The sequence below is a fragment of the Suricata suricatta genome, chromosome 2 (genome assembly GCF_006229205.1).
Source record: "Suricata suricatta isolate VVHF042 chromosome 2, meerkat_22Aug2017_6uvM2_HiC, whole genome shotgun sequence".
NCBI lineage: Eukaryota > Metazoa > Chordata > Mammalia > Carnivora > Herpestidae > Suricata > Suricata suricatta.
Window position 1 is genome coordinate 70,710,402 of NC_043701.1, and position 144,179 is coordinate 70,854,580.

At 36.6% G+C, this 144,179-nt stretch overlaps 1 protein-coding gene across 1 annotated transcript; it reads right to left on the minus strand.

Moving 5' to 3' along the window:
* Nucleotides 1-7,873: 7,873 nt before the first annotated feature.
* SEMA3E (semaphorin 3E) lies at nt 7,874-112,435 on the minus strand. Its single transcript, XM_029956941.1, has 16 exons — nt 112,279-112,435; nt 92,116-92,175; nt 89,382-89,501; nt 59,187-59,280; nt 49,044-49,163; nt 47,775-47,917; nt 46,226-46,340; nt 45,760-45,829; nt 42,514-42,658; nt 40,143-40,365; nt 37,578-37,669; nt 35,075-35,116; nt 33,048-33,214; nt 28,256-28,323; nt 26,596-26,735; nt 7,874-9,586 (listed from the first exon to the last, which is right to left on the minus strand). Exons 1-16 carry the CDS (start codon nt 112,372-112,374, stop codon nt 9,134-9,136), a joined length of 2,148 nt encoding a protein of 715 aa, XP_029812801.1. The 5' UTR covers nt 112,375-112,435; the 3' UTR covers nt 7,874-9,133.
* Between the last annotated feature and the right edge of the window lie 31,744 nt (nt 112,436-144,179).

Genomic DNA, 144,179 nt, shown 5'->3' on the forward strand with positions numbered 1-144,179 from the left:
CTATTAGCATGCAGCCTGATGGGACTCAAACTCATAAACTTAGAGATCATGACCTGAGCTGAAATCTAGAGTTGGATGTGGAACTGACTAAGCCACCTAGGCACTGAATTTGACAGAATTTTTAAGGTGAGACTAAAAGACTTTCATACATACAAAATGTTGCATATGGAAAATCCTATCATTAAGTCTGGTAGATCATCTTGAGTCAGCTAAATTAAGATTTCTATACTTGATTTTATTCATCAAAAGATGAATTGCGGGGAATATTTTTTCAAGTAGTTGAAATGGTTGGGAAAAGTCATGTAGTCATATGTAAAGAAATAAATCCTGGCACATACTTCATACCATACAGAAAACTAATTTCAAATGGATATATATCCAAATGTAAGAGCTAAGGCTATAAAAGTTCTGGGGAAAAAATGAAGAAAATCTTAGTAACCTTATGTTTGGCAAAAATTTCTGAAATTTATCACAAAAACTTGAAATGTCAAAAATTAGACTTAGTAAATACGTATTACCAAATACGTTATTACCAAAATGAATGAAAACATGAAGATAAAGAAATATTTCCAAAATCTGTATCTAACAACGGCTATATATTTAAAATATATAAAGAGCTCCTGAAACTTAATAATGAGAAGATAACAGCCAATAAAAATGGGCAAAATATTTGAACAATCACGTTCAAGCCCATGAAGAGATGCTCAACAAACATTGTGAGACATTGGGCTAATGCAAATAAAAACCACGATGAGATAGTAGCGCGCACCTAGTAGTATGATCAAATGGAAAAGACCAAACCTACCAAGTGTTAGTACAGATATGGAGGAAATGGAACTCATACGCTGCTCGTGGAAAGGTGAAATTGTACAATTACCTTGGAAAACAATGTAGCAGTTTCTTCAAAAGTTAAACATACACAAACCACACACTCTAGAAACTCCATTCCTAGGTTTCTACCCAGGAAAAATAAATGGCTATACCTATCAAAGACTTGTGCATGACTGTTCAGAGCAATTTTATTTGTAATAGATGAAAAGTAAAAAAAAGTCTATCACATATTTATATACCCATCTCAATGGTAATAAAAAGGAGCAAATTACTGAGATGGTCAACAACTGGGCAGAATCTGGAAATAATTATGCTCAGTGAAAGACGCCAGACAAATAGAAAATGCACTCTATTGTGTCCACTTGCTTTTCTACAAGTTAGAAATCACAAACTACTCTATAGCATCATAAACAGATGAGCAGTCACCTGGGCATGGGGAAGGGTGGGGAGAAAGAAAGAAATTAAAAAGAGGCATGAGGCTATTTGGGGCATAATAGATGTATTTGTTATCTTGATTGTAGTAGTTTCACAGATGTACATATACATGAAAACTCAGCAAATTGCACATTTTAAATATGTACAGTTTATTTTCATCAACTTTGTGTCAATAAGGCTTTAAAAATAACAGTTTAAAGATAAAGTATTTTGGCCTCCCTACCAAAGAGTTTGATTTTTCTCTATCAGTACTTCAAGATAGTCTTTGGATCCCTTTTTATAGGATCAAACAATGTTATAAATGGTAAGTATTCCAAATTCATCTGGTCCAATCACTTCATTTTACATATTTGGTAGCCAAAATATATTTTACATATTTGGAAGCAGAGAAACTAAATGGGTTTTCTGAGTTCTCTGTCAACATGACAACTAGAATTGCATTCTGCTGGCTCCAGCTAGGATACCTTTCACACATTTCTGGAGCTTTTTGCTGTGCTGCCCATGAGACCAAATTTCCTAATATGAACAGTGACAAAACTGACAAGGAACAGACATTCCGAGAATGCTCCAAAAGTGTCTCTGCTTTTGCCATCTGTTTTTTAAGAATTGCAAGATGAGGAAAAAAATGTGCTGTCCTTTTATGTCTTATAAAATGTAAATTCTGAATATTCCTTTTGGTATCAATATTTTGCCCTTTTGCTTCAATAATGTAAAATGACTCTTTATCCGCAGTTAACATATTTTCAGAGATCTTGCTCAAATACCACTTTCTCATAAACTATTGCGGCAAAAATTCAAATGTTAGAAGTTACCCACAAAATAATAGATTTTTTTTACATTGCCTGAATATAACGTTTTGCCAAAATTTGGATTTTTAAGTAGAGTGTTAAATCTCTAAATTATCAGCTCAGGAGGATGGATGAGTTCCTTGCCTATACCACACCAGTGTTACTAATTTTAATTTAAACTTTTCAATTTACTTGTTGTTGCCTCAACAGATGATGTCTGTAGCAGATGATGCCTTTTTTCTACTCAATATCTCTCTGCCACTGTCTTTTTTTTTTTTCCTTAGAGCTATGCTCCTCTCCTAGTGTAGGGTTTGAAACTACCTTTCCCGGATTTCTTGATGTAAGTGCTGACATGATCCTGGTGTGGAAGTCTTCTGGAGGCTTCGGTTTTGGGTTTTGGTTGGGGATAGACAGATAATCTTTCCTTGAGCACTGTCCTTAGCACCTTTTGTGGGGAAAAAAATAGATACCTAAACCATCTGTTGGGCAAAGTCAATGCCCAGGATAGCAGAGAAGAAAGATAAAAATTACCTGAGGCATTTAGGAATTCAGAGGGTGGGGTGGAGAGCCCAGAGGGCAAAATGTAAACTCAGAGAGGACAAAACCAAGAGCCATAGAATATTCCCAGGTCTTGAAACCTAATTATTAAACTGCTGAATTATTAAATTGCTTTGGATGGTGGCTCCATTTTACCTATCATTTTTCCCCCTGTTCGAACCAGAATGTCTAGACACTATTACCCTGTGTCTGTCCCACCATTTATGTGGGAAGCAGATAACTATTTCCTTTAGTTCCACAAAGCCACATGTAGGAAGAAATGGTGCCCTAGTGGGTATGTGATAGATTATACCAAGAGCCTCCTCTGCACCTCATTTAGAAGACAGATGATGAGATTTGGGACTTTTCAGCTGATGCTATAACAGAATGAGAACTTTGGGTGCCTTTAGATAGGAAGAATGTAATTTGCATTTGGGAAGAATGTAAATTTTGGGAGGCCAGGGAAGGGACTGCCTTGCTCCAAATATGACCACATTCTGATCCCCAGAACCTGAAAATACGTTGTGTTGCATGGCAAAAGGGACTTTGAGGTAATAAATCTTAAAAGAGAAATGAGTCTGGGTAACCTGGGTGGGTCCAGTCTCATCACACATACCTTAAAAGCAGAGAAATGTCTCCAGCTGGAGGCAGAGAAATGCTTCGGAGACAGTCAGAGATTCCAAGAACAAGATGGACTCAACAGTCGATTGTTGACATTCAGTGGAGGGCAGGGGGCAGTGACCTCGGTCCTAGAACTACAGAAACCAGAGTTCTCCCAGTTACCTGGATTCCTTCACAAGGCCCAGGCAGCTGGTGCATGTTGATCTGCTGAGATCTTAAGCAGAGAATCCAGCCGAGACATGTGCCTTGACTTCTGACTCATAAATGTCACGAGATAATAAATTTGAGTTGTTTTGTGCTGCTTAAAACAAACAAACATGTAAAATAGGAAACTCTTTAACGATTCTTTCAAATTGGATAGAATTCGCGGAATAATCTCCAAGAGATCATTTCACTTGTCACCAGTTTTTTTTGTTTTTTGTTTGAAAATTGAGTTTAGAATTTTGTTTCTCCTTCCCCAGAAGGAGAAACCTAATTCTGATCCACAGAGAAGAAATCAGCTACAGTTTGGAAACCCCTACAATTTGGAAATTGATAGAAACCAGTAGTCATCATCGCTGAGAGGTCACTTTTCCCACATATCACTGCTCATTTAACTTTAGATATTTTCAGATGTTTTGGAATATTTATCTATTGGCTTATTTTGCATGTTTCTCTTTATGCTTAACCTCTGTGCCTTTCTTTCCTTTCCTTCAAGTATTAGTCTGCTAAGGCTGCTATAAGAAAATACCATGGGGGTGCCTGGGTGGCTCAGTCGGTTGAGCATCCTACTTTGGCTCAGGTCATGGTTCGCAAGTTTGAGCTCTGCTTCGGGCTCTGTGCTGACAGCTCAGAGCCTGGAGCCTGCTTTGGATTCTGTGTCTCCCTCCCTCTACCTCTCCTCTAATTTCTCTCTCTCTTAAAAACACATAAACATTAAAAAATATTTATTTATTTGGAAGAGACAGAGAATGTGAGCCAGGGAAGAGCAGAGAGAGAGAATCCCAAGCAGGCTCCGTGAGGTCAGCACGCAGAGCCCTGACACATGGGGACACAGGGCTCCAACTCATGAAACCGTGAGATCAAGACCTGAGCCAAAATCAAGAGGTGGAAGCTTAACCCACTGAGCCACCCTGGAGCCCCTAAAAAGCGATGCTCTTATCATGTTTCTAGCCACATCAAGTGAAAAATAGGATTTGGTATTTTTCAATAAAAGCTGTAAACACATTCTCAGAACAAATACAACTCAATTTTTCTTTATACATATACCTTAATCGCATTATTAACATTTCTACACGTTAGGAAACACCTGGTCCAGTGCCTGGCATGTAAGTCTTGAATAAAAAAATGGGTGCATGTTTTTGTTCCCTGGAATAATGGGTGAGAAAGTACTGTGACTATAACCATTTCTCTGTTTTCCGGACCGATGACTGAGTGTGTATCTATCAAAAGAGCAGTTTCAGTGGTTCCTCAAAAACTATCCGAGAAGTTGGCCCTGTACTATAAATGAATGCAAGTCGGAAACAAGTATAAACAGTTATCATTAGTGGCGTTGTCATATCATAAAGCCACCAGAAACACTACCGGGAATCTGCTGTCAGATCCTTGCTTTAAAACACTAACTAATCATGGACCAAAACAACAAAATTTGCCTTAAAAACAGAACTCCCAAAGTGAGATTCCTTTAACACCAAATCTCATTTAAATGACTTCTCCAAGGTCTAATAAAAATAGCAGAGAAAACGGCAATTTGCATACATTAAGGTAAATGTTGAGGCCTGCATGAATTGTAAATATCCTACTTGTTACCATTTCAAAAGCATTCATTACCCATATCTCTTATCTGGGTGATGCAGCTTTGAAAGGAATTTCAGGCTGCTGGTCCCAGAAACCTGATGTGGCAGAAAGAGACCCACATGCTCCAACGTAATGAGTTGATGAATATGCACTTTTTCCTCCTTAAGGAAGTTGGCTTACCAGTTTCCAAGGAAAGAGAATTGAATTCTTTTCTACCTTCTTAAAGAAAACGACGACTAGTCTAGCACTGGATGTTTACATTTAGGCCTGACACATTATGAAACTTGAGTTTAACGGGCAAAAAAACTTAGGAAACATTCCTCGGACAGCACTTACGGGTTTAGTAAATATTTATTTCTTTAGCATCTAAGTTGAGCTAAATACAAATTGTACATAATAGTACAGGTAAATTATGCAGTGCATAGCGGCAAATCAATATGATAGTCAAAGAGACACATTGTCTATGGTCTTTGTACCTTACCACTAGATGATAATAAGTCTCATGGCTTACAATCAGTGCAAAGGAATGAGAAAGCACATGCTGTTATGGGCCCAGGCAAATAAGAGGAAGCCATATAGGCTAGAACACCCCAATACAGTACTCTCGCCATACGCCATTTAAACACGAACAGAACACACTCCATTATAATGAAAGCCAAAATATAACGCTATCTTCCCAAGAAAAAATAAACATACCAGCTTAAATAACACACTCCAATCAAAACAGTATTCATGGAAAATCTATTATTTATAACTGATTCAAACGCAACAGGTGTTGGCCTGAAAAATGAGCACTGCTTTTGAAAAAGCAACTCGATGTGATGATTCTCTGCTGTAAAAGCAAGAACACTGACTCCTTACTGTCATCATAACTGCAAAGACTTTCTCCTGGGATCTCAAGTGTCCATACACCACGAGCAGTTCTCTTAATGTCCCCGTTGGGCTAAAGACAACTCACTTTTAAGGACAACAGCTGTTGTGTTTGTTTCATGCTTAACACCAACCCACAGAACAATGTATCGTATTTTACAAATTTTACAAATGCTCATAATCGCTATGAAGATTTATACAAAGCCCTACACCCTATCGCAAATATTAAACACTCCATAAAACATCCTAAGGGTTCAACTAATTTGGGGAGAGACAGAAACCCTAAAATATATACAGAATTGCCACTTACTAAACAGGCAAAGACTTTCTGTTCCCTTTTATGTAGAGCTCTTATGCATGTTTATTTCTGTTTTAATCCCTGTTTCTCCAAGTTAATAGCTTTGCATTGAAATATTCAGTAAGAAATACACAGGAAAAAACAAGGAGCAATGTAGAACGTTAGACATGGAAGAGACCTCACAGATCATGAAGTGAGCCCTCTTGGAGTTGTAACCTTTCTTGCTAACAAACCTGCATCTCTAGCTCAGTAGGTGGCATAGAAGTGAACATGGAGGTGTGCACTGCTTGCGATCAAGGCTCCATCCTATACACGAGGCCTCTCTGCTCCCAGAGAATAATGTAGCAGAGGTCTGAAAAAGCAAGCGACTGATCCTACATGGAAGTGGCTCTTTGAACCTAGGATGGGTGGTTACGATTCTTTCTCAGCTTAACGTGTGTCCCTAGAGGGCATGATTTCTCTTCACCAGGTCTCTCTCTGCCTGGGGAAAAGGTGGTGAGTCAGGGCAAACTCTTACTTCCCCTGAGCCTTGTAGCTAGCTAAGCACATGCCCTTCCTGAGTTCAAGAAAAAGAGGATAAATCTGACCAACACATTAGTGATTACCTAAGCCTGGACATTTCTCAAAGGAGATTGTGAATTTGAATTCTGACACCAGACAGAATGAAAGACTGGGAAGGCATTCTGTGGGGTGGTTCAGATTCTTAAGGACAGAGCAACACAGGTTGTTGGTTTGTCCTTTCAGAGGGCAATAGGCTTTCTCTTAAAGTATATTGTGATGTGTGCCCGTGGTGCATTGCAGATGCACACGTTTGGGGGAATAAAGGGGGAGAGTGAGACTAAGAAAAGGGAAAAAGGTATATATATAAATTTGGTTGTCTTACTAAATTGTGGACTTGAGCCCTCAACATTTTATCAGGATGCTCTCAAATTAGCATTTTAAAAAGCTCCCTCTCCTTAATGGTCATCTACTTTTCCTTGAACAGTTCCAAGGTATATTTAATTCTTAAGACTTACTATCGCAGAAAAGTTATTTTCCTTCCCAGCCTTATCTCTTCAGTTACGCATTACTTTAGCTCATAAATGACATTACTGTTACCCTTGTTATCAACCGCTTGAATGTGCTCTTGGGATTAAAACGACAACTATGTGTGTGATATCTGCCTTACTTAAAAAAATCTGAATACGAGAGAAAATCCTGCTTTTTCTTTTTTTGAATATTTTTGATAAATTGTGCTTTACTGAATTATCTGTTCACTTTGAGTATTTCAGTCATAAACTTTGCCAAGGACCCCGTGATCTGTGGATCTGGTTCTCCACATGGGCGGGATTTTACTGAAATACATGCTGTTTTCGGTTAATACTGGTGGGCGGCAATGACCTCCGGTGGATTCTTGAGTAAACAGCAACTGGGTTTTTCAGAGAATGATCTTTTTTAAAACATTTCTATCCTTTAGATCTTTGGGAGCTTCGTGGCTTAACAAATGAGCTTTTTAAACTTTCTTAAAAACACAAGTATTCGTTAATTTTCAAATGAAATTGTAAGCCATGACAAATTATCCACACCTTAACTTTCTTAATCACATACTCTATAAGCTAACTTTGAAAGTTGAAATGGATATCTAAACATTTAAATATTCAGAACTGTTTTCACATGTAATTCACTTGCTTTTACTTTTTACTTAAATGAAAAATCTCAACAAAACATCCTATTTTAGAAAAGTAATTGCTACATTAAAAGGAGAGGGAAAGACTTTAAGATATAAGCATGCTCAAAAACTTTGGATATTGTTTATAAAAGTAAAGGTGCTCTGGGTATCTTGGTGGTTGAGTGACCTTGTGAAACAATTTTGTTATTTGTTAATGTAAAATAGGGAGGAAAACTTGCTATCTGAGCACAAACTGCTTTAATATTTTTAAAATAATAAACACATTTCTGGACTATCTTTTATATTTCAGGGAAGATTATTCAGAAGGCATAAAACTAGGGCTATGAAATCTTCATTTTTGGCCTGTGAGGTAATAAATTATTTATAAACACATTATTTCCATCTTAAACCATGACATAAACATTGACACATTTTTATTTAAGTTGTTTTCCTGAAAATGGACAAGATATATTAACAGAAACTGTTTTCATATTTACTAGAGAATCTGCAAAAAGAGAAAAAGTGAATATACTTTTTCTACCACAAGAGGGTAGCAAAAACTCTTTCAGTTAGATTTCTAACTGTAACTTCATCTGTTTTTGGCGTATTTTGCTATCTTTCTGAGATATCTTAAGTTCATTCTTTCTGCACTAGAGTGAAATTCAAAGGATGTGTTTTCATCATGAAATGTAAGTATAGAAAATGTGGCTTAATGAATATTTTATGAAGGACCCAAGCCTCAAGGTGACCACATTGTTCTTTCATGGTTTACAATAATTTCAACACACCTGGCTTCATAAAACTCATGGCCTTCAATACTAATACAATGGATTTTTTTCACGAATACAATCATTCTTAAAAAAGTACAGACAGCTCATATGAGAATGTTAAAGTATGTGATATTCTTTACCTTATACATCGTGGTGGAAAGGTAGAATTCAGAATGATTAAAATATATATTTAATTTCCCCATGATTATTAACACCTCTATTTCTTCAATATTCCAAGAACCACAAGTCTTCCAAGAGAAAATAATACTTGCCATGGAAAAGCAGCCAAGTACTCAAAACTACAGCCAAGGTCACTTTTTGATAAATACAGTGTGAAGCCATTGAATAATACACTTGTTTAGAAAAATTAGTTAATTTTACTTGATTGTTAACCAGTCAAATGAGCATGTAGAATAATTTATCATAATACCTTCACAGTCATTTCTGTATTACAGAAATCGCTTAAGCAATACAAAGAAGCTGGATGGTTTCTCATTTTGTTTGCTTGTTTCCGGTTCCAAACACGAATTCCTCAGAAGCCGGGAGACGGTCCACCCCGTCAGGAGGCCAGCGCGTGCCTGGGCAGGCGGTAGTGCTCAGCTTTCGGACGGGACTTCTTCTCCTGTGGGTTAGCATATTTCCACTTGGAGGGTGACATTTTAAGCTTTCTCCTCTTCTTATCTGTGCACCAGACCTTTTCACAGTATTCTTCCACTCTCTGGAAGTTGCTATAACCAATCAGCTGCAAGAATTCCTTGTACCATGGTTTTGCCCCCTGTGGGATGATACTCTGGGCAGGACATGGCGTCTTGGGAGGCCCGTCCTCTTCAAAGTCTTTGTGAAACATCTCCTCTACTCTCTCCTCTTCCACTACCTCCAGGGTAATTTTGCGCACAGTATGGACAAAACCATGCTCTACTGTCTGGCAAAAATAGGTCCCAGCATCCATTTTTCGTACCCTAAGGAAGAGTAAACCGAGGTCCATCTTGACCACTCTGTCATCTGTCTTCACCTGCAAGAACAAGAAAATGAATGGCAATGGAGTATTATCTGGGAGAGAACACCAACTTATAACCCTTTCACTATCTGCAGATTTTTACTTTTTGTTATCACATGATGAAATCCTGAGACTCATATATCCATATGATAGAAAGAGAGCAAGAGAGTGAGAAAGTGACTGAGAGAGGGGGATGACTAAATCAGGCATGTGTGTGTGTGTTGTTACTTGTGATCACTTCATATTAATGATTTTGAAGTCATTTCACATCAATATTAGTAAGAGCAGAGTGAAAAAGCTTTTTCTCTAATGATTTCAATTAGTCATTAGAAAAAAACCATCTAGTTTGGTACAGAACTCAAAGTTAGAGTGAATGAAGATCTATCAAATTTATTTTTTTTCTTAAAACACAGCACACATGCCATTTCTCCCATTAGTAGTTCAGAGGTTCCTATTCCTTTCAGATCATAAAGACCAATGTTTCCATAAGGATCTCTGTTAAGAGAGGTGAGACACCTTCCCTCTCTTTCTTTAGAAAAAAGTCATCCATTAATTGAGTGAGCATTTTTTATATTTCTACAAGGCTTTCTATTTAACACAGACTTAAAATTAAGCAAGACACATCCATATTCTTCTCCGAAGAATTTCACACTGTAGTAATTCTTAAGCTTGAATATAACTTCAGGGCTCAAATACCTTTTTATGTTTGTGAAATAATAAGTTATGCCATTATTTCTATAAATAATTACAATTCAAGATAAGAGCACAATAATGCTTTTGACAAACAGCTCATATTTTATCACCAATAGTTGTACTCGTGAGTATATGATTTGACATTAGACAAATCTAGACTGAAATTCTGACAGCGACACTGATGGGAGTCACCCAGGGCATTTATGTATATTCTCTGCCTTAGTTTTCTTTGTAAAGATGGAGATAATCCTGATGTCACCTGAATGTTGCAAAGTTTACATAAAATAACATATAAGTGAGAACACTTTGTATAGTGCTATTAACAGTGACCTCAACCTTTCCTGTATACATTTCTCTAGTGAAAAACAAATTCACTGAAAACACAGATTGTGTTTTCAGGTGACCCCAGACCACACACCATGATGGTATAAAGGTGATTCACACTTGAGTGGCTGACTTCTCCCTTGAGAATACAAGACAAAAGCAACCTTCTCCCTTGCTGGTAAAAGGGGCACACGGACAACCACAACCACTTCAGCAGAAAGGGCCACGGGGACAAGCACATTTTTGTCCCAGTGGCAGGTTCTGGCAGGACCTGCTGGGCTCATCTCTCCTGAGCCTTAATCAGTTCCAGCATGTCCAAAGTTGTGATATAATTACTCATGCATGCTCATTTATAGAATCTGTGAATAATGTGGCAAAATGGCATTAGCAGCGTAGTAAGAGATTGTATCTCAAATAGGAATGTTAAGGACAAATTACGAGACACTAAGAGAGTTGTTTTTTTTCTTTTTCCCAGCCATGGAAGCTAAATTAACTACTCAGCAGCTTCAGAGTGACATAGTCAGATGAAGGGGCCCTATAAATCCTTGATAGAGGCTTCATTTGCCTTGGTATGACCATGTCCAAGTAGGCAAAATGCTAGAGCCACTAACTCAAGAAGTTCCCCAGGGAGGAATCAGGAAGGGCTGTCACACCATAGAACACACTACATATATCACCACACAAAACAGTCGCTTACTTGTTGATAGGTTTTCGTGAGAAGGTACCCTGGACACCTGCCGCAGCCAGTAACTCAATGACTTGGAGTCACGGCTCACGTTTACTACTACGTTCTCCATACACTTACCACCATGCCTCGGATGCTTCTGACTCTGAAACACATCCTCTACTGTTTTTAAACTTATGGCTGTATTTAACAAAGAGGGACCTGTCTTCTTCAACTTTTTTCTGTGTAGTACCTGCCATTTTACTACCTGGTTCTCCTTTTGGTTCCTCTTTGAACTCTCAGTGTAGATTTCTCATTCTCTCTAAGGCACAGTCCTCCATCCTTCCCTGATCTCATGTTTTATTTGCATTCATTTGATAACTCTTCTGTTTCATTTCAACCAGCTTCCCTAAGATGTATCTCACACAGAGATCATCCATTGTTTTGTACTTCCTGTTAGTTACAAAACACTGAAACTTCTGTCATCCTTCATTATTTACAATTCAGTGTCTCTCCACACAAACTGCACCCTCCCATTTACTAACTTCCCTATTCCTGACAATTACATTATTCTTCTTCTAGTCCCTCTATCCTCATGTGCTGTTATACTTCTTACTTATTATTATGCCCTCACAGCCAATACACCACAAATTCCTATCACCATTTCTCCTGCGGGGATGGTGGGAAACATCCGTTCCACATCACCATTTTCCCACAGTGTTAGACTCTCCTATTTTGTGACTGATTCTTCAACTTTATCTCATGGTAGATTCCTCCCAATTCTTCCTGCTTTCTGTGTCTGCTGTTAGGCTCACTTGATTCCGTTTTGGGACCTATGCTGTTGTACCTGCCCTGAAGGGACTTCCCTACTGCTGGTTCCTTACTGGAAAAGACTGAATGAAAGCATCATCTCTTCAAACAGGCCTCCCTCACACGACTGACTGTAAGGGTATTCTCATGCCCTTACTACCACCGTGCCATCTGCTAACCTTTTTATAACTGGGCATGCAACAGTACCTGCAAAAAAGAACAAGTCCTTCAAGTAATTTTCTTTTAAAAATATCTTTCTCCTTTATTTCAACAAATGTGTACTATTTTACTCTGTTTTGAATTTCACTTCCTTTTATCATGCTCCTTATTCAGATTCTCTTGCTTGCATAAGCAGGTGAAAATTGTTCAGTTAACCAGATCCTGCATTTATTTATTTATGTATTTATTTATTTAGAGAGATAGAGAAAGCAGGGTAGAGGTGCCGAAGGAAAGAGGATCTCAAGCAGGCTCCATGCTCTGTGCAGAGCCCGACACAGGGCTCCATCTGACGCCCCTGGGGTCATGACCTGAGCCGGAATCAAGAGTTGGACACTCAGCCGAGTCACCCAGGTGCCCCCAAACCCTGCCTTTCTAAATCCATATTCTAAGACAGTTTACTGCAATATTTCTCATAGGTTTGGTGGAATAGGTACATTTCTGGTGATCAATCAGTTCTATACAACGATTCCTTGGATTATTGTGTTTTGTTTTCATGATAATAATGTAAATTAATAAGCTATATTTGGGATCATGGGGAAGATCAACTTCATTGTTAGTATTGGTGTTTATCATAGATTCTGAACAATTTTCAAAGCTTTAACAGTTTCCAGCTGCTGAGAACAAAGATGAATGTAATATGTTAATGATATGTTTCAGCCAGATGAAAACCAAATGACATCCCTATGCAATAAAGGACATAAAAAGTTTTGAAGTCACTTGTATAAAGCGTTACGGGGACTGCATCACCGCATGGCATAGAGTGTGCTACAGGCAGATGTTTTGTACAAACATGAACACACACACATATATGGTTGTCTGTGTCCCGTGTTATGTTCATGGAGATGCCTTATTTCAGTGAAAAGAAATTACATGTTCGATAAAGATTAAGTGATGCATAGATTTGTTTACATCTTAGTTGTAAATTTATTTTGTTTCTACATTTGAATAAAAGTTCAAGCAAAAATAAATGCACTCCTAGTTGTATTCTTGTGAATATTTAATAAACATTTTAGTGTAAGTTGTGCCAGCAGCCCAGGACAACGTTTTACGTTCAAGGGCAGAAGGTGGGAACAACTTCTAGAAATACCAGAGTCAGATCTTCCTCTTTGTAACGCCCGTCCTCAACGTCCTGTGGTGCCACTTTATCACTTCCATGTCTTACTCTGGTCTTACTCTTTCTTTCCCACAGAGAATTCCTTTATACTGTCCACCAATCCACTTTTAAAATTTCTTTCCAAGCTTACATTTTCACTTCTTAATGAATACTTTCTTTTCAGCACAAAAGATCTCATTTCTTTTTGTAATTCAATAGCATTCCCATTTGTAGCACACAAGCTGGTATATACTCCTCTTCAAATAATTTTGTGGTGCACATTTTTTCCCTTTAACCAAGTTTCATAAGAACAAAGCCCTATCTCTTAATTATTCTGGATAGTCCATAAAGAGTAGGGTGTTCAGAATATAGTGAAATGAGAACACATTAATTAGTCCAGAGTGTCCAAGAATGCAAGGCAATGGGGTATCCCAATAAAAATGTATCCAGAAGCTATTCACTTCTGGATTTACTCCAGAAGTAAATCCAATAATGACTTAGTCAGAAAGGAAGCAAAGATGATTAAGGAGCAGTTAGTAACTACTGAAAGGGCTATATATAGGAAAAGCACATCTAGGACACTGTCTTCACCTGAAAGGAATTGGCATACCAACTTCCTCAATGAATACGATCCTTTGTTTTCTCCCTACTCTAGTTCCTGTGAAAATGCACATACGAAAACATGAAAGCCATCTAGCCTAGTTTCTGGCCCACACCAACCAGTTTACAAAAGTGTTTGAAAATAAAACAAAAAGCAGAAATGAAAATAAATACAAATCCTTGCCCACTGGATCAGGACTGCTTCTTTAGTTTTTAAGCAGGTATTTCCCTCGAAATCAGAAACCCAATTTGAGAAACACTGCACGTGTGTATATAAAGTCCACCCTGGTTCAAAGATATGGAGGTGCAACAAGTACAACGGGAGCTGCCCTACGTCACTTATTTGCACGATGGAGATGGCGCCTGTCTCAAAATGCAGGTCTCCGCTCTTCGTTACAGTGGGTTGGAAATTCAGAAATAAAAGACGTTTCAACTCAAATTTGGATGGTTGTACGCTATATGTACGTTAAATCACCTTGAAAGTTAAATGTATCTTCTGTAGCCTATGGATACCTAAAAATAAAAAACAACTTAGAAATTTGTATTTCAAGTCCTTCCATGATTTAATCTTTCCACTTGAGCCCACATGGGCATCTTCGACAGCAAATCTTGATTACACAATTCTTTTCATCAGCTGTGCTTTCTCTGTGTCTGAAGACCTGATTTCCTTGGTCAAGAAGATGATACATAATACATCACTTTATCAAATATTCCTATAGGCAATCTACAAAAATACAGCATGTCTTACTCAAAGTGGTTTTAATAATCTGAGTTCTAAAGATTGATTCAGTATGTTTCATAATGTCAAATAAAAAAAAAAGTAATTGAACAAAGAGCCCTGCACATCTGGTAGCTGGTCAGGAAGGATTGACTTCCATGTGTATCAACCATATGGTCCCACACTTTGCATAGGAAAAGGACAGGCATGGCCTTAAATTGTTTTTTTCAGAATATATTTAACAATGAAATTCGTTTTAGTCAAGAAATAAAGGCCAACAATTCATCTAATTGTTTTTTGATCTGGCCTACCTTCAATACAAAAGGAAAAAATGATTGACTTACAAAAAATACATCATACATAACAGCATAAAATTTTTAAAAATCTTCTTTTATAAAAACACTTTTTAAATATGCTTTATGATAGAGGGGTTTACCCAATAGAAACAGGATGAATTACTCGATGGCACATTCAGGAAAACCTATCACTATATAAAGAAATGAAGTTGTATGTATATACTTCAGATTAAAGATCCAAATGTGAAAAGCTTATTCCTTTTATTTTAAGTTTATTTATTTATTTATTTATTTATTTATTTACTTAGAGAATGCACACATGTAAGTAGGGGATGGGTAGAGAGAGAGGAAGACAGAGAATCCCAATCAGACTCTGTGCTGTCAGCCCAGAGCCTGATACAAGGCTGATCCAATGAACCATGAGATCGTGACCTGAGACAAAATCAAAAGTCAGACACTTAACTACCCAGGTGTTCCAATTAAAACCTATTTCTAATACAAAAAGACACTGAGAGGTCATAAATATGAACTCAAAACCATACTGTGAAAAAAATGTTACCTTGCAAAACATCAACTATATCACAGAGAAAATTTGGAACATTTATATTCAAGAACTAATTAATATACAAAAGATGCAGAGGACTCTTTAAAGTAAAAAAAAAAAGGAGAAAACAGGAAAAATATATATATAAATAGGTGAATCAGAGAAAAAGAAATCCAAATGTTGAATAAATATGAAAGTTAATGTTCCATCTTACTAGTAATTTTAGAAACAAATTTAAATAAGACAGCACCTTATCCCAATAAGATAGCCACAAATTAGAAAATATCAAAAACTGGTGAGAGTGTGGGGAAATGAGAATCCACATAAACTGCTTTGACAGGACAGATGATGCCAAAATTCTGGAAAGCAAGCTGATGAAACTGCAGAATTGAAGGCTGTCAGAAGATAAGTATGCAGAGATTTGCACTCACATCTGTAGGAGGTTATTTGAAAAGATGACCCTTAAAGATGTCATGATGGGAATTAACTGGTCCACTCTTAGGGGCATCGATCAATTAAGAGCAATGAATGGATGCTATGGGATATTAAGTTGCAGTCAGAAACAATGAAACACACGGCAACAGTGATAAACTATAAAAACACAGTGTTGAGTTATAAAGAGAAACAGAGTAAGATCTCTAATTCAGTAGCTTTATTTTTATAGCACATGAATACTCAATATGCTATATTCTTGTTCAATATAGTACAAATGATGTAGTATTGGACTTACTCCAATCATTACAACGCATGCATATGGTGAAACAAAGATGAAAGTGGAGAAGGGTGGTCCAGGAAAAATGAAGTCAAGCAAGAAAGGAGATCTGTGTGAACCCATTACAACAATGTGCTATGAACTAAGTAATATGACTGTGGTGATTTTGTTGGTTTGGCAACCAATAAACTAAGTCTATAAGATCTGTTCAAGCTATAGTATACTATAATCATATGATTTCAGAAATAATGCTCTAAAATAAACAAACAGCAGTGTAAGGGTAATGTTTTATTAAAAATTTCCAAAGAATAATCAGGAGATTCAAGATGAAGGGAAAATAGGAGAGAATCACAGAAAGATAATGTTTGAACACAAAAATGAGTATCATAAGGCATTGAACAACGCCTGTATTTGCAGTACAAAGTCAACACTAAATTACCTAGAAACCAGAGGAAAGGGGAGAGTATGATAAATTCTAAGACCTGAATGTCTCTAAAGTATATTTCTGAAGTTATTCTTTACTGTAGGGAATATAGTCAATGATATTGTAATAGCTTTGTACAGAGACAGATTGTAGCTCTACTTGGAGCAAGCACAGCACAGTATATACAGAAGTTGAATCACTATGCTGTACCTCTGAAAATAATGTGACATTGTTGACGATACTCCAAAAGTGATTATAAAAAAATAAAGTTACTTCTTATGACAAGTATATCTTTCTCTGGCAATGAGGTCTGAGAAAAAAATTTCTTCTGCATTTTCATAAAAGGAGGTATAGGCATCCAAATAACATCACTACAGTAAATACAGGAAATACAAGAATGGGTCAGTACAGGCTATTCTATGGGACTAACCCAATGTGGTTCTATGCTGATATATCTTCATGCAGATATATACTTTATTATCTAGAAGCCCCTATGAATTATAATTTTTACTAGAACAAAAGGAATTAAAAAGTGAAGAGAATTCATATGTTTCATATTTTTGAACAGCTATCATGTGCTTGCCACCGGGCTTGACATGTTAGCTTAATCAGATGCCTCGAGTCAGAGTGATCTTAGTGGGATAAAACATAGATCTGTATCTGATCCCACAGATCTGGAAATATATATTTAATTTTCAGAGGATCCTCTTGGAAAATTAACCAAAGAGAGCTCTATCTAAACCACTAGATCCACTTCCATCCTTAAGATCATAGTTCCATTTCCAGGAACTATGTCTTTATCATTGTGAAGGAAAAAATGAAATTAGTGAGCTCTACTGCTAGTTATTCTAGAACTCAAATATGGAGCAAATGACATTATAAAAATATGCTTGTCAAGGCTGAAAATGTAAATTATGAATGCCTACTTGTAAAGAATTGTTAGTTTATAAAAGATGAGCAGAGTTTTTTTAAAGACTGAAATGGAAACCTCAAAACTGCTAAGCAGATGTTTCAAATGAGGCAGAGTTCATGCACTTTATGTTATGACAACAAGAAAAACAAATAATATTCATGTGGAACAAACCTCGTACTTTTAGTACATGTATAAAAAGACAAAATCATAAACTTATGGCCGTCATGGATCCCCTACGCTCCCTGTCATGGGTTACTATTGGGAAGGTCAAGGAAATATGGGCCACCTAGCAAGCAAGATAGTAGAATAAGGATGAAATTTCACATAATTCTCCTAGTTTTGATGACATAATAAATGTGCGACATCAAGAGATGTAACTTGTACACTCCATTTTTCTTTGTTCTGTTTTTACAAGAGAAGCTGTCTCCACAATGCACAGAATCATCAATAAAATTATGTTGTACTTAAAGCTGCACAAATTCTGTGTGGATGCAGTGAACCCTAAGTTATCCGGAAGGGACCGCTGGTTGCTAAGGTAACCATGCCTCTTAGATTTCTCAGCAGTAATTAAATGACTCTGATGAATTTATCTGACTTGGTAGGTGGTCTAAAAGCAGAGTTGAAAGTGACAACTTGTGGCATCTAGTTAACAAACAGAATTGTGAGTGGGGTAAAACTGAAGTCTTGGGGTTTTGATGTTAACTTACATTTTCCCTTGGATTTTCTATAATAAACAAGAACATGTACATTTGTGCATTATTTAAGCAGTCTGCACAATGCAGATCATCAGCTATTTTAAAGTGAGACACTTTTTTTTAAGACACACAAGCACACACAAAATATTTTCCCTTAAATAAAGAATCCACGATGGCAAGATCAATGAGGATTAAGGGGAAAATGAAACTTCCATGCTTACCAAAGAGTATACCATGATGCTGACCTTACGGACCAGCAACTCCCTTGCCTGCCTTATATGGCTCTGGAGGATATTTTATATGTTTTGGGATTGCCCCCCAATTTCTGCACTGGGGACTTACATCCATTTGTTTAACTCTTTCGTGAACTCCACCTTGTTTACAGTGTCTTTGGGATACACACTAGTTTTAACAGTAAAGGACTAATGAATAAAGTCCAAAAGAGCACACTCCAAAAAACTATTCATATTGTTTGGTTTTATTGAAAACTCATTCCAGTGAAATTATAATGCTCAGCACAAAGTGAGGGCTTAGTTATTCATAAAAATATTTTTTTTCTCCAAAATACAGATATTTTTCAGAATAATACTTATTTAATAAGGCTTCGCTCTACCTTAAATCAGAGGCCAACAAACTTCCTATAAACAGCTATATAGTAAAGTTTTTGGTTTTGTGGGTCATCTGGTCTCTGTTACAACTACTCAACTTTGTGGTTATAGGATGAAAACATCCATACAGTCTAGGTAAACACATGGGTGTGGCAGTTTTCAAATAAAATTTTATCTACAGAAGAGGTGGAGGGCCAGATTTGGCCTCCAGTCTGTAGTTTGCCAAACTTCTGCTTTAAATCATTGTCAGGTTCAAAGACATAGTCTATCTTCAAGCTAAAAGAATATTCTCCAAACTTAACAATATTCAAAGTGAGTATTGTATTAAGGTAAAAAGTTATTTACTCATGTGATGAGTTGCTTAAAGAAACTAAGGTTTTCTTTATCATGATTACTGAACTAGTAAACATTTAAAACTAAGCAATAAATACACATGTAAATTTTCCCCTCATTTACTTAGTTTTAAAATGTAGTGTTTGTACATTTTGGAGAAAGAGAAATACTTCAGTTGTCCAACCAGTGTCTTAACAAGTATGAATTCCTTTTCTTTGGAATGTTACTCATGATGAAATTTTTGCAATTATTTTGGGAGCTTATAAATTCAAATATATGGAACTGATAATTCATAAACTAAAGTGTATTATGTATTATTTCCAGTGCTTTAGTTATGTTCATAACAGTTTTGTCCTCTGCAACTACAAAAATATAATTTATACACCTTTATACTTATAAGGAAAATTTGAAATGGTATTCAAATTTAAATAATTATAGAAGGAATTTGGAACAGCCAAACTTGGCTTTTGGGGATGAAATTATCTTCCTTATCCACATACATACAATCTTTATTTATTTTTGTGCCCCTTCAGAGAATGAGGGGTTTTCTCTTCCTTGTTGAAACTCAATCCTTACTTTTGTCTATAATTATATTCTTTCTCACAAACTCTTGATTTTGCTTCATCAACTACCTGCACATTTTCTTTTTTACAGCTTCTTCCCTTCAACCTATAAACATAACTAAGTCACATTTTTTCTTAATTCAAAGAAACCTAAAAGTTCTCTCTACTCTTGTCTCCCTCTGTTGACTTCTCTCTTTCTCATTCAAACCTTTAGGTGAAATACATGACACTAGATGTTTCTAATTCCCCACAGCCTCATTCATTACCTAACCTATGCTAGATGTCTCCAAGCTTAACTTTTCCACTGAACACATTCTCACTGGACACTAGGTACTTAATTTCTGAACATCTCAAAGACTACTGCCTATTTATCCTTCTCCGTCTTCTCTTCTCTGAGATCTATTATTTCACACTCTCTTGGCTCCACTGTCTGTACTAACTTAAGCCATATACTATCTACTACCGCTGTTTAGTCCTGGAGGTATTTACCAGTTTTGTACTTTGCATGACTAACTCAACCTCATGATGCATCTAGTACTACTAACTCCCTTAGAGAAATGTTGTAGGTTTTAAAAATGTTATTATACATAAAACACTTAGAATAGTATAGGACACATAGTAAACACTAAATGAATGTTAATTATAATGATTATTTGTTTTTCTGTTTTCACTTTATCTTACAGAACTTGTCTTATGATTTTTCCTGAGATGTGGGGTTTTTTTCCCTTTGCTTCTAGGCGTGGTACACAATTGCTTCTTACTTAGTCATTCTCCAAGGTAAGCTGTGACCGTTGGAGGCACCATGATATTGGGACTAAGGGTCTAGAATTGCAGACTATCTTGTCTCAAACTCAACCAGATTTCATAGGCTATGTGATACTGTGTAAGGAACACAATCTTTTTGTGCTTCAGTTTCTTAAAAATCTATTAATTTGGGACAATAATACCAGGTACTTTATAAGATTGTTGTAGAGGTTAAAAGTATTAATATATGTAAAATTTGTAGAACAGTGCCTGGCACAGAGTAAGTGATATTATTGAAGAACTGATTGCTGATGTATTATTTTTATTACCTCCATGAATTTAATTACTACCTCTTTGCTGACATCTCTCACTTATCTCTTGCCATTCCAAATCTTTCCTTTGAATTCTATATTCCTGAACATACATACAACCACAGGAAAGCTCTACCTAAATGCTTTACAGGTAACCCCAGCTCAATGTGGCCAAAAATGAACTCAGCATCTTTCTCCTAAACCTTCTATTCCTCCCTGTTTTCTTTAAATCATTGTTACTGCACCATCAACTATTAAAATACCAAACAAAAAACATGTGAATCATGACTGCTTCTCTTGTATCTCAAAAATCAAATGCACAGCATGTTATCTCATAAAAAATGAAAACCTGTCTTCTTCCCTTCCTACTACCATTGTTTAGTTCTGGTCAAAAATATTCCACTTGACTACTGAAATACCTTCTTAAACAGTCTTCTTGATACCCACTTATCCTCATAAGCCTACATACAAAATTCGAGAGTGATGTATCTCAAAGGTTGTCTAAGGTGTTCTCGTTGGCTTATAAGTAAAGTGAAATGGTTCCTTGATCTGTCTACTCATTCTTGTATCCTCATTTCCAGCCACAGATCTACATAGACCACACTGTTCCTCATCCCTACCACATACACTTACCCCATTCTCTCTCAAAGCTAACTTTTACTCATCCATTAAGACCTAGCTCACATGTCACCTCTGCCTTGAATCTTTTCCTGGCTGTCCATCATGTAATGTTCATACCCAATCTGTTTGTTGACAGTTTTCTTTTCTTACAGTTGCAACATAACTTTTATTCTATTTATATATAATATATTCAATAATATAATTATCAGTTTACATTCTTGTATTCACTCTAAGACTACAAGCTTCTAAAGGGCTAAGGTTATGACTTATTCACCACCTATTAAGGTATCCTCTGTGTATTTTTTATTTAAAATAGTTTTTATGTTTTATTTTTGATAGAGAGAGAGAGTGAGAGAGTAAGAGAGATAGAGTGAGAGGTGGAGAAAGATAGAGAGACACAGAATCTGAATCAGGCTCCAGGCTCTGAATTGTTAGCATAGAACCTGACATGGGGCTCGAGCCCACAAACAGAGGTCATGACCTGAGCTGAAGTCAGACACTCTACTGAAAGAGCCACTCAGGCACCCCTTTTCTAAATATTTATAGAGCTAAAACACCAACTGCAGGCACTTAGACAGAGAGGAGACCAACCTATGGAAAAAGTATTCATTCCACCTGAGAAGTTAAACAGCCTTCAGGATTCTGAATAAAACAGAGAGCTTGTGCAAATCACACGGCTATTTTGTGTGTGAGGCAGTCACGTGTACATTTTTTGACCATAAAGGTAGAGGCACAATGAGAGTTAATGTTGTATCACAGAATATGAAGATTTATGTCCCTAACACCTCAATGATTACTGGCTTCTGGCTCTCTCTCCACGTCCACATACTATATTCTTAATATAATAACTAAAATGATCCTTTTAAAACCAACTTTTGATCATGTCATGGCTCCACTGAAAACGACCCAATGGCTATCTATTTAATTCAGAGCAAACACTATAGCCCTTAATAAAGGCCTAAAAGCCCTGCATGAGCAGACCCTTTACCTCACTTTTTGACTCACAGTATAAAATTCTCCTTATTGCTCATTTCCCTCGGCCACAGTGCCCGTCAGCCTGGTGTTCCTTGAATACGTCAGGTGCACCCCACCTCAAGGGCCTTTACCCCTCCTGTTCCCACTGTCTAAACAGTTCTTCTCCAACACTGCCCTGTGGCCTACTACCTCGGTTCTCTCAAGTCCTTTTTCAAATGTTACTTAGTGGCCTTCTTAGTAAGATGTTCTACGAACACCCTTTTAACACTGCAACCTCACCCTACAGGTAATCTCTCTTGTATTCCTCTTCTTACCATCCCCTGATACATTAAATATAGTTCTTATTTAGTTGTATTTTTATTATTTTCATCATCCTCATCAACTTCCTCTGTTCTTCAGAATACAGGTTCTCTGAAAACAGGGCATATCGGGTGCTCTGTAGATACATTACAGAATAATCAATGAAGCATTATTTTAGTCAAAAACCTAAGACAATGAGGTAGAATGCTCTGGGCTTTCTATCTGCATAGGCTCAAATGACTGAAAACTCTTATTCTGATACAGAGTCCATCTTCTACCAATAGGTGTAGAGCAGAATCCTTGAAAGGCAGTTGAGAATGGAAATACACCGATGCATATATTGTATAATAAGGATTCTTGGTATCAGTGCTTATAGTGCAAACTGTTCAAATGACTGGCAGGTTCTCAATATCTAAACATGAAAACTACTGTTTTTGCTCCCCCACCCCCACCCCCAGGGCTACAGCAGGATGTTCCACTGAACTTTGAAGAGAAAGTATATATATAATAAGGATCAGGAGATATCAGTCATTTTTCAGATCAAATTCTAGAATCTCTGCCATATAAGGTTTCCCATTGTTCCATGGGCCAGAGCATCTGAAACTGTATTTAGAGTTCCAATTTCAGGAGGTTGTGTGGTTTAGTAGAAAGAACATAGACATTTGGATTTGAGTTGACATTACTAGCAGTCAGTAATCAGGAAAAGTTCTGAAACATTCTGTGTCTCAATAATGTCATATGTAAATCATGTCTGAATACAATGGTATAATCTACAAAATGCACTTAGCAAATTCCTAGGTTCTTAGACAATGAATAAATGTGAAACACCTCAGCTGTAGAGTCAGGAATATCAGAGTTCAAACCTTGGGTCTGTCACAGAATTTGTTTATGGCCTATACCTCTCTCATATTCCACATTTTTAAGATCAGGTCAATTCCTTCTAATGTGCATTTGTGAGATGTAAGAACAAAAAGGTAAGGCACCTACCTCTACCGCAGTTCCTGTGTTCAGTAGATGCACCCAGGACAGATTTACCTATAAAGTCTCTTCTAATAAGTCTTTTCCCTCAGGATATTACAGTAACTGATGCACAGCATAACTAACTAGGTCATTGAGTCTAGGGAAAATACTTCCTTATGAAGTACCTACACAACAGGCTTCAATAAACATTTATGGAATTCATAAAATGTATAATTACTGTATTTCTTAGGTGGTATTTAAGAAAGCAAGAGACCATACAGTGCATCTGTGAGAGAATAGCAGTAAACCAGTTTGAAAACTAGATAGGTGAATTTCTAGATGCTTTCTAGAAATTCAGCTAGGTAGCATTTCAAAAACTTGATTGAGCAAAAATTTTTATCTACCTGAATATGTGGTTTCCAGATAACTTGAGAGGCCTGAGTTTGGATTCATAGGCAGAAGTTCCAGACTAAAACATTTTGGTTCTATAAAAGGAACTACACACACACACACACTTTATAATAAAAACTTTTTTACAAAGGCTATGGTCTGACTGCAAATTAATGACTTATGGCTTGTAAGTGTCTGTGATGGACCCTGATAGCTACTGTCAGGCATACTTATACAAATATCTTATACAATGTCAAGATCTGATAATAACTATCTATCTAAAGTAACTATAATCAATACATAAATGGTCCTTAACAAAACTCTAAAACCTTCAAAAAAAAAAAAAGACTCTAAAAGAACTCTTAAAACACCCTAAAAGGACACACAAAGTTATTCTGCTTTGTGTATTAAACATACACATCCACCTTTTTATGAAGTTAGCAATTTTGTGTTTTGTTCCAGATTGTGAATAAATCAATATATATTGCTATGCCTACAGGAACCAAGCATTATGTTATTATGACATCTAATGGAGAGTAAATTCAAAATTTCAAATATCAGTAAATATATCAATCATGAAAATTTGAAAAACAGGGGCTAAAATTTGGGGAAAGGAGAAGCAGATTATATTAACGATATGAGAAAGAAGCTTATAACTGATCACTGATAGATGCAGCATGCCAAAATGATTTGGAAAGGATTTCCAAATGAGGCAGATTATGGTGAGTTCCAAATTAGAAACAGAACGTACTGAGGGAAGACAGCCACTGACGAAAGAATTACTTCTGTGTCTTCTGAAGCCATTCAACTAGAGGAGCTATAGAATATTCCCAGGTCCTGTCCTGCCAAGTGAGTTATGACGGAATTTAAAAACCAGTTTCACATTGGATTTGTGGAATGGGACATACTTTAGTACCAAATCAACAATGTTTTTTAGCGGAATAGGCTCTAACATTTTTAGACATATGTTTATTCTTATGACGTCATGAAAATTTAGGAGAATTTTCCTGTCCTTGATTACCTTACTACATTATCTATAACAGCCTTTGTTGAGTGCCTTCCTCTCTAAAAACTTTCCCAGGAAGCTGGGATTAATAAATTTAATCATCTTCCAGGATATATGATATGATTTTGGACCAAAAACATGTCGTATTTTTAGTTTCACAATAGGCCAGAAAAAAAGGCATTAAAAAGTCAATGTGCTCTACATTTGGAATCTATAATTAATGATTTCATTTATTTACTTTCTATCTGCTATGCACCTATTAGCTTTTCCCTGGGTCTGAAGACAGGTGTCTAACATTTCTTTCCCTTATTAAATTTGAAACCTTTTCACTACAGAACATTTTGCTAGAATTCACCAATATCTATTTTCTTTTAATTAACCAAACTTCATTCTGTTTTTGTAACTTTTGTGAAAATTGAGTTCAGAGCCCACATTAGTATCAACAATGCTTTATCTGCCTTCACTCATTGCTTCATGCCCTTGGCTGTGCCAGTATACAACCAAATCCCTAGACTTGCATAAAAAGGTTATCCGGTATCTGCCTCTACACTATTCCTTATGTGTAATTTAAATGCTAGCGTGCCTGGGTGGCTCAGGTGGTTGGGCATCCAACTCTTGCTTCCTGCTCAGGTCATGATCTCATGGTTCATGAGCTCGAGGCCTGAGTTGAGCTCTGTGCTAACAGCGCAGAGCCTGCTTGGGATTCTCTCTCATGAGCATGCATGTATGTTCTCTCTCTCAAAAAAAAACAAACAAACAAAAACAAAACAAATAAAAAAACCAGATTTTAAATGCTTCCTATTCTTCCATCTACAAAAGCAGCCCAACTGATTCCTCTCTCATTTAGATCATAATAGAAATATAATCTCTATCAGTAAATCTTTTTTTTAAATTTCCAGTAAATCTTTCTTTTATTTCCAGTGGGCAATAATGGAACCCCTATGTCAATTTTTCATATATGATTCAATTGCTTTATCAAACAAATGTTGCTGGTGTTGTTTTAATTCTACTATTCATGTCTAAGATATGTATAGTAATGGTGTTTGAATTTGCTAGTTTTCTAGAACACTGCCTTGGGTGATAGATAGAATTTAAGACTATCATTTTGATATGATCCTAAAATCATAAAACTGCATACCTCCTGAATAAAAAGCCAATTTTCAGAATCCAAGTTTATTCTATATGTATATATACATGTAATTTATATGTGGATGTACTTTATTTTTGATATCTGTATATATATTTATATGTATACTTATATACATATAAAAATTTAAATATACATGTAGGTTTTTATAGCATTTATAAATTATATATACATAGGAATCAATGTATTAAAATTTTTATATGTATATAAATCACACATAATAAATCAGTCCACTCTTTAAATAACACATGAATAGCACAATAGACTAATTCATTTTTAAACACCAAATAAATCATCATCTATTTACTAATCACACACCATATGCAAGACAGCATGGTGTGAATGTGCAGCTATGAATTACCTCCTCTTTTCTTGTGTCACGTCCTTTCTGCACAAACCAGATAACTTTTGCTTGCAAAGATCGTGGGGTACATTCCAACAAAGTACTGTTGTTCTCTATGCCATAGGCCAGTCGCTCTTCAGTCTTATCCAAAGCATCTCCTACAATATAAATATTAAAATTAACTTTAAGACAAATTTTACCAATAATATTTGAAAATATTCTTTACTTAGATCTCTGTAGCACAGTAAGTATCTTTCATTACTTACTGCTAATTTCTTTGCAAGGTCATTTGAAGAAGTTATACAGAGACAGTGGCATACCAAAATCTAGGCTTTGAGAAGGTGCCACAGGCTATGGAGAGGACCGGAAGGGACTAACTGGGAGCGTGGGTCCAATGGGCAGGACAGTCAGTAAAAAGGAACATCAGTGTTAAATGTATGGAGAATCAGTGACACTATCCACTGATGAAGCAGGCAAGAGAAGGTGAACACCAAACATTCAGGTAAGGCTTAGGATAAATAAAATTCATGGTTACAACAAAAGCAGAAAGCAGAGACTGAGGTGATACAACATCACAAACACAAATGTGAGTGAGATCTTGTCAAGGGATTGCACTTTATCCAGATATTGGGTTCCTACAGTAAGAAAAGGGTACAAAACTGAACTACAATCTTTGTGACCCACAGCTTCTTGATTATAATCTGTATCTTGTCCAGAGAGGCTCTCTGGACTTGAACTCAAATTTGCACATGGGCAAGTACACATAACTGCAACAGGGAATAAAAACAAGTGGATGTATTCACTGGTATTTTAACCAATATCAAATTCAATAACTAGAACTTCTTTTCCTTATTTCTGAGTCCTCCTCACTTTCAAGACTGACTCCTAAATTTTCCTAAATCAAGAGCTCTACCTTCCTCTAGCTAATGTTCTTAGAGGTTTGCTATGTCTTGCACCAAACCCTCAGTCAGCCTTGTGTCTAGTGAACTGATGCTGTGCAGTCTCTGGGCTGTGCATAAGCACTGCTGGTCTCCCAGTCAGGATGCTTCATCTCTCTGTTACCTTCTGGTGAAGTTGGTGACACAAATCATAGCCCGTTCCAACCACCCACACACTGTGAAGAGTCAAGGGCATGGTTCTCTGTGTTGTTTGACTTCCTTACATTTGCTGGAGCTAAAATTTCCTCTCATCCTTTACCCATCAGACCAACGACTACCTTTCCTCAAAAACTCACATCTGCACCATCGACCTGAGCTCTAGGCTCATTTCATTTTTCTAACCCAAAGCTTAATAGTGACTTGATACAAGTTGGCACAGTCTTGAAAAGATTACAGTAGGTTACATAACATGGTAAAGATATTCCCAGGGTTGAGATGGAGACAGAAGTCCTACAAATTACTGTGGTACCTTTTCTAAGATTCCCCTATTGTGAGGTCCAACAGCAAGGCTTCATGGTGGTTTAGAGAACTTCTTTTCCTAATTAAAAATTATATGTTCACATACAATTAAAAATTTTGTTTTAAAATTCCACTATGTGGAAGAAAAAAGAATAGTTGCAGTAACACTGTTCTAGTGTATATCAATCACAAAGAAAGTAAGGACCCTTGTAAAGAGTGTGCAGTTTATCTTCACTGTATAGCCCGAGCAGCCCATAGCAAATTGATTTTCTATGGATTACCGACAAATTGCTGTCCAAAGCACTGCTGAGCCGCATTGCCATGCCGGACATCTTGTCTGCGGAACCGCCTAAAAGAAAGTAAATGCACTGAGGAGATGTTCAGATTTCAATTTTCCAGACTTTAAAATATAGCCAACCACATAAAAGAGTCAAGTAGTATTCTGTTACTGAACATTGATCAGTCATACAAAACAAGGGTAAAATTCAAGTTTCATAGTTTCTGATATTTCCATTGAATGTTATTCAATGGACAAGATCTACATGCAATTTTTCTTTCAGTGTCCATGTAAGTTTGAATTCTGGATCCTGAGACAATAATTTTTTTAAAGTCTGCTTATTTTGATAGGAAGAGAGAGGGGAGGGTGGGGAAAGGAGGAGAGAGAGAGGGAAAGCGAGAACCCCAGGCAGGCTCCATTGCTGTTAGCACAGAACCTGACGCAGGGCTCGAACTCATGAACCCTGAGATCAGGACCTGAGTCAAATGAAGAGTCAGATGCTTAGCTGACTCAGCCACCCAGGAATGCTGTCAAACAGTAATTAAAGAAAGCTCTCTTGAAATTTTGTTAAAAATCTAGTGCAACAAGAATTGTTTGGTTTCAAATAAGAGTTTTGGGTGGTAGGGGAGTGTGCCAAAAAGACAATAAGATTTGAGGCAGAGTATCTATTTGAATAAAAAAAATCATTAAGCTCCTTCAAATAATGAATATGTATACAAAAAAGATAAGGGTATTTGAATCCAAATATTTTGTTCTATATGTTGCATAATCACATAGCAAAAATATAGTTGCTTATGAAGAAGATATACACTAAAAATATATCAACTTGCTCTTTTATTCAGCTATTATGTGTAGAAATTATCTGCCTCTATTCAATGTGATTGTGTGTTATACATATTCAATAATCTGTCTTGCAAAATTGCCTATTAGATTTGGGCTCTCTCGTGCTTTGTCATATTTTATAGATTGCTTAGATATGTAATCGAAAAATAACATTCTTTACCCATGGGAAAAATTATAATACCGATCTTGTTTTATATTTGCAAGCATCTTTCTGAGGGATTAAATAATCAAAATTATTATTAGTACTGAAATTCTAAACTCAAAATTCTCAGCATATTAATTCAGATTAGAGATAAAAATAGAAGTATTACATAAAGGCAGAAAATACCACTTGCTTTTCTAAATCATGGCATTTCTTCAAGATTGAGGGAAAAACAGAAGGCAAAGCAGAAGTTTCACGCCAGAGGGAGATGGTGAGGCTTCCAAAGTGACAATGAGATGCTTTAACCATATGCAATGATAAAATTTGGAAAAGGGAACCAGATTCAAATCCCAGTGCCATCACTCGTGTGACCTTTGATCTTACACATGTCTTGTCTGTTTCTTGTTTTTTTCTGTCCTCCTTTCTAAAATGAAATTTGTTTAAATGACATCTAAAATCTAGTTCAGGCTTAATTTTTTTTTTTCATTCTAGGCTCTCCTCACTGCTCCAAATAATGATAATGGAACATCATTTCAAGAGATGGAGTGCTTTCTCATGTACAAGTTGAGATCTTAGTTAACAACTCAATACTTAAAAAACAAAACAAAACTGTGGTTTAGGGCCACCCAAGTAGCTCAGTTGGTTAAGCGTCTGACTTTTGATTTTGGCTCTGGTCATGATCTCACAGTTTGTGGATCTACCTTTGAGCCCTGTGGGCTCTGTGCTAACAGCGGGAAGCCTGCTTGGGATTCTCTCTCTCTCCTCCTTCTGCTCCTCCCCCTTGAGCACGTGCATCTCTCTCTCAAAATAAATAAACACTTAAAAAACAAAACAGAAAAACAATGGCTTATTTCCTTATATTGTAAGCTAAATCAGATGAATATTTCCAATCAATTTTTTGAATTATGACCTGTGTGCATGAGCATGGTGCTTTAAAAGAGAGATTATAGATTAGAATACTTTATCTAAAAACCTGAGATTTTATAAAGATTAAAACTGCTGTATGAATAATTCTATTGAGTTAAATTGAAAAAAGAACAGACAAAAAAAAAAACCGGAGATAAAATGTAAAGTTTTACATGTCTTTATTATTCTATACTAGCAGGAACACAGCTACATATAAAAGGTAGCAGATCTGGATACGAAATATTCCAGTGCTGTTGATCCCTTACTTCATTAAGTATTGCTTTGGTCCTGGGAATCTAAATCCTACTGAGCATTAATGAATAATGGTGCAGGGGTAAATCCATGAAACAGGAAATAGTTGCTACTTTGCAGAAATGTTGTATCAGGTGAGAATAGGGGTGATGGAATCGGACAATTCTAGATAAGAGATATAAGTGAATAAGTATGCAGAAGTGTTGTTTAAAATCACTGAAAACATGCATTTAAAAAGAAAGCACATCCCCCAATAAGGTTTCAGTTCATTTTATGCTATCTTAACATAACTGTCCTTCATTTCAGCATTTAAAAAAGACTATAAATGTTCAGAACTTATAGAAAGGTTAGTCAAAGTTGCTTTTTATTATCAATGTTGCATATTTTTCTTATATCTCTTGCCACTTAGAAACTTTTTTTTAAGAGAACACTGGAAATAGACAAAATATGAGAGCAAGGGAAAGTAAAAGACTTAGCTCTATAAATTATAGTGTATTTTGGAAGACTATTTTAAACAAGTGGTTTGGACTGTGAATTAATGTTTTTTCTCTATTGACTCATTTTCACTCTGTGAACAGAAAAGTATTTATTTTAATGACCAGTTTTCAATTTCTGCTGCTCATCAGGTCTGAAGCAAAAACGACCTGCTATAAAAGCAAACTATTTTCCCTTCATGTGCTGGATCCTATCCAAAAAGTTCTCCTCCAGGGGTGGGTGATGGTTCAAAAGAATCTAACACCATGGAAAGATCTCCATTACATGTCACTGAACTGAACGAATTCATTTATGAGCACAGCTCCTGACTCGAACATTGTGCTCCTTCCTAAGATTTTGCCCCTTTGTTTAACTTTTACTAAATAACTTTTTGTCCACCCTTTGTAAATATATTATCTCGAGCTTATGGATGTCCACTCTAAAAAGAAGCACCATGTGTCAAGAAGTATTTAGTTTTGGAAACTTCTCAGTTAGCATTCATCACCCATACTGTAGCACTGTTAAGACAATAACAAAATGCAATACTTGTTATTCCAAGTATTGGATGCAAGGATTGCAAACCTTGTTACTGTTGCAAATAACAATAAAATAATTAATTGTATTCTCTTTGTGAAATGACCTTTCCACCCTTCAAACAAGCTACTTTACTCCTAACCTATGGAACTACATGGTTTTCCCTGACCGTTCTATGCCTTTTTGTACAGATTCTCTTTACCTGGAATCTTCTTACATTTCTACCTATAAGACTGAGCTGAAAGGTTGAGTTATTTTGAACATTAAATAATGTGTAATGTATATTGTACTTAGTTCAGTACCTTATACATAGTAAGTGCTCAGCAGTGATCTGCTACCAACCTTTTTTCCAATTCCATTCTCCATGTTTAGGTTCTGATCCTGCAGCTAAGGAGTAGTGATCGCTTCTTCATACTCCTCACACACAGTACAGTCGTTGGCATAATGGGTGAATAAATCATTGAACAATATTTTTACATAGTAACACGGCTCTATTCTTTAAGAAGTGTTTTTAAAGATCAATAAGCATTTGTAACAAATCAGTTAATTTCCTCAATTCTTTAAAATGGTTTAGTTTACAAATGTCCTCCCAAGTATCTTTTCACTATCTGTTTATTATATACTTTCATTAAGTATTCACTGGAGTGAATGTTAATGTAGTTAAGGTCAAATTAAGAAAATTTCTGAATTAGTGACTATGTTTATTATAAATGAAATTCTAATATATATGTGAACTTATAAAAACAATAACTATATTAAGGTGGGTTAGATTTTTTAAAAAGATTTGAAGTACCCCAGAGTGGAAGAGTAAAAATAATTGAAGTTAATAAAAATTGTTTTCCAGTAAGGAAACTATATGCAGTTCTATGTTTTGCTTTATATTGTCTTCAGTCACTTTGCTAGGAGAAAAAAAAATAATTCCTTATTCTACAATAAATAAAAATATCTTCCTTTACATTTACAAGCTACATGGCTCGAGTGAGCAAGGATCTCCGACTTTCATACTTTCCGGACTTCAGGATTTCCTGTTCACAGAATATTGGGAATTACCTTCTCTTACAAGTTGCAATGACCTCCTTGAATTGTACATTAGAGTTTGGAAATCTTTAAGTACCTTTCATTTGTGTTGAATTAAATCACACGTTTCATTAATTATACAGGTCATGCATTTGCCTAGGAGTTAAAATATTCACTTTCAAAATGAAATAAATGAAGACCAGCTGGTTGAGGGGACACGGGGCAAATGCAGGATGTCTTTTAGAATTTGTTTATTTATTTTTCTTTTAAGTCTTTGAATCCCTCATGTGTGGTGGCTTGCCATTTCCACATTTTATGTTTATCCAAACTGGTTTCATGTCTTGCAGGAAAGTTGTCAGGAGGGGGAAGAGTTGAATCAAACATGGGTACAGAAAAAATGACCCAGCAGCAATGCTCTACTCCAATCTCTACACAATAACTGACAGGAGTTATTTTCAGAGAAAATTCAACTCTCAAAGCTTATATGATGAACAAAATATTACTATGATGGCTTTTTAAAACAAACATAACACGAGTGTTTTCATGGAATGTGTGCAGAAAGAAAAATATTTTCAGAAGCGCTATGGTTCTCTAAACAAGGGAAACACCCCACCGAGGACTGGCTCACCTTTTCGCGTGGGCGCCTGTGGGGTAATACCGGGAACAGGAGGCGCCATCCCAGGCACAGTAAGGGTCTCGAGCCAGGCAGCAGTCAGCGCACGCACTCCCGTACAGGTCACACTCATGGAATCTGACTTGGGCCACGGCAGAAGCAGATCCGACATACAGCTGTTGCTAGAGACAGCAGAGAACAGAGAGGCCACTAGCAGACATGGACAGGACTCTCACTGATCTTCACCTCTGTGAATATTCACTTAAATTACTGCAGTTACTCAGGATGGATAATGGAACACTGATACTTTCATTTCTCTAAGATCTGAAACACTTCTATAGACCTGGAAGTTGGAGCAACAAAATTGCTCATGTGGGCTTGACAAAATCCCAGGAAGCTGATTATTCTTTTGTTATCTGAATAGAAAGATTCATCAGTTAATGCTGTTGGTTTTTTTTTAAAGACCTAGGGGAATGTCCAATAACAGACTGGATAAGTAAACGCTCTTTTGCTATTGTCATTATTGTTGTTGCTTTTCATCTTTTTAAAATTTTTCCTAATTTTTAAAAAAATTATTTTTGAGAGAGACAGAGTCTGAGTGTGGGAGGGACAGAGAAAGTGGGAGACACAGAATCTGAACCAAGTTCCAGGCTCTGAGCTGTCAGCAGAGAGCCTGATGCAGGGTTCAAACTCATGAACTATGAGATCCTGACCTGAGCCAAAGTCGGGGTCTCAACTGACTGAGCCACCCAGGTGCCCCTGTTGTTTCATTTCTTAAACTGAGATGTAATTAGCAAATAACATTACATTGGTTTCAGTGTATATAGTGGTTCAATATTTGCATATTGTGAAATATTGATTTATGATCAACATAATAAGTCTAGTTATCACTCTTCAATGCACATAGGTTGATAGAAACTTTTATAATATGCTCTCTTAGCAACTTTCAAAACTGTATTAGGTATTATTAACTACAATCACCATGCCATACATTACATTGCCAGGTCTTCTGTTATAACTGGAAGCTGGTACCTTATGATCACCTCCACCCATTTACCCACTTCCCATCCCTTGCCTTTGGGAGCCGCCACACTATTGTCTGTATTTATAAATTTGGTTTTTTGTTGTGTTTAATTGCACATTATCAGTGAGTTTATGGCTTATATAGTTTTTGCCTTTCTTTGATTTATTTCACTTAGCATAATGCCCTCATTCATTCATGTTGTCACAAATAGAAGGATTCCCTTCTTTTTCATGGCTGGGTAATATTCCAACATTCTACATACATACAACATTTTCTCTATCCATTTATCCATTGATGACACTTAGATTGTTACCAAGTCTTGGCCATTGTAAATAATGCTCCAAAAACATGGGTGCAGATAGCTTCCAGAGTGAGTACTTTGTTTCTTTTGGATAAATACCCAAAAATAGTACTGATTAATCACATGGTAGTTCTATTTTTGACAAATTGAGGAAACTCTGCACTGTATCAATTTACATTCCCATCAATAATTCACATTAACACTAAACATTTAAAAAAGTAATGCAGATATATACAGAGAGAATGACATTGAATAAACTGTAAGATCTGTTGTGAAGTAACAACAGGTAGTAGAACAATGAACGTGGCATGTTCCTGTTTGTCTAAACATAAATGGTTATTTATAAATAAATGTCAGGTAATATATGCATCAACTATTTCTGGAGAAAGTTGCACCACTTACTGGTTCTAGTAACGAGGAGAGGAATTTGTGTTTCACTGCACATTCTTTTGTGTTACCATCATTACCATTATTTTTGCAAAAACATTAATTTAAAAAAATTACAGGATAACATCCTATCATGATTATAGAGGTAAATCTACTCTCATCTACACTACTCTAATAAGAGAAATAAAAAAAACCTATTACATGTAAACCACTTCATATCTTTTTACCAGAATACAACTGTAACTTGTTTATGTATAAACACATGTACTTATACTCTTTATTCTTACCCTTTACTCACATATACAACACAAACACATACACATAACTTACTCTCTTTGAAGAAATCTCCATAGAAATAATAGGAACTGGATCCTGCAAAAAAAATTTTAAAGATTGTTTTTAAAGAAATACAGGAATATACCTTAGTATGGTTGTAATCATATGAACTCAGATTATGTATGTGAGTGGTTCTAGATGAGTCTGTAGCTTTCATTTTAGCAAATCAATAGGAAAACATAATTACATTAAAGTACAGCTTTCTTTTCATTTTATTTATTTATTATTTAATGTTTTTTTTTTTTTTTCAGAGAGAGACAAAGTGTGAATGGGGGAAGGGGCAGAGAGAGAGAGAAAGAGTCACAGAACCCAAAGCAGGCTCCAGGCTCTGAGTTGTCAGCACAGAGCCTGATGCGGGGTTTGAACTTGAACCCTGAGATCATGACCCAAGCCAAAGCCAGACACTTAACTGACTGAGCCACTCAGGTGCCGCATAAATATAGCTTTCTTAAAAAAAAAAATCTTTTTAACGGAGTAGAACAAATAGGTAAGATGGAAAAAGCAGTGGGTTATCTAAGTAGCCAACCATTTGTTTCTGAAATGAAATTTTTGTATTTGCATTTGAATATTACTCTTGCTTTGGAAACTCAAATATGTCTAAAGAAAATAGCAAAGTCACAGCATTCTTCCTTACAATTTGAACCATTAGAAGTGAAACGATTATGTCTTTCAATAGGTCTTATTGTTAGCAAACCATGTGATTCTGAATTGTTTTAATCCAAGTCTAATAGGAATACTTTCATGCTGGAGTTATTGTGGTCCAGACCCACACTACGGACCCAGGATGCGCCAAGATGAATAACTTCATTGCCTTAGAACTGCACCACAGGAAAGGCAATTGACCACATGGTTTTGAGAGCCTGTGTGTTATTCTAGGGATGGTGATTAAAACTAGGCTGTCTCTAATGAATACCCCAACTCAGAAGAATTCTGCAAGTAGATAAGCAATTAGGCAGGTGGGATCTACATGATGGATAATGATCATGCAAAGAATTATTTTTTGAAAGCGAAATTTGATCTCCTGTCTCAATTTTTTTGATATTCTATACTATATAACTTTTCTTTCATGCATACATGCACTGATTTATTCATTCAAGTGATAATGTTTTTTTAGCATTGATATAAACAAGATAGTGTGGGGGAAGGCTCCTAATATGGTAGCTATGGTCTCTATTGTGAAATGAAGTCTTACATAGAAGTCCAATATGCAGGAGAGACAAAAACAGAGCTGCTCTGGTTGAGACAGGAATATGACCAGCTCTGGGTGTGGTTATGGGGCATCTAATCTCCAGGAAAGCTAAGGTGAAATGAACTGTTTTTCATCAATAAAAATATTTTCATATATATTCATTATACACACACAATCTTCATAATTTGCAGACTGATTTTTTTGCAAATTTTCTTAATTGCTTAAGTTTAGCTGTAATCCCATCATTGATACTTAGGGTGTTCTGTGGTCATCCACGGACACGTACAGGCACAAAGAGGCAGTGCCTCTCAGACGCCCAATGAGCTCCCAGCAGATGTCAATCACTGCAACACTCTTCCTTCTTATTTCAGCTTTTGTATCATAACCAAGTGTTTTTTTCATGGTCTATTTGGTGCTTTGTGTTGGCAATTTTGATCTTTAAAATGGCCCTTAAGCAAAGTGTTGAAGTGCTATATATAGTGTTTCTAAGCCTCAAAAGGCTATAATGTGCATTATGGGAAAACATATGTGTTAAATAAGTTTTTTCAGGCATGAGTTATATAGCACTATGGAGGATAAGTTCAATGTTAGTTAATAAACTGCATATGAAATAAGGTGTCTTTATAAATAAAAACACAAAAAGAACAATGCTATATATTGATCAGTTGACAAAAATGTTTTGACTAGAGACTCACAGGAACCTAATCCTCTATTTCTCCTAGGAGCATCAGTCAGTATTCACTAATTTAGTGTTCATGGTGATTCTAAAAATTCTAAGTGCCATAAATATTGAGACTTGAGTCTGTGTGTGTGTGTGTGTGTGTGTGTGTGTGTATACATACATACAATTGCTTTTATCATGTTTAATCCTTCCATTATCAGTTTGGAGTTTTCTCTTTAGTAAATTTGCATAACTGCTATGTTATAATAAAAAGCGACATACTTATTCTATCACAACGTGCACAATATGAAACCTCCTGCTTTGTTTTAATTGTCTATGTTGACAGTACATTTGTAGAATGAGACTTTGCAATAATGATTCTGGAATTTGTATGTGGTATGTGTTTTTTCTTTAAGTCACACTTCATGCTAGCTAGGTTAATATTAGCATTTTCATTTGAATGGTCTATAAAAATCAAACAGATGCATCAGGATTGTAAAACATTTCTCACTGCAGATTCACTCTGAATTCACAATATACCTATTAGATAAAAAAACAAGTGACCCAGCATCTTTAATATTCACAATTCATTTGCAATTGTATGAAATACATAGTTATTAACTACTTTATTTTTTTAATAAAAATACCTTGAATATCTGAAGTTCTTCTAGAATTACTTCTTCCATTGATTCTGTTTCTTGGTTATAAATCGTGATTACTTTCAGTACAATTCCATTATCTGTGAGAAAGCAGAAGAAGAGATAAACCAGAGGTTTGTCACAATCTGGTTTTCAAACAATTAAAAACCATGAAGGGACTATGAATTTGAATAAAATTTGAGATCCAGATGCATGAAACATTTATTCATTGCTAGTTAAAACAATACGATCACTCCTACATTCATATTTTAAAATAGCAAAAGCAATTACTTTATATATCTCGCTAAGAAATAAGACTAAATGATATGTAGTTGTTTTTCAAATAATATGATTCAGAAGCTCAATTAAAGATTGAGAAATCAAAATGTGTTAATATATATCATTATATCTGATATCATATTACATATGTATACACTCTAATCAGAAAAACTTCAAGTATGCACTATTGAGGAAACAGCCGAGGTCCTCCTGTACTAATCGTTTAACTCCATAATTATCAATAATTTTATAAATTTAAATACATAATTTAAAATTTCACCTAATTTTTATTATACTTGATATTCTGAACATGTTCTTTCCAATAAAAATGTTATAAGACACTAATTTGCTTATAAGAATAATTTGGTGTAGTCCTAAAAATAGTTAAGGAAAAGTAAGTACTTTGAATGTGTTGATCTAAGAATTTCTTAGGTATCTAAGCAGTTTGTTTAAAAATGATCAAATCATGAGGTTGGGTAAACAAAATTTGATCAAAATAAAATAACAATTACCTATATAATATATGAAAAGGAATACAAACTACTTTTTAAGCTGAGAATACATAGTAAATACCTTATGATTATTATATCAAGCAAAAAGCGAATATGAAACTCAAATTATTAATTTGTAACTAGTCTTTAGACTCTCCCTATGTATAATATTTCATACAACTCACACTCAATATTAAAGCACATGAAAAAATAATTATAATTTGTGGGATTTTCCAATGTACCCATCACACATTCATCAAATATATTCTTTTGTGCTGAAAAGCTGTGAGTCAATATAACTATATCTTTGAGTTAAAAGTCATTTACATGATAGCATAAATATATATTTGATATTTCTGGAATTCTCTCAAATAGCTTTGGTCAATCTAACAAGTATTTCTAAAGGCAGTCTTAGACTGATATACTGTTTATGACTGATACTTTTCCAGAACATTTAAAAACAATGTACCTTTTCCCATGATTAATTTTATCAAATATTCTTGCTTATGAAACTTGAAAGGAAAAAGCTCTATTAGGTGTTATTATGAGTGAATTCATAGCCAAGTAATTTGAAGTCTGTTAAAGAAATGTGACACTTTGTTAATCTTGAAGCTGCAGTGCAGAGCATATTTTGAACATTAGCCTCCTAAAATAAGGATAAAATATTGCCTACACCAGAGATCAATTTCTGCAAATCAGAAGAATGCTTCCTTACTTACTTCTTTGCTTTTTTCAAAAAGTGTGAATGGAGAAGCATTTACCAATATTGGTATTACAGTCTGGTTCCCGATCTAAGTATATGCAATGTCTCTGTAGAATTATGTCTGTGATTAAAGTCATGTATGGAAGGATGCTTACTCTTCTAAATAGCAACTGCTGTAGCAATGACTATGTCTATGAAAATGAAACGATAATTTAAAAGTTTTAAATGACTATAGATTTTTAAAGTACTTGACAGAATTTTTATTTATTATCTAGATGCTAAAAGGTTCAAAGATCCCAAGTTCTCTTCCACAAGCCAGATGTATGGAATTACTTGAAGTTATATATTCATTTGAAAATGTCTCTTTTTAGTATTTTTATTACTTTGTTTTATTAATGCAGGATATTATAGCTTTGTTCTAAAAGTTTGCATCCATTGTGGGCTACAAAAGGCTGATTCTGATGGAGCCTGATAAGCAATGTTCTGATTAAAGACTTAGGTGAAGTTACTGTCCCAAGCTGTTTAACAAATCTTGAGACCTTACGGAAGCCAAATGCAGCAAGGAATCTGGGGGACTGAGGGCAGAACCATCTTTGCTACGGCCGTCTACTTCCTCTAGGAGAAGTTCTGTTTGGAACCAGTGCTGTTTATTCACGTTAACTACTCAATTCTTATCCAATTATTCAAGGAAGTATTGACTGTGTATCAGCAATTATGGGCTATAACTGCCTCAAATCTTCTCTTCCAATGCAGAGAAAAAGCAGCGTGCAGGGGCACCTGGGTGGCTCACTCGGTTAAGCGTCTGATCTCTGCTCAGGTCAGTATCTTGTGGTTCGTGAGTTTGAGACCTGGGTCGGGCTCTATACTGACAGCTCAGAACCTGGAGTCTGCTTCAGATTCTGTGTCTCCCTCTCTGTTTGTCCCTTCTATGCTTGCGCTCTTTCTCTCTCTCTCAAAAATAAATAAAAACATTAAAAACAAAAGCAGTATCAAATAGGCTAATGGATTAACAGGAGATCTATTGATAGGTTTTTAAAATATTAGTAATGTTAAGGATTTTAAGATTAATACGTATGTCTCAGTACTTTCTAATCTCTTTACCTGTCCCAATGAACAAGACATCGTATTGGCCATCCTCAGCTTCCACTCGATCCACTGCTATTTGTTTCAGGTTATATCTTCCGTCTGTTTTTACCAGGATTGGTTTTTTATGGGCAGGCTTTATGGGCTGGTACATAAGTGGATGGCTTCTCGCAAATCGGATGGCTTCATCAGGATAGTCTTTGGTGGTTCCGTACCTCCCGCCATTAACTTTGCTGGCACACTGAAATACAAGCGGATATATATATATTTTTTTTTTGCTTTAAACCTAAAGAGAAAATTTGTAATCAAACATGAAAACAATCAGAAAACTGGATGTGTTCAATGAATTAACTGCAGTTAGAAATATTTAGGAAGCACATACCCTTCATTAAAGAAATAAAATCTGTATTAAAAATCGCAAATAACGACTGAATCATCCCAAACAGGCAGCACCAGAAAAATACAGAAAGCAGTGAAATCTTGGGGAAGTGAAGTCTATTTAATACTGCACAATGTGAAGGTGGTAAAAAGGTGTATCACCATACAAACTGCTATCATCTCCCCTTTTCTGAAATTTATTTTTTCATGTTGTAAGTTATGTTTTCCAGGTAAGCCATGTATTGCTCATAACAAAGCAAAAAGCCCCTTTGTTGTGCTAAATCCTCCTCCCAAAGTAAGGATCACAGCTGCAGGAAATAGTTTTCCCATTATTGAGACTAAGATAATATGCTTGGTAACGGTTCTAATGGACTCACCAACGACAGAATTTTAGTAACAAAGAAACCCTTTTGAATTCCGTCAGTGTTAACTAAGAAAAAAAAATCCCGCTCCATTCTACTGGACCCTGTACTAATTTATATTATTTCTGTATGGATTCAACACAATAGAGAATACGAGAAATATTTACAATAACATGGTTAAATTCTTAAATTGCTGATTCTAAAAATAAATGTCCAACAGCACCTAAGTTACTTCTTGGAATACCTTTAACTATGTTGATTCATGCTTGTTCTACGCACGCCCTCACTTCATGTATTTCCCTCCAGAATCAGCAGTGACGGCAACGATTATGTCGATAAAGAATTTTCCACTTTAGAGAATAAGTACAGTAGTGTAGTAATCAGATTCTGCAAAGAGGGCATTTTTAATGGTCTGGTTTAAAATTCAGGTCATATTTCTTAATTTGGCCTGAAGTTTTCACCGGAGTGTACTTACATGATACATAATTGGAAACATTCTGGACCAGCCTGGAAGCGGTTCAGTAACCAGTCACTTCCTCCAAATCTCCTGTAACACCATGTGGTTTCAAGAAGCATTTCCAGTAAAGCCACAGGAGTGGGTTTTCTCCATTTAAATTGTAATTTCAATCAATAGAGTGAACTAAAGTATACTTTATGTCTTACTGGAAGTCATACTTTTAAGCTAGTGAGAATGATTGAAATGGTAAAGCTTTACACTTGTTAATGGAGGTTAAGGTTTGTTTCCACTTTGAGTTTTGGCCCCGCAAAAATGGTTTCTACTTGACTTGCAAGTACTTGTGGAATGAGCACAGTGATGGGTTTTCACCAGCTGTTCAAGAAAAAGTGTAGACTTTGACTTATATGACGAGTTAAATGTTTGTTCTCCGTGGTCCATGAGCACATACGAGCTGACGTTTTTCCAGCTGGGTTTTGCACAGGACACATGACACGGATTCATCATCATTGTCATCGTCATCATCATTTTCAGATGCATGTGTAAGGAAAAGCACAAAAGCTAATTAGGGAGAATGTCAGCAGCAGGGGCTCACAGGCAAGCAGGAAAACTTCTGGAACTCAAGGAGCACTTTTGTACTGGCATTTTCCTTCTAGGAGCCAGGAAGGGTGCTGAATGAGATGCTAAGTATACTGCTAAGGCAGAGGAAAAGCTTCTTTCGGTGATGCTAAAGTGAGAAGAAAAGAAAAGACTGTTCGGAGGAACGTGGAGGCTGACTCAAATATCAGGATGTAAATATAAGGCAGTTTTCTTGTGCTTGGAAATTATACGTCGTGCCAATTCTTCTGAAGAAATGGAGGAATATGATGCTCTTTTTGTTGGATGTTTCTGTGTTCAACAGTATCTCAAAAATAAAATTTCTTTCGGGGCTATTTAGCCAAAATATCAATGATCATATATACTTCATCATGCTGCTAAGACATACCCACTGTACATTTTTTTATTAAATAAAAAGCATACAGCCAGACATAAGAAGTGGTATTTCTTTACCATGCAAGTAATCAAGCCTTTTTTTAGGTGAAGAATTTCTTAATTGTTTAATGCAAGTTTTGTAAAGCATCTGAAACATTGAACAAAGTATTACTGAAAGAGCCTTTAAGATCTAAGAATACTTTGTTAAACACCAAAAACTTACAGAGCCAGGTCTTGGATAAGGGACTTTTCCATCATAGAGTGACCAGTGGTATTCAGGTCCTTCCTTATGTGCATATGGCCCATTAAAGGCTGCCCGGATGCTAGACATATGATAGACACATATTGCATGCCCCCTAAATATATTACTGGGAAAAAAAAAAGATAATTACTATTCTGGAACTGACTAGCAGTCCCCCTGAAGGTCGAAGCCTTCAGACCACAGAGATAAGGATAAACTCTTTTGGAACAAAAGTTGCAATGCTTAAGTACAGGATATTCTACAAATATGAACTACTGCAATATTTCAAGTACTGGAACACCAACACGGACCATTTCTTTACCGTATTACAATAAATGAAAATGACAGTTAGACTTAAAAAGGGGACACTTGTCACCTCACTGTATTACTAAATCTTATATTGTACTTTTATATTTTTATTAAGGAAAATATGAATATTTAAAAAGATTCATTCCCAAGTTGAATTACGCATTGTTTTAAAGTTTATTTATTTTGACAGAGGGAGAAAGCGTGAACAGGGGAGGGGCAGAGGGAGAGAGAAAGAATGCCCAGGTTCTGTGCTGTTAGCGCAGAGCCTGACTTGGGGTTTGATCTCACAAACTGTGAGATCATGACCAGGGACAAAATCAAAAGTCAGATGCTTATGCGACAGAGTCACCCAGGTGTCTCCAAATTATTCATTTTAAGCTTTATCTCCTTGTACAGCTGTTTCATATTCAGAGTAGACAGTGCTCAACTAATCACTATACTGTTAGAACTGCTAATTCTGCTCAAATTTTATATGATTTCTCAGTGCATATGATCAAATAACAAGTTAAAGTCTCATGAAACTTTGGGGCTTTGTTCCTTTCTTTACATTGAATCAGAAAGGCATTAATAAGCTTGCTGTATATTCCCTTCTCTTTCCAATGCACAATAGAGGAAAGATGACTGCATTGCACTAGACTAATTTTGGGAAAAATGACTTAAATTATATGAAACTCAGATTCTTTATCTCCAGAATCAGCAGCAATTGGAACCATTTTTTTAAAATAAAAAGTTCTACTTACAAAGGATAAGATAGCAGGTGACCTCATCAAGTTTTACTGGGGACATCTGAGATAAATTTCTGCAAAAGGATATTTGAGGGTGATTTGTTTTAAAAATGTGGCCGTATTCCCTAATTTGGTATGATCTGAATGAGTTCAAACATTTGCCCAGCCTCCTCACTGAGAGAATCAAAATAATTAATGTTTGTGAAGGTGCCTTCCACACACGTAGTTCTTTATAAACGTAAAAGCCCCTACACTCAGAGACACCTGCAGAGCAGCAGTTATGTTCCTGCCTTAGGACATCAATTCACACATTTTATAACACACCTTGAAGCAATTGGAAATGCCTCCGATAGTGAGAAGACCAGAGATAGTCTCCCAACTAAAGTGGCAATAAACCTTTGATCACCACGCTACAAATATCAACCTAGAAGTCAGGTAACAGCTGGGATGCCTTTGCCTTAGATTTATGTATAAATTAAACAGTCAAAATTGAAATTATGGGAAAAAATAATGTGTTGTCTTTGAAATCCAGACAGATCCATTATGTTATCATTTAGGAAAGTACCTTACAAAGTGATCATACTAACTCATGGAAAAACCGTTCTGGTTATCCCATAGCTTTTATTTAGGATAAAGCCACGAGACTAGAATGCAATGTCTGAATTCTTCACAGGCATGAGAGAGAAGATGAAGTTAAAAAAAAAAAAAGCGAGGACTGTGGACTGTGACAACTTCCAATCTACATTCACTATTTTTCTTTGCACCAAGGAAGAACTGATAGCAAAATTGTTTCCACGTTTCTCTGTTCAAGAGAAGGTCTCCTTATAATTGCAGAATATTTATCAAAAGAACTTAGTTATTTTTTTTAAAGTGAGCACAAGAAATCACCTGCTGAAAAACAACAAACAACAACTTTGTGGAGAGATCCAGAGCAAACAAGGTAAACATTACAACATAGCTGAGGGCCAGTGCAATGCAAGAGAGGAAGAGTGAGTTTTATCATTCTATCCCTGTCGAGAGAATTGAGGTATATTCTTTACTTCTCAGTCCAGTCATTTTGGCTCCACCCTCTCCTATTTGGAAAGACACACTCAGGAAATTATATGTGTAAACTTTACTAAAAAATTATTTTTAACTTTTATTTATTTTTGAGAGACAAAGAGAAACAGTGCATGAGCAGGAGAGGGGCAGAGAGAGGGAGACAGAATCCAAAGCAGACTCCAGGCTCTGAGCTGTCACCACAGAGCTCCATCTGGGGCTGGAACCCACAAACCATGAGGTCAAGACCTGAGCCAAAATTGGAGGCTTAGCCGACTGAGCCACTCAGGTGCTCCAATGTGTAAACTTTCAATCAAAGCTGATGTTAATATTTTTTCATGAAATAGCATTTCATTTTTTCAACCATCCTCAATGGATACAAAATAAAACATGTTAAAGAGATAATAGATTATAAGCCCTGAACATCTTATTTAAATTTAAAACATGGAAGGCAAATCATAAATATGTGTTCTCTATGAATCCACATAGGAGCAGGGCAGTCTGAGTAAGGGAGTGAGCAAAAGTGCTCTGTTTAAGTGCTCTTGACTATGTAATCAAGGAATATTTCTTATAGATGGCACCTAACAAATACTGGGGAACTGATATAAATCAGTGTTGGAAGACAGTCATTTAAAGCAAGAGAGGTGGGTAAATAAAATCATAGTGATGAGACCCTAGTGAGTTAGACATGGATTTCGTCAAGGTATAATCTTGTAAAAAGCAGAACATCAGGGAGCTTAAAGGAAAAACTTCCAAAGCTGAATGAGTGACAGTTGACAAAGAGGCTTGAAAATCTGACACAGAAAACTATATGACCATTAAAGTATTTATCCTAGTGTCTGTAACCTGAAACTAGTATCTTATAAACTAAATGAGAAGAAAATCATTCTGCTGTAGGTCGGAGAGGAGGAAATTAGGATACTGAGCATGAAAGGTTTCTGGGGGTGCTTCAAACAGACGCAAAGATTTGAATTGAGATCATGGCTAAAAACATGAAAGAACACATGCCAACATGAGAATGAAGAGAAACTGATGACATAAAAAATAGACAATGATAATGACAATGGGTCAACAGTATTTCCGATTTGCAGAAACCATGAAGGGGTAAGGCGTATTTTGTTTTGTGATGTTTTTACTGACCATATGAACTACTCACCTGGTAGTGTTAAAGAGTCCAAATATCACTGGGTTCTTATGATCTCGGGTGTGCAGCAAGAAAATATCCTCTGAAAAATTTAAGACCATTACATTAGTATTTGTAGTCCTCTTTTCATGTAAAGAAAATATATTGACATAAAAGAGCTTTGCATCCATCACAGATTTAAGATATCAATGTCTCTCCATACATGGTCATACGACCATGACCAAATCACAAAAAGGTGAAATACATGGCTATTGAGGATGCCTGTGAGCTGGGCCTTAAGGAAGAAACGAGGTGCTGACTGTAAGCAACTCCCTTGACACCCCCCCCCCCCCCCGCTGTGGACCTGGCCAAAAGGAGAACGATGAAACTTGCACACCACAGGAAACAAGTCTCCCTGAGTGCTAGAGACAGTGAGGGTTTATCCAGAGGAATAAACATCAAAGGTAACATTTAATTCCTTCAGTTCAATAAGATTTACCTAATTCATCAAAATATGTGTCAATTCCATTCACTCCTGGTACTGAGCACACGAGTCGCGCTTTGAGGAAAGTACTCCACTTATTCACCAGGATTCTCTGTCCTCCTACATCATTCTGCGACAAACAGAAGCACGTCAATGAGTACCTAAAGACCTTTTAGCAACAAATTTTGTTTTATTAAACATGGAGATGGCAAGTGTTGTAGCTTTTCTGTTTAATCTGGAAATTATAGCTTAATCCTCAAATACTACCACAGATGCATTTGCTCATGAAAATTCTTGAAGATTGCCACCTTCTGCCTGGTTAGTATATTTTTACTCTGTCCATTAAATATACTTTCCAGGTATTAAAGAATACTAATAGAGCAGTATTTCTGATATAAAGTAGTGGTTTTCATAATACTGTAATCTTCAATATTATTTTATTGATAAATAATTTGTTTATTTCAGAAAATGCAGCCACTATTTTTTTCTTTTAGAAAAAACTTGAAATACATATACATACACACAACAAACCTATATGTTTGCACACACATACACACACCACAGTTCACATGTGGCTATATATATGTATATTTAAACTTCCTCTTAAATTTATTTTGAAATATCAAAGTAACTTTACATTTGCAATATTATTAGCCTTCTGTCAATATATATTGCTTTTTCAGTTGGTTTTGAATATTTCCAAACAGCCTATCTGAATACCCAACCAACCATAGATGTTTTTTTCAACAGAATCAACCAAATGAACTGTAAATTACTGAGAATATGGACTAAAAAAATTAAAAAGATTTTGGTTAAATTAATTTTTACAAAAGGAGTTCAAACTTCTGTGTAGGAAGAGGTACAGCCTAACTACAGATGATCTCTTCTTAGTATGGTTTTGAAAACGGGGAAAACCATACAAAATGCACAGCTTTCTTAAGATAAAACTTTCAGGAGAGGGCACCTAGGTGGCTTAGTTGAGAATCCAACTTTTGATTTCAGCTCAGATCATGATACCATGGTTTGTGGAATCAAGCCCCACATTTGGCTCTGTGCTGACAGTGCAGAGCTTGCTTAGGATTCTCTCTCTTTCTCTTTCTCTACCCTCACCTTTAAAAATAAATAAACTTAAAAAAAAAAAAAAAAGACCAAACTTTCAGGAGATGCGAAGCATAAATATTATACAGCAAATACAGATTTTAGGCAGCCTACAGAATATTAGAAAGTATCTCATAGTAGAAAGCCTACTGGGAGGCCTCAATGGCTTAGTCCATTAAACATCTATCTTTGGATTTGGACTCAGGTCATGATCTCATGGTCTCACCATTCGTGAGTTCAAGCCCCAGGTCAAGCTCTGTGCTAACAGCACAGAGCCTGGTTGGGATTCTCTCTCTCCCTCTCTGTGTGGCCCTTCCCTGCTCACATGCTCTCTCTCTTGCTCTCTCAAAATAAATAAACTTTAAAAGCTTACAAAGAAACCTACAAAGAAGAAAACAGAACAAAGGACCAAGGCCTGGCCGTAAATCGTGATCTAAGCACACAGATGAGGGAAGGTGATCCTCACCACACAGAGTCGCCCCACTCTGGTGTAAATTGCATGGGCACTGCTTTCCGCCTCCAGGGCCTTCTCGGTAAAAAAGAAATACACTTTGTTGTCATCTCGGTCTTCATTGTCAGGAATCATATATGAACCTACAAACTTTGGTTCTATAGGTATAAAGAAGCAGAAGAATAAAATAGCTATTACAACAAAATGCTATGTTTTTCTAATAAATAATAAATTACGTATCACACAAATGCTTCAGTGTAACTTTCAACATTTCATGAAGAAATAAAGTTATTTCCTTGAAATGCTGGATGCACATTAATATCATGTAGATATCTCCATTAGCTTTGCAAACCACAAGTTTTGTTTGGAACTATTAGAGGCAATTTTAATTGGGAAATAAGAGTCACGAAAGGAAAAACACCCCCCACTGTGAAATATACCTTAAAATGCACTCAAAGAACAGATTAGGGGCACGAGGGTGTTCATCTCCACAAATTTCTTCCCAAGTATATAAAAAGTCAACATGAATACAGGAGTTTTAATAGATAAGTTTATCATGTTTTTTAAGTTCATAGAATATCTACCAGGGCAGCTCATGGAAGACCATTTTAAGGTAGAAAATATATTTTAAGTCTTTGTGTTAAAGTCTAAGGGATCTAAGTGAACCACCTTTGACTGATAGGCTATGTAAAATATTTTAATGATAACATGCTCCCAGTAATGACCAAAGGTTAATAAAAATGCTAAAACTACCAAAAACCCTCACTATTAAATGATGCTTTAATTTCTGGATAGATCAGGGCACCCAAATATAAACATGATTGGTACAAAGAATTCTATCAATGAATGGCTAGAGGTTTTCCTAGGATTTTATTTGTCTTTAAATACAACGTGATCCTATTAAAAAAAGCAAAGCAAGGCAATCAATTCATCCAAAATTATACCAACTGACAAGAGAAAAGAGCTACTAACTGGATGAAAGGATTTTTTTGCTTTTCATATATTTAGTTTGTTTTCCTCATTTAAATTCTGATTTCTAAGTATTGTTATGGGATAACTTGGTTTTATAATAAAGCCAATCCATTTTGATATAAAATGATATGTGCATATTGCAGATATTTTAAGAACATTACTAATAAAAAATCCTGAAATTTGTAAAAAAAAAAAATCAACAACTATAAATGGCATTTGTATTGTTACTATTATCAAAAAATGTCAAGTTTCCCTTGCGTTCTAGACTTGGTTTCAATTCTGATTCACATTCTCTTTTCTCTTCACCCCCACCTTTCAACAGGCGCTCGTCATCGTGCTCTGTGCGAATATGGGCCAGCCGCCCCAGGCTCCGGAAGATGGCCGCGTCTCTGCCCCAGTAGTCACTGAAGAGCCCAGCAAACAGCTCACTACCTACAGGGAAACACCAGTTAACAAGAAGCCAGCCAGGTTTCCTACATATATGACCTTATGAAATTAATATGTTATTAGAGCATGGATGGTGCAGTTGGATTCTCGGGCTTTGGGTCCTAACTCTGCCACTTACTAGCTGTGTGAACTTGGGCTAGTTGCTTAACCTATCTGTGCCTCACTTTCATCATTTCCAAATAGGAATAGCACTCAAAGTATCATAAAGAGTAAAGCACTTCAAAGAAGAGCTGACATATACCAAGACCCACATAAGTACTTGATAAGTAATATGACTCATTTTATTTTACTAAACTTCTTTTAGCCTTTATATCAGAGTATTATTATTATTATTAGTATTAGTAGTAGTAGTAGTATAAGCAAGTCAGTTCATTCAAATCCTTCTTGGAACAAGAAATTGCTTCCATTAACATGATTTTAGTGTAGGAACCACAAAGTCTGACAAAGTCATATATAATCCAATTAGTTATCATTTAACTTATAAGTCTGTGGCTTAAAGGAATGATATAAAAAATTTATAATTTAATCAATCAGAATGAACGAAGTTGGCTATCCCATGTGGTGGAGGTCCCAGACTTAAATCAGTCCAAGGAACCACAAATGTACGCAGGGTTTCCAAGAAATGTCAGTGTGTCCCTGGAGAGAGCTAGAAAGAAAGACACTAAAATAGCATGTGAAAAGAGAAAAAAAATAAATAGAAAAATATCTTAAAGGGAACTGAGGAAGACCAGCACCTATCAAGCATAGGGATTGGCATTCTCTTTTGTCAAAGGGACAACAAAAGATAATCAGCGTGCCCTTGAGTGGCGCCAGAAGGACTGTCCCAGGTGTACACAGCTCGGGGGTCCTGTCCCTGGCAAAACTCTCTAAAAGAAGCAAATGATGGCAGCAAGTGGAAGCAGTGACCTCAATTTCATACTGAATATCATATATATAACTCTGATCAGGTTTAAAAATATAGAACTGATGACTATACTAAATTCAATATATTAATGTTTTTCTGTTAAATATGGAATGTGTACAGATATGTGTACACACGGCAAAGTGCTTTAAGTGTAAGAGAATTCAAATTAATTATATATTTATTTTAATAAATTTAATTGAGTATTTAATTTCAAATTAGAATTATTAAAGTTACAGGTATAAAAATTTGACCTCGTATACAAGCGTTTAAGAGAACATGATTTCGTGTTTGTAAATTTTATTAATTAGATTTCAATAAAATTATTTTAATGTTTATAAAGGGCTTTTTCTAAGGAAAGGCCTTTAAAACTTTGAAAAAACTTGAATAGACTAAATATGTTTGTATGGTTGAAAATTTGAAAGAGTAATCAGATGAGTTGCAAAGAGGACACTTTATAAAAAAGTTTATTTTGGGGGCACCTAGGTGGCTCAGTCAGTTAAGCATCTGACTTCAGCTTAAGACATGATCTCATGGTCTGTGGGTTCAAGCCCTGCATCGGGCTCTGTGCTGACAGCTCAGAGCCTGGAGTCTGCTTTGCACTCTGTGTCTCCCTCTCTGTCTTCTCTCCTGCTTGTGGTCTCTCTGTCTACCAAAAATAAATGAACATTAAAAAAATTTTTTTAAGTTTAATTTCAATTTGAGTTAACTAACTTAATTTTTAACAAGTTAAAATAACTGCTTTTGTTATAGCAGGCTTAAAAAATAGACTAATGAGATATGATTTGAATTTGAAGGCATAAGAAAAATAAGTTTTCAGTTATGTTATAATAATACGTTAATTTTCACTTATACAGAGGCAAGGAAATAGTTGGGGTTTTGTGTTTGGTTTGGTTTGGTTCACAAAATCCACTATGGATACTTTAAAAACATATATAGGAAATACATAAATAAAATCCAGGTTTCTCAAAAAGGAATTCACTTTTCAACTATACATATACATATAAAAGAAAGAGGAGAGACAGGGAGAAATGTGGTAGAGTATTAACAACTGGTGAATCAAGGTAAATGGTATAAAGTTGTAAATTTTACACCTCTTTCAACTCTTCTTTGTATTTGAGAATTTTCAAGATAACAAGTTAAACAAAAGACCTGTATTTACTGAGTTTATCCCATATACTGAAATGTATATTCAGTGAGCAATGTGATAAAGAAAATAACAGAAAATGAAAAAACAAAGATGTTTTATATTTGGACTTAAAATACAATTTTATAGAGAAAAGTAATATGAGAACTCTTATTTAAGCATGTTCTTTGGTAATAGAAAGAAGAAAAAGTGGCACAGTTTACTTCAAAGTCAGTTAGTGGTGGATTCACCAGAAAGTTACATCTGTATGCAGAGAAAGCATATTTGGAGATAAAATGGCATCAGCGGTTAGGAATATGAACCGCATGTGGGAGGCATTCCGCACTGCTTGAACGTGGATAAAAGAGAGTCATGTTAAATTCATTAAAAGGCCTTGGGGAACATTATGGCATAAATGAATGAATTGATCCATTAAAGTATTAAGTGACTACTGAACCACCAGAGTGAGGATTTTTCTGGAATATTTTCATTGTTAATTATTAAACTTCATTATATTTGCCATATAAAACATAAAGTCCATTTTATATAATTATTCTAAGAAAAACTTATTTTTCTAATATGGACTTGGCTGAATGCTTAAAACATAATGGGCACAAAAAATAGAATTCTTAAAAACTAGGACAGTTTTCTATTCCTTAAGCCTTTAATATTTGATTTAAATTAGTTTCTTAAAATATTTCTAGAACTGTAATAATTAAAAACACTACTATCATAGGAAAATAATATTCTTATGGGTTCACATCAATTTCATTGCACTCACCCAGTCTGAAACACTGTGTTCTACTGGTTTTAATGAATTTTATAAACGTAACAAACAAGTGCCCCTTAGAGCCACTAGATGGCGACCTTAGGCTAGCGAATAATACTATATTCAAGACCCGTTATCTGCACAAAGGAAAAGATGATAGATTACCAATTGTACCCAATTTCCCTTTTTGTATTCAGATAAAAGAAAATAGTTTGTGAACAATCAAATAACACAATATGAACTGTATGATGTGAACTTCAAAGAAACCAGACAGGTGCTAAAACCTCTATGCTGTGTAAAACTAAACCAAATAGGTTTCTTTCTGTTGGAAATGCTAGGTTTTCCGCAGGAGGGAAAGAGTCTCCGTTCATAGCGTATTCTCCGTGTAAAGAACAAAATAAATTCAGAGCAATAGATAATAATTATGCTTGATAAAATACTTTTTGAAGGAAAAAACTTTAATTACAAATCTAAAGTAGAATAAGGCTTTAGACACAAATATCACCTAATAGTAATTAAATGAGCCAAAATACTCAGCATCATTACAATAATTGATATACATAAATTACATATCACAATATTTTAATTGACTACTTTACTTTAAAATTCTAACCATTTGATTTAACTAGGATAAATTTGTGAGTCAATAGTTTGGTATTTTACAGAGTGTAAAAAAATCTGGATAAATCATATTTTCATGGATTAGCCAGGAATTGAACTAGTATCTGCTCTCTTCTGATATACTGAATATAAAGAACCAACTTATTTTTTATGCCACATATTATTTTTTATTTGTTATAGCACTGACTTGTATTGGAAACGGATGTTGTGTTAATTTTAGGTGGTCATGTGAGGTTATAATTAAACAACAGAACATCTGCAGGGTATTTTGACAGGTGAATGAAACTTACTATTGTCATGCTCAATGTAGTCTCTGTGTACAGACACAAGAATAGTTCTGTCTGCAGTGGAAATCTGTCATACTAAGCCTCTAGCTCGAAACTGCTGTTTGCGGCAAAACTGTTCAATATCTCACGGTCCTGGGTACTTGTAAAATCAGAGACGAACATGTACTTTCTTGAGCTTGCCAAGCTTTTATGTTCTCTCTGCCTGGAAATGTTTTGCCTTGAATTCTGCGTCTCCTTTCCTGCTTTATCTCCCACGTACCTGGCTACTGCCCACCTCCTCCATGAAGCTTTCCTTGACTAAACTTCTGTTAGAGTAACTCCTACCACCACCACAGCCCCGGTGCCTATTTCGACCATATTGATCATCCTACTATATGTTAGCTGACTGCTTATATGTTTGACATCACGCCTTACTAGAATGTTGGCTTCTTGATGTGTCTTCTATATTCTCTTACATAGTGTCTGGAATACAGAAAATGCTCAATAAGATCTGTTGAATGAGTATAGAGAATAATGAATTAATAAGTGAGCATATTTAAAAATTATCTTAGGTGTTTAAATTAAAAAGCTATAAAATACAGTAGGAACACTGAGGCCAAGATCCCGATTTTTCACAAATGCTTTGGGAAAAAATAATTAGGCATTTATGTGAAGAACAGAGTTCCTTGAATTTTTGTTCCTTAAAAATCCTATATTTAATCATGTTAATTCATGAACACAAGACTCCGTTTTCTTCCAGGATCTATCCCTTATAGTTTCAGCCTCCAAACCTGTGTCTGCACTAAATTGCTGATATGAAAGAAAGTAAGACAATCACTTGACTCTTGGCAGATACAAAAACAAATCCACTGTAAATAATTCTAAGTTAAAATGCATCAAAATAAAATAGTTTTCTACAGAATTCCTTTTTTTTACAATACAAATTCTAACTGAAGTTTCAGTTAAATATATTACATGGCCTTAATATTTTATGAAACTTATCAACAGCTTTGCTCACGGGCTGTATACTTACTAATTGATTCAAGATTTATCCACCAGGTTTGAAATACAGAATTTAATTACTGGGTAAGAAAAAACACACAGTTTTTCACACCATTTTATCTTCTTAAGATTTACCCAAGAATTTCTCATATTTATGTTGTAAATGTCTACATATCAAAATAATGTGAAATCTATTTTATCTTTGCCTGATGGACAGCACATGGCTAAAGACTGATTTAACTGCCTCATTTTATAATTGAATTGTGTAATTTTGTTAGAAAACCATTCTGATATCAGATGCCTCATTTTGCAGAATGACTATAACATGTATCACTGCAAACAGAACAAAATGCACTTGGGGGGAGGGGATGGACTAGAACGACCCCTATGTTCCAACAGCCACATCCCAGGTCCCACCCCCACTCTGCTTAGGAAGCGAAAAGAAATCAGGCAAACTGCATCCTCCTGTCAGCCATACAGCTGTTGTTTGGACTTTTCTTCCCTTCTATCCTTATGTTTTTGTTGGTTTGTTTGTTTTGAGGAACCCATAAGCAAAATATTCAAAGAGCCCCTTAGAGACTCATAGTTAGAGCCAGAAGCAATAGTGAGCACGTGGATAATGGGCATTTTGCCAAATGTGAGAGAGCAACAGACTCGTATAAGACGTTATGGATATTCTTTAAGGACAGAACATGGAAAGGGATAATTTTAAGTCTCAGTTTCCATACAAACAGGATGCGTTCAAGAAATCAGCAAATACACTTCACTTGCTAGGTTTACAGAGGATGCAATTTTAAGGGCATAGATTCTACCTCCATTTGGATTGTTTCACTTATTTTTCTAGTATTTATGAAGCCATATTTTGTGCCAGAAATGTTCGTTCATAACTCTGTCCTGAATATAAGGAATTTAAAAGGAATATTTATTTTTAAAAAATTTTCATGCTATTAGGAGCTTGAAATCACCACTTAAACCTCCCCTGCATATAGTCCAATCCCCGTTCACTCAATCAGCACTGACCTTTAATTCACAGAATATATAATGAGGACATAAATTCACAAAGGTCTCATTATTACGAATAAAAGTGCAGGAAGAAAATTTCAGCGGCTGTAAACTTTTAAAATTTTATTTGCTGAGAAAGATAAGATAGGACCAACAAGAGCGTAGAAAGAAAATGTCAGTGAGTACAATGTTTTTCATGGTTATTTGTTGAAATAAAGTTTTAGTAAGTCTTTAACTTAAGAAATATCTTCAAGATATCCTAACAACAGAGCGAACACTTTGAAAGCAAAGAAAACATACATGGCAGATTACAGTGGTAGTGTCCAAACACTAGTCACATGCATGTTAGCATGCTTCAGTCACATCAGGTATGGTCAATATTAAATTACACCTGGAACTAGTAATACAAATGTGAGTCAGAATGAAATTTTTAAAAAATGGCAAAAGAATTGAGAGGGAAAAATATAAGGAAAGTCCTGCACTTGCTGAAGGTGTTATCAACTTAGTAAGAATACTGTAATATTACACCCAACATAGCTGATGAGTAAGAGTCAGCCAATATTTTCCTCCCTGGCCAAAAAGATACGTGACATAAAGAAAGTATTTCTTGAAATTTTTTGTTTATTTATTTATTTTGAGAGAGAGAGAAAGAGAGCAGGGGAGGGACAAAGGGAGAGGGAGAGAAGGAGAATCCTAAGCAGGCTCCACACTGTCAGCCCAGAGCCTGATGAGGGGCTTGAACCCACGAATCATGAAATCATGACCTGAGTTGAAGAGTCAGATGCTTAACTGACTGGGCCACCCAGGTACTCCCAGCACCTTGAATTTTTATTTAGTCAGTCACCAAACCCAGTAATTTGGTAGCAAGAAAAGCACTAAGTATCTATGGACGAAAGGCATAGGCAAGTAATGCAGCAATTAATTTTAATAAATAATTCACTGTTTCGACAAAGGGTTTTTAAAACCATGGTGTGATTTCCTATATTCTTCACACGGTTACTTAAGACCATTTAAAATATAATATTACTAATGACGATAGCCACGGAGAATGTGGCTAAACATGCAGAAATATTGCACCTGCAATATGAGTTTATATACTACCAAGATAAGCTATGTTAATACCAAGTGGTATTTGAAAAGCAACCCTAATTAATATAAGATTTCATTTCAAATGATTTCTGAACATACAGAATATAGCTTGCTTTATTCCTTAAAATCTGTTTCACATGGAATCATGGCAAGATACTAACATTTCATTTCTAAATCAGATTACAAATTTAATTAAAACACGGTCATTAACTTGTCTTTTACCTAGCAAATATTCTTTCTTTAGTTCTTCCGTAAGCTTTTACTTCATGTGATCTTCAGCTAATGGATTTAAGGGACTGAAATGAAAACTGTATCTAAAGTTAAGAAATTATGAGATGTTCTTTGATTTTCTGGCACATTTACTTTTTTCCCTTTCGGGGCCTTGTTAGTTTCTGAGTATTGTTACAAATTTGAATTTCTTATCACAAAAGCGTATCTTAAGGTGAACAGGTACTAAACAGTTAGTGTGGACTATAATTAACCAAGAAACAAAGAAGGAGTGCGCTCTAAAAATGGTCATCATTTTGCTGGCGTCCTGTCCTAACCCATCAACAGGGAACATGTGTGGCCATAAAATACCACATTAACGCATTCTTTCCCTGTCAGAGTAAGCTACATCGAGCTTGCCAAATTCCAACTCAGGTAGCTCCGTTTTTCCAGCCCAAATTCCTGCTGTTTTTTCAACTGGTTGAATTATTTCTACTTCCTCTTCTTTGAGTTGCTGGCTCACATAGGTTATCGGGTTTCTATCTCAGTGGCTGCTGCATTTCTACAGTGAGTGAACGGTCTTTCAAAGGTACTTGGGGATGAAAGCTAGTGGATAAATGTGAAGAATTATATTTTTATTTCTTCTCTTTGGAGGGATTATTCCCATAACTTTTGTGTTTGGTTTGGAGGGCTCTTAGGATTTGATTTCTCTTTTGAATAAGCGAAACAGCCACCCAGATGGCAAGCACTTCACATTTCAGCACAGTGTAATTTGATTTGGAAGTTCAATGAAACTCACTTGGAAATGTCCCTCCAGTAATATTTCCCCTCTTAAAAAATTCAGTTTTAAGTTGCTGATTTTATGCATAAATAAGCTCCAGGGAGGCTTAGTGGTGAGTGGCAGGGCCACTGAAGAAACTGTTTCAACCTTTTCAATGAAATGTTGAAAATAAATGGTGTTCAAACCTTCTTGGGATTTCACTATAGACGTAGTGTTCACTCTGATTTTCAACATTCGCTATCACTTATAACATTCTTATAAATCATATTCCAAGATTTTTGTTTGTTTGTTGGTTGAAGGATATTGACTCTAGTCAGTGAATATTTAGAGAAGGCCCATTCTGTCCAAGATGCATGGAAAAAGGGATGATAAGTAAATCTCTTCCAAACATATTCTGGTTTTCAGTCTATGAACTTTCCCCCCAAAACACTAAAAGCATTAGAAATAAAAATTGCCTAAGTTTAACAAATGCCTGTATTTTAGTTCATACATTGTCATTTCTAACGTTTTTGGATCTGGCATTCATCACTCCCCAAAGTTTGATTCCTACTCAAGTCTAAACTTACTTAGGCAACCTTATTTTCACATTTAAATTCTCCTTTCCTTATATTCTGTTCACACACACACACACACACACACACACACACAAATAGGTTATAGAGGAACACCAGCTACCTTAAAATACTCTTTTCCTTTAAATTTTTATATTATTTAAGAATATTACATGTCTTTATTCAAGCTCCTAGAGACCTTTATTACTGTGTGAAATCTCATCTCAGTGCTGCACTGTATTTATTTTTAAAAGATCTGCATATACTTGGACCTGTTCAGTTCAGACCTGTGCTGTTCAAGGGTCCACTGCACACATGAATGAAGCTGTGCTTGCTTGGACTCAGGTACCATGGCTGGGCTGGAGAAGCACAGAGAGTGGGATCCGGAGATAAGGCCCATCAAAATCAACTATATAGGAACGACTATAAAGTTCGTAGGCTACACAGGAATATCTGTATCCACACAAAATCAAGTGAGTGGTGTTCGGGTTATTCTTCGGCGGGGAGTTTCAAGTGTTAACCCTTTAGTTTAAATAGGATGTCCTTACATGTTCTTTTACACTTTCCCATTTTCTGCAAACAGGGTGACCTCATATTAGCATAAACTCTAAGCGTTGCAAGTGTAATGACAGAAATTCATACATCTGCAACATACCTGTATCAGAACCTCAAGACTCTGTGGGAAAAAAAGATTTCTCATGGCACGCAATCAGGGGTCAGGGAGATCTCTCTTCAATTTTATACTTGGGAGCTCCTCCATGTACCTTCACAGTACTGGAGTGTTTTGAACGAGGGTGCTATTTAAAAAAATTTTTTTTAATGTTTATTTATTTGAGAGAGAGAGATACATTGTGAGTGGGGGATGGGCAGAGAGAGAGAGGGAGACACAGAATCCGAAGCAGGTTCCAGGTTCTGAGCTGTCAGTATAGAGCCTGATGTGGGGCTCAAACTCACGAACTGTGAGACCATGACCTGGGCTGAAGTCGGATGCTTAACTGAGCCACCAGGTGCCCCGTCAAGTGTGCCATTTTTAAACCCCAAGAATAAAAGAAAAAAGAAAAAGAACTTCACTGTGTCTTAAGTGAGGTACTCAGGTACCTCAGCTAACTAAATGAATCAGATGGAAATCTAGATCAGATATGCTAGCTTTTTCTATTATTTCAATGTGGACATTTGGTAGAAGTTTAAAGTGGTTACCCTTTGTAGTTTAGATTCTAGGCTAACAGGACTTTAGATAAATAACTTTAATTCTCAACTGAGATGACTTTCTGATGACTTCTACCGATACAGAGGAGGACACCAAGAGGATATAAAAAATTCGCCTAAAGTCAGAGACTAAAATATTAGTAACTAACATGTTAAAATAATTCAGTTTCTCTAGATGGCAACGTTTTTATAAAAGTGTTCCTATAACTGCATTTTTTGAACAGTAAATGACACACTACAAGGCGTTTTATATCAGATAGTAAGTAGCAATCTGTGTTTTCAGAATGAGACACATATACTTCACAGTAGCGGCACTTATTTTAGAGTTCAATTGGCTCAACTTAGCATGATTGGAAATTTAGTATCATTGCTTTCAGCACCAATAAATAAATATGACAGGGAAACACATATAAAGAAACACCAAAAGAATCAAACTGAGGTTTCAAAATCAATATGATGATCAATTGATTGTGGCAACAATAATTACCAATTAAGGTAGAGATGAAGGATGAACTGGGATCAAAAGGGCATCGGCCCCTCCCTCTCTCAGACCTGTGCGGCTCCAGACGAAACAGGGGGTCCTGGAAGAAGACCAGAGAAGCCGTCACTATTTGCCAACTTTACTAAGAATCTGATTGCTCAGAGAAAACATAAACACCTTGACCTTTTACAGAATCGCTGTGTAAACAGGGCACCAGTGACTAACATCAAGTTATTTAGGACCAAGCTGGGTTTTGTGAATGAATACGGGGCTTTCAGGCCCATGTGGATTCTCTTGCTCCTTCCCAGTAAGATGACAGGTGATGAAGTGAAGTAAGTTATTTGCAGTTTTTATCACTTGAGCGGACAGTATTAGTTACTTCGAGATGGGTCAGTTAAATACTCCAAAGAAATGAAAACTTGCCGAAGAAAGGTTACTAAAAGGGAGGTTCAGTGATAAATACAGAAATCGTCTTTTATTCCAGAAAGGCCATGACTGATTTTTTTTTGAAACGCCCACAAAAGAAAGTATAAAATTTTCTATCAATTTGGATTATTTATTTCCAATCATTTTCATTCTTCATCACATATTCATTGTATAGACACTTACCTCTAATAATTTAGAGAATAATGGCTGCATAAATAAGTATTGGAATATCGAGGCATAAATAGTCACATTATGAGCGACGTGTCAGACTCATGTCACATAAATGAGAACCTGAAAATAAATATTTCTGTGAAGAACGATTATGTTGGTTCCTACTGCAAATCCATAATCACAGAAGTGTTCTCTGAATATTCTCAGGTATCAAAATTCTCATTGCTACAGTTTTATATTAAGAGTGCTATAATGGTTAGGGTAAAAGAAAGTACTTTGGAAAAGTGACAACAGGAATTAATATGGAAAATTTTATAGGAAAACCCCCCACTACTTTGCAATAGAATATTGCTGACACTGCCCACTGGTATTGTTGAATGGCCCTGCCCGTCTTTGAACTGTGAGCCTAAAAGCAATCCTAACGTCCTGAGTAACCTGTGAGGTGCCAGCACTTTTCTCCAACTTGATTTTGACTTTCTTAGCTAAACCCCTTACTTCCCATTACCTGTTCTATCCTGATCTCACTTTGTTATGTGACACATTTTTCTTTCTCTGATTTTCTAAAACCACCATTCTGATTCTGCTATTCCGAAACCTTTTAGTAAGTGCAGAGTTCACCTGTCCCCTATAACCCTTCAGTCTTATCCCTGGAATTGAACCACAGCCTACAGAACCAATGTATGCTCCTGACCCAGAGGTGCCTAAAAGCAATAAAACTTTAAGTCCAATTCTTTTTTTCCTACTCATACACTTTATACAAATTAGCAGAGAGCAAGAACACCAATAAGTAATTTGAGACATTTTTGTTTTCGCTCCTCAGAGATGAAAAATTTGAAGCGACAGGAGGAAAAAAAAGTTTGCTAAAATGAGACAGAATTATTGGTCCTCCCACTTACCAGCTGTGCTGAGGGGTTTTCATCTATTTGCAAAGCAGACCCGCAGCATTATATGAAGGAGAAAGTGATCAAGCGTGTGAATGTAATACTTGTCTGACCCTTTAGTCACACTGCCACTTTGTGGATTGTTTGAAAAAAGTAGGTAGGACATACATTTTACATGTTTTCTAACGCAGTAAAAAGTCCCAATATTTGGTCACGGAAGGCCGGTAAAGAGAGATACTCAAGTGCCTTCTTAAATCAAGACGTCCTATAACTTCAAAATTCTGATACTGAACTTTTTTTTGGTCACGAATGACAGATGAAGGTAATTTACCTAAGGGATAAAATTAGATACCTTCAACACTAAAATTGAAGCGAAAATTATTCAAGTCAGCACAATATATAAGTTTTAAACTGTCAAGCAGACGAAACACAGAAAATGCAAAGGAAGAATTCTAAGATTGAGAGAATCTCAAACTTTGGAGAAAGGTAGCTCGATGAAGGGGATGGAGTCACAGCGTCTTAAAGAAATCACAGGTTTCAAAAGTATAAGTGATAACCGAGGCCCCTGAGGCTGTTGTTGATTGGTGAACGTCAGGACGGGTCTGAGCTGTCAGTCACCTGGCATAGCAGGGTCTTCAGCTTTCAAGAGAAGTAGACTGAATTGATAGAAACCTACATTCAAAAAGATGCATATAAACCTAACATTTTGCAAACAACTAAACGGAAACCAGGATCATGTGGAATTTTTAGTTATGTATGAGGCACAATTGTATGTCATATGTAAATCTATCTGCGTCTGTAAAAGAACATACTTTTTTACAAAACCTCAAATTTAAACCTGAGAATAAATGAGTGCTGGATACTCAAATATTCTCAGAGATGTATGTCTCATGTCCAAATTCAGATGTGCCTTGACAGGCCTCTTCCTCTTTTATGTAGAAGACTTCAAATATAGGTCTGATTTTATGATTAATGGCTAAAATTACATCTAAACATATAATCACTGTAAATAAAAAAATTAAAACATTTTGCCTGCTTTTTACATCACTATGAAAACTGAATATTTTTGAATAGTGTGAAGGACAGACATATCATTTTAATTTTAAAAATGCACGTGCTCTTCGGTTTCTAATTGTTTAGCCCACTAACGAATACAAAGAAAAAAACTCCTGGAGTATCTTTACTTTAGATAAGCACCATTATCTTTATGCACAAAGAGAAGGAAAGTCCAAAACTTTAGAGGACATAGTCATTTCATCCATACATTCCACCTGGTTAACAACACTCCAGGAGTCAAATACTGTAAAAATAAAAGACAGTGACAAATTGGATTGCAGAGTGGGTTACTTCTTAAATTCGAAAACTACTAAATGTGCATTCTGAAGACTGTAATATTTCTAACAAGCTAATGAGTTGTTCTGAACACTTAAAGGTCTGCCGCTGCTCTCACAGTGCGTGGACCGGCCATTCTGAACTCCTGGCAGGTTTCCCACAGTCTCTTTCCCAGGCTTCTCAATGTGTTCAGGGTAATAATGCTCATATAATATTAAAAATTCACCAAAGACTTTATTGCCCCCAGGATCCTATATGACTTCTCTGTCCTCCCTAGAATCTCTTCTTTTTCCTCTTTGCATCCTTGCAAGCATCATATGAATCCCCCTTTTATATCATTTACTTTTCTGTATTATAATTGTCTACGTGTTTAACTCTCCTTCCTATTGGTTTGCAGGGTTTTCTTGAGGAAATTGCCCATCTGATGTCAACCTCCAATCCCCTTTATTAAATAAGAAACCTCGCACATAATAAATGCACAATGTTTATGATGTTTGAAAAAATACTACCTTTCTAGAAACATTTTTTTTGCCCATGCTTATTTTCTTTTATATCTAAAAGAACTCTCAGAACTGCCGTAGACAGGTATGTTGATTTGAAACTAGACAATATGTACAAATTATTATGCTCTCATACCTTGTATATAGTTTCTGAGGGCTACTCATATAGAACCATCATGGTCCTCTTTTTTTATACTATATTTTGATTGCCATTGGCTTTAGTGAAACTATTATTAGTTCAAAAAACTAAAGATTAGATATGTTCTAACTTCCCCAGCTATTTAATGAAAATAATATACATATATACACATATGATTTATGATAGACTCTTGCCAGTATTAATGGATTACAGGTTAGGATAAATATAACATAATATTCCATGGCATTTATTAAAAATAAAATCAAACATTGAAGAATACTAATGGTATTTATTTTAATCCCAATGACATTATTTTTTATAATGTTTATTTATTTTTGAGAGTCAAAGAGGGAATGAATATGAGCAGAGCAGGGGAAGAGAAAGGGAGGAGACAGAAGATCGAACATGGGCTCCATGCTGCTGCAGAGAGCCTGGTTCAGGGCTTGAACTCACAAAATGTGAGACTGTGACCTGAGCTGAAGTCAGACCCTTAACCTACTGAGCCACTCAAGCATTCTCCCCACCATGACCTTATTAATGACAATATGTAGTTTGAAGTAATATGGAGGTATGACGTGAAGGTATAATCATTTTTAGTTAAGGCTTCCCTTGTCCCACAGGACTGATTTTCTTTTCTTTCTTTCTTTTTTTTTTTTTTAAATGAGTATAAGATACTCCTTTGATACTGTGGGTGTGTGGTCATGAAATTACAACACTGAGTTGCGGGTAAAGACTGAGTTCTTAATTCTTATCAAACAACTAACTTAACAGTAGTTTTTAATAATTTATATGATCTTTTGTTTTATGCTTTTAGAGTGGAGACTTTCTTTACCTTGTAAGGCTACATATGACAGAAAGGTACACTGGTTCAATTCATCTTAGTTACTCAGGACTCAATATATTATTTTTGCAATTTCATACAAAAGAGATGTGGAAATTGTTGAGAAGAGCTAAGAAGAAAAAAATTTATCCTATACTGAATAATGCTGATACAACAATGTAGGCAAATTCCAAACTCCTATTGATTTGTTCTGCACAGATCAAGCAGACTTCAAAATTAAGTAGTTGCTCACATTATTTTGAGAGTTCATTGTGATCTTAAATGCAGTGTTTAATTTAGGGCACACTCCAATGAAATACTAAAAAGTGAGTAATATCATTTTCTTCCATAAAGAGGGATTCAGCAACCAAACCAACCAGAAAACTTGAGGCATGATGACATTGCCAATGACCCCGAAGCAATTGCGCTTATGGTTCAAGTAATATGTAACGTTGGTGTCTAACCTTATTGAGAATGGTGGTCAGTGCTTCCACTGGCTTTCCATTATCTGTGTTTTAACAGCTGGAATTTCGGCATGAGTAATGTGGCTTAAATTTACAAGACATCACTAGCATTAGCACTGTGAGCTACGTGTTTTGTTTTAGTGTGGTATGAAGACGTTTTTCAATGGGTTCTCTTGTGCTTGAGAGAAAGCAGGGCCTATGGTTTGCAAACGTGAGCAGATGCACGCGCTCTTCAGAAACATGTTTAAAGAATAAATGGAAAGTCTTTCCAGGAGAGGTTTTCCCTATAGGCCTTGAGGGGAGTGCTCAGGACCCAGCCAGCCTGCTGTAAGCTATTTTCAATATGTGAGTTACTACACATATCACATTTAAATGTCATGCCAATTAAATAAGAATTTTCCATTAATAAGTCAGACTGATGAACTATTTGTGCCCTTAACGTCATCAGTATAGTCTGAAAGATGTCAGAAAAAAATGAGAACATTACAAACACTCTAAAACAAATCAAATAATTCCCTATTTCATTAATTACTTCCAATGTCAGGGAAAAGGTAGTAAAATACACAAGGCACATATGCATGTACCCATCAACAATGAAAAATAAAGATGCAGTTTTGAAACATAAATGTATATAATCACCATACCACGTTCTTTAACTCTTTACATGATAGTTATCTAATAATCTGTATCAAATTAATTTTAATATGACTAAATATGACTGCACAATTCTTTCCTTTCTTCTGCCAATCAATTAAAACATGCATTAAAGTATATTTGAAACACTTCCCCAAGACCCAATAAACTAGCAGAAAAAAATACAAAATGAGAGTTAAATTTTAAGTAAATGTTTTGACACTTGCTAGTAGCATTGCATTTTATTTATTTTTTCTGTTTTAGATTTTTATCTCTAAAAAATAATCATATTTGTATAATACTTTAAAGTTTAGGAACTACTTTTCCATGTATTATTTTGTTTCAGCCCCAAAATAAGCCTATGAAGTAAAAAAAGGGTCAATAACATTGTTCACAAATATTATTTTCCTTTTATGGATGAAACATGAGAGGCAGGGTGATTCTTTGCACGTCTAAAACAGTATCTTCTAACATCTAGTTCCACGTTCATTTTATACTATCCGTCTTACCTACCACTGTAGATGGAGAGGGCACTGCAGATGTGCTGAGTGCCTTCTATGAGATAATTAATGCACAATCTGGGTTTGAAAATGTATATTAAGGTATTTTTTAAAGAAGAAAATACTTATCGTAATTTGGTTATTTGTGAAATTATATATTTAAATGTTTTATTCCCCTTACCATGATTGGAATAGCTTGCAGATGCCACCAAACATTTTTAAAAAAGCAAATAATGCATCTGAGGTAAAATGCTAACTCACTGCTTGTGCTCAATTTGTAAATAAACATTTGTTTAAACCTGTATTTGTAGGAAAAATAATCGTTCCCCCTCTTTTGTGTTTCCTTTCATTATTACTTGGCTCCCTTCTCCTCATCCTCATCTGATTCCAATAGTCTCTGAAAGTCCACACTACCAGCAGTGTCTGCCAGAAATGTATGCCTGGTACACGAAGAGTACTAGACATAACGACTCTTCGGACTTTATGATGATCTTGTCCTAAATCCTACTTTTATCAGAAAACAGCATCAACCTTCCTGCCTCCCTCTTCTTCATCACCCTCTAACATACAATCGTGTCTCTTCTTAAGGGCTTCCTCATTATTATAAAGTTCCTTCTCTGGAATGGCAGTTCCGGATCTTCATGGTTTCATTGTAGGCTTTCTCCCTCCAGAAACTCACTCTCCAATCAAAACTCCAGCAGCACAAGCTGACTTACTTTCTTTAAGGTTGTATGCACGATAATACCCACAGCTCTTTCATCGAATGTTCCCTTGGGGTAAAAGGGAATTCAATTCTTCCTTTTCTCTACAACACAAAAACCCTGCTTAATGAGGAAATGCTGTTGACAAATGACATCTCCTTGATATTCTCCAAGACTTCTCCAAGCAAAACTTCTCCCATAGACTGTGCTATGTATCTCTTGTAGCATTATTTCCAATGCACTGTAATTATGTATAAATGGGTAATTCAGCCAACATTTAAGAAGCCAACCATAACCCAAGCCTTCAGTCAATACTGAATTTAGGAAACATGATGCATGCTATTCCTTTTAAACCCCACAAAATTAAGAAAAACATCCTTTCTAAATATAAATTTAACAAACAGAAAAGCTAAAATGAACAGGTGACTACCACTAATGCATTAGTTAATTCTTTCATTTATCAATATGTTAACTATACTTCAATAACTAATAACTGTATTTTAATAGTTGAATCATATTAGGCAAATATACCATTTCAATGGCAGAAATAGAGTCTCTGATGTTTTAAATTACTAGGAAGAAGAAAAAGAAAGAAGGAATGGAAAGAAGAATAGGAATAAGAAGTCAAGTAAGACTTAAAAAATGTTTTTCCAAAGAGAGATAATCTAATACAGAGATAAGAAAGCCTCTCATTTGATCTATGGCTCAAGTCCCATAACCTTGTTCAACCTCAATTTCAACACTTGTGCTGTCTCCTACAAATGTTGTGAGAATCAGAGGAAGGAATTTAAAATAAAAGAAACTAAAAGAATCAGAAAATCTGAGTGTGACATAACTATATACAAGGAGAAAACCAACCCCTTACTACTCCAAGGGTTTGCAACCAGGTTTTATATCAAACCCAATTGTGCATCATGCTGATTTCATTATTATTTTGTTTTTGTTTTCTGTTGTTTTGCAGTTAACTTTAAAACTTTATTCTATCGTACAAGAAGCCATAAGTGTAAGAATGCACATTAATATGGATAGTATTTCAAAGCACTGAGGATAAATGATGGATTATTCAATAAATGGTGTTTGGACAACTGGAGTGCCATATGGGAAAAAATAAAGTTTGATTACTACCTCATGTCCTATAGCCCTATAGCCAAATTCCAGATTGATCAACAATTTAAACGTAAGAAATAGGATCATACAAAGGAATAGAAAAAGACATAAAAATTTGGTATGTAACCTTCAGTGTGGGAAAGGCCTTTTCATGCAAGACATAAAATCTAGGAGGCATAAAAGAAGAAGGGATAAATAATATAACTTCATGATTTTTAGGAAAAACATCTTAATATGGGAAAAGCCGTAAATATTTTTTCACTCAAATAAAAAAGGCTTTCTTCTTTCCTTATTATATAATGAACTCACACATATCAATGAAGAACACAAAATAAATTTAAAAAATAGTCTGGGGCCATAAATGTACAAAGTGGTCTTAGAATATCTTTTTCTTCTACAAAGCGGAGAAGCAAAGAAAGCTATGAGAGTTATATCACAAGGCTTAGAAGGGGGATGTTGACTTGAAGATGTAGCTACTGGACAAAGATGACAAAATTTATTAATCCATAAGAAGAATAACTGCAGTAGACTGAAATAAGCTTAAGAAAATAAAGATTTGGATGCTGAATACTTGTTGGACCATATAAGGCCACATTAGAAAATGTCATATTACAATTAAATATCTAGTTCTGAGATTAAGAAATTCGGTATTTTAATAATGCGCAAAATAGGCAGAGCCAGTGTTCTAATAAGAACAGCATTGGTTGTAATTCGATTCATTTACCTCATGATCATGTTTGTTGGCTTTTGGAAAAAGTCAGATTTAATGTGATAGAAAATCTATCACAGTATGTCTAGCCAATCCTTGCTTTGGCCACCCAGTTCATCTGCTGCTAAATTTACTACTTATGTTGAAACTGAAGCAACATTTCATAATAAATTACTAAGTAGCTTACTTGGAATCTTTTTACATAGACAAATTATACAATGTCCAAAGCAGGTCTACATATAAAAAGGCTGAAGAAAATAGAGTTTTGTGATAATGGGCATCATGACCTAAATTTCACAGTCTCAGCTGCTTCATAAAATGCTGAGAAGTCTAGTGAATGTGATTACAATCGGATATTTTTTGTACAAATATGGACTTATATCCTTTGTAGATATTTTCAGGCAAATTTAGTAGAAAAAATAGTGGTAGTAAATATTTGTTCAGCATGAACAGGGTTTAACTTCTGATATTCGCTATATACTGTTTAATAAAATAATTGGTATAGCATAAATGAGCAATTAAAGTCTATTTCTTAGAATACATGGTACATATACATAACTTATATATATATATAATATAATCTACATATATGACACTATAAGCAAGCATTAATATATTTTAATATGTAAAATATTAAGAGATATTAATATTAAAATATTCTTTCCTATAAACTTAATATTAGTATCAACACAGAACAGAGAATGCTAGAAATAATCATGAAGAAAATTTCATGTATACTTTAAAAAATTTAACTGAAGGACAGAGGTAATTATTTAGACATTTACACTTGGCAAGAAAAGATCCGTCTTCACTCAAGTTAGCTGTAAGATCTGGATTTCTTTTTGGTTCTGTTTTTCCTGTCCACCTCCTCTGGGTTTGACTACTCTCACTGTTATTCTGACCACACACAATGAAGCAAGAATCAAGATTCTTTTTTGGGGACAAAGATGCTTTTTATAAAATTATGAATATCTACTTTTCATGGGAAGGAAGTCAAGCCCCTTTTCAGCATACAGACGGCCTTTGGAGTAAGCGCTGGCTTCTGAGTCCCTGCTCCCTCTCCCTTGGACATATGTGAAAACTCCTCAATCTTACGAGTGTTCCTACTGCCGACTGAGTCATACATGATCACAAAGGATCACAGTCCTCTGTGGAGAAGACAGAAAAGAATTGCTGGTCAAAGAAAAAAATAAATCCACCATCTGCACAGTAAGGGCGGGCCAGCTGCAAGGAAAAGGCCGCTTTCTGTGACAGCTGATTTGTCATTCAGTCCTGGCTGGACCCAAACAGCTCTTGGAGTTAATGGTGTCAACCAAGGACATTTTAGAAACTAGGGTGAATGAGTGAAGTCTTCCATGGTTATGGGAGTCTAGGTTAAGGGACTCCTGGCTTTCTCTCTGGGAAAGAGGACATATGCAGATGAGGAATTGTATATCTCCAACGTAGAATTCTTATCCAGTTAGAGAAGAGTATTCCAAAATTATTCTCAAAGCTGATAATATTTAAACCCTTTCTGACTTTACGATCCCTGGGACATGGCCTAATTTGCCGTATACTTGAAATGGAAAGGCCTGTCCCATGACCCAGTCTTGGAGTGAGGGTGTATGATCTAGTCTTCTTCTGGCATTTCCTCCCCCCTTTATCAAACCACGAACATCAGCTTATGATACAAACATAAAAGGGATATGAGTATATTCTTAACATGTTTCTTGTGTTGAATGATTACTTTGGAGGCTCAAGCCTAGTTGAACAGAGATTTAATACAATTATATAATACAATTAAATACAATTATATAATACAATTAAAAGAGACAACCAGCATGTTTCACTGAGATCACATCACCAGTGATAACGGAATCGAGACTAAACACACTACCTAACATATGCTACGATAACATGTCAATGTGTACGTCATTCAATGTGCGTGTCATTACTCTGCACAGCACTGCAGTCACTGCTGCAGAGACTTTCACCTAAAATTTCTCTTCTATTGCTTATTAGAAATCTTTAAGACAGGTATTTAAATGTACAGTGATCATCCAAAGAACATCACAAGACAGAAACTACATCTTTCAGGCTGTAGATAGGGGAAACATAATTCCTATAATGAGTGCTTCAGTGTGAAAAGTCCTGGAAAAAAGTACAACTATGATAAGAACAAGAACTTGAAACCTAATTTTAATACTGGGATTACAGAGGTCTGGGCTGAGAGAAGGAGGTGTGATACTCTGAAAAGTTTTCCCAGGGAAATAATGAAAAAAAACACCTAAACTAAAGTTGGTTAAGATACACATTGTTATAAAAACATTGCCTATTTGTGCATTTCATGTTACTAAAATGTAAGGAGACATATATATTTGGTAAGTTTTATTTCTATTATTTATTTTGAGAGAGAGAGAGAGAGAGAAAGAGAGCAAGCACACGGGTGTGAGTCAGGGAGGGGCAGGGAGAGAGAGGGAGAATCCCATACAAGAATGTACATGCTCTCAAGAATCCATGCACTCAATGTGGGGCTTGATCTCATGAACATTGAGATCATGACCTAAGCCGAAATCAGGAGTCAGACACTTCCTACTGAGCCAGACAGGTGTCCCTAAGAACACTGCTTATTTGTTTACTTCATTGTTATCACAACCTTACAAGATAGATATTTTTATTCTATTTTATAAATAAAGATTCTGAGGCTCAGAGATATAAAGAAACTTATTCAGATTTATGCAGCTATTAACAGGAAGATCTAATTCCCAATCTTCCTAACCACTTGTCTATAGGAAGATATTCCGGAAAGAGAAACAAAACAAAACAAAACAGAACAGAACATTTCATGATGAAGGGATGGGTAAGAAGGAGTGAGGAGCCCTGACTGACTGTAACCAAACTGCTACTGGGCAAGTTTAATGAGCGAGAAGGAGAGAAGACACAGGGTAGGTTAGAGGCAGACTAAGGAACACGGGCTGTCTGAGAGGAGGCGCTCAGACCTTCACTCAGTGTGCAACGGCGAATCGTGAATGTTCTGAAAAGACTTATTGTTTAGTGAAGTTAATTTGACAGCAGAGAATAAAGCCAGAGTGAAGAGCCAGTGAGACTGTAAGGAAACTTGTGGAAACGGTTAGGAATAATAATAGTTCTGGCAGAAGGAACAGAAAGAGGAATGAATTGGAAAGGTAGTTTATTTAAAGATACAGTTCTTTTAAAACAATTGCTCCGATTCAACTTGGGGGAAAGCTAGGTTGACGACAAAACACTAAGTTTTAAGAGTGGGTGAAAAAGGAAAAGTAATATCTTAACTGTGATAAGGGGCACAGTAGAAGAGCATGAAAGAATCTATTTTTAAGGAAACATGGTAAATTTCATACTAGGGATGTGTTTGATTTACTGATTTTGATTCTTTAAAAAGTGCTTATTTATTTTGAGATTTTGAGATTTTGAGATGAGATTTTGAGAGAGAGAGAACATGAGCAAGGAGCAGAGAGAGCGAGGGAGGGGGAGAGAGAATCTTAAGCAGGCCCCACACTTGGTGCAGAGCTTGGAGTGGGGTTCTATTTCACGACCCTAGGATCATGATCTAGCAGAAATAGAGTCAGACGCCCAACCAAATGACCCACACAGGTGCCCCAGATTTGGAAACTTTTTAAGTGACAGGAAGTCATTTATAAGCTATCAGCCATGAGATACCAAAAGGTATATTACAGCTAGGAATTCAGATTTGTGAATAAACATGTGACGGCAATGACTGACACCAACCACCGAACAGTGTCCCGGAATGAGCTGCTACTGCTGGTGGTGACCAGGAGAGCTGGTGACCCTGACAGTCACTCTATCTGTCCAGCACTGTTCTAGGTGCTTACATTACTCCAATCCTCACAATGACCCTGCGCATGGAACACTATCATAAGCTCATTTTATGGAGGAAGACACTGAAGGACACTGACATTGCCCTGAGCTAAACAGGCAAAAGGAGACCGGGAGTTTAAGTCTACAGGTCTGAAATATAAACACACATATACACCAGGAACCACAATTATCAGCTGGGGTTGAGCACCTCCGGAGAGAACCAGAGAGGTGTGAAAGAGGCAACTCCAATCAGGGGCTGGTGATTTAGTCTGGAGAAGGGAATGAGGCTGGAGAAATGTTGAAAAACTTCTTTCAATTTGAGTCAGTTCTTGGGGCACCTGGGTGGCTCAGTCGGTTAAGGGTCTGACTTTGCCTCAGGTCATGATCTCAAGTTTTGTGGGTTTGAGCCCCGCATCAGGCTCTGTGCTGACAGCTAGCTCAGAGCATGGAGGCTGTCTTCAGATCCTGTATCTCCCTCTCTCTCTGACCCTCCCCTGCTCACGCTCGCTCGCTCTCTCTCTCTCTCTCTCTCTCTCTCTTTCTCTCACAGTCTCTCTCAAAAATAAATAAAACATTAAAAAATTAATTTGAGTCAGTTCTTTAAATTCCTTAAAAGGAGAAGTCAGTGGCTTGTATGACTTAAAGGACTGAAACAAGATCATTATTATTAAAACAATAGAAATATAGACTATTGATAAATAAAGGCTGAAAATAATGATTATTCACAATTCTAATATCTACAGAACCACTGTTGAAGCTGTGTTTTATTTTTATCCAGTCTTTATAGCACCTTTGATATCTTATTTCCTAGAACTCATGTCATTCTGAGTTTACCTAGAGGTCAGAAAAATACTACATTCTATCTCCATTCCTTTAATGAATACTTTTCCATCTTCAGTTCTACAATATTTTAGGTTCAGAACCTTTTCTTCGAGCCCCAAGGTCCATAGATTCTTACGTGCACTTTGCTGGAGTGAAAAGGTGTCTACCAGGGGCACCTGGCTGGTTCAGTCAGTTAAACATCCAACTTCAGCTCAGGTCATGATCTCATTGTTCGTGGGTTTGAGCCCTGCATCAGACTCTGTGCTGAGCGGGAGCCTGGAGCCTGCTCTGGATTTTGTGTCTCCCTCTCTCTCAGTCACTCCCCTATTCATGCTCTCTCTCAAAAATAAACATTAAAAAAATTTTTTAAAGAAAAAAGAAAAGGTGTCTACCAGCCTGGTATCTCTTGAAATGAGGTGAGCAATTCTCCACTTAACTATCTCAGTGTCCTCTTGACTCCTGTTACTTTTGTCCTCTCACAAAGTTAACTGATATAAATGTTATACTATCTTGACAGGATTCAGCCACCTAAGAGGAAGGAGATGGGAGTCCTGTGGAAAGTCCCGGAAGATAAACAAGATGGGTTCAAGGTAGGATGACTTGTGTTCCTCCCTTCCTCCATTTCCTAAAGCCACTTCTCTGCAGGCCAGTTTTTTGTTTTCGTGTTACTGTTTTGTGCTACAGGCTCTCCATATACAGCTTTATGTTCAGGCCAGTCTGTGCATCATGTAAACAGTGTGCTTCACGTAGCCCTTCTCCAGATGTTCCCAGCAAGGTCTGCAGAGTTTGCCAGAGAGCCTCTCCTCTCCACTTCCCCTAAGGAAGCACTGCTCTGTTAAGTAGGGCTATTTGACCCGTGGTGCTTTCCTCCAGTCTGGTTCTGCATCATAGCTAATCAAATGTCCTTGGACTTTCTAGCATATGGTAGCACTTGCTCCTCCTTAGGAGCATATGCTGATGCATGTTTTCTGCTTTGGTAAAAATCCCTTCAGTACTTTCAATAGAAAATCAACAAATATGTGGCTCCTAAGTGGTAGAAAAAGTAGGTCATGTTTCGTATCAGTCTGGAGCCAATCAAGGACCAAAAAAAAAAAAAAAACCCCACAAAACGATACAGTGAGTTAGACAGGGGATGTTTAACGCAAACAATGACTAAGCGATGACAAGAGACCAATTACGATGAAAGGAAAGCTACGGAAAGAAGCACCTGGGGTGGGGTCTCACACCTCACTATCGAGGGTGTGGCTTCACGCACTGGAGGGTGGAGGAGCCTGCGTTGTTGCCAGGCTCACCGGGTTCAGTGCCCCTGGACAAGGGTAACGACTCCCAGGCACGGTGTCATGCGTGCACCTGGCACCACAGGAACCTGGAGTTGGAGAGGCCTCCCCTGCAGAACCTGGCATGCTGGTGTGGGGTGCGCTGGGTGGCTCCCCGGATGGCCGGCCTCAGGCCCACAGTCTTCATGTGGCGAGGAAAGGGAGCAGGGGAAGCAGCAATCTGCACCCGGCCTTGGGCTCCCATGCTGCCTCTGCTGACATTGAGAACTGCACCCCGATCCTGTAGAGATTTGTATCCAGTGGACATGTCACACATAGCAAATCACCTGGTCCAGGCGGCGGAACAAAAAGCACTCCCTAGAGACCTGGGGAAGGAGCCACGCCAGAACCAGTGGGACAGCCTCTTCTTTCCGGAATGTCTCCCAGTGCCATCTACTGACAATGTTTAGCAACTGCCAGCTTAAGAAAATAGTAGGGACTAATTACACTTGCAGACTTCTCCTTTTTCATACAATACAACCTAGTCATGGGCATGCTGTCATATCACTTTTGCCATATTCGATTGGGTAGAAGCAAGGTACAAGTCCCCCTCACTCAAGAGGAGGGGATTAGACAGGGCACGAATCCTTAGGCTCCTCTTAGAATCTGGCCTACCACAAGCCTCATTACTCATAATCACCAAAAACTGGCAATGACCTCAATGCTCCTCACTATGTAAAAGGATAAACAAACCATGATACATCCATGCTATGGAATGTGCCTAAACAATGCAAGGGAACAAATTATTAATATACACACTACTGGATACAACCTCAAATGCTATAAATATTGTCAAGCAAAACTGTTATTATACTGTATATAAAGTGACATCTTAATAATTCTTTAAAAGAAACAAAAAAGCATGTATATTTTGTTGTTTGCATCAAAGAGAAGAGTTCCTGTCCCATGCTTTTAGTACCACAGCCAGGATTATGTTGGACCCTAAACGAATAGAGACAGAAATGACAGTCTCTTTCCTAGAGACACTCTGGCATTAATATAGAAATCATAATTTATAATGGGCTTGTCTTAAGTACAATGGAAAATCCAAAGGAAAAGTAATTAACTTTACTAGGCGGAGGTCGAGATAAACATCACAGAGGAGGTGATGTATAAACGTAGTCTTAAAAGAGGAGTTAGGATTTTCAAAGCAGAGAATAAGGATAAAAGTTGTTCACGTAAAGGGATCAGCATGAACTAAGACGGGAACCCATGAGTGAATGCAGTGTCTCTGAAAAAACGGCACACGTGTTGTGACTGCCTCATTGGTCTTTTGGGATAAGGGGAATCTTCAAGGTAGTGTAAGATCCACCTCCTCCTTCATCATAGACATTCTTCCTTTTCAACCTGAATTTTCAGGGTTCTATTATTAAAAGAACATGTTGCTGGCACTGTCTCTAGGACAGTATTTCATGGGTACCTAGAAGGCAGAGGTAATGTGGACTTAGAGTTCTGAACAAAGGTCAGAGCCAATAAAAGATAATATAGTCATGTGAATTCATCAGGATGTCAAGGAAACATGAAATACAGAAAAACACATACCAAGGACAGAGCTCCTACAGTCACCAGAATTTAAAGGGCTAGCAAGCCAGAATATTCAGAATTTGACAACTATGAAAAAAATGATGGTCCTAAAAACTACAAGAGGAAAACTTTTATACAAAAATTACAAATGCTATCCAATGCAGTAGAGAAGTAGAAGACAAGGTGTTAAAGAGATACTTCTTTGCATCCAGAAGGTCATAAGTGATGGTAACAATAGTAGTTTTAGAAAAGTGATAAACGTACCCTAGACTGAAGAACCCATGGAATTTGAGAAACTAGAGATGTTAAGTCCAGACTACAGGCAGCTCCTTTCCCTCATATAATCTCAGAAAATCCACACAATCTTGCAAGTGAGGTCTTATAAGATAGACTTATATTAAAGGTGAGGGAACCAAAGTTCATGCATGTTAGGTATTGACACTAAGTCATACAGGTAGTGGAGAGCAGCACCCAGATTTGAAATTTCATCTATCTAGTCCAAAGCCTATATTCTCCTGGTGATATCACTTTACCTCCATCTCATCTCCAGACCTGTAGTGACCAGACAATGCCAGAACAGTTAATGAAGGACTAACAATGACTGATTAGATGTACATGGGCTCATCTGAGTAACAATGGTGATAACCAATATCCTCTAATTGTCTCTAATGATATTCAGAAGTTTCAGAGTCCCACTGGAGAAAACAAAAGGTTCAAATGAACCAGGGTTAATAACAAAGAAACAAAGAACAAAGTTGTTCATGGTCATACTTTGTCAATGTCACTTCTGTGAGGTCTCCATTGTATCATGAAGGTAGTAAAATCTGGAGACTGAAGGAGGAGAGAAAGTAGGAAATGTCTACAGAAAGCAGATGATGAAAGTCTAGAGCGTGGGAGAGTGGTGGGGAGCACAAATTCACACAGGCAATGCCTGCTCACAAATAATCATCATCACCATCACTAAACTCTTTATGTGACACTTCATAGTTCACAAAATGCCTTCATATGGTATGTCATGAAGAGAAGCAGCACAGCATGATGGACAAAACTTGATCGTGGACCATGAAGCCCAAGTTTGGCCACTTATTGTGCCGCATTAAGAAGCAACTTTACCTTCTTTTCACTTTCCTCATTTGTTATATGAAAGCAATAACTCCTCCCTTGTGGGAAGTTATGAGTATCAAAGCAAATGAACTAAAACATCTAACACACGACATGTACTCGATACATACTCATTATGTTTATTGATATTCTTAGTGGGATAGTTTGATTCTCACAATAGGACTGTGAGGTAGACAGTATTATTTCACTGATATGTAAATTTCAGATTAGTAGATATCTTCTTATCTTGTCTTACAAATGAGAAAATGAGGAATCAGAGAAGAAAAACTTTCCTGAAACTATACCTGTGTGCCTGTTGCTCCAGAATTTTATTCAGGAAATAAAACTGAATCTACATGTTGATCCCTCAGTCTACAGAGACAACCCTAATCTGACAAATGTTTCCAGTGTGAGAATATTGATGGACACATAAAAGCGTATTTAACATTTTAATCTTGGTCGAGTCTGTTACTTTTTTCTTCATTTTCTTGTAGGAAAATGATGGTAATAAGCAACACGTCAAGAATCCTGTATTCCTATTGAACTCCACTTTTTCTTACCTTTCTCTGCCTAGTTGTTTTATCTATAACAAACGTGTTTTCAAGAAAATATATCCACAACATTAAGGAATTTTGAAAGTTAACACAGTAAGGGGTGCCTGGGTAGTTCTAGTTAGGCCTCTGACCCTTGGTTTCATTCCAGGTCGTCATCTCACAGTCTGCGGGAAGGGGCCCCACACAAGACACTCTGTGCAGCCGGTGCAGAGCCCACTCGGGAGTCTCTCCTCTCTCTCTCTCTGCTCATGCACGTGTGCGCACACTTTCTCTCTCTCAAAAGTAAGTAAACATGAAAAAAAAGTTAACACAATCAATGAGTAAAATTAGAGTTTACTTACTTTAAATATATCTCCCTTTGGGAACTAAAGCCTGACAAAATTCACTTTGCCAGACTGGAATAAGCAAGTCATTTTAATTAAGCCAATATTTTAATGAGACCACCAAATTTAACTCTACGTACATCTGTTCTATATCATGTTCGTTATAATCACAGTATAGCATGTGATTAAATTTTAGCTCATTTAACTTGACTACACTAATAAAATTCAAGTTAGTTGTAAGGAGCCAACATATCACTTGATCACCTAATGTTACTCAAACGTCTTAGTAAAGACATTCTTGAACACAAGAAAAACCCACCAGGTTAGCATTTTTTCTCCTTACAGTTACTAAATTTTAATGAATATCAAATGCATCTTTAGAGTGAGATAATTTTATTAACATCCTAAGGTATGTGTTTTCAGAATGTCTTCAGTTACTTCCAGGAGGATATTTAAAAACTGAATCCACTTCACATCACTGCCAACCTAAAGCTACTACTAAACATCTACCATCACTCAATAGCTCTCATGGAAGCAAGGAAACAGACCATGCAGCTGTCACAGTATTATAAATGCAAAGTGATCAACTATGATAACATGAGGTTTTTGGCACGAGGTACCTAAGTCCACAGGTACAGTCTCTTTTCCTGTGTAACTGACTTGGATTGTGGACAGTGTTTATTATGTAGTTAATGTCCCCTACATAGAGAATTATGTCATAATTATATCTCAAAACTCAAATTTTGAAAAGGTGATATAAGTAGCTACTTTAATTTTTTAATGTTTATTTATTATTTTTTCAGGTAGGGATAGAAAGAAAGGGAGACAGAATCCGATTTGGTAGTATTTCCTAACGCTAGGCATATGCATCCTCCATGATACATGAATTTCACTCCCCGAAAATACTAAGCAAAACATATGCATATGTTTACCAAAGGTATGCACAAGACTGTTTAGAGCAGCACAATAATAGCACAAAGCTGTAAACAACTCAAACAGCAGGCAAAAGGGGAATGGGCAAATAAATGGAGGAGTCTCTATACAAAGAAATACTACCCAGCAATGAGAAGGCATGAACAACAACTATATGTGACAGATTATCTGACAGATTTTTAAGCAAAAAACCCCAAAAAACCAAAAAAACAAGGTGGACACAAAAACTGCATGGTATGTGACTTGATTTACACAAAATTTGAAAATAGGCAACACTAATTCTATGGTGATAAAAGTCAGAATAGTGGTTATTTGCAGAGGATAGATATTAACTAGAAAAGCACACAGCAGGGGTTTGGGCAGTGCTGGTGATGCTTTATTTCTTGATCTGGATACTGGTTACATAGATGTGCTTAGAATCTAGTAGTCATTGAAATAACCCTGGAGTTAGTGAGTGAATGTGTGAATTAAGGAACAAATGGGATCAATCGGTAAAAACTAATCATGGGTACATTTTTAAAATCTATACACATTTCTATATGCATTGTGTAAGTTAACAAAAAAGTATACCCTAAGAATGTCTCTGCTCTGTGTATCATGCTGGCCAATTTATATTCTAGGACCAGAAAAGTAAAAACAAAGACCTATTATTATTTCATCATGAAATCTTTTCAAGAGTGGACAAAATCTACATAATTTAAAAAAATCTGTGGGGTGGGGTACTCAAGAATTCTGTCTTATTAAAACGTCCACTAACTTCTCGAATTGGACTTCTTGGTATCTTAAATAGAGTTTTACATCAAAGTAGGAACATAACAAAACCCATTGGTTAATTCACATATTCATTCATTCACTCCAATGTTATTTCAAGGACTACTAGATCCTAAGCATTTGAAGATCTGGGAGAAATTCATAATTTTTCTAGTCCTGGAGGAACAAAGGCAAATGCCTGTCAGGACCAGGTGGAGATGACAAACCAGAAAAGAGCCTGGGTCTGAGCATGAGTGACGGGGACCGTACTGTTAACACGCCCCTGTGTGCGGAGTGCAGCAGCAACTGCTCGGCTCCAACAGATTCTTTTCATGTCAGCTTAATGGAAATCACAATTCACAATGTGAAACCAACCAGTTTTGAAACGTAGGCTCTTGAAAAGAGAACAAACAAGAAACATTGTGACAAACAAAGTACATCTGTGAGCCGAATCCAGCATATGGTTCCCAGTTTGTAACATCTGACTAAACTCAAGAGACCCAAATGCTTATTGGTCGACAGCCATGAGAAGCTATTTGCCCTGTGGGTGCCCAACCCCAAGCATCGTGTTCATTCTCTGCTTCACTGTAGCCTTGGGACTGACAGTTAAAAAAAATTATTTTAATGTTTATTGATTTTTGAGAGAGAGAGAGAGACAGCATGAGCAGGGAAGGGGCAGAGAGAGGGAGACACAGAATCTGAAGCAGGCTCCAGGCTCTGAGCTAGCTGTCAGCACAGAGCCCAATGCGGGGCTCAAACCCACAACTATGAGATCATGACCTGAGCTGGAGCCGGACCCTTAACCGACTGAGCCACCCAGGCGCCCCAGAACTGACAGTTTAAAAATAAAACGTTTCATTACATACATTTTGATTGTTTCTTACTATGAAATACTATGCAGCCATTTAAATGAATGAGACAGAATTACTGCGTCCTAACATATAATGAATTTCCGTGAAATATTTTTGAGTTAAAACCAATGAAATAAGGACTTCAAAAGGAGTTTCACATTTTTCTTTAATTTTTACACACACACACACACACACACCCATGTTTAGAAAACTAAACAGCAAACTGCTGTCAGATGAGTGCCATGGAAGAGCCCCACCTGATATGGGCCTCGGGCAAGCTTCTCCGCAACACGGCATCATCCAGTTTTCCTCTGTACTTTCCTTCTGTTCTCAATACATGGAGCTGGAGAGAGGCTCCTTACTAACTGCCTCACACTCAGCACGAAAAAGAGAGTTGTCAGTGTGTCAAACAGTCTGCCTTTCCAAACACTTTCATGTCGTCATTCTCAGACAAAAACTAGCAGCACAAGGAATCCTGATTTCCTTCTCCTCAGATCACGTAACCAGCCTTCTCTGTGAACAGTGACAGAAGAGGAGGACCTGAAGGAACAATTCCTCTGTTTGGAGACATTTTAAAGTAACCTAAGGGGTTTTAAAAATCACAGAAATAACAGACTGCAACCTCCTGATGAAAGCACCGTACTCACTTTTGATTTGTAGTAAAGAAGGCAGAAGAAACAATGTAAACAATGACGAAGGGCCCATTTGACAAACCGTATAATTTCTTTTAAAATACTGGTTCTATTTAAAAGCTCTAATGCTAATTTCTAAATCATAAGTCTTGATACAATGTAATACAAAATTTAAAAGAGGCTTCTTTACCTATTCATAAGATTTGTATCTGCTTTTTTAAAGAGCTCTTGATATATTGTCTTTGGTAGCTACTATGTTAGCTATGTTAACTTTTCTTTCCACAGTTAATTTTCAATATTCACTTTAATTCATAAAGTATTTCCATTCTCCCTGCTTAAATATAAACAAAGTATTATTGAAAGGCAATATCTATTTTCATTGCCCATAATTTTCATGACATTTTCAGTCAAAAATACATAAACAGCACCTGGTCTATAGAAGGAAAAATATACAGAGTGAGGCCAAAACAAACTTAAACCTGATCTTGTAGGATGGTATGTATTGCCTTTTAATCACTTATTTGAAAGGAGAATATAAAAAATTACCATGATTTTTAAATCAATAAGACATTTCTATAAACTTTTGCATAAATGATTCAGGAAGTTACAACCAAGGTTGCCCTATAGAACATGTGGCCAACAAGATGGACATTTTTGTTAACTAAAGGCTAGTTTAATTTATAAAAATATCTGAAAGTATACATGTTTCCAAATACTTGGTGCAATTCTTCATATATCTCTTCCATTCAAATGGGTAATGCCCACTCTTGATTGTTACAAAGTTATTTTAAAATTATTACACTTTAAATTTTTTTCATCTATTGTTATGATAATTGAAATTAAGCAGAAATAAACAAAGACCTAACAGAAACCCAGTGAAAAAAAAGATTTAAAAATCTTTGTAATACTGTGGGATTGATTAGAAGCTGGGGGTGGCAAGAATGGGTATTAAACAAAGTAATGTGTGAAATAAAAAATATATATATCTCTTTGTGAAAAACACAAAGAACAGTAAATGCACAGGTATATTGATCACAGGTGTGTAAAACAAAACATTAACAGCAGTTCTACGACTCTAACGGGTAGCATTTTTAAGCCACAAGAAGTTGTTACTGGTTTTGTTGGCCATGCAATGGAATTTTACTCTGACCTATAAGCAGAAACTAAAATTTAACTGACCAAGAAACAAATATTATTGAGTACCAATCAAAAAATATATTGGATTAAAATATACATATTCATTACATGTATTTTGATCTATCTTAAATATTTAAAAATTATTGCCTGAAGCAATCTTTTTAATATTTATCAAAACACAGAATTCAAACTCTAAGGGAACACTGTGTAAAATGTATGACTCCAAAAGGCCTGCTGCATATAAACTGCAACCTCTTACTGGCGTTTTATAAAATATTTAGCTAGAGAATAAAAATTTCCAGTCTGTGAAGTATAAACATGGGCTATTAGATCATCACTTGAGTACAGTTTCTAACATACTTTTAAAGAGATTTATACTAGATTGAAGGATGTGTATAGCTCTTATATTTTTGAAACTGATAACATCCCAACTTAAATAGCTGAGCTGCATTAGAGGAAATGTGTCTAAACTGTATACTGAAAATCAAAAAGTGTATTATTGATTATATTTGGTGCGAAGCATAGTTGCATGACTAATTTAGTCTGCACACTCAAAAAGTAATACAAATAGGCTTAAAATAAAAATACATTGAGAAAATATAACCTACGCTAATGAAATATGACAGTAATCGATATTCCAATGTTCATGCCCGCAAGAACAATTATATTTTCCCATGTTTGGGAAGACAAATTTTGGAGGTGGCCCATATGTTCATTCTTTAATCCTCATGGTTCTTGCAAAGAGGAACACAGACTTCTTTTAAGAGGAGAGCCATGAAGTTTAGAAACAAATGACTTCATTTCTCACCCTTGACTCTATGTCTTTGCTTTGCTTCCCCTAGAAAGAGCCTCTTAAAACATCTGTGCTAATACAACCTTTCTGTCATATGTAACACATGGTAGGCAAAGTGCTCAGGGCACCCAAGATTCCCAGCCCGACACAAAGATGTCCTGGGTAATCCCACACCTTCAGCGTGAGCAGGAAGCACAAATATGGTGGCAACCAGTCTCTAGATTGTAGCACTTTCTATGGGTATGGATGGTACAGTAATTCTCATGACTAGGTTATATCATATAACCTTCTCTTGGTAAATGGAACAGGAAGATTCTCCTGCAGTCTTGAAGAAGTATGGTGTCGTGCTGTGTGATAGGGCCACATGGCATGGGACTACAGGTAGAATTCTGTGAGTTGAGAGTTGCCCCCAGGAAACAGACATCTAGAAAATGGACACTCGAGTCCACAGCTCAACGAGGAACTAAATTCTGTCGACAACCACAAGAACCTAGAATATGACCTTGCACTTCGGAAAGATGCGAGCAGTCCTGAAGACATCTCCCGCAGCGGGCTAGCTGAGTAGTACCTAGACTCCCACGCCACAGAAAATGTGACATAATAAATGCATGTTGTTTTAAGATGCCAAATTTTTTATAATTTTTTTTTGCATCTTAGAAAACTAATACAAATAGTAATATGCTAGTGCGATTGTGCTCAAGTTTTTGTGTTCTAAGAGAAACTTAGGTTGTTCAGTAACAAAAGCACTTTTAATTTTGTGGCAGTTAAGGCCATTGCCAGTTCTCTAGAAATACATGTTTTATACCTGAGCTGTTGGGCTTTGTTTGATCTGAACCTCTACATTTCAACCCATTATTTCCCTTTCCTTGGGATGGTGTGTAAAATTAGAGGTTAAAACCCATGTGTCATATTTCATGTAGTACCCTCTATTTGGATAGCATTTTGCTATTTAAAAGTCCTGTGGGCTCCTGCAAGCATTCCAGGGGAAACATGTATTCTATCCTCGAAAAATTGTCCCAGAAAAACAGATGGATCAACTAGGGATGCAAAACCAAAAGCTCACTGACATCACAGAGAAAAACTGGCTGTCGAGACATATCCATGAGTAACCAAGTACAAACAGGTGTGGATGGACTACCATGAGCTATACACCTCACATGATATTAATATATCACAGGAAGAAGCAGAGAGAAGCAACCAGGTTTTGATGCACCTCGATAAAAAAGAACTCCAATTTCCAAGTGCTCACAGAGAGTGTAGCATTATTTAAGAGCTGGAGGAAATTTTTGTATTTTGATCCGTGAGTGATTGCCAGAGGTCTGTGGGAAAGATGAAGCTCTGTGAACCCTCAAAATTCACCAGCGCACCTCCCTTCCAAGAAGCAACTGCTGAAAGCAGAATACAATTTGTCCAAGACAAAGATAAAGAAGGCCAAAGAAAAGGCAATATCCTGATAAAAGATGAAAAGATGATAGCCAGGAGAAGATGTGTAAACGTACTTCTCCATATTTCTTAACACTTCAATGAACAAAACAGAACGGTGAATTCTAGAACATGAAGGCCCTAGACATCTATTCTGATCCACACTTCCCTTTTAGAAGGGGAAATTTATAAACTTCTCAGGAGCCTCATATAAAAGGAGCAATAGTGAAAGATCCAGCTAAATCCAGTACAATGGTCTTTTAAGAAACAAGAAGAACAGAATATGTACCACAGACAATGAAGGTTTGTCAAAGAAATGCCATAAAAAAGATAAGAACCCAACCATAACTTAGTATTTCAATGGAATTTAGAAGAAATAAATATAAACCATCAATCAAAATTAGAAAAAGTAAAAAATGAGGTGACCATATTCAGGAAGGATTCTGAAATAAAAAGAAAACAATTTTAAAAATGAAGACTGACCTAAAAGGAGCATATGAGCAAAAACTACCTCAAAAGTTTATGACCTACGAGAAAAAAAGGTGAAAATAACAAAAAATAAAAATAAATTATTCAATCTAGGTAAATGATCTAGCCATTCATTTATATACTGTATACTCCTTGATTTATATTATACTTCAGTAAAAAAAAAATTGAAAATCATGCAATGTGAAAAATATAAAAGTGCTTCAAGAGAAAGCTTGCCGAATCTTTAATGCCTGAAGACCATGTTCTGTATCCACATTTTACTAAAATTTTTATGTCTCCAGTCTTTCGAGGTCCAATGACAGTTTGACTCTTCAACACTTTTAACCTTGACGATCACTCCTTAATTTCTGTTATCTCACTCTCTGAGTTCCCTTCTACACTTCCTGTCCACTCCTTTTTCATCTTTGAGAGTTTTTCTTCCTTCACCAGCCTTTCAAGTATTGGTGTTTCTAGGCTCCATACTTAGCTACTTTCCCTTTTTACTCAAATTCTCTTCCTAGGCAATTCCATGCCTAAAGATCTCAGCTTTCATACACACACACATACGTACATCCACATATTATACACATACTATTGATTCTTAAATCCGTATTTCTACCAGAGATCTCTCTCTCTCCTGATATCCTCTTATAGTCGATTGTTGATGAGATCTCTCTATTAAATATCCCACTGCTCCCCTCAGCAAACTTACTTCCTACCTGGCTCGCTTTATCTGCAAGAAGTGGCCATTTTCTCTTACTGGATAACTGATTTTTCTCTCTGCTATCCTAAGAAAAAATTTCTTTCAACACTCCTACATTTCATCTATCTTTTCCTTATTTTTTCCCTTAACTATTCTATTTCTGGATTAAATCGGCAATATTACTATCTTTACTTTGTTGCTATTCAGTCACTTCTTAATCTCCTAAATTCGAATTACTCATCCCTTTAGCAAAGCTGCACTCTCTGTAGAATTGATGATCCTATCATTTTATAATAATTTTTATTATATTTCTAATATATAAATATAAAGTATATAATTTATAATAAAATATATTATTTATAATAAAATGAAACATATTTTATTATATTTATGAATAAATTATAATAATTTCCCCTTTCGTACTACCTGATGTGCCTCCTACTACTCTGTCTGCTTAATCTCTGTTTACACTGACACTCCCTAGACATTCCCTGTCACTTAAACAATGGAATTTTCCAAGCACTTGGATAAAGTGAGAGGGAGAGAGAGAAGTAGTAAGATGGAGGGGTGGATGGGGAGACGGAGGTAGGGGGAGAAGAGAAAGAGCGAGGAGACTCATTCAGAGACAGCTAACTCCCTAGGCTTCAATAATTCAACTTGTTCTGATAAAACCCTCTGCTAGCACGCAGATCAAGTTTTCAAATAACTATAGAAATGAAAAAGTTACAACCGAGAAATACTGATCATTTTTAAAATATTTTCATCAAAACCTACGTTGCTTCCTTTTGTTTTTCTTCTCAATAATCAAGAAATAAAATTGGAATTGGTTTTTAATTCCCTTTAGTCAGCAACATCCAATAAAATGTTGTTATAGAACCTCTCAACCACTGACCAGCTTCTCACACTGGTTCCACACTTCCTTTCCTTTGCTATTGTGGCCATACTGTTAAATATCTTCACGATCTTGCAGACTCTTGTAATAGCCTTCTTTAACTCCTCTCTGTCTTTCATCTCTCTCTGCTTAAATCAATCCTAAGTATTACTAATGTCATGTAATTCAGTCTGCTCAACTCCTTCGTGGCCCCTATGCTGTCTTTAGAAGTAACTACAAAATGCCACTGTCTAGCACTAAAATCCTCTGCCAATCCGCCCCAGCTTCATCTCCTGATATTCCCCAACCAAGTCCACTAGTGTCTGCAAACCTATTCCATATGTGCCTGCTTCTGTGTTTTTTACATGAAGTATTTTCCTTGCCTGTATAATTTGTAATTTCTCATTTTCTTGTATAAAATATTATCAAGCCTCCAAATGGAGTTTGGGCAATCAATCTCTCACTATTCTAATTATCATATCCCACAAGCTCCTCTTATGACACATACAGATTTTTTTTTCAAAAATGTGTTTTCAATCATACTGTTACTTAGATAATTGCACCAAAAAATGTTCAATATCATGTCTATCTAGGTGAATTAAATGGGGTTCCACCTCTGCTAATGACAATCAGCTTGTCTGGACTCTCACACAGTTAATGATGACAAGCTACACGTTTAAAAAAAATTATCTTAAAGAAATGGATATAGTTAAGAGAAAAGACACGAAAGTTTTTCACTCAAGGAAATCCACTAATCTATGTGGTGAGGAATGGCCTGAACTCAAGCAGGAAGCTACAGACTCACTAGCTTGGAGAGTAAAAAACTAAAGACTGAAAGTCCCAAGTCAGCTGAAATGCAAGAGGAGATACCAAAACCTGAGGGAGGTACCCTGAAATCCATGTCTACATTCTTTCCCAAATCCTTGGCAGACACCTGACTGCACGTGCACACACAACTTAAAATGCACCGTCTGGAAAGTTGCAAGAGATGTTTGGCTGCCACCCATCACGAGAGATTTTTGAGCTTGAGTTCAGACAAGTAAGCTGCTTGCTAGAATAAAAATCAACTCTCTTTAAAATATAATCAAACCCACTCTTGAAAACATATGATCTATAATGTCTGGTACACAATAAAAATTACTAGACATGCAAAGAAAGAAGAAAATATGATCTACAGTTAAGAGAAAAAATCAATCAATGCAAACTTACCTTTAGTTGACCCAGATGTGAAAATTAGCACACAGAGATTTTAAAACAGCTGTTAAAAATATATTCAAGAGCTTACAGCAAAATAAAGTCATGATGAATAAAAATATGGGGAAATGCTCATTAAAGAAAGGAAATATAAACAAAATGAAAGTTTTAGAACTGGAAAGTACATTATCCGAATTGACCATTAATGGGGTGTGCTTAACAGCATACTGGAGATATCAGGAGAAAGAGTCGCTAAACTTGAAAATAAATCAAGAAAACTTACCCAATTCGCAAAGCAGAGAAAACAAAGACAATAGAAAAATGAGCAGAATCTCAGTCAATTGTGGCATAATGCCCCCCCACACCCCCTGAAGAAGAGGAGGGCATAACTAATATTATTTCGAATTATAGTAGCCAACAATGTGCCAAATTAGATGCAAAACAGAAGGTTTTGTATCCAAAAATCTCAGTATTTCAAGAAATGGAAATACCAATCTCACCACCCCTCCCCACACACAAATAGACACACTATGGAAAAACTTGTAAAAACCAAACAGGAAGAGAAAATCTTCAAAGATAAAGCAATTACCAACAGGGTAATATCAATATGAATGAAACCTGAATTTACATTAGAAAGAGGTAAGACAACATAGTATTTCTGAAATGATAAAAGAGAAAAACAAAAAACAATCCCCTATGAAGCCAAAATTCTATCTCCAGGGAAAATATCTTTCAGAAATAAAAAATAAATCATGGTATTTTCAGATAATGAAAACAGAGATCATCTGTTGCCAACAGATCTGTACCACAAAATGTATATAGTCTGGCTTTGTGTATTGCATACATGTCTGTCAGTATACTTTTTTTACTGTTTATTTTTGAGGGAGAGAGAGGAAGAGACAAGGAGCATGGGAGGCACAGGGAGAGAGGGAGAGGGAAGATCCAAAGCCAGCTCTAGGCTGAAAGTCAGAGCTCAGCCTGCTGACCCACCGGGCGCCCCTGTCTCTCTACTTTGTATACGTGTAAATATTCTGGCTTTCCACAGGGCGGATTTGCCTCACACATCTCCGCTGAAAGTTCTTCCAATAGATAAACTGTATTGTTTCTTTAAAATAATTCAGTGAATACACTCATGTGTTTGTATATGCTACTTAGCTTTAATCTACAAGTAGATGTGGTTAGTTACCATTTAAAATAGACTAATCAAAACTCCTGCCTATAAGCGCACTTACCAGCTGAAGTATCTCAATCAGGGACTCTCTCAAAAGGCAACTCAAGTAAGCACTTCGGATACTGCTAATTATATGCGCACCTGAGTGTTCACTAGTGTAAGGAATATCGGAAATAATTTTTCACTAGTAAACTCAAAGTTATTCTTTATATGTGGTGACTGAAAATATTTTAGGCTCACCGCTGCCCTCTCAGAAATATGAGAATCAAGAACCTAGCTGTTTCACTACAGAATATCTAGATGTCTGTTTTATCTGTATCCCGTCTTCAGGTAGGATTCTGCCTTTTGACCTAAAAAAAAAGGCAGCAGATTCTGACATCAGAATACTGTTTAGTGTATTTCAGAGTGAAAGTGTGATGTAAGGTGCTTGAAAGTGTGCCCAAAATGAGAGTTGAGAGTTCATCTGACTCATTGAAACAGGTTATAGGACTGATCTTCCAGTCCGCCTGCCGGTCAGTGTTGGATGTGCGACAGACCGCACCTGAGATCTGCTTTCTTTATACTGACCGGTAGAGGCGGGGTCCGGGGCGCACAGCTGCCCCGCTCCAGCACTGCGCTCTAGACAGTGCGTAATCTCCCACGCCACTCCCCACGCCCCCTCGCTCACTTCGCCTGCCGCGAGAGAAGAGGAATTACAAAACCAACAAGTCTTTGCGTATCTTTTATAAAATACTGTATGTAGTAATTTTGTTTATATACATTTATTTTTACATATGTTCATAGATGCATTTTAGTTTGGCAGTTACATTGATAAGATTTATGTAAGAACACAACAGAGAACACAGTTTGATATGAAGAAATATTTTTAAGTGCACAATTAAGTAAATGAAGTTGTTCAGGGAATGAATACATAAAGAATTAATTGATTCACAGATTTTATAGCTGATGAGGATTTTAAAGGGCCAGAGAGATTGTGTCTCTGACTCGGAAAATTTTACCAGCACACCACAAATGCTTTTCTTTGTCACCAAAGAAAATGCCACAACCGTTTTTTTTCTTTTATTCTTCATTCAGTCATTCATTCAATCATTTTTTTTTTTTTAGAACATTAGCAGGGAAGAGGCAGAGAGAGCGAGAGAGAGAGAGAGGGAGAGAGAGAGAGAGAGGGAGAGAGAGAGAGAATCCCAAGCACATTCCATTCTCTCTGTGTGAGCCCCATGCAGGGCTGTATCTTATAAACCGTTAGATCACGACCTGAGCCAAACCCAGTTGTGCGCTTAACTGACTGAGCCACTGAGGTGCCCCCGCCACTACCTTTCTTTTAAAATAAAGTTCTTTCATGCTGACTTCGGCAGCACATATACTAAAATAAAGTTCTTTTAAGCATGACTTTTACTGATATGAGTAAAATTATCTTACCTCCAAATGGTATCCAACCCTGATGAAGGCACAAAGTGGGTCAAAAGCTCCGGTACCACAGGTCAGAAGGTGTGTCCTATTATAGTGATGCAAAACCCGAACATAATTTGCACATTCGCTCTATCGCAGAAAAAATTAAACAGAAGATATTGGTTAATATTAAAAAATGTTTAGCCCCTTTTGATACCTGTGTTTCCTAGCCCTACAAATCTCATGTTTAAGTCTCCCTTCACTAGTGGGGGCACGTGGAACAGATGATAGAGGGCAAGGAACAGACACTAAGGTGACCAATGGGCACTGTAGTTAACCACACTGCGTGAATTACACTTATAATGGGATTGTAGCACTTTCCAGGTAGTCTAGCATATAACCAAGGAATAAAAAAAACACTGCTCAGAAATGTATTCAAACATAAAGATTTTCATGGCAGTATGTTTCACTGAGTAATTAGGTTATTCCCAATGCTGTTATTTTTTTACAGTACATGTAAACAATGGATCAGCACGAAGTCAGAAAACCAGTAATTAGAGAAAGCTTCCTTACCCTCAAGGAAACATATGCAGACTTTAAGGCATTACAGAGTATTTTAATGTTTGGAAAGATAAGTCCTATCTTAAAACTCATAAATTCACATAAAGCATTTTCACAGAGAGCTTTCAAATAAATGTATAGAAAGCTAACCAAGAGAAATACTTATTTTATACCTATTACTTTAAGACTGCTGTCCAGGAAGTCAGCAGATTTTTGTTTGTTTGTTTGTTTTTTTAATAACGGATCAGGGAATACATCTATTTAGTTGAATGGCCAAATGGTCTCTGTTTCAACTACTTACCCCTGTAGATATAGCATGAAAGCAGCCAGAGATAATACAAAAATGATTGTGTGCAGCTGGGTTCCAAGGAAACTTTATTTAGAAAAATAGATAGCAGGCCGTATTTGGCCAAGAAGCTCTAGTTTGCCAACACTGGGATTCAACTCTAAATTTTTTGAGGGCAGGATTTTTATTTTACACACCTTTGTATTCCCTGCTTCATCAGACACAGCACCACATATATTGTACATGCTTAACAAACTTTACTACATAAATCACTAGGTGAATTTTATGATCAATATGCTGAATGAAAAACAGTTTAAAATTGTTCAAACCAACTTGTCTAAATCAATTCCTTCAAATACCTTGGTAAAGTAGGTACTGCTATTTCATTAAAAATTTAATGTTTGTTTATTTTTGAGAGAGAGAGAGAGAGACAGACAGACAGAGCATGAGGAGGGGAGGGACAAAGAGAGAGGGAGACACAGAATCCGAAGCAGGCTCCAGGCTCCGAGCTGTCCGCACAGAACTGGAAGTGGGGCTTGAACTCATGAACAGTGAGAGCATGACCTGAGCCGAAGTTGGATACTCGAATGAGCCACCCGGATGCCCCAGGTACTGTTATTTCATTTAAAATAAGTTACAAAATACTATGTTAATGCTAAATAGTACTATAGTATCGATAAATACAATAGTCATGAAATGTAATGTTTTATAAAGACAGTGTGTGACTTTTAAAGTCTCTCATTTAAAAGTATTGAATGAAAAAGCCACCAGAACCATCTTACCATAAATAATTTAGATTATGGCATTTCCTTGGTAAGAAATGAGGAATGCACTATTATCTCGATTATCCAGAGCTTGTAGGTATATTTTCTTCAATTTCCCACTCATAGATTTTATTCTGAGAGTGATTTCCCCATATCATTGGGAAAATCTAATCATTTAGGCCTGGGGGAAATACTCTATCACTAGAAGCACCTGTTTTTCATGTCATCAAACACTGTCACACCTTGAATGAGGCAATTACACACAACATTTTGGTTCTGCTGAGCTTACACCGACACAGCCTAAGAGTGTGTTCAATTAGTCAGCATCGTGCTGCAAACTAAGGCGGCAAGAATGTCTTGACTCAATCCTTGGCTGTGACACAACTGCTACAGAAACTCAGGAGTTGGTATAACGTGTGTTAGCCTTTTCCGTGTTTTTTTTTTTTCCCCTCACTAAAAAAAAAAAAAGAAAAAGAAAAGGGTAAGTTAACTTTCAAAAGGAGATGGGCATGCCTTCCTCCAAACACATGTACTGTGTCATTAGGCAGCTACTCCAGGCACACGGAAGTCCCTTCATACATGTTGTAGCGTGCTCGGAACTGGGTCAGGCCACTGCTCTGCACAGGCTCACACGCTGCAGGGAAGTTTCGAGAGACGGAACGCTGGTTCTTCCAGTAGGAGAGACTGTAGGGCACACCGTGGAAGAGCAAAACACGCCTGCTGCCTTTGCCTTTTGTGTCTTTGGTAGGTTCTAATGGACTCACCAAAGCAGAATGAAACCTCACAAGGAATGTGCTTACCTTTCCCTTGAATTAAAAGTTGACCTAAAATTATTTTTCTCCAAATACTTAAGAAATAAGCATCAGTATAAGAAATTCATAAATTGAGAGGATAAAAATATAATAAAACAAAAACCAAGATCTAAAGGAACTTCAACTCCCTTTACTCTAACCCTTCATTGAAATTAACTTGTAAATAACTACCTCTAAATGTATCTGTATATATAGGTACATGTACATACATATTTTTTTTCTTCCTGAATAAACTGCACATATGCCTTTTAGGAGCAAATAAAAGGTTAGGGAGTCAGTCCCTTGTGACTGACCAGGGATATAATTGATGATGTGTTTAATTTACAATGAGTAATACTTACTGCGTCTTTCCCTTTCATTATGCATTCTTCTATTTTTAGCGCTGTGCTAGGCCAGTGTATCTGAAATAAAAGACAATGTACCATTATGCAAATGCATACAAAAATAAACCACACTGAAAAACCATTTCATTTTTTCTGGAATTCCAAAATGTGTTCCTTTTGTTCTATCTCCTCAGAAGATATATTAAGACTTTATCTTCTTTACATCATTATTTGTATAATGAAGGCACTTCTATTTGAGCTTTTATTACAGGCTAAAACTTAGGTTTTTAAGAAAAAGTCTTTCCGAAGGCTCCTTCGTGTCTCGGCCTTTCAGAAGCCGCCCCTACTTGGCGCAGCCCCGCTCTGTACTTAACTCGCCCTGAATTCTGCAGTCCAGTCTCTCCCCTGAACCTGACTGGCTGTTCCTCCTGGTCAGGCACCACCTTGAGTTCCCTTTGCATTTTTACCACTCAGCCCAGAGCTTGGTAAATGGGTACTTGGTAATGTTTGCTAAGTGATGGGATGAAAGGATCCATGCTCCTATGCCCTGGATGGATACACAGACTGCTTCCAAGTCTCTAGCACATCAAATATGGCACGTCTTTGCACCTGTCTCTCTGAGATCTGTAAAAGAGCATCACTGCTAGTATAACCAATGGAGCGGGATTGGTATGTATGAGCTAGAAGCGGAATTACTCAGTCTTAGGCAAACACATATTTAATCTGTTAACTGTTCTCCAGAATGGAAACGTGTTCATACTCCACCAGCAATATCCCCGTGTCTTCACTGACACCTGCACTGCCAGTTTTCTCATTTTTGTACTGAGCACCTCAGATTCAATATTTAATTTAACCCCTATCATAACTTTATCAAAGATACAGTATTACCTCAGGAGCTCTTAAATTTTTTTGATGTTTATTTACCTTTTCAGAGAGAGATAGAGATAGAGAGAGAGAGACAGAGAGAGAGAGTGAGTCAAGGAGAGGACAAGACAGAGGAGGCACAGATTCCAAAGCAGGCTCCTGGCTCTGAGCTGTCAGCACAGAGGGCTGATGAAAGGCTCAAACTCATGGAACTGTGAGATCACAACCTAAGCCAAAGTCAGGGGCTCAACTGACTGAGGCACTCAGGAGCCCCAGGAGCTCCTTTTAAAAGCAAAAGATGCATATTTCTTTGTCCAGCTCCACAACGCATTAGATCTATGATTTGGAACTCTAATGGTTTGGATCCCTCTGAGTTCTCAAATGTCTTTGGTTCCTCAAGACCTTAAGGCCTCCAATTAACAGTTTACCCCCACATCTGCTAGCTCCATCACCCACACCCACCAGAATGAAAAACTCTACTGGCCCCTTTTCTTGTATCTCTGTCAGAACTCTGGGGAGCACTGTCTCATGCTAATGTGTCATCTTCATGGTTTCTGCTGGTTGGGTGATAGTAGATTCTGTTCTGGGAGACAGTGGCTCTCATGAGAACACGCTGTAGTTTTTTCTTGTTTGCCATCAAAGGTTCTCCCCTTAGATCCACATCTACTGGGGTACAGAACCATGAAGACACCCTCTGTTTTCTACTTGCATGGCATTTGAGCCAGGATATATCAATATGTCCTCGGTCCTCTTCTTTTTTAGGTAAACACTTTCTGTTCTCAAGTTAACATTCTGGGGAAGGAGTACAAACTTTCCAGGAGAGTAGCCTGGAAAGATATTTCAAGATATTAATACTTTTATAAATAACCTGTTCCTCCTCAGGGTGCTCAAGAGACCCCAGAGGAAGGGTTTAGAAATATTTTCCTACAACTCAATATTTACTGTCATTGGAGTATAATTTGGGCCTGTGCCAGTCAGCCAGACTCTGTTCCTATCTATGGCAATTTTGTCCCTTTAAGGTCCCTCTTACCCCTCCCTGATTTCTCCCCTCCCTCCACCTACTACCATCCCATTCTGTGCTGGGCTAGCCTGAGAGACCACTCTGGTTGTCAAACTCAATATTAGATGTTGCTGACGGGAGGTATTTATTTTATTTAGTGAGAACACTGTTTATTTTTTAATTAGTGTCCAACATTTACAAATGAGAACTTGTGCATAAAAATCAAGATTTCCAGTTTCTCTACATGGGCCAGGCACTCTCTGATTTACTTTAGACTTTTCTTTTACTTAATTGGCCCCTGAAATCATTTTAGTTTTTGAAAACTGATATATATATGTGTGTGTGTGTATACATATATGCATATGCACATATATGCATATATATGATAGAAATATCATAAAAATATATATAATATAGAAATGATATAAAACTAATATATATGAAAACTGATATATCTATATACACATATGTGTATACACACACACACACACACACACACACACATATATATTTGAATCCCAAATATGGTCAAGATATAATTTTTTTTAAAGCTGTGTCCCATCAAAGTAACAGTTAGGCATGTATATGCTTGAAGTAGAAAAGGTTTATCACACATTATGTAGCCAAATCCAGTCCCTAATATATAAATATTATTGGGAATTTATAAAAGTAGTGTCAGTGGCATTTTATTATGATGGTTTTTACATAGTACATGTACCATCATAGAAGCAAGCATCTTATGGTTTGAATTACAGGTATAACATCTTAGTTTGATATTCTTAGTGTAATGGGTCCCCAACCACGTTTTCTACTAACAGTACTCAACATCAGGTGTTCTCCTCTTTCATAATGTGGTATATAAACTTAAAACAAATCATGTATTTTCATTTCTTTTGCAACAAAGAAAAAAGACAAAGGAAAAAAGTAGGAATGTGAAGGAAAACCAACTAAAAAGCCAAAGACACAACACATGAAATTCTAGAATCCATGTTTATGATGGAAGCAGTGGACCCAGCAGTAAATCAAACATGAATCAGGAAAGACATCACATAAATACATCCATGTCAGGTTCAGATGCACCCTTGCATCAGCGTCAACAGTGTCACTAATACCATTATAGGGTAAACATCCTAGAAGTGAGCTGAAGAATTGAAAACTTTACTGATGCATTATTTTGGAAACCATTTTTGCACCTGGGGTGAGACTTTTTCAGATGATTCCTAAGACCCATTTTCACCAGAGATTCAATTTGGTTTTGGAATTATGACTTTATGGTGGATGTGTAAACTATTGAAAAGGGTACTCTAGAACATGTGCATATATATACACATATATATGGAAAGAATATATAGCATATATTATATAGTAAGTAAGGATATGGTAAGTAAGTAAGGATAAATACAAATTTATTTTAGGATAATCTATCAACAGAAAAATCTTCATGACTAATTCAGTTAGTTATCAGCATCAATAAATCAGAAAATACCTTTATAATGCTTTCTATTCTCAACACACTTAAGAGAATGCAGGGCTATTCTTCTTAAAGTATTAGCATCTCTTCTTATCCATTTTTCATTATGTAAAATGATGACTTCCTTTACATTGTATTTTCACAATTTCAAGTATGAGATAACCAATTCTTTAGAAAAATATATGAAGTTCAGCTTTCAAAGTTGAAATAGTATCCAGACCAGTAAAATAACCTCAATTCATTATATCCTGCATTCCCCTAAATTACTGCTTCATAATGATTATTTATTTCTAGGACTATTTCAATACACTCTTTAGGAAGCAATTTTCTACAGAATTTCTACACACCTTTTGACACCTTTTGTTCTACATTATCTGTTCAAACAGACTTAAAGATAGAGATAAAACCTTCCCCCAGGGCAAATGAAAGACTAGTTTCCTGACCAGGATAACAAAAATGTCTCCCTCTAGACAAAGGTTGAATATGTTTGCTAACAGACCCCTTATGAGATTTCCTATGTCCTAAGCTTGAGGCACCTCAGGCATAACACATCCTCCCTGTGTGCGGCATCTCTCCCACCACCCGCTGTGGGACTTAATGGGGCAAGTAAATTACTGGGAACTTGATGGCCACGCTGCATGCTATGCTGTGGCTAACAGAGTTCTTTGTCTCTGGTCCATGCATGTCATAACTTCTGGCAGCATTCAGAAAACGGTGACATGCTAACTAACTTGTTGCCTCAGAAGTGAGGTAAAAATCTCAGAGCCTTTACAGTTTTGACACCAACAAAAGATACTAGATTTTGTGATAGTGAATACAATAAATGGCTTGTCTAAGGGTTGTCAGAATGTGTAGTGTTTTTAACAAATGTAGTAATGCCAATTCATCTAAGAATGAAAAAATCATTCTCTCAGACACATCTTACAAAGCGTTTCACAACAAAACCTTTCCTGCTATCTTTTTAATGGTATTTCTCCCACCTTTCATCGTCTATAGTGTCCTTCTTACTTTCTCTACCTAGGATTATGATTGACTTACGTACTTAACTTTAGCTCTCATATGAAACTGCAAGTTATAGAGAACAAGGTACTGTCTTCTTGCTGTATTCTCACCAATGCACAATCCCAGCCAGGCACGATGCCTTCAAGGTCATCAGGGCTTCTTCAATGTTCACTGATTGACTTGTATCAATCAATTTACCTTTATCACATTCTTTGGAAAATCCATTCACTAAAGGAGTTAGTTTACACTAAAATTTGAGAGATAAGCTTGACTAACATAAAATCGCTGTAACCACTGGCAAAGGAATGAGACAATTTTCAGTGTAATCAGGAAAGAAATTTTGTAGGATATTAAAAATCTAGGCTTTGGAAGACTGGTAGGATTTCTGAAGGAAATCACTCTGAGAGGATGGAATGGAGAAATGCAGAAGATTAAATTATGAACACTTACTACGATAAAGTGAAATATGGAGAAGTTTCCAAAGGAACAATGTAATTATAGATTCATTTGAGTTTTGTTGTTCTTTTGATTTGTTGTTTTACCAAAATTTAATAGGCTTAGGATGGCATTTGAATGTTCATTCATGTGACTGAAGATGACAGAGCAAGACCTCACTGAAAATGAGTTATTTTAAAGCCATCATGTACAAATAACCTGTCAAAATAGGAAGAGAAATGACGGTCTTCATCTATTGTAGAAGTCAGGATGTCCCTTGGTTCTGCTCCAGAGTTTAGCATCAGCAGAAACCCACACAATTAACGTGTTTGTTCTGCACAAAACATTTTTTAAAGGCAGTTAAACAACTGGGTGTAATGCTATTTCTAATTTTTCTGTTCCAAAAAAGGTATAAAAAGCAAAAGGTTAAATACATATCAGTTCATCACAATACTCCTAAATACAATTTAATTGTTCCAATACACATTAATGGGCTATTTACTATTCTTGCATATCTCAGAGGAGAAAAAAAATAAAGTAAAAATTAAATTACAAAGCAATTTTTTTCTGGGCTCCCTATTGAGTCTCATAATTATGCTACGATTAAGGATTTAATAGCTTACTGTTACAGGATGTTATGACACTCAGAGATTTAGGGAAGCAAAAACAAATGCACAAAGAAGGAATAATTAAACTGTCTAAAAAAGACTTTATTTTGAAAGAAGGCAGGCAGGCAGGCAGGAAGAAAAGAAAGAGAAAAAGAGAGAGAAAGAAAGAGATCCTGGTATATCTCTTTTCATGAAATATATTTAAATGGCTAAGCTGCTATTATAATTTCATCTAATATATTCTCTTTCTAAATTCTATCATTCTAAAAAAATGTTTGTTTACATTTTAGTTTGTCTTTCTACATATTACATCTATGCACAGTACCAGTGTCCATTGATGTATATTTTAATTATTTGTCCTATAAACAGGGTGAAAAGAAAATATATTCTGAATGTAACATATTAAAAAAGTACTAATGGTTTATAAATGATAGTCTTTAACCTGACATATTATCATTCTTAGTGTTTATGCTTTTATACTTAATTATAATGACTGTCATTACTCAAGCATGCCAGAATTATAATCTTTTGAACTATAAACAAGATTTGTATTTGAAATGTTTATACTCCAAAGCATTTGAACTAGAACAATATTATTACTACAGGAACATTATTGGCCTGCTTCATGCCCTTTTTAATGGATGAAATTTACTCAAATGCTATCATTAATGTGAAAACCATCTGCCATTCATATGCAAATTACACTTTTAATGCCTTTTTCCACTCAGTAAAAAAATTAAATTCTAGAATACAAGAACTTCTTTTACTTTTGATGCAATAAAGTTGAATAAATGGGAAAAGTATAAATACTTTCAAAAACAGAAGTGTCTAAAAGAGCTCTAGGGACAGATATCTAAATGTGAGTTTAGGATAATAGTGGTGAGAATAATTTTAGACAAAGCCCCTGAAATTTAGAAACTTAGAGAAAAACAATTGATGAATGTTTGTTAAACTTAAATATTAATATGGGATAGTCTATGAAGTCCCATAAAATGTAGCTCAAATAAATGTATCTACTTTTGACTTTTTTTGGGAAATGGGAAAAGAAAAAAGAAAATCTTGTACCTCACACTAGTATTGCAATCTTTCAGAGAAAATTCTTTGTTTTTAAGGAAATGTGAGTCATCCTCCAATGAGTACAGATCGCATGGGGCTCTGAAGACTGAGCGCCGCTAAGCTGATCTCTCACCACGGCTGAGCACTGGAGGCAAGGGTCTCAATGTCTGCCGCAAGACCGGCGGGATACAGTCCTTTCCAACATTAATCAGTGGTTTTTCTCCACTGCTATCACTAACAAATTATTCCACTAGTTCTTCACCATCACGAAGATAAAATGCAGTCAGGCTTAGGAAGTAAGAACCAAGGGAGCACAAGCACCACATGATAATAGGCAGGGCTCCCGGGGTACTGAAGACCAGTTTGGTAGACCTGAAGTTCTCACCGAACCCGTAATCTACTTCTCGATGGTGTGCAGAAGTGCAAAGAGGCTCCTCGGACAGACAGATTGGTTTTAAATTCTAACTACAACTTATTGGCTTCATGGCTCTATTTTCTCTTCCTTCCATTCATCCAACATACTAATGTAAAGTGATCACACAAACTACAACTGTAGTTATGTTATACAATCTTTAGAGAATCTCTCCCTGGCTCATACATTGTGTTTATTAGGTTTTAGCAGCAGTGTTCAATATTCTCCATGATCTGATCTCAACCACATTTCCATCTTTAACTCTCACTCTGTACCCTGTTCCCAGTCACAACCCCCTCACTTCACCAATATATGTTAGCCACAGTTATTAGTCATTACTTTAAACTACTCTAAAATTTCTGTTCTTTCCTCTACTCACTCTGTTCCCACTACCAATCTGTACAAATTAAAATTCCAAGTATCATTAAAAGTCCATTTTAATTATATCCACTCCAGGAACCTCTACCTCCCAGATATCACATACTTTCTTAGCATTTTATTTAAACACTTTTACAGTTTTATTTAAATTGTGCTATATATAAAAAATACGTATTTTTGTATCTTCTCAATTATATTACAAATATTTTATGGTAGGGATTGTTTTGTTCATTTCTTCATTCTTGATATTCCCATTTATGTTTCTAGAATGTAGCTAAGGGGTGCCTGGGTGGCTCAGTTGCTTGGGTGTCTGACTCCTGATTTCGGGCTAGGTCATAATCTCATGGTTCATGGGATCAAGCCCTGCATTAGTCTCTGCACTGACAGCACAAAGCCTGCTTGGTATTCTTTCTCCCTCTTTCTCTGCCTCTCTCCCACTCATGCTCTCTCACTCTCTTTCAACATAAATACATAAACATTAAAAAAAAGAATGTAGTTGAATGTCCCTAAAAATACGTAGGACTCTTTAAACTTACTTAGAAATTGCAGCACATTAGAATCATGTGCTGATTCTATGTCTAGTTTAGATAATAATCATAGTAGCAAATATTTAGATGGCACTTACTATGTTCTAGGCAGTGCTTAGGCATTTAATACTCAATGAATTCTCTCATAAAAGCTGTGAGATAAGTACTATGATCACCTCTCTGTCACAGAGGCTTAGAAAGCTGAGAAACAGGGATGTGGAATGAATTGCCCAGCTCATTCATCTGATAAGTGGCAGACCAGATATGAGAGCCCACAGCAATCTGAATATGTAACTCTGTGTTCTTGCTACCACATTCTGCTACTTTTCAAAAAGTGTAGTAAAATCTGTGAGGGGCACCTGGGGGACCTCTGTCGGTTGAGCATCCAACTTCAGTTCAGGTCACAATCTCACAGTTTGTGGGTTTGAGCCCCATGCTGGGCTCTGTGCTGACAGCTCAGAGCCTGGAGCTTGGAGCCTGCTTCAGATTCTGTGTCCCCCACCTCGACTTTGTCCCTCCCCTGCTCACACTCTTTCTCTCAAAAACAAATAAACATCAAAAAAATCTTAAAAAAAAATCTGTAAATTAAAACAGTTAAAATGAAATAAAAAGGAAAATTAATATGTTGGTTATTTGTGTTAAGTTTCAAAAATATTAACTTAGTTAGCTGAACCTCATTCTAGAAATAAAATACTGATCAGAAAAAATAAGGACAAAAATAAATTTAAATGTGATAAAAAAAGACAGAAGTAAATTTTTCTCATGGAATATAGAATATAGTATAAAAATACAATTTAAATTATTTTTTAATGTTTATTTTTGAGAGACACACACACACATAAAGTGCAAGTGCTGAGCTGTCAGCACAGAGCCTGAGGCGAGGCTCAAACTCACGAACAGCGAGATCATGACCTGAATCGAAGTTGGATGCTTAACCGAGTCACAAAGGCACCACTAAAAATATTTTCAATAATTCTTAGATGCTATATGAAAATATTTACCTTATGTAATATCAAGAGGAATGTTTATTTTGATTACTACTATTTTAGTTTACTAATGAATTTTATCATCACTCATTTTTTGAAATGATACACATTATTAAAATGTTTTAAAATCATGGGGTGCCTGGGTGGCTCAGTCAGTTGAGCATCGGACTTCAGCTCAGACCATGATCTCAGGGTTCATGGGTTCAAGCCCTACATCAGGCTCTGTGCTGACAGCTCAGAGCCTGGAGCCTGTTTCTGATTCTGTGTCTCCCTCTCTCTCTGCCCCTCCCCTGCTCATGATCTGTTTCTCTCTCTCAAAAATAAATAAATGTTAAAAAAATTTTAAATAAAATCCCATGAAAAGTGTTTTTTTAATCCTATTTTAAAGGATTGAATTACTAAATAATTGTGTAAATACTGGGTTGGTTCTTAAGTGTTAAGAAAATACCACCATATTTGTAGCTGTTTCTTTCTTTTTCTTTTCTTGAGCATATATTGATATATGTAACATAATCATAGTTTTTTTTTTTTTTACAAATTGTTTAACTCTAAAAAACTTAACTCATTAATTTTGTATATATCTATTAAATCTTCTAAGCGTCAAGTCCAATTAAAGTATACCAGTGATTAAAGTTAAAAAATTATGCATTATGGAAAAATAAAATTTAATCCTGCTGAATGTAAAGCTGCTCACCTGAGAATTTAATAATAACACAATAAACTGTAATTCTCTCTGCTGGCCACATCTCGACTTTCAAGAAGTACAAATTGAGGGCAGAAGATGTGAGAAGAAACATACACATTCCTTTTCAAATGATCTAGATTGGAAGTGCCTCCTCAGTTCAAAACCATAATTTTAAAATTAAGTAGTAAGTAAAAGAAAATTTAGTAAGGAATGCTGTAACAGATGAAAAACAAAGGCCAATTTAAACATGAATAGCCCTGAATTTCCATGGTTAGAGCCCTATCCCAATTTACACACTATGGGATTTTGTTATAAATGCTTTTTAAAAGTGAGACACAGATCCAGGTTGCATCGATGGGAAATTGCATGAAAGCATCTGCCAGGAGGTTCTGTCCTCCCCTTCCACGTTTTCTACTCATACTAATGTCCTCATATTGTCACAATGTAATCAGCAAATCTCAAGATGCTTTAATTTTTCATCATATAATGGTTTTGTCTAATTTATTAGAACTTTTTACACCAAAGGATTTTAGAGAAAGATAAAAAGAAAAAAATGGTTTTTTTTTTATGTTTCTCAGGTAGTTCCTGATAAAATCAGTTTCACCTAAGACATCTCACATTATCTGTAGATTTTAAAGATCTCTGAAAAGAGCAATTTCCAGAAGCCACCTTTTGTGGCAAGTGTGAGGTTCTCCTCAAATAAAACAAAACATGAGATAACACAAATGGAATTATAAAATTGAAATTTTCACTGGAAGGAGTATGGTTTAATGCCAGGATTGACTTTTCTGAGTTTATGAACATAATACAGATACAACAGAGCAGAATTTCATTGCAAAAGACTATTATTACAAAGTCTGGGAAATGCTATAAAAGAAAGAAATCATAAAGTAAAACCAGCATCTAAAAAGACTACTCTATACTACTAAAGAGACAGAAAACTACTGAATAGTTAGTTCTTATCTATTTTAAAACTGTGTAAGAAAAATCAGTCTTATGTACATATATACCCATATGAGTTTTATTGTTATATATAAAACAATTATTTATTTGGCATTCCACATACGACCAGTATTTCCTAGGGCTTACAGGGGCACATAATCCTTTAGTATTTCACAATCCTGGACATGCATACAATCACCTGGGAGAATTTTTAAATCCTCACTTTAGGCAAGGGGGTGATGCACCATGGCATAGATATTATTTACAAAGTCCTCAGGCATTATTAATGTGCAGCCAAAGTAAAAACTCCTGCCACACTGTAAAACAGGATCCTACCTTGTTAGCCAGTGGGGAAGTGGGTAGGTGGTTGGTGGGGGTGGGGGTAGAGGCAGAAGGCAGGCAAAATTAACCTTAAAGAAATCAGAGAATAATTAATTTTTTATGTGGTTCTGCAAGAAGTACAATGGGATTTGCAAGAAGGCAGACACTGAAAAGAAAATATTTATTGGGTGATGTCAGGATTAACAAAAGACACACTTTTCATTCTTTTACTGTCTACCTTCTTGGAGTGCCTATAACTTCAAATAGAAATATAACATAATGTCTGCTCTAAAGGACCTATCTTATAAAGTAGACTGCCAAGTAAACAATTTTAATATAATATGATAATCAAAATCTGACCAAGGATTAAGAAAGGGTTGGGAGAATTTCTTTGAATCCATTTTAGAAAAGAAAGAAAACAGTTTTTTAAAAAGTGGGTATGTTTGAAGGTTAGTCCAGCAAAGGAGAGTGTGTAAGGATAAGGAGTTATTAAAGAACCAATAGAGGAGCTCAACATTGCTAATCATCATCAAACCACAATGAGATATCACCTCACAACTATTAAAATGGCCATTAAAAATTTAATGTTAGTTAAGATATGGGGTAAAGAAAACTCTTTATTTATTTTTTTAGCATTTGTTTATTTATGAGACCTGGAGAGAGACAGAGCATGAGCAGTGGAGGGGCAGAGAGAGAGAGGGAGACACAGAATCCGAAACAGGCTCCAGGTTCTGAGCTGTCACCACAGAGCCCGACATGGGGCTTGAACCCATGAATCATGAAATCATGACCCGAGCCAGAGTTGGATGCTTATCTGACTGAGCCACTCAGGTGTCCCAAGGAAACTCTTAACACAGTGTTGGTGGAAATATCAACTGGTAGAGCTACTATGGAAAACAGCATGGAAAGTCCTCAAAAAATTAAAACTAGAATGACCATATGTATATATCCAAAGGAAATCAAAAGAGAATCTCAAAAAGATATCTGCCTTCCCATGTGGCCTTATTCACAGTAGCCAAGAAATGAAACCAAGTTAAGTGTCTGACAATGGATGAATGGATAAAGAAGATGTGGTGTATATACACACAATGGAATGTTATTCAGCCATGAGATAAAAGGAAACCCTGTCATTTACAACAACATGGATGGAAGGAAGAGCAAGTGAAGTAAGTGAGATGAAGACAAATACTGTGTGGTATCACTTAATCGTGGTATCACTTAATTGTAGAACAGTGGATGCCAGAAACAGGGAAGAGGGGGCAGGGATGGTCACGGGGAGATGTTAATCAAATTTCCATTTATAAGATGAATAGAAGATGAATAAGTTCCAGGGACCTAATGTACTGCATGATGATAATAATGAATCTTGTATTACATACTTAAAAGTTGCTAATATAGTAAATCATAAATGTTCTCACTACAAAATAGAAATGGTAACCATGTGACATGATGGAATGTTCCCAAACGCTATGGTGGTAATCACTGTGCAATATATAAATTTATCAAATCAATATGTTATTTAAACTTACACAATGTTTTATGTGTCATTATATCTCAATAAAACTGGAAAAAGTAAAAATAGAAGTGATGAGTTAACAAAGTGATGGTGGGGACAAGTGGAGATAAGACGAAAAACGTAGATAAGAGTAGACATAAGGATCTATAACTGCTAAACTGAGAACTTTATGTTTATTTTTACTTAAACATTTTAATGTTTCATAAGATAGAAATTATGGACCAAGAGCTGTTAATTATGGCCCAAAATGCATAGGCTTTGACGACAAAAAACCACATCATTATCTATTTGCATGATCTCCAGCGGGAATTTAGCATTTCTATCATATAAATGCAGAAAATAAATCACAGTAGCATTAATATGTGGTTTAATAACCAAGAGAAATAACAGATACTTTAATATCAGTTTAAAATTGTTATAGGTAGCTCACAATATTAATATTCATCATTAATTTGGAATTACAGTATTGAAAAGACCAACTGCTAGGTGGTATTATTATTATTGTTTTAAGGTTAATATTTATTTTTATCTGTTAATTTTCAGAGAGAGAGAGAGAGAGAACATGAGAGGAGAAGAGGGGCAGAGGAATAAAGAGAACCCTAAGTTGGCGCCAAGTTTAGTGTAGAGCCCAATGTGGGGTTTGAACTCATGACACTGGGATCACAACCTGAGCTGAAATCGAGAGGTGGATGCTCAATCAAGTGAGCCACCCAGGCTCCCCTATAGGTCTTATTATTTAATATACAATTAAGAAGCTACATGTTTTCATACTACACATTGTTATTCTTATAGTGTGATAGCTACATTTCAATATATTCATGTTTTGATGCCTTCAATATTTTATTTCATAATCTTACATAATGATTTAATGCATTTAAGAGTCCATACACTTCACCAGACTACCAAATGGATCAATGATTCAAAAAGGTTTGAGAATCCCTATACAAAACTATTATTTGTTGCTGATGTTATAGAAAGAGAGGAAATGATATTGTAGAAAAGACGGAAAATAACCAATCCTTAAGTAAAGCCAACAAAGCCAATGGCACTTCACAAAGGAGAAGGAGCACCCCCACTGTAACAAGGAGGGAGGTGGAAAAGCCACACAGAAGTATCAGACTTGGTAATGGGACAGAGAGGATCCACCTGTTTGATGGTCAGTTAAAAATGAAGGTTAGTAATCTTCCTTGCAGAGATCATCAGGGCTAATCCATTGGAACATATCCCTACATAATGGCTGCAGTCCCCAGGGGAAGGACTGACAACCCCAACCCAAGAGATCAACAATCAAAAACTGGACTCATACCCCCATAAAATGCTCTGTGCAGCTCCCAATCTGACTACACCATTCAAAACCTTTCAAACACTCCCATTAAATAATCTCAAAGACTTGTTCTGTCTTTAGTAAAATCCACTGTAACTTCCACCTCTTTTTCCAGTGTTCCTTTACCTCCTTGCTTTAATTACATCCTTGTATCTACTGTTTCTCAATCAACCATTTCTATTGGTAGTGGCTTTTTTTTACTCGAAACCCACATGTTAAGCAAGATGTTTTAATTGACCCTTCTTGCCTGTTAACTAATTTTCACTCTCTCTAAATTCATCTACCCAACAAAACTTAAAACTAAAGAGAAGGGGGCAGCTGGGTAGCTCAGTCAGTTAAGCGTCTGACTCTTGACTTTGGCTCAGGTCATGATTTCAGATCGGGAGTCTGAGCCCTGCATTGGGCTCTATGTTGACAATGTGGAGCCTGCTTGGGATTCCTTCTCTCTCTGCTCCCCCCCTGCTCACTTGTATGTGTCCTCTCTCTCTCTCTCTCTCTCTCTCTCTCTCTCTCTCTCCTCAAAATAAATAAACTTTAAAAAATCAGTAACACAAAATAGTAAATGTAAAACCCTTAGTATAGCACTTGCCATCTCTCCTTGTAGCTATCAATCACCATTCTTTGTCATATGCTCTCCATTAATTGAAAGATTTTTTACACCTAGATTACTGTTTTCTTCTTCGTAAGAATGAATCATCAGCTATGACCCACTCCAATCGGTGCTCTAACCTCTCTCTGATCATTCAATGATCCTTAAAATCAACCTCAGCCATGCACTCCGATATTACTTCTCTAGCCCCCCACCCCCAGTCCAATATAGGAGTCATTAGCCACAACTGGCTATTGAGCCTTGAAATATGGGTACAAGCTATGTGGCTTCTCATTAACTACTTCCCTGGAAAATCTTTTCCTGACCACCTTATCTAATATAGCAACCGCTTTACTCTTCTCTCCCTAACTCGCTTTATTTTTCTTGACAGCACTTATCACTATCTGCTAACTGTACTATGATATTTTTTGGTCTGTATTTTCTTTTTTTTAATGTTTGCTTTTGAGAGAGGGAGAGAGAGAAAGACAAAGTGAGAGCAGGGAAGGAACACACAGACTGGGAGATACAGAATCCGAAGCAGGCTCTAGGCTCTGAACTGTTGGCAAGGAGTCCAATGTGGGCCTCAAACTCATGAACTGCAAGATCATGGACCTGAGCCAAAGGCAGATGTCCAACCGAATGAGCCACCCAGGTGCCCCATTCTGGATTTTCTTTAATGTAATCTTTAAAATATAGATGTCCAGCTTCTGAAATAAAAATTGGGTTATGAAAATTACAACAAAAAAGTAAAATAATAAAGAAAAATGCTATTGTAGCTGCAATGACACTGAGGTATTAGGTGGGGATAAACAAATGAATCAAGGGAAGGCTAATGAAAAATATGTGGGTTAAACAGGCCAATGGAAGGTTTCGAGGGTGTATATGTAGATCACTAGGAACTCAGATATGCTAGAGGGAAGGGGACTTTGTAAAACTACTTTCCCCTTTGGAAAAGTATTAGGCATCGTCTTGTGCAAGTGAACACCAACAGAAATGAACCTGTAACCAGCCATCTGACTCCAGAATATACACCCTGGAGGCGTTCCTGCAGGAATGTGTATTAGGAGATGTTTCCCACAGTGATCACAGATCAATAAAGCAAAATACTGGATACCACCCAATTATCCTTTGACAGGTAATGGGTAAGTTGTGCTATATTCGTACGATGGAATACATTACATACAAGTCAACGTGAGTAACACAAGCTTATCACATAGCTTCTAACATGTGCCAAGGCCGAGGAAACAGAGGCATAACAGAGTAAAGGAATTTGCCAAATGTTATAAATATGGAGCCAGAATGTGAATCTAGAAATCTAATTTGTGCTCCTAATTCACTATTCTATTTCTACAACAAATGGTACTATATCTACAGGGAAGATGATGGAATCTAACAAAAAATATTGAATAAAACCAAAAAAAATCCCAGAAGAAAAAGTTATGATAAAATGTTTTAAAATAAAAACAGATAGCCATAAAATACAGGTTAGGAAGTGTGTCTAAGTAGCAGAGGTATGTGGAGGGAAAGATAGAGGAAGGTAAAGTAAGCATCTACAACGGGATTGGAGATCCACTCATTCTTGAGTTAGGTGGTGGGGTCACAGGTATTAATTTCATTATTATGCTTTCTAACATTTTATATTATTTATATTCTTTTAAGTATGAAATACTGCATTTCAAAATGTATTAAAAGCTAAGAAATAAATACAAAGTGGCAAAATGAAGAAAATGGGCTCTGGCTATCCACGAGGTGCTTGATCTCCCGGGAAGAAGGAGGGATTTGGGATCACACGGATACATAATTAAGAGTGGTTTTTTCCTATGCTGGAGTCTGGACCCTGCTTATAGAATGATGGGCTAGACTCAGTGGTTTGACCCTTAGCAATTTTGCCTCTGAAGGAGTATCTGGTAGTGTCTGGCAACTTTTAGATTGTCATGACTGGGGGGGAGAGTTCTATTGGCATCTATTGTTAAATAGCCTACAATCCACAGGACACCCTCTTCCCCAATTTAGACTTGTTTACAATGCCAATAGTACTGAGTATGAGCAACCCAGAGATATATAAAGCAAAACAGAATACATTAAAAAATATAATAACAGGTAAATAATCGAGGGAGCAAGGTCTAGAAAAGATGAGAGGAAAGCCTGGCCCAGAGGCTGACACACTGCATCTCCAGAGCCTGGAAAGCACTGAGGTACCTTCATCCTCAAGTCCACTTCATGAAACAGAGGGTGCATGAAGTAGACCTAGCTCTAATTCTGCTGGCACTGAAAACAAACACCAAAGTCCTAAATGAAGTTTCACTGCTAATCATTCTGTGGAAACAGGCAGGAAAGGTACAATACAGCAAATGCAGCTGGGGTGAAGTCACCTCAGAGCTAGTGAAGCTTAAGCTTCAGGACTCTTTGCTGGTAGTTGGCCCTTTTGTGACCCAGGGAAGGACCTTAGCAACTCTGAAATTTATGTTTGAAGAAGTATATTTCCTGAAGAGGTCTGCTAAACTGTATGAACTTTAGACCCCACAAAATGAGGATTTACCCTTGAACGCAGGAAAGTTATTGAACTTAATAATTTGTGTAGCTGCTTTCCTTGACATCCTTGTGGGATGGCACCCTGAAGCCTCAATAGCCACACACTAATCTATTTGGTTCCCTAAGACGCAGTTCATAAAATCCTACCACTCTCCTGGTCCCTTATGTAGTCTTCACAGGTCATTTCCTCCATAAAGCCAATCTTGCCACCCAAAGGGTACAATTAGGCCTAAACAATAAAGGAGAATAAGTAGATGATTCAACTTCCTCTGCTCTAAAAGGGGGATCACATTAATGTGGGAAGTTGATACCTTGTGGTCTTAGTTCTAAGTAGGAAACAACAGCTGAGGAAAATCATTAGGAGATTCTATGTACACAGCAATCATTTAGAAAGCCTGCTTAAATATGGATGCCAGGGACCAACTCCATGAGGGTTACATGATCTTAACCCCAGGATAACAATTTAAGAACCAGTTCCATAATGCAAGGATTCTTAATCTTCTGGGGTTCAGATCCCTTGAAGGATATTTCCATATTAACATACTTAAAATGTTAATATCGGGTTATAATAGTTTACTATGACTGTAGTATAACAAAATACCATGGACTGGGTGGCTTAAACAACAGAATCTTTTTTTTTTTTTTATCATAGTTCTAGAGGCTGGAAGTTCAAGATCAAAGTGTTGGCAAGACTAGTTCCACCCTCCTTGGCCTGTAGATGGCTACCTTCATTCAGGCTGTGACTCACATGGTATTTTCTTTCTAGGCATGCACCCCTGACGTTTCTTTGTGTGACCAAATTTCCTATTTTTATAAAGATATCCATCACACTGGATCAGGGTCCACCCTAATGGCCTCATTTTAATTTAATCATGCCTTTAAAGGCCTTATTTCCAAATACAGTCATAATTGAGGACCTGGGGGTTAGGGCTTAAACATATAAATTTTAGGGGACATCCAGTCCATAACAGAGATTGTTCTATGGATCCCATACTTAGAATCCCTAGCTTAGATATTCCTTCACAGGAAATCAGAGCACGTAGATGAACTAACTGAGAGAAAAGGAGAGGGCCATATGATGAATACCACAGTTAGTGCAGAAAAGACACCCAAACAGAGGGGGAAAAAATCTTTGAATTTGACTGGCAAGGGGAGGTCATAGATGGTCTTAGAAACATGTGTGTGTGTGTGTGTGTGTGTGTGTGTGTGTGACTGTGTGTGTGATATAAATACTATACATACGTTACATATATAGAGAGACTGCATTTCTTTTAAGAACTACTGGAAAAAATAAATCCAGTGATGATAGTGAAAAGGAAGGACTACATGCTTGCAACTACTAACATGACAGTAAAGGACACAGTCCAAAAAGGACAAACAGAACTTAAGTGGAGAAGCCAAAGAAATGTCAGCAACATTTTGGAAGTTCTACGGCATATGGAAAAGTGTTGACTGGCTTTGCACACTAGAAAAGCTGAAATCTAAATGCTTGTAAGGTGAAGGGAGCCAATAAGCAAGCTGATTCATGAAAAAGAACTTTAGAAATGCTCAGGAATTCAAAGTCTCTCTGAGAATAGGAATGGTGGGTATGGGCAAAATCAGAAGATTTCCTAAGTTTGGTCCAAAGTTTATGTAATAAATAGGCCAGAAAACTGAGGGAAAGAGAATCAAGAGGAAAATAAACAGAAGGGAAAACATTTAAAAAATAATGAACATTTTCCAAAGCTGAAGGCCATGAGGTCTCCTGTAGAAGGCCCAGTGTGGATGAAAAAAGATCAACTGTAAGGGAAATTTGAGAAAAATTTGGAACACAGAGGTGCTTGGGGTCAAAATTTGAGGTTAGAGTGCAGGAAACAGGTTACATACGAAACTTAGAAATTAGAAAGGCATCAGCTTCTCAGAAGCTACATTGAAAATCTGAAAACAATAGAACAATATCCTCAAAACTCTAAAGCCAATGATTTTTCATTCCAGAATTTTATACTCACCTATCAATTACATGTGAAGTTTGAGTACTATTATTTTAAAACATAAAATACCCAACATTTTACTTTGACTCCTTCTTCAAGAAGCTACTGGAAGGCAGACTTCAGTAAAAGGTCATAATAAACTCAGAAAGAAGACCCTGCAAATGAGGAGAGTGGATGCTCCAAGATAATGGTGAAGTTAAAACTTGGGATGCTAAGAGAACCATAAAGAATATTTCTAATTTAAAAACTAGTGAGAGGATGGGCTAAACAGGTGATGGGCACTGAGGAGGGCACCAGGTGTTATACGTAAGCAATGAATCACTAAATTCTACTCCTGAAATTAAAAAAAAATCTTAAAACTAATGAAAACTGAGAAAAGGAGAAGTCTGGTCAAGAGTTTGGTGTTTGGTGAAAAATTGGTGAAAGTAATGTAAAAAATCTAAGCTAATAGAATAAAAATGGGAGGGGCTGTTAAATCCCAGAGGGGACAAAAAAGAAGTGTGATCTATTTTCCAAATTATACTAACCTAAATGGTTATTAGTTAACTCAAAATTGTTCTATAGCTAAATTGGGAAGATGAAGGGACAGACAACTGGAGACTGCTGGTACAGTGCAGAGACATTTTAGCTAGGGTACTGCAAGAAAAGAATGCTAAAGTCCTAATCTTTCTTAACAGAAAGTCAACAGATAGCCTAAAATCAATGATATCAAGTAAGAATAGTACAGAAATGTTATTTAGAAAAATGGAGGTAAGAATCAGAAGAAACAACAGAAGAGTCTGAAATAATTTTCTCTAGGGATTAGGAACTGGCAGAGATGAGGGATGCTGTTTTTCATCATAAATTCTTTTAAGTGACTTTAAAAACTATGGACATTGTTCATTTTGACAAACATAAAAGTAAATGTGTACTATAAAGAAAATGTATCATGCAATACTTTTATGCCAAAAAATACTATTGTCTAAATATTTCTGCATGTTTTTAGATTGATTTTGGTCTGAAAAAAATTTAGTTCAGCTCAACTCTGTGTAAACACAGACTTAAAGTGCTGTCTTTCTCATCACAGTTAAGCTCTTCTTGAAAATGTTATGCACTTGTCTATTTTAATATACTTTCATCCACTGAGTTTAAGGAGCATGACCTGAATCAGTGATATTACCAACCAAACATCAAGGGTTAGCTATAGCAAGATCACACATCCATATTTCTTTAGGCTAGGGTTTTTGTAGTAATAAAACATAGATGGATTGCTGGTAAAAGCAAGTTCGAACCAAACCCAGATCTCAGGACAGTGGGTGTGGTGACAAGGGCCATTATGCAAAGAGTAATGTTGAACACACTAACCCAAAGTCTTCCGGGAATAGAGAGAACAGTAGTGTGTTAAAAAGTTCACTCTTGATCATTTACAAACTTCTCTCAAAATGATTTCATTTTTCATGAATACCTTATTTCCTTCAATAAAGTAATCACTGAGAATATTAAAATGGCCAACAACCAAAAGACTAATTCAAGTAACACCATGCAAGAAGTTATCTTCTGATATGCAGTCTGATGTTTCCATACCTCTCGATAGCCATTGCTGATTTGTTCCAAACTGAGAGAGTACACAAGATCCTTGCCTCCCACAAAGAGTCTCTCTTGATATTCATCCAGCAGCATTGAATGGAGATCAAGAAACCCAAAAGGACTATGAAAGATTGATGTTCGGTTTAAATCCAAGAGTTCTGAAAGGCAAAAGAAAATGTTCACTCAACGAAAGTCAAAATACCAATACCTTTGTAACACTTTTTTTCATGGCTCTATTTTCATGTCTATTGGAATTGTGTAGTTTACATTCATTTTATCACCAATATAAAGCCTTCAGAATTCATTACTCAAAGGATGAAAAATATGTAGCACATTAACAATACCACATTGCATATTAGAAAGTTGCTAAGAAGGTAGATCTTCAAAATTCTCATCACAAGAAAAAAATTCTATGTGATATAACGGATGTTAACTAAACTTGCTGTAGTAGTCTGTCCTTAATATGTATGTATATCAAATCCTGTTGTGCATTTCAAATTTATACAATGTTATAATTAATATTTTCTTGATAAAAGTAGAAAAACTAAAACAAATTGACCAATAAAAAAGTGTAACTGGGAATAAATTTTAATGTGCATAAATTAAAATCTTCTATAATTTTCTGAGCCTAAAAACTTCAACTCAATATGTAAGATAAATGTCCTATGGTTTTACATATAGAACAAATTATCGTTCATGATCTTTATGTAAAGTGCTATGTGGAAGAGTCATTTTATTGTAACTTTTATACTTCTCTGTGTTTAACAAAAATTCCAAATCTACAAAAAATATTCTTTTTTCAAAAAAAATATTCTAAAAGAGGGTCCATTTAACTCGAGATGAAAACCAACTCACCAAAAAATGTCTCCACTTAAAACTGGTTTTGAAAGTCACATCCATAACCAAATTGTTCACGTCTGGAAACTGTCAGGTGGTTAACCCAATGGGGTAACACATGATGGTGTTCAGTTCAGGGGGAACAACTGATAAAACTGTTGGGGATTGTTTTCTACCATGGGCTTTAGGCTAGTCTTTGTGCCCACAGAAGAAATCACAAATTATTTGTTTGAGCTAATACACATTTACTTTTAGAAAGTCACATTCTAGGACACCAGAATGTGTGTGCTCATGTGTGTGCATTTGTTTGTTCATTCAAGCTATTTAATTGCATATGGCAGATCAGTACTTAAGCTTGGTAAGTGATGTATGAGAGCCTTCTCCCGATGAAACAACACCGCCCCTAACACCAGACCCTGCGTGCTGAAAATTCCCAGAGAGGCCCCTTGGGAAACACTGACAAGTGAGAAGATAGCTTCATTTTCCAAAGGTCAAAGCCTAACGTATCTGACAGAGAATGTGGAATACTGGTGACCAGAACACTAAAATCCAGATAGCAGTATGAAACGTGACAAATCTATATAGCGTTTGCCCACTCTGTTTCTGAAAAAGGAGAGATGAAGTACCTTTGCCCTCTCTATTAAAAATGTGTTCACTGGGGCACCTGCATGGCTCAGTCATTTAAGTTGACTTTGGCTCATGGTTCATGGGTTCGATCCTTGCATGAGGCTCTGTGCTGACAGCTCAGAGCCTGGAGCCTGCTTCAGATTCTGCGTCTCACTCTCTCTCTGCCCCCATTCCACCCACGTTCTGTCTCTGTCTCTCAAAAATAAACATCGAAAAAACCAATTAAATATGTCTTCACTGTCTATATCTCTATTCTAAAACTGTGAATGTCCAAAATTTTGTGGAATAGGGCTAAGTTTAAACCTCCAGTTTAATACACCTGAAATTAATGTAACATTGGATATCAACTCTACTCAAATTTAAAAAATTAAAAGCCCTTTAGTTTAAAATAACCAATACTGCTAACATAAAAATATCTCTTATAAAAGTAAAACTAATGATAAGTCATTTGACTCTTCACTTAAATAAAGACTCTGAGAACAAGTTTTGAGGGAAGGATGCACAGAATAATAAAGTGCTTTATTTGGGGAGGAAGAAACATGAATTTGAGAGACAAGGGATTCAGAATCCTGGAAGTCAAATTTTTCCCATTTACTAATATTGTCATGGTAAAATCACATTTTTTTCCTTCCTTAAAGGCATCCACCAACAGCAAGAGATGCACATTTTTTAATTATTAATTTTTTAAAATGTTTTATTTATTTCTGAGACAGAGAGAGACAGAATATGAGCAGGGGAGGGGCAGAGAGAGGGGGAGACACAGAATCCAAAACAGGCTTCGGGCTCTGAGCTGTCAGCACAGGGCCCAACATGGGGCTCGAACCCACAAATCATGAGATCGTGACCTGAGAGAAGTTGGACGCTAAATCAACTGACCCACCATAAGAGATGCACATTTTAAGGATCCAATATCATAACAAAAATATGAATCAATACTGTTCACTGCCATTACACTTTGTCTTTATATATAAACATTTATTGTTTTATGTCAGGGCTGCTAAAACGACTCTTTTTCAGAAAAGGTTCCCCAGTTATTCCAATTACTTGTTAAAATTCTCCAAGTTTCAGAATTAACAGGCTTCTAAGCCAAACAAAGTAAGGTGCAGAGTTTGGGTGATTAAGTTTGCTGGAAAATAGGAGCAAGTGATGAAAAGAATAAAATATAAGAGCATACCCTAAAATCACCACAGTGATATAGTCTGTGCCCATATTCAAAAGTCTGAATTGAAATGAAGGGCAGCCCAACCAGTAGCCGAGGCACTCCATGAATCAATTCCACCTAAGGATCACTTTGCTTATTTCCCAGTGAGGTCATTAGGATCTCCTGAACCCCATATACATAGAGAGAGAGTGCCATTAACATCTACTTGTTTTTATGACTTGTCAATTTCTGCTATTCTAACTATAATTCTAAAGTATAAATAGTATAAAATAGTATAAAGGTGGTAGTTCCTGTTTCTTTGTCTGTAATAGAGACTAATTACTGCCTCATCAATCTTATTCTATTCTGATATATCAACTTTTCTTCTGACCCATCTGCCCATCTCTCTGGCCAAGTCTCTCCCATGAGATCACAAAGATACACTCGCATTCCTATGAAGAAATAGTTTGGAAAATGAAAAGAGAAAAAAATTGAAATGTGCATTCAACAAATGCAAATTTTTTAACTTGTTCATTTCTTATGGCCTTTACATGTATCTTTTTTTTCCTCCCCACGACAGTGAACATACCACAGGATAACAGCTAAAATTACTGACCCTTACTGATTGAGAAGCTCAGGGGCCCAGAAATTAAATGACTACCCTATACATGCATTGTTACAATGAAAAATCACTCAAATTACCACAAAAATACCATGAGAATTAAAGTACAACAGATGTGTATATCATCACAGAAAGTCCTGGAGACTGAGAATCTGAAGAGCCACATTCAAGTCTTAGCTCTTTGCTGCTATTTACCCGAGTCACCTTGAATAACCACTTAGCCTCCTTATTGATTAGTGGTGAGACTGGCTTCTTCACATGTTAATCATTCTTCCACATTTGAAATTATTAATTCTTTGACTAAATTTAATTTCTAGAGTGGAGGTCATAAAAATATTGTAAAAAAAATTAACACAACACCCATATATTTTAGAGTCTTTCAAAGTATAGTATGAAACATGTATTTTTGGAAGTTTAACAAATTGAAGGAGTATAATTAATAAGTGTAAATATCACATGTGCCATATTTAAGCTTACTTAAGTTAAAATCTTACTAAGTTTTGATGACCGTCTTCAAATATGGAAATCTGGATTATTATTATCGAATCTTGAGCCATACTTCCTAATAATAACTGAATTGTTAAAGTTTTTCACTCAGTTGAAGAATAAACCTTACTGTCAGCACAGAGAAAACTACTTCCAATTTTGTTTTCTTTTGGAATTAGAAAATATTCATCTAACTGATCCATATGAAATTCTTAGGAATTAAAGTTTGGTTTATTTATAAAAAGAGCAATGTAAAAATAAAAGCAATTAATAAGAGAAAAGCAGTACAGTTTGATAAATTATGAAATTCCAAAATTAAAAAAACAGAAACATATTTATTAGGAGAAAAGTTAGAGAAACATATTTATTAGAGCATAGATGCAAAAACTTTATTGGGGCCCTGGGTGGCTTAGTTGATTAAGCATCTGACTCTTGTTTTTGTCATTTTCTCATGGTTCATGAGTTCAAGCCCCACATCAGGCTCTTCACTGTCAGCAAGGATCCTGTTTGGGATTCTTTCTCTCTCTCTCTCTCTCTCTCTCTCTCTCTCTCCCTCGCTCTTCTTCCCCCCCACTCTCTCTCCCAAAATAAATAAATACATTTAAAATTTTTTTTAAAAACAAATTCTTAATCTCTCAGCATGTTGAAAAAATATTTAAAAGAAAGAAGAAAACTCATCAACTCTTCTTATAAATAGACATGTCATAATAGAAGACAGATTAAAAACAAATTCACACACAAAGAATTCAACTTCCTTAAATATACAAAGAAATAAATGTGAAAATATTTTAAATGATATTCCAAAAATTACAATAACCAGTAAAAATGAGGCTCAGAGTATTACTATTAGGACTCTTTCAGAGGCCAATGTAACATTTGTTATTTCCAAAATTTTCTCAGTGAACATGTATTGCTTTATTAAAAACACAATTTCATCCAAAGCATAAAGAAAAGGTGGGGGAGAAATCACTTCTTTCATGCAACCAAATTTCCTGTCCTGATACTGTTCCTCTCAGGCCCGACTCTCAAAGTGGTAATGACAGTTAATAGTCATTGAGTAGTTATAGGTCACATATTGTCTAGGGGCTTGGCATTTAATATCTCATTTAATCACGTGACACTTCCATAAAGAAGAATCTACAACTACCCCCATTTTCTAGATGTTGAAGAGGTTTGAAGAGATTGGGTACACATCTAAGGTTACATGCTCATTGTCAGTACCAAAATTTGTACAAGAGAAGTCAAATGAAGACCTTTGCTTTGAAAAAGCATGTGGCCTGGGATATCTATCACCACTACAAACTCACACAGCTTAGTCATCTCCTGTTCTGGTCCCCGAAGATAAAGAACAAAAAGACTGACTTATTAAAAGCTCATTCCTTACTAACACCATCTCCAGAACCAATGATATATAAAACTCTTCAAGAAACAACTAAGAAAAATCTAGTCTATTAAGGGATTACAACGTGTCAGAAATAGAAAAGATTTTGGCAGAGCGTGATATAAATAAGATAAAATGGAAGGTGTTCCCAACATTGAAGATTGGTATTAATACAAAATAATTCCAATGGCAACATCAACAGGAAAATTCACGTTCATATCAATTTTAAATTCTTTTACTCAAATAATGACAGAATGTTCCAGGTTGCTTTGACTTGTGAATTTGTGACATTTTTGGCATCAGACATCTTTTTCTGAAAAAGGAAAATGTTTTTATTTAATTTACCACAGAGTTTCAAAGTGTATGAAAGTTTTAAGGTTTATATTAAATGCCAAAGAAATTCAAGCAAAAGGCTTCCTTCCCTCAAGACTTTTTTCTCTTTTTAGTTTTCAAGCCAGCACTTTAAGTCATATTAATGATTTTAGCTCCAAATTATTGTCTGTGAACTTGCCATATTTAGCAAGCAATGGCTAACTTCTTTATTCATCTCCACTGTTTCAAGCTGCCTAGATGAAAGAATCCAGAAACGTACAGGAAGAGGAGAGACAAAAGAAACTCTAATCTCAGGTAATCTCCAGAAAACACAGTGCAAATAATGGACAGTGCTGACTAGGTTAAAAGGAGAGAGCTCATCTTGAGTTCTTCCTACTCTAAAAATAACATGAATTACTTGGGGGAGGGAATGGACAAAGAAACAAGACTAAACTGAGATGCACCAACTCAGAGTTCATCCGGAAATTTTCTCAAGAGGGAACTAATTATTATTGCTAAGCTACGTGCTAATTATTGGCTGTCAATGAAGATATACACAACAGATTTAGTCATTTCCTCTCACAGCCTTTCTTTTTTAACCTGTAAGGAAATAGTTTTAAAACTCATTGACATCCATATGTTACAGAGATGGCTCTCTACAGCTCGTCAAAACATATTTAAATTCCACATTCCCGTGTGTAAGAAGGGGGAGGAGGGAGTACACAGTTTTCAGTTCTCAAACAAAAATAGATTCCCAAGGGAGGAGTGTTTTCTTCCTGTACTGTCACCTGCAAAGGAGCAACTTCCTGAGACCCAGGAATATAAACTCTTCATTATTTTCTGAATCAATTATTTATTAAGTGCATGTCTTAAAGTTAATTAGACAACATTGAACTCCATACACAGCAAGCACTGCTAAGGAAAATGAAATATAGAAATGGAGTAACTATTAGAAATTTTCTCCAACTTCTTAATGGTTCAAAAAGGAAAAGGTTTCTTACAAAATGCTTTGATGATTTTGACAGATCCAATCAATGACGGTTAATGGCTTCTAAGAAAGTTGAAACAGAGTGGTAAAGAAATAAGCAATTAACTCTTTAAAAATTGTTTGAAATTTATTTATTTTGAGAGAGAGAAAGACAGAGGCAGAGAGAAAATCCCAAGCAGACTCCACACTGTCAATGAAGGGTCCGATGGGGGGCTCGAACTGACAAACCATGAGATCATGACCTGAGCCTATATCAAGAGTCAGGCACTTAACCGAGTAAGCTATCCAGGTGCTCCTAGCTGTTTTTCTTTGTTTTTGTTTTTTGTTTTTATTTTAAGTGTAAACAGGGGACAACTCAGTGGTTTGCTAACTGTTCTTTCTAGCAATGGAGTGCTGGTCTTCATCAATTCTCTGAACTTTTAGATTCTATCTTACAAGGCAAAGGTTCACAACTGGCACTGTGGTGCCTCACGTTTTAACTATTATATACTTTCAACAAAAGCAAAAGGAGTTCAAATATACATATAAATAGCCAGACATTAAATAGCTTTTTATTTCCTTGGTCATGAAAAACAAAATAGCATCAGAATTATAAGATTCCTTGTCTTCCTATCTTATGTAAATTATTATTTAGTATTACACATGCTAGCCTAGATTACTGGTATATGGACTCTGTGAATGCAAGGTCATAGAAGGGCAAGGTTACAAAGAATCACTGTCTATGAGCTACACATGTATCTGTATGCATGTATTAATTTTTTTAATTCAAGTTTATTTATTTTGAGAGAGACAGAGGAAAAGAAAGATGAAAAGAGAGTGCAAGCAGGGGAGGGGCAGAGAAGGGAGACACAGAACTTCAAGTTGGCTTCATGTTGATAGTGCAGAGCCCAATATGGGGTTTGAACCCACTAACCATGAGATCATGACCTGAGCCAAAACCAAGTCAGACATTTATCCCACTGAACCATTGGGCACCCCTGCATGTATGTAAATTATTGAACAAAATCATAAAACACAAAGTGCTACTTTCTAAAAGTGAATAACTAAAAAATTTACTTTTGATTGCTTCCTAAATGTTTAATGATGGTTACATTTCACTCAAGGCCAAAAGAGCAAGTTCTGTGTGAAATAGTTTCCAAAACCGAATCTGTGTGCCAGGGGTATTCTGGACTGGGACCACAGCAGGTCATTCATTCACCATTCCTTTAAGGATGTTGTAAACTAGGGCATGCTATTCTAAATTGTAACAGGAGGGCCATCAAAGGTTTGAAGAGCAATTATATGACCAGATTTATTTAAAAATAATGGCTTTTAATCTGCCTAACAATCAGAAGAGAGCAGAAGTTGAATGAAAGGAGGTTTGGAGACTTTTTTCTTTTCTTTTGATCACGTACTGGATCAAATATTTGATATGTGAAGTTTTTCACAGTAACAGGACTCTGTCTTTTATCTCCTATTTCGACTCCCAAATCTATACTTGTATATCCCGTGTCTACTTGCTATCTTCTCTTAGAGTCTAACAGGCTTCTTGGACTTAGCAAAGTTTCTACCTATTAACAAACTCCCCTTCCAGTCTTCCATTCTCAGTAAATGGCACTTTGGATCTTGTGAAATACCTGTGATTTTTCCTGATTCCTGTTTATCTGAGTACCATGTCATGTATCCTCTCAACATCTCCACTCCCACTTCATGGCTGGAGCAGTGAAAGAACTTCCTGTTTTCCTGCTTCTACCCTCCAGTATGTCCCCTCCTACTATTTACCTTGCAGTAGCCAGTGCCTCTTCCAAAATATTAACTTGAGTCATGAAGTTCCTTCCTCTACAGAAAACCTTGCAACTGTTTTCCAATATCCATAGATTAAAATCTTGGTTCAAAGTCTGTCACAATCTTATCTGTCAGTCATGCACCTCATGCCAGATGTTGCTCCAATTTCTCTTGCTCAGAGAACTCTAGGGCACAAGCTTTAGTGTTTTGCCCTGACTCTTCCCTCTGCCCTCCTTCTCATTACAGTTAGTTGGTTCCTTACTCTGTGAAGTCTCCCCCACCTAAGGAGTTTCAAGTTTCCATCTAGGCACTGGCTGTGGCATCACTGTCTTGCAACGTAGTCCTACATCATGTAAATGTTACTTGGTTTTGTTTTCTGTTTATCATTTTCCTTCCTTGGGTATCATCTTCTTTCTCTGACAAGAAACAGGTCCCTTGAGAGGAGTGACTTTTTCCATCATGGTCACTATGATAACCCCAGAGCCCAGTCCAGGGCTAGCCACTTGTTTAGTAGGCACTGGACAAAGATGTGGGAGACAAATAGAACCCCTCTGAATCTCAACTTTTCAGGTATGAAATGGTGATAATGGTAACTAATTAGCAGGATTGCTGTAAGAATCAAATAATTCATAATGTATGGCCAATATATATGGGTTTCTCTCTCCCTTCTTTGATGTTGATAAATTATTGGGCATTTAATGAAAATTTCCCCTGAAGAAATAGGTCTTTCTTAATTATATTCTGTCAAGTGGACACGGTTGCTCTCTAGGCTTATTATATAGGCTTAAAGTGAAATAGGAAATTTTACAAGTACATGATTACTATGATCAGTGTAAACAGCTAGGCTGTATTTTAAGTTAAAACCTTGCTTTGCTCCCAATAGCACTTTGGAATACTTTTCTATTCCTTCTTTCAGTCTACTTCTACCTCAGCTGGCAAGAGAAAATTTACCATTTAAAAAAATCTGCTTTCTCTCTTCATCATTTGTATACTCAATCTAAACTATATTATGCAAAACTCTCTTTACCCTTGAAATTTAAAGTTTAAATATCAAAAGAACAGGTAAATAAATATGCTTTCAGCATCTTTGTTATTATGATCAAAGTTTGAGTTCTATGAGTTTTCCAGCATTTAATTTGGTAGTTGTTTTTATGAGAATAGAGTTGTCAATTTCTAGACAGGAGTATGTTTGACTTAGTGTTAAAATATTACAGTGAAACAGCCTTTGCATTCTCATTTCTTGACCTCTATTCGAGATCTTCAGTCTCATCTTTAGAAAAAGCAGAGCCTTCTCTCAAACCATAGAATTTAATACTATAAAACATTCTTTCTAAAAAAAATGACTTCCAAACGTACCATCTGACCATCTGACACAGCAAACATTTACACCTTTAAAAATATGTGGTTTTTAGACTCCATATATCACCATTAAGTAATGACTCCTGTGTATTTGTATTAACATCACATTGCCTCATGACTTCAATTCTTACAGAATAATAACTGAATTTCTAATCCAGGCAGAATAAAAAGCAATTTTATAATCTTTGGATATCCCATTAATTAAATGGAAATTGAATCTACTGATTCACTTTATAAGACAAAGAAAATAATACCAGTAATACCGTTGGTAGATATACATCTGGATATAGAAATGAAGTTATGTGTTATCCGCCATCCTCTGATAGGTCTGAGAATGCTACACAACCACTAAAAGCCCATTTGCTCTTAAATTACATGCCTCAATTACTGTAGCTGCTGCCATGTGAACCGGATGCCTCTTAATAGGTAATAGGCCCCCTGGGTAGATGGGTTCTCTTTAGATGTGGCTGAGGAACGCGAAGAGAGGAGACAAACCATTGCTGTGTGTACAATTCACTGATGACTTTCTTTCACAAAAAGCTGCCTTAGTGACTAAACTGCTAACAAATTCTTCTGTTTTCCTTTTCTGGCAATCCTCAACAAGCATTGATTCACTTCCCAGAAACCCCTGTTGTTTATAACCTGTCACAAGGCAAACAGTACCTTAAAAGACCACCTGTGTTTTCTCTGAAAACTATGAAGGAAAGAGAACCCACATTCACAGAAAGGCTCCTGTGTGGTCAGTCCTGCATGAAATACCCAATGTACATAATTTCATTTGCCCTTCGTATCACTCCTGCAATGGATGCATAATACTCCTCCTTTTACAGATCAAGAAACAGAAGCTCACAGAAAAACTTAAAAACTTCCTAGGGTCACCCACCATTTGAATGCTGCTACCTCTGGATTCATGCATTACTTGACCATAACAGAAGAATTTGTATAATTACATAGCTTCTTCATAAACAGATTAGTCACAGGTTTTCAGTGCAGTAAATCTCTCGGGAATATGTTACAGGTTTTTTCCTATATTTCATGCATTTATCAAATAATATTTACCCATAACAAATGGCCATACAGCCTTTGGAGTGGCAAAATAAATGGCCATACACACCTTTGGAGTGACATTTTTTTCACCCTATACCTCAGCCTTTTCTCAAAGTTTGCCTCATGCATCCTAAAAGCTATCACATGGCAGTAGCCTTTATCCTGCACAATCCAATCAAAACAAAAGAAAGTGGGAGAAGATCAAACAATGCAGAGATCAGAAATAAATGAAATAAAAATCTATAATCTATTGATTTCAAATAAGAGGAGAAAATGTTCCTAAAAACAAAAATTAATTAAAAATATAAGCACATATCTGTGATCGGTTCCCAGCTTTGACTCTGAATATACCACCTACAGGAGATTCGTAGGATGAGAGGAATAGATGAAATCATCATTGAAGTTCCTTCACAGATCATATCACACCATGACCTAGATCATCTTCAATTAGGGAAAATACAGAAGAGAAGTGTCCAAAAGATACTCTCCAGAATTTTAAAATTTGTCAGTTTTTCACAAACTATGAGAACTGCAGGATTAATTCTAGTTTCATGGGAAGGTAAGAATTAGTGCTAAAGATGCCATTTTATATCAGCCGAGTTCTTGTGTCAACAGTCACCACTATCAGTATAAAAAGCAGATTTATTACTATTGATCAGTCTTCCTGTAGTTTTTGATAGGCTTTACATATAAAGGGGAAGATATAAATCAAATATTCTCTAACCTCATTATGCTGTAACATATGTATTAAGAAAATAAGAAAATATGTATTAGGTCATGCTACATTAGAACCAGAGACCTGACAATGCATTTATAAATTATAAGGCAATCACCTAAACCAAAACCTTAGTATTCAGGAAACAACTTGGCAAATGTAAATATCCTTCCACATGCTGAAAACAAGGGAATGGATGATTAGAAAAACCATAGAAAACCTGGAAGGCATTTTTATAGAACAAATTAAATTGTCTTTTGTAGAACTCACTAGAGAAACTTCAAAGTATAAAATTAGCTCTAGACAAGCAATTTATTAGTAGAGCCAAGTTGAAAGATTGAAACCTAAGTTCTGCCACAAAATTCAAGATCAGGTCCTTATTCCATAGTTTATGATAGGATAGTCAATCATCCTTTGAGATTCAACTGAATTTACAAAAATATTAGTCCTGCCAGCTGGAGGCATGAGTCAAATGCAGCTAAAAAGAGTTAATATGCAGCTACCCTACCCCCAGCCCCCACCCTTATCAGAACAGATGCCTGTACCAGGTAACTGGCCATCCATCATCAAGTCAAATATGATTTTACATGTACTTGGATCCTTCTGGCAAGGTCACTGCCCCTATCTGGGTGAAAATTCCATATGAAATTGGGAACAGGAGGTCAATTTTCTTTTCCTGCCACGACCAAGAAGAGACAGCCTTTGCCACTGGAAAGGAGCAAACCCATTAACTTCCGTGACTAGCAGACATCTTTCATAGTGAGGATGCAATTTTTTAGAATGCTCCTGGTTGGTAACTGCTAGGATTTATCACCCTCAGAGTTGCGTGTGTGTGTGTGTGTGTGTGTGTGTGTGAGAGAGAGAGAGAGAGAGAGAGAGAGAGAGAGAGGAGAGAGAGGAGAGAGAGAGGAGAGAGAGAGAGGAGAGAGAGAGGAGAGAGAGAGAGGAGAGAGAGAGAGAGGAGAGAGAGAGAGAGGAGAGAAGGAGAGAAGGAGGACATTTAAAGAATGTTAGTTTACTGGGGGTGACAAGCAGGAAGTATAAAAGTTTTCACTTCAACATTTCCACTCACTTTGCAGCAGGGGGAAGAAAAGAAGGATGGTGATTAAAACCGATATAAATAATATCAAGAAACAATCATTTTGGCCATAGTACATATTGCTAAAAATAATGCAAATCAACAGATATGATACTAAGGTGTTTAAAGCTATCATGTCCCAGCCTGCTTTTGTAGAACTTCTCAATGCCGGTCCCCTTACAGCCTCCTGATGTCCTCTATAAGGAATAACTTATATTGGCATGTATTACTATGCCTAAATTCTTAAATACTTCCAATTTGCTAACATGTTTAGAGGGAGAATATTCAAGAACAGAAAACAATAAATGGAATGGTGACATAATTTTCTTTGGTAAAGGTAAGATTATTAGCAGAGGCTGTAACTCCTATAAAGTCAATTTCTTTATTAAAAACTCTTTGTCACTTCATTCATGTGAATGAATTCATATTCATAGTCACTGATAAAGCATAGTATGCATGACATCTTATAAGGTATTTTATGATAATAAATTATCTAGAATAAATTAAAATTTTGGAAGGCAATTAATTAGCACACTCCCTTGGTAAATACAGGTTTTAGTGTATCAGTGGCAAATTACCATGGTCAAAATAAGTGATTTTTAACATAAGTGACTACCTTACTTCTGTGACCAATAAGACACCATATTTGAGAAAGAAAAAGACACCATATTGGGAACCAAAAAGACAAAAATTATTTTTTTGATTAGGTAATGGTGAGTCCTCTGAACTTACTATGAACAGAAGCTTAATGTTTTCCAGAGGGACTAACCTAATGAGCAAGACTGCTTATGTGGTATAATTTAAAGAATGGTAATGTAGAGGGGCCTATGAGTCCAATTAATCCCCCTCCTGGTTTCTCCAGTTATTAAAGTTTTACAACTTTGATATTTCTGGCTTTCAAAAGACCCTATTAAAATTTTGGGACCTCTGGGAGGGATTATACTTTAAACCTTTATCAACTAATAACTTGGCTTTGTCTGAATACTCGAACTGGGTCTACTGTAAATATAGCATTTGATGAGCCTAGAGGAGGGGAAGTTTCAAGTGGAAACAAAGTATAATATTAGGTTGCAGGGAGGGGGGCTTTGAGGACATGTGGAGTATGACACCAATACAGTGTTCATGATGTTGCCCTCACAGGCCAGGTTTCTAGGTCCTGGCACACAGCTTTGCCATGTCAAAATAGGGAGTCCAGAGTCAACTAAATTGTTCACTTTTGGCCTCATTTTCTGGAGGCAGACATTTTCCATGACAATGAGGGTATGTCTGAACGATGTCACAAAAGTTGATGTAATCTGGCCAAGAATTTACTTTGGCACCCATCATCCTGACAAGAAAAAAAAAAAAAAACCCAACACGTTATTTTTATGGTAAATTCAGGGCTCAGTAAGCGAGATTTTCTTCAGGCCAATTTTGAATCTGATTTTTTTCTAGAACGTTGGTTGCATATTGAAATCCCCTGGAAGCTCTAAGACAGGCTGATGCCTATTTCCCCCGCCAAAACTCTTGGGTACATTTAGTCTGCAGGTAGAATTTGTACTTAAATATCCCCAGGTAATTTTAATATGATGGAAAAATGGAGAACCTCTGCCATAGAATGACTCTGCTGATGCTTGGCTATTAGTCAAGACACAAAAGCTATATGCACACGATCACAGGTTCACAGTTGTTAAAGAATTGCCAGAATACCAAATTTACTAAAACGTTTCAGTCATCATCTACTCCTGAGTCAAAAAAAAGCAGAAAAATCAACTGATCACTGCTTGACATTACAGAGAGATCAAGAAGGGGTGAGAAAAAAAATCTTACTTGAAAATTCTAGCGACATGATAATGGAAACAAATGTGGCTGCTCCGTGGTGTTTATGAATGTATTCCGTGATGTGATTAATTGACACCTAGTGGAATGTCTTTCATCCGCCCCAGAAGACACCTCTTATATGATGAGTCTGTTTTGTACAATGTCCACGAAGCTCATTATATTTAAGGTTTCACACATCTTGTATGATGGCTAACCTTGAATATTTGAACTTCTAAGAAAGTTTACCTTTAAAAGGTGGTGCTTCAGCATTCAGATTAAGGATAATTAAGAGGAGAATAAACTCAAAACTAAATGTCTGTGTTGAGCTCTGGAGTTTGATTTTGAGCAGCTTTCACCTCTCCAGGTTTCTTAATAAGTTATAAGTGTTTTCTGTCATCTGTAGGTTCCTAAAAAACTGAGGTAAAAAATCTAGAGAGTCTAAAAGCTATTAGGCCATGTCTAACTCATGCACCGTAAACATGTGGTGGAACGTGGTACAGAGTGCTTAGCAATATCGGAAGTGCATCATGTCTTTGGGTCAGACTTCAGTGTGTTTACTAAATAGTGAGAAATGGAGTAGGCATTTTAGGACACCAACAAACAGACTTTTCAAAGGGTTCTAATGTCTAAACCACATTCATGATTATTCCAAATGATTGCACTCCTTTGCTCAGTAAATGAGCCTCTTGAAAAGGTCTGAGCAGATCTAGTCCCTATCAGCAGTTGGAAATGCTTCTAAGGAGGAAGAATTTGGACCAATGAGATCTCCATTTGTCCAACGAGGTTAGAGTCAAAGGGAAGGTCCCTCTCTCTTCTCTAATACCAACAATTAAAACAGCAAGAGATCATTATATGTTCTAGTTGTTGCAGTAGATGAAAAGTATTTTCTGAAAAAGAGCAATGTCAGTGTTGCCTCAGTACAAGAGAGAAAGATCACAATTTGCTGATCTTATTTAGTTACCCCCCTACCCCAAAATGGAAAAAAACAATTGATTGGAAGGTGAATAGTACAAACTGTTTAGGCCCTTATAGGTAAGGTCCAGAAATCTCCTAGGACTGACATTTTCATCCATTCGATTCCCATGGTTCATTTAACTGAAGTAGTCACCCAAGTGGCTGCTCTCCCAAGTCTGGCCTGTTACTGTTCTTTTAAAATTGTGTGCTTGGGGCAAGCAAACACACTTCCCAGACAAAAAAGAAAGGAAAAAAAAAAAAAAAAAGAGTCTTTGCAGAGGGAGATACAATTAGCAGATACATCAGGCTGGCAAGCCCAAAGAAGCCATGTGTACACTGTGAAATTACTTATGGCAGAAACTTTTGTTCCATTTTCACTTGTAGGGCCTCCCCAATCACAGAACTCCTGTGGATCAGCTACATTCTTTTCACTGTGTCCACAGACATTAGATAAAACAAGGTAGAGGGATGGGTATTACATGTTATTCTGATGCTCTGTGACTTCCAAAAGATGGAAACGGGGGGAAATCAGTTAATTTCATTTTAGAGACAGTTGTAGTTAGCATGAATTCTGAGCTTAACAAATAGAAACAAAACATATGCCAGATCTCCTTATAACTGCAAACTATTTTGCAGTTACAAAAACTAGTCTTATGAAATAGGATCTGAAACTAGTAATTTGTCATCTGAGGTCTGAAGATACAAGGGGATGTGCTGAAAAGGAGTGGGAGCCATACCCAAAGCAATTATGCTCAAGTAGGTAAACAAGGGTGTTATAAATATCATCACATGTGCTGCTTTCGTAGTTTGACTATGACAATATGACATTAATCATACCTGCTTTTTAATTTTGGTTTAACACAGGAATAAAAATAATATGGCATGTTAATACTACCATTTTAAAAACTTTATTTAATATATGAAACCAAAACTGCTCTGAAAATCAAAGCTTCACCACTAATGCAAAGCATTTTTCCCAGTGCCTTACTAAAGCTAGAACAGAGGCTAAACCTATTCGTATTCTTCATAATGCATTCATATTTTTAAAATATCAAAGGAAGGTTACACATCAATTATCAAAGCCTCTGAGTATTTGTTTTAATGAACTGCCATTCATATTTAGTTGTTCTGGTTCTTTGTCTTTGGAGTCGTTAAGCCCCGCGCTCGCTCATTTCCAATTAGCTCGGTGGGTCCTCCCCGGTAATAGGTGGCTACTACATCGCCGCTTTCTAGTTTTCAGACTCAATTAAAAAAGTGATAGTGAGTCTTGGCTCAAAATCAAGGCTGTGACCCCTGCACCCATCACATCTCCTTTAATCTCCAACAGCGCTGTTCCTTGACAAATTCCCTGGACAGCATAATTACCCCTTCCCATAACACTTCCAAACGTTCAGCTCCAAGTTCCCAGGGGAATCGGCACAGAGGTGACATAAAGTGTTTTAAATTAGAAGCAAAAAGTACACATTTTTCTCAAAACAAAGTAATACAATGGCCGCACAACTGTTAACACTTTTAAATTTACTTACACCATTGATAGTTAAGGTGAACTTGCTACAAAGCTGAAAGTCTATGAGACCATATTTAGGTTATCTTCTACCATTAAAAGAAAGGTACTTGTGGGTCTTCTTTAAAAAAATGTACCTGTACATATATCTTCATATTGTAAGAGAAACAATTTGGCTGAGTGACTTTAGCACGTACATTTAGAAAAACAATAATAACATTGTGTTCTCAGAACTGAGAAAACTAGGTTTTCGAATGTCATTAACCAATTATATATGTTTCAAATAAATGCCACAGTATTTTGATCAAGCTGTCAAAATTTCTTTAATGTTTTTAGTATAAATGTACCAGAGGTCCAAATTTAGGATCTAACAAGCTTCTAGGAGATCTCTATAATTTGTCTTTCCTAAAGACTCTGTTTTCTTTAAAATGAAGGGAAAAAAAGTATTTACTGTCCAATGTGACTGCATGCCAAACTTGACTTTAAATATAAATTTCACTGGCTGATGGAATATCACAGTTAATGCACAGTCTAGGGTCTGTTTCTTCTTTAATTGGAAAGCACTCAGCAGCAGCAGTGGTGGAACATTCTTTTTCTTAATCTGAGGAGGAAGAAAGACTAATGAAGTCAAGTTAGATTTTCATGGTCATTGTTAACTCGACATTCAGTAACAAATTCTGATTAGACAGAAATAGGCTGCTTTCACCTGCATTCATCAAGGTATTTTTCCAAGAATCAGGAGAGTTAGATGGACAGAAATATGTGCATCTTAATTAGATAATAACTAGTATATTTACTTAGATTGTTCACCTGCCTACCGGCATACTCTTCTTTCCTATACGTATATACACACGCTAGGTAAAAAAAAATGAAGAAAAATTATTTTTCCCACGCATGATTTTCTCCTCCCTCTTGAAACAGCAATCACCATCAGCAGCAGAAGCTTGACTAATTGAAATGTGCTTTGTCCTTGCCAGGGCAAGTAAGAGATTAAGTTTAAACAAAGCAGGGGCCTTGGTCAGACGGGAGACTGAGAAACAATCAGTCCACCTGGGGCTTCCCCTACTCAATGCCTGCAACCCCTCATCCTCCCGCCTCATCTCCTTTTCCTTCTAACCACTCCAGGCAGGGGGCAGAGGCCTTGCTAGCAACCTCCTGCCCTGCAGGTGTTTTACTTTGTGTAGCGCTTTTGAAACTCCATAAAGGATTTTCTGAGGAAAAGTAGAGATGTCCTCAATTACGAGTCAATGTTGTTACAAAGTACTTTGGGTCTTAAACGTGAATTGTTCTTTTATATTAAAGGTGATCTGATTTATTAGCACCAATTATCAAGAAAACTAGCAGAAAACAACACTGATTTCTTTAAAGTAAGGTCTCCTTGTCAAGGAAGCACTGGGTGGAAGAGGGGAGAGTATGAGATAGTCCTCACCTGCATCATCTTCCCATCACAGAATATTGGAAAAGTCCAAGACATGCCCGTACTATGACTGTCTGTCCACCTCTTTAGTCCTCAGGGGTGCTACAGAAAGGATTATTACCCGAGATCTATATGAGACACTGCTCACCTAGAAATAGCAAAACTTAGACTATAACTAAACACTGGGTTTTATATATTTTCCCAAATATTGAGTTTTCATTTGAAACAATGAGCTGTCATTATGTTGACATTTTTATATTACATATCACAGTGAACTATCAATTATTTTTTCCCCTGGAAAGTTAGTTTTGCTCACTAATTGAATTCAGTATTTGTACGCACAATACTAATTGCCATGTATAATCAAGTACAAAATAGTCATGAAGTCATGGCTTCACAGATAGTCTCCTCTAAAGGAAATGTATTTTCTATTCCTTTTTTAAGCTGAATTATTTACTATGTGTGAGAGAGAGAGAGAGAGAGAGAGAGAGAGGGAGGGAGGCAGGCAGAAAGACGGGGAGAGAGAATCCCAACCAGGCTCAGTGCTGTCAGCACAGAGCCCTACATGGCGTTCAATTCTAAGAACCATGAGATCTTGACCTCAGCCAGAGTCAAGAGTTAGAACCAACTAAGCCTCCCAGACACTCCTATTTTCTATTTTAAAGAGAAAATGGTTTCCTTCCAAATAGGCATTTAGACAGTTACAGTAATTTTTAAACACTGTTTGACAGAGATTAAAAAAAACATGTAAAGATATTTTGGTCTATTTTTTTCAACACTAATTTTACTTGGAAAAAATTCATGGTAAGGTTTATTTAAGGAAAAATATACAGTAAAATCTGCAAGCATAATTCATTCTGGAAACATGCTTGTAATCCAAAGCACTTGTATATCAAAGCGAATTTCAAGAACCATTAGCTCAGTTGTGATCATGTGACATTTGGCATCACATACTACTCCTGTTGCAAGACATCATTTGTTTATCAAGTTAAAAGTTATTTGAAATGTTTGCTCATCTTGAGGAATACTCGCAGAACAATTTATTCACAATCCAAGGTTATACAATAATTCCATTATAAAGACAATGCAAATCCGAAATCTTTCAGAATGCAAACAATACTTAGAAAATAATGTGAAGGGGCTCCTGGGTGGCTAAGTCAGTTAAGTGTCTGACTTGGGCATGGGTCATGATCTTGCGGTTCATGGGTTCAAGGCCTATGTCAGGCTCTGTGCTGACAGCTCAGAGCCTGGAGCCTGCTTCGGATTCTGTGTCTGCCTGTCTCTCTATCCCTCCCCCACTTGGGCTCTGTCTCTGAAAAATAAATAAAAACACTACAATTTTTTTAATAAAAAAAGGAAAATCTTAAGATAAAAATTATTTTCTATTATTTGATTGTGACACTGCCAAGAGATAATATTGCTTAGGTAACTGAAGGGAATAAGTCTATATTATGTCAACTCAATAATGATAAGTAATTGTATATAAATGCGTATTACACACAGAACACATTTATTGCCATCGATAAAGCCAATGTATTCTGATCTTTTCACAGCATCTAATTTTAATAGTTAACATGAGTGGACACAACATGGTATGTTTTAGTAGCAGGGAATTAATAGTTTCTTCACCAACAACATTGTTTTGAACTGTACCAGACATGCTTCAGAGAGTTTGGTTCTTAACAGTGCCTTCCAGTGAAACTACAGTAATAAATTTCGGTAGTGAAAGGAAGGATGAATAATCAAAGACATCATATGTGCATGTCCTGAGTATATATAGGATATAGTTTATATAAAGAGAAGTTGTTACTATGAGAATCCTATATCCAGTCCACACTATATTTTGCTTCCTGAAATACAATTTGAAACTCAATGTACTCTTGTGACTACCAAAATCAGAGAACCACCACACATCTTTAGAGTTCCTGTGGCACATTGACCTTACTCCTCTCAGGGTCTGCAAGCACATGCATTGAGGTTCCACATTTGCCTTGACAAGGAAAGACTTCAGCCATGGCCTTGATGCTCCCAATCATGTGTTTTTGCAGCTGCCTTATGCTAGACAGAGCATGAAAGACTTTCCACACTCTATTCTGTAAATAACAAGTTGGCTTTGTCGAGGCAGAGGACGAGTAAGCAATGAAGCAATGACACTTCCAGAGCTCGTTCTAAATACATCAGCAACTTTGCAAGCTTTATTTATCCAGAAATTGAGGGAAAGGAAATCTATTCCTATTTTGGAATTTAATTGCATTTATATTCCTGGAAATGCTGCTTTTGCTATACTCCAATCTCTCAGGAAAGAGATTACTTTTCCTGACTAGCTATTCCCTTACCATATCATGAAGAATGGAGTGAGGATTAGGGAGAAGAACTGAAGGCTGAAGAAGCAAAATTATGATTAAACAGAAGTGAGGAGAAAGGAAAGTAGGGGATGAGAAAAAGAGAACATATTTGCAAAAGTACCTTTTGTTCAGGTGCTAGCAAGATAGGCCATATACCTGTGATGTCATGGAACATGAGATTTTTTCAGCTTTTAACCACTATTGGGATCTGAGGCAAGATAAATTTGAAAGAGAAGGGACAACCGTAAATTTTTAGGGGGATCTGAGGAAAATGAGGATGCATTTATACAGGCATGGTAAATGAGGACCGTGATGAAGAAGAGTGGTTTGGGGATCCTGGGTGAGAAAAGTAATTAGCAGAGTTAAGTCCATGAGGAGCTTGAAAATCTCAAGGCCACTGTTTGCCTTAGAAGCACATGTGTGAGGGGGTGTAAAAGTGGACAGAACAAATCTACAGAAGGAATAGAAATGTGAGCAAGTGCACGAGATGGTCTTGATTTTTCTCATGAAAGGGGAAAAATATGACATCATTTGAGTTGCAGATAGACTTGTAATTGGTACATAAGAATTATAGTCTCAACTTGAAGGTATTTATGGGGAACAGGCCATGGAATGGACAAGATACATGTAGAAAACTGTCTGGAGAACACTGTAAGGATTCAGCTGAAGTTGGAGATCCTGCATTTACAACTGTGTGTTTTGCCAAATACGTTCACTTGCCCAGAAATAAGAGACAGCAAATGAGTGAACACTTCATAAATCATATGTAAAGAAAGGAAAAGGTACAAGAAAATCTACAATGATGGTAAGGCCAGTGGTTGAAACCGGAGACTGGAAAAAGGTAAGAGAACATATAACCAGAAAAGAAAAGGTGTATAAAAAATTTTAAAAAGTCAACTTTGGTTTCAGTCTGAGGTTAAGCTTCTCTTCTTCCTAGGTATTTCATTTTAAGCAAATCACTTAACTTCATATGTATCCGTTTCTTTATCCATACAATGAAGATAATCGTACTTACCAAATAGAATTATTGTAAGGATAAAATTAAGTGATTTATGTAAAACAATAAAATAGCAAAAAATTAGTCATTAGTAAAAAAAAAAAAAAAAAAAAAAAAGGACAAAGAGGCACCATATGTCAGTGAACGACAGTGGTAATGCTTCCTTCCCCTTTCCTCCTGTAAATCCTGTGGGTCCAGACTACAGCACAGTCCCCCCTTCATAGAAATTCCTACTTGCCCTTTTATTACTGCACAACCTTAAGCTTAGCCCTTGTTTCCATGGGGGTCTATTTCCCTGCTTTCTAGAAAAATGAAGCTGCCTCCCCCATGAAGTTCTTTCTTATAAGTTTTATCCTATCTTGGCCTTGAGACTTATCAACTCAAATCTATCATTCTCACTAGACCTAGAGCAAACTTTTTAGAATCTGACTTGTCTAATGTCCTAAAAAAACAAAATTGACATTTTTTTTTAGCATGGCCTGGTCCTGGCCTTTTCTATCACCCCAACTTTATCCTCTAACATGTTCCCAGAGTCTCTGCTAGTCATGGATATACTAAATTCTGTAACATTCCTAGAAGGCACCATGTTTTCTCAGGTCTGTCTTTTCTGGAGACCGCATCATCTTGTCTCCTTGGTTAAGCCATTCAAGACTCATACCAATGTGACATCACCCCCCACCCCTCGGACTAAGTAATCCCATTAGAAGTGCTATAGCTGTGGAATATATCTTCTAGTATAGCACTTACCATACTAAGTTTTAATCATTAATTTTTTTATCTTTAGGCCCCACCAAACTATAAGAATCTTGGGTGTTTTGTCTTATTGATTTCTGTATGGGTACAACTGAGCATAGATGGTAGTAACGGCACACTGAAGGTCTACTACATAGGCCAGACATAATCTGCACATCCACCCTACATAGATATTTCTTCATTGCCATTTTATGGAAGAGAAAATCAAGGCACAGAAAGGTTAAGTAACTTGCCTGAGATCACAAATCTTGAGGTTTAGAACAAAAACACGAGGCAGGTCACTTGGTCTGTCCAATCCTTCTAAGCACCATATTTGCCTCTCCATCCCCAAGCTTGCCACAGAGTAGGTGCCCAATAAACATGTGAAGAAGGAACGAACACATGAGCTATAGTTGAAGAAGACTTATAATAAAAGCAATCCTGGTATTCATTTATCATTGGCCCTGCTAAGATGTGGCCTTTTTTCAGGCAATTTTCTGATCTCTCATGATAGAATAAGACCCAAACTGTTCTGATCCAGACAGCCTGCATTCATTTAAATATTTACTGAGTGCCATTTACAATTCACCTTTCAAGTTCTGCCTAGGAGGGTAGAGTGAGTGAATTACATTCATTAGGAGACTGGGGACTCTCAGGAACGGAACGGGCTGGCCAGACAGCTGCTGCCTGTTACCCAGCTCCTTCCACCACAAAAGGACCTTGGAGAGAAGGGCTGGGCGGCAGAATCAAAGTTAGGTTTCTCCCTTATTCTCTTTCTTATCAACACCTCCACCCCTACCACCTCTACAGCTCTACCGTAGGGAAGGGGACTCACTGCGAATGTGGGCTCCATAGGAGGAAGGCTGGCTCGGAGCAATGAGAACATGCTCCCGACTAGCCCTGTGGCAGTAAGGGGATCAAAGCCTCTCAAGGAACAAAACCCACCTCCCTCATCAGTACCAGGATGTTAATCTCTCTTTCATTTAAGAAAAACATGCAAATATAGCATTTCCAATTTGAATATTGTTTAGGGGACAGACAGGATAGAAGTTACCATTGAGTCCATTTAAAGACATAGCCACTCTGAGAAAACTGTTAGCCAAACCCAGCCTTGCTGATATCACAGCAAACTGGCAAGTTCAAATTCTTTGTAACTGGTCTGTTATAAACACTCGCCCCAGAGAAAATGGTGGACTACTGCCAGGTCTTGCTGGCTAACTCCCAAGAGCAACCTGCCTTGCTCTGTTTGGGGTTCTTCGAGTGTGGGGCATGGGGTTGTAGGGTGAGGAAGATGTCAGCCATATGGCTGACTCCCACTTCTGCAGTCCGCCTGTAAACAGAATGTTTTCATTGCAGTTAATAGATGCTTAGGTCTCTGTTCTGGGAAGCACCTGGACTTTTTAAGATTTTTTTTAAGATCCTGCATATAGATGCACAAAATGCCAGTGGAAATTTTATAGGGACTTATGTAGCAGTTCATGTCAATGAACATTTTCTTTTCAAATCACAGTCCCTCCTATAGTGTCTTACAGACCAGTCTCCGCCAGGATGCGGGTTCTGACCTCCTAAACATAGAAAAAACACTTTACCCAGCCACATAGGCAACATTGGTGAGGTCTGAGAGCAAATTTAGGTACTATTCTATTCCAATCTTGGACAATTTATTACAGTGAATAAATGCAAATTACTTATTCAATGGTCCTAGCAATTCTCATTACTAGGGAAAAGATGATGTGAAAAGTAAAACCATTCTTTCAGGAATTTTGCTTTAAGTTGTATGTTTAAGAAAATAAAACATGTCTAAAGATGAATATGGATATGCAGCACTGTATTAGTCCAGCCGTTACAACAAAATACCACAGACTGGGCAGCTTACACAGAGAAACTTCTTTTTCACAGTTCTGGAGGCTGGGAGTACAAGATCAAAGTGTTAGCCAATTCAGTTCCTAATGACAGCTCTCTTTCTGGCTTGCAGACGGCGACCTCCTTGATCTATCCTCATGCCAGAGAACTAGGGAAGGAGCTCTTGGTCTTAGTCTCGTCAAAGGACACTAATGACCTTTATGACCTCCATACTCCACAATCACATCAAGGGTTAGGGTTTCAACTTACAAATTTTGGGGGGACAGAATTCAGCCCACAGCAGCTATCTGAACAAAAACTTAACCATGTGTTAGCTAACGTAGTAAGGCTACAATGTCACTCAGTGAAGAGACAAGAATTCTTCTGATGAGTTCCGTGAAAGTATTCTAAAGATGTATGTACAGGAGTGCTACTCAGAAATGTCATATAAATGTATCAGACAGGAGCACCATGGTTAATTCGTGAGAAATTATAAATCAGCTTTTTCCTAAATGCTACCGGAAGCAACAATTTTATCCAAAGGTAATCTTTTGGCCTTCATCTAGATCCTCTCAAATATTTTTTCCCCTATTTTTTGTTTCTTTGTGTCTCCTTAGGTTGGTGGGTTTTTATTTCTCACATCCAGTATTCAGCTACTGGAGCTCTTCTGCCAACACCACAGAACTCCAGAGGTGCCTGGCAATTTATTTATTCAGCCTGCGAGTGACCAATTGTGTGACAGTTGCAACAACAGAAAAACCTTTGTTTCAGCCAGGGCACCTCGAGGGGTTAATTTACAACCTGCAGTTCCCCTGTGACATCAAGTTGAAGCTATCCTCGTCTTTCCCCTAATTTTGTGTCCTGAGCCCCAATCCGTGATCCTTACCAGTCTCCCCTGGGAGCACTACTTAAATAAATCATTTGCACACTAATACTCTTTTTTTTTTTAATGTTTTTTTTTTTTTTTTTGAGAGAGAGAGCACATATCCACTTGAGAGCTGGGGAGGAAGAGAGAGAGAGAGAGAGTGAAGAAGACAGAGGATCTGAAGCAGGCTCTGTACTGAGAGCTGAGACCTGATGCAGGACTCAAACTCATGAGCTGAGATCATGCATGAACTGAGCCAAAGTCAGACACTTAAACAAACGACTAACCCAGCCAAACACCCTTCACACCAATACATGTCTTAGGATCTTCCAGGGAATGCAACGTAAAACACCACCTGTGATAACATCTACGACATTATCAAGAGATACAATGGGATAAGCGGGATATGTTAAGTGCTACTGTCTTTTAATATGACATCCTTCTAGTGGTCTTTCTGTTACTAACTCAAATTTAATCCCTCATTCATTGTTTTACTGTCTCATCCAGAACTTTTTTCCCCCTTATCCTGTGCTCAACTTGCCTGAAACACTTAGCTTCACCTGATACCTCACTTTTTTCCTAACACTCCTGTTATCCTTAATGAACCACAGAGAACAAGTTTCAGGATCGATGGAAATATAATTAGGAAGGCAAAAAAGAATAAAAGTCATGTTTAGTCAATGATTCAAGTGAACAGTGAACAGCACAGGGTAACAACAAACACCAGCATAGAGAAGATGAATCCAAGGAAACAGACGGAAGCTTGGCAGATGGTAGTGGCAAAAGAGCTAGTGGGATGTGCGAGAGGCAATGAGCCTCAAGGACACCTGCTCAGGGCTGCACACGCTATGCGCTCAGTCAGTGGTGGTGCTGCCTTTTCTTTATTATTCATGGTGCGTCGTACTAAGAAGCCTAATTGCCATCTAATTAACCTCAAGTTTTGGTGAGTTTTCCTGGTAGCCATTCTGCCATCTTGAACTTCACTGTCCCTGGTTTTCCAGATACTTCCTGGTTTGATCTCTCACTCTGGACAATCACTGTCCCCTTAATAGATTTTTCTTCTTCAGCTTTCCATAAACATGGAGATTATTATTAATTTTTAAAATTTTTTTTTTAACATTTATTCACTTCTGAGAGACAGAGAGAGCCGAAGCTGGGTAGGGGCAGAGAGAGAGGGAGACACAGAGTCCGAAGCAGGCTCTAAGCCCTGAACTGTCAGCGCAGACACTGATATAGGGCTCAAACTCATGAACCTTGAGATCATGATCTGAGCTGAAGTTGGACACTTAACCCACTGGGCCACCCAGGCACCACTTTAAACATGTATATTATTAAGGCCTTTCCCAGTGCATAAATTTCCTCTGGTGTTCCTACATTACATCTATGATTTCATATGCATTTTATAAAATTATAAGGAATAATATCAATGTGTTTTTCTTTTTCAGACTAAATACACCATTATTAGGGCAAGATCATGTCTGGTCTTTGCAATTCCATAACCTGATACCTAGTTCTGAAAGCAGAGACACTTCTGATATCTCTTTGAGTACCTCGTCAAGAGAAAAAGAAATTCCAAGTTGTTTCATTACTCACTAAGTTAGCACTTCCGGGAATGCAGAGAACACAATCTGTGCAGGGTCCATGCCACAGTCCTAGAAGCAGGTGGTGTGTTTTATCAGTTTACTCAGTCACTGTACATAGCACAGAACTGTGGGTTCTTGAGCTAATATTGCTACTTTTTAAAAGTTTGTCTTTGAACAAAGTGATATATAATAGGAATATGCTTTCATTCTTCCTGGTCTTCTTTCTAAGCATCATATTTAGTATTCTGTGAGGTTTTATTCTTAGTTTTCTATATGCGTATCACAGATTCAACCCTGGGCTCTGCAGCAGTTGTCTAGATACCTTCTCAAGACTCTGGATGCATCCGGCGGTCTGTCGGCACCACTGCCCAGGAGCACTCTCTGGGCGCCTCTGCCCAGCAGCAGAGTGGACTGGCGACACCGTCGGGGCACACTCTCCTTATGAAACCATCCATCACTTGTATCCTAATGATTCCTTTCACTCCTTCCTCAGCCTGAATCCCTTTCTCCTGGATCTAACTCTCCTGTTGGTTTGCTCTCCTGTTTTGGTGGACACATCCTCTGACAGTTTCCTAAGAAACAGTGCATCAAGGTTAATTGAGAACTTGCATGTCTGAAATGTATTCTTTCAGCCTCCTAGGTTAATTGATATTTTGACTAGAGAATTCTACACTGGAAATAATTTCTTTGAAATATGAAGGCATTTTTCTGTTGCCTTCTGACTTTCAGAGCTGAATCTATGAACAAAGCATTCTTATCCCTGTAAAGGGCATAACTTGTCTATTTTCTCTGGAACCTCATAGAACCTCCTATTACTTTCCATGTTCTAAAATGTTATAACTTGCTTTGGTACGAATTTGTTTTCATCCATTGTAATGGACTCTATCAATCTGGAAATAAATTTAAGTACTAAGAAATTTTCTTCAATGACTTTATTGATGATTTCTCTCATACATTTCCTATTTTCTCTTTATTTTTTGAGCTTCTGAGTTGGTCCAAATTTTCTAATTTTCTCTTTTTTCTATCCTTTCTTGTCTTTTTTTCTCTACTTCTGGGATGTTAGCACAAATTTAATTTCCAAAACTTATTTTGTGATTTTTATTCCTCTTAAATTCATGGAGCAGTTTTACTTTCTGCTTTTTTAAAAACAGCACCTAGTTGGAGGTGCCTGGCTGGCTCAGTCAATAAAGTATAAAAAAAAAAAAAAAACTCTTGCTATTGGGATCATGAGTTCAAGTTCCACACTGGGTGTAGAGCTTACTTTAAAAAAAAATAATAAAAGCACTTGATCTTATTTCATGGATGTAATAATCTTTATGAAGATCTTTTCTTTCTTCAACCATAGTTTTTGTTGCCTTCAAGTTCTTTTATTTATTTATTTTTTGGTCTCTCTTTTTTTTTAATAAGCTTTTCTCAGCTGCCCAGTGCTCCTGCATTGCATGCACATATTTAAGAGAGAGTTTAAGAATGAAAGCTCTAAGACGTGAGTAGGCTTTGCCAATTGAGACCTTTGCTCTAGAGAGGGTTGGAAGACTATTTCTTTGAGTAAGTCAGACATCAGTTGTTTCTTGAGATTGGTCATATTCCTCTAAGAATATTTCAGTTGTGTCCCCAGAGGGAAGCCAGCATTTTAAAGCCTTAAGAGAAAAGGATCGGTAGTTTTCAATCAGTAGTGTGACGGAGCTGATATGAACTCACTCACAAGAAAGGAGTATGTGCACATTTTCCCAATTTTAAATTCAGGGATATCAGGTTAAGAACTTGAAATTGGGAGGCGTGATGGGTAGTGGTGCTATTTACACCACAGAAATCAGCTACAAAACAGAGTAGAGAACTAGTTGTTAAACATACACGAGTACACTTCTGGAATCAATATTTTTAAGTATGTATTTATTTATCCTTCTGCAGTTTCAAGATTTTATTTAAATTCCAGTGGTTTAACATTCAGTGTAATTTAAGGTTCAGGTATAGACTTTAGTGATTCATCACTTACATACAACACCCAGCGCTCATCAGAAGTGCCCTCCTTGAAACCCATCACCCATTTAACCCATCTCCCCAAACCCTCACTTACAGCAACCCTCAGTTTGTTCTCTATAGTTAAAGGTCTGTTTTATGGTTTGTCTCTCTCTCTTCCCCACTATGTTCATTTGTTTTGTTTCTTAAATTCCACGAGAGTGAAATTCCATGGTATTTGTCTTTCTCTGACTTATTTCGCTTAGCATAATAGGCTCTAGCTCCATCCATGTCACTACAAATGGAAAGATTTCATTCTTTTTATGGATTATTAAATTCCATTCAATTCCTCTGTGTGTGTATGTGTGCATGTGTATACACACATATATATCACAACTTCTTTGTTCATCAGTTGATGGACTTTTCCATAATGTGGCTAGTGTTGATAGTGCTGCTCTAAACATTCGGGTGCATGTGCCCCTTCAAATCTGCAGCTTTGAATCCTCTCGGTAAATAACCCAGTACTGCAATTGCTGGGTCATAGGGTAGTTCTATCTTTAACTTTTTGGAGAACCTCCATACTGTTCTCCAGAGTGGCTGCAAGAGTTTGCATTCGCACCAACAGGGTTAGAGGGTTGCCATTTTTCTGCATCCTCACCAAAACCTGCTGTTTCTTGTGTTGTTGATTTTAGTCATTCTGACAGATAGAAAATGATCCCTCACTGTAGTTTTGATTTGCATTTCCCTGGTGAGTGTCATTGACTATCTTTTCATGTGTCTGTTAGCCATCCATATGTCTCCTCTGAAAAGATGCCTGGCTGTGTCTTCTGCCCATTTCTTTTAACTGGGTTTTTTTGGAGTATTGCATTTGATAATTTCTTTATAAATTTTGGATACTAACCCTCTGTCAGAATGAGTCAGTATTTGTATTTAGTCTTTCACCTGGTTCCACGATCGGCAGTCTCGTGCCTCGAGTGCGGAGATGCTCTGTTTTACCACTTCAGAGAATAAACCTCCCATCTTTGCAGAGATGTGGGAGAAGTAGCAGGGTCTTACTGGATGAGGTAGGTGATCTAGGGGTTATGAATAACCCATTATTAAATAGATTTCCAGCCTAAGTTCTGAATCCAACTTTTGCCCTCACTTCCATAGGTATATGCTGCTTCTAGAACCTGAAGTTTTGGAAAATTCTAAAGAATAGTCAGGTTGTTTCTTGACTTATGATAATGTGGGCTTAGGATTTGGCTCTCTTGGTTTTGCTTAGTCAATTACACTCACTCATGTGCTATCCATTTTCCAAAAATAAGTTGCTGCTTTCTGTCCCTTTCTTTTTTGTAGAGATCTGTACTTTTAAAGTCCCTTTATTGTCATTTTTAGAAGGATTGGGGAGAAAATAATTATGTATATAAATGCCCACATATAAAACATTATCTTCATCCAACTTTTTACTTAGTCATTCAGATTTAAAGCATGGCAGGGGCGGGGTGCCTGGGTGGCTCAGTCTGTGCTGACAGCTCGGAGCCTGGAGCCTGCTTCCAGTTCTGTGTCTCCCTCTCTCTCTGCCCCTCCCATTCATGCTCTATCTCTGTCTCAAAAATAAATTAAAAAAAAAAAACACACATCAAAGAAAAAAAAGCATGGCAGGGGCACCTGGGTAGCTCAGTTAAGTGTCCGACTTTGGCTTAGGTCATGATCTCATGGTTTGAACCCTGCATCAGGCTCTGTGCTGACAGCTCGGAGCTCAGAGCCTGCTTTAGATTCCGTGTCTCCCTCTCTCTCTATCCCTAGTTCACTCACACTCCATCTCTCTCTCTCTCAAAAATAAATAAACGTTAGAAAAATTTTTTAAATTATGGCAGAATCCTGTGCTACCTTAAGGTATGGCTTCCAGAGGATCAGCTCTGGCTACTTCTATACCCAGGACGTGACTCCCAAAAAGCTGGGCCTAAGTCTCAACCATTAGTTCCTGTGCATGTGACTTTTTTGGGAAATTGAGGTTTTATAAATGTAATCCAGGTAAGGTGAAGTCATACTGGTGATGTCTTATTTAATGACTAGTGTCCTTCTAGGAGAGGAATCTGACACAGACACACAATGTTACAGTTGGAGACAAGGAGCTGAGAGACACAGTTGCAAGCGGGGCAATGCCAACAACCACCAGAAACTAGAAAGAAGCAAAGAAAGAATCTGTGGATCTTTTCGATGAAGTGTGTGGCTCCGCCAACACCGTGATTTTGGACTTCTGGCCTCAAGAGCTGTGAGAAGATAAATGTCTGTTGTTTAAAGCCACTCCTTTTGTGGTACTTTGTTAAGGCAGCTCCAGAGACTTCATACAACCCCCAGTGATCTACTTCCAAGGTCTGGGCTCTGTGCTTTCATTGCAGTCGGGTGGGCCAAGAAGGAAAAAGGATTTTTTATATCAATTCACATTAATATAACCCTTTCGTCACTAAGCCTGGATCCTCTGGGACAGATGATGCTTAGGCTTCTGCTTCGGCGCACATGTGTCCAGTTCCCTCGGGGACTCAAGCAGCATGCTGTTACATTACAGCACAAAGGCCTCAGAAATCTAGGTTCAGATGTATCTGTGCTTCAACAATGAAGCACGACAAGTGGCAGAGATGAAACAGCAGCATTTGGGTTTAAATATTTCACCTCTGAAATTTAGAAAGTTCAATTTTAGTTGGTAGTAAGACCAGTAATTTCAATGATTTCCTGAACTAAGACAGCATTTTCATTAAAAGGTTTTCTCAGAATCAGATAGGTTATGAATATTTACCGATCCTTTTCAATGCGTTCCTTTTTTTTTTTTTCTTATTTTTGGTCATCAGGGAAGTGGGCAAACTATATCCTTGTGGCAGTTATTATAAAAACATCTGCACAGTGATTCCATCTAGAACCTAATGTTTCTACTATAGAAGATGAGTGAATAAAGATATGAGTGGTTAAAAATAGAACATAAATGGAAGAAAATTGGCAGACACAGCTCATAACCCTATGCATATTATGATAATGCATATGATAATGAATCTCTAATTTATATTTAATTACTATACTTATATAATTATATGCTTACAGTTTTGGTCATAATTTTTGCATAACTTACATAATACCCTCTTTGATAAGACAAAAGTAATTGTCATTTCGGCTAGCATAATGAAGGTTTGGAGTATAAATAAAGTATAAATAGTTTCTAAATAATATTAATTGTAAAAATTAATCTTTTTTACATTTTTTTTGAGAGACAGAGTGAGACAGAGTGTGAGCATAGGAGGGGCAGAGAGAGAAGGAGACACAGAATCCAAAGCAGGCTCCTGGCTTTGAGAAATGTTCAGCATAGAGCCTGATGCAGGGCTTGAACCCACAAACTGTGAGATCATGACTTGAGCAGAAAGAAGTCAGACGGTCAACCAATTCAGCCAACCAGGTGCCACCAAAATCTTGAATAAGGGACCTATTAAGCATTTTTAATTTGGAGATACCAAAAATTAAGCATTTTGAAGAAATAATAAAAAGCTAAATATTAAAAATCCAATTACAATATCT

Coding starts and splice junctions, on each gene's coding strand:
- SEMA3E (XM_029956941.1), bottom strand. CDS start 112,374: ATGCTGCTGGATGAATATCAAGAGAGACTCTTTGTGGGAGGCAAGGAT. Junction 89,502..92,115: donor TAATGAAAGGGAAAGACGCA/GTAAGTATTACT, acceptor TTTCTGCGATAG/AGCGAATGTGCAAATTATGT. Junction 28,324..33,047: donor ACAGGCGCCCACGCGAAAAG/GTGAGCCAGTCC, acceptor ACTTTCTTTTAG/GCGGTTCCGCAGACAAGATG.